The 142,930-nt window shown below is 40.6% G+C and overlaps 8 protein-coding genes and 1 long non-coding RNA gene across 15 annotated transcripts; 2 read left to right on the forward strand and 7 right to left on the reverse strand.

Annotated features, from left to right (window-relative positions):
* Window positions 1–33,605: 33,605 nt before the first annotated feature.
* LOC142377058 (uncharacterized) lies at window positions 33,606–35,611 on the reverse strand. The gene is made up of 3 exons (XR_012769488.1): window positions 35,528–35,611; window positions 34,970–35,016; window positions 33,606–34,300 (listed from the first exon to the last, which is right to left on the reverse strand). It is a non-coding gene; the product is annotated as an uncharacterized LOC142377058 (long non-coding RNA).
* On the forward strand, window positions 35,005–42,760 carry npepl1 (aminopeptidase like 1). The gene is made up of 12 exons (XM_075460784.1): window positions 35,005–35,238; window positions 36,382–36,567; window positions 36,761–36,931; window positions 37,053–37,142; window positions 37,389–37,470; window positions 38,089–38,231; window positions 39,425–39,502; window positions 39,594–39,694; window positions 39,853–39,976; window positions 40,084–40,260; window positions 40,539–40,649; window positions 41,869–42,760. The coding sequence occupies exons 1-12, from the start codon at window positions 35,089–35,091 to the stop codon at window positions 42,025–42,027; spliced, it is 1,572 nt and encodes a 523-aa protein (XP_075316899.1). The 5' UTR covers window positions 35,005–35,088; the 3' UTR covers window positions 42,028–42,760.
* Window positions 42,761–43,876: 1,116 nt separating this feature from the next.
* On the forward strand, window positions 43,877–48,638 carry ctsz (cathepsin Z). The gene is made up of 6 exons (XM_075460786.1): window positions 43,877–44,151; window positions 45,340–45,503; window positions 45,690–45,869; window positions 45,951–46,101; window positions 47,099–47,261; window positions 47,988–48,638. Exons 1-6 carry the CDS (start codon window positions 44,024–44,026, stop codon window positions 48,111–48,113), a joined length of 912 nt encoding a protein of 303 aa, XP_075316901.1. The 5' UTR covers window positions 43,877–44,023; the 3' UTR covers window positions 48,114–48,638.
* A 58-nt stretch (window positions 48,639–48,696) lies between these two features.
* On the reverse strand, window positions 48,697–54,681 carry nelfcd (negative elongation factor complex member C/D). Its single transcript, XM_075460783.1, has 15 exons — window positions 54,467–54,681; window positions 53,566–53,678; window positions 53,116–53,225; window positions 52,886–52,995; window positions 52,696–52,803; window positions 52,250–52,402; window positions 51,704–51,834; window positions 51,226–51,391; window positions 50,999–51,133; window positions 50,655–50,794; window positions 50,075–50,189; window positions 49,888–49,983; window positions 49,657–49,797; window positions 49,185–49,314; window positions 48,697–49,002 (listed from the first exon to the last, which is right to left on the reverse strand). The coding sequence occupies exons 1-15, from the start codon at window positions 54,521–54,523 to the stop codon at window positions 48,968–48,970; spliced, it is 1,740 nt and encodes a 579-aa protein (XP_075316898.1). The 5' UTR covers window positions 54,524–54,681; the 3' UTR covers window positions 48,697–48,967.
* A 573-nt stretch (window positions 54,682–55,254) lies between these two features.
* Window positions 55,255–71,061, reverse strand: kdm5ba (lysine demethylase 5Ba). 3 transcript variants are annotated; one of them, XM_075460788.1, is made up of 27 exons: window positions 70,741–71,061; window positions 67,311–67,388; window positions 66,829–66,951; window positions 66,523–66,693; window positions 65,767–65,892; window positions 65,100–65,193; window positions 64,913–65,019; window positions 64,650–64,808; window positions 64,340–64,459; window positions 63,545–63,703; window positions 62,472–62,653; window positions 62,064–62,226; window positions 61,808–61,927; window positions 61,404–61,598; window positions 60,939–61,120; window positions 60,642–60,766; window positions 60,357–60,507; window positions 59,970–60,090; window positions 59,398–59,753; window positions 58,647–58,785; window positions 58,390–58,569; window positions 58,140–58,298; window positions 57,342–57,761; window positions 57,166–57,256; window positions 56,903–57,078; window positions 56,477–56,740; window positions 55,255–56,382 (listed from the first exon to the last, which is right to left on the reverse strand). In XM_075460788.1, exons 1-27 carry the CDS (start codon window positions 70,891–70,893, stop codon window positions 56,245–56,247), a joined length of 4,452 nt encoding a protein of 1,483 aa, XP_075316903.1. In that variant the 5' UTR covers window positions 70,894–71,061; the 3' UTR covers window positions 55,255–56,244. The 3 variants fall into 3 exon arrangements, with proteins under 3 accessions (XP_075316903.1, XP_075316904.1, XP_075316902.1); XM_075460789.1 differs by having other exon boundaries at window positions 64,922–65,019; window positions 65,767–65,895; XM_075460787.1 differs by having other exon boundaries at window positions 65,767–65,895.
* A 3,389-nt stretch (window positions 71,062–74,450) lies between these two features.
* On the reverse strand, window positions 74,451–76,904 carry rabif (RAB interacting factor). Of its 2 annotated transcripts, XM_075462084.1 has the most exons (3): window positions 76,810–76,904; window positions 76,182–76,333; window positions 74,451–74,929 (listed from the first exon to the last, which is right to left on the reverse strand). In XM_075462084.1, the coding sequence occupies exons 2-3, from the start codon at window positions 76,323–76,325 to the stop codon at window positions 74,681–74,683; spliced, it is 393 nt and encodes a 130-aa protein (XP_075318199.1). In that variant the 5' UTR covers window positions 76,326–76,333; window positions 76,810–76,904; the 3' UTR covers window positions 74,451–74,680. The 2 variants fall into 2 exon arrangements, with proteins under 2 accessions (XP_075318199.1, XP_075318200.1); XM_075462085.1 differs by lacking the exon at window positions 76,810–76,904 and having other exon boundaries at window positions 76,182–76,553.
* Window positions 76,905–77,629: 725 nt separating this feature from the next.
* On the reverse strand, window positions 77,630–84,066 carry adipor1a (adiponectin receptor 1a). Of its 2 annotated transcripts, none has more exons than XM_075460790.1 (8): window positions 83,987–84,066; window positions 82,786–82,999; window positions 82,577–82,690; window positions 81,051–81,222; window positions 80,739–80,925; window positions 80,213–80,400; window positions 79,900–80,093; window positions 77,630–79,574 (listed from the first exon to the last, which is right to left on the reverse strand). In XM_075460790.1, exons 2-8 carry the CDS (start codon window positions 82,930–82,932, stop codon window positions 79,446–79,448), a joined length of 1,131 nt encoding a protein of 376 aa, XP_075316905.1. In that variant the 5' UTR covers window positions 82,933–82,999; window positions 83,987–84,066; the 3' UTR covers window positions 77,630–79,445. The 2 variants fall into 2 exon arrangements, with proteins under 2 accessions (XP_075316905.1, XP_075316906.1); XM_075460791.1 differs by having other exon boundaries at window positions 82,786–83,025.
* A 949-nt stretch (window positions 84,067–85,015) lies between these two features.
* inavab (innate immunity activator b) lies at window positions 85,016–107,782 on the reverse strand. 3 transcript variants are annotated; one of them, XM_075460793.1, is made up of 10 exons: window positions 107,554–107,782; window positions 98,767–98,885; window positions 91,959–92,092; window positions 90,026–90,148; window positions 89,682–89,913; window positions 89,487–89,540; window positions 88,921–89,227; window positions 87,946–88,101; window positions 87,060–87,762; window positions 85,016–86,555 (listed from the first exon to the last, which is right to left on the reverse strand). In XM_075460793.1, the coding sequence occupies exons 2-10, from the start codon at window positions 98,819–98,821 to the stop codon at window positions 86,463–86,465; spliced, it is 1,857 nt and encodes a 618-aa protein (XP_075316908.1). In that variant the 5' UTR covers window positions 98,822–98,885; window positions 107,554–107,782; the 3' UTR covers window positions 85,016–86,462. The 3 variants fall into 3 exon arrangements, with proteins under 3 accessions (XP_075316908.1, XP_075316909.1, XP_075316907.1); XM_075460794.1 differs by lacking the exon at window positions 107,554–107,782 and adding an exon at window positions 100,662–100,801 and having other exon boundaries at window positions 87,946–88,098; XM_075460792.1 differs by lacking the exon at window positions 107,554–107,782 and adding an exon at window positions 100,662–100,801.
* Window positions 107,783–116,711: 8,929 nt separating this feature from the next.
* On the reverse strand, window positions 116,712–118,881 carry gpr25 (G protein-coupled receptor 25). The gene is made up of 2 exons (XM_075462086.1): window positions 117,652–118,881; window positions 116,712–117,554 (listed from the first exon to the last, which is right to left on the reverse strand). Exon 1 carries the CDS (start codon window positions 118,788–118,790, stop codon window positions 117,687–117,689), a length of 1,104 nt encoding a protein of 367 aa, XP_075318201.1. The 5' UTR covers window positions 118,791–118,881; the 3' UTR covers window positions 116,712–117,554; window positions 117,652–117,686.
* Between the last annotated feature and the right edge of the window lie 24,049 nt (window positions 118,882–142,930).

Consider the following 142,930-nt stretch of genomic DNA (forward strand, 5'->3'; position numbering starts at 1 on the left):
GAAAGTGCAGTGCATCAGGTATGACTAAAGGAAGAGACAAAAGTAAAACCCAGCTTAAACACTGTTCGTTCTGTTTTTGAACTCTTCCTACATGTAGTTGCAGGTTATCACCGGTAGGGGTCAATGAAGATTACAGGTGACTTCTACGGCCTCTGTAAACGCACCTCGAAGCAGGACCGCAGGTGGCTCGAGGTGCAGCAGCAGACGTTCAAACGAAGTTGGTAACTAAAACTTTGCTGTACAGTGAATGTAGAGTGTGTAATGGCAGAAGATTCTGATGGTTATGTGAGGGATCTCAAAGAATGGATCCACTGACTTTGGATAAAGATGACGATGAGATGTTATGGGAAGAAGTTCGGAATAAACAGGCAAGACAGAGATCAGACTCCAGCAGTAGCATGGAGTCGATAGACACTGTTAAACGGAATAGGGTTGAAGAAAGCAGAAAGAAGAGTAGCGCAAATAAACAAATAAGTGAAACATTTAAAGCTGTAGTAGTGTTTGATCAGTGTGGAGGTCCAGATTTACATCCAATTCATATAACAAAAGCAATTGAGAAAGAGATAGGAACAATTAATCATGCTAGATTCCTGGGTAATGGCAGATTGCTTATATTTGCAGCATCTGAAGAGCAGCGGAAAAAAATATTAAGCAAAGAAAAGTTAAATGGTATCAAGATTACAACCCATATACCAGGTACAACATCAAAATCAAGAGGGGTGATTTCAGGAATACCGATATCTGTTTCTATTGATGAAATTAAAAAGAGTCTAAAAGGAGATGAGATTATGGGTGCAAAACGGTTGACTAAAGGAAAAGAAAGTTGAGAGCTTGTTGATACTACTTTACTTTAAGATGGAAATGCCTTCTAAAGTTCAAATGGGATATATGAGTTATCAAGTGAGAGAATACATACCACCCCCATTAAGATGCTTTAAATGCCAAAGATTTGGGCATGTGGCGGCACAATGCAGAGGCAAGACTAGATGTGCTAAATGTGGAGGGGAGCAGGACTATGGTAAATGGGGGGAAATAGCTGAATTAAAATGCTGTAATTGTGGAGGAAAGCATAGTGCAGCATATGGGGGCTGGGAAAAGCAAAAAGAGGCGAGAGAAGCTCAGAAATATAAAGTTACACACCAAATGTCATATGCAGAAGCACTTAAAAAAGTGAACAATGACAGAGCCAGTCAAAGGTCTGACCTTCCAATAGAAAAAAACAGAAATAGGGTTGATGCTAAAATTCCAGACAGAAGGATGAATGACAGAGGTCATGACCATGAAAGAATACAGCAAGCATTGCCATCTCAGAAGTTAATGAATATAAGGGAAAAACATCAGAAGATACAATGCTGGTAAACAATTTTGAATTTTAGCCGAATGAATAAATAGGCAGCAGGTCTGTGGGCTGCCTGTGGCAGTAGCACGACGATGACGTCAGTAACACCCACTTTACGACAAAAAAATCAAAATTACAGTAACCCGGATTTTTTTAAGTAAGCGACGTACCTCCACGTTATCAGTGATAGTGTACAGTAATTAATAAATTATAAACAGCATAGTTTGTACCTGTATAAGCTTGCCCATAGGAAACCGTTTCATGGCCGAATATCTCAAGAGAGCAGCCAGACGCCTCGCGAATATCTTCGGAACAGCTCCAAATGTTCAACAACAAGCAGGGGTGAGTAGAACATCATGTTATAATGTGAAATCAAGGGCCCAATGTCAAAAAACCGGTCTTATCCTTTAAGTTTTCAAATCTGACTGTGCAGAAATGAGTTTCATTCTGAATATGCTTCAATAATTTTGTTCTATCATTTTGTTTTAATCATTAAAAAGAATGTATTTAAAAAAAATAACCAAGTAATGACTGAGTTTACGGGGTGCACTTGAATGCACTATAAATCCGCTCACACGCTTTACCGTACGACGCGATGTAAACGGGCACTCGATTTTCAAAGTGTAGCTAGCGCGACCGTGCCTCTCCGAAGCGCAGATGGCGTGACCGCAGTAAGTTTCACATCTTTCTGACACTTTGAAGAAATTCCAGACAGGAGAGGTCATGTTGTGGAGATGCACTGTAGAGGTTTTGCCTGTTCGGTTCTGTACACACGTCACGTACCACATTAGAAAGTGGTCGCTAGTAATTTACGTCAAAAAATGAAAATAAAAAACTAGTAATTTACGTCACGTGATCGTTTTTTTGATCGGCATATTTTTCCGATCGCCGATCAGGCTATTTTTGGGCATTATCGGCCGATCGATCAGAGTGTTATGGGGTGCGCTAGGTCATTTCCTGAACACACCCCTGTGTTCAGGCCACTCCCTTCCCCTGATTAGGCTGAGGGCATTTAAAGCACCTGTGGCCTCCTGACTTTCTTTGTCTGCCTCTTTCTCCTCTGGCTGTTGCTGCTCTTGGTTTCCTCTCCCTTTTGGCCTAGTCTTACTGTCTGCATCTAGGTAGGAAGAAAGATATATATGAACTGTGTGTTACAAGAAAGTGGTACTATTTTGAATTTTCCTTTTCTTTATAGTTGGAAGCACACCTTGCAGTGGCTTAGCCTGTGCACCTTTTTATCTAGGTTGTCGGCTGCTGTTTTGGCTGGGTTTTAGCTTGCTTTTAAGATTCTTTCGGACCAACTGGTGTTTTTAATTGTTTAATATTGTGTTTTTCTCTTCTTTTAGTGGCATTAGTCGGCTTTAGCGGAGGCTAGGCACGGTAGTGTGGTTCCCCTTCACAAGTTTGTAGTGTTAAAGTTCACTGGGACACAGTTTGCAGTGCTGCACCATTTTGCTATGATTGCTGAGAGCACGCGTGGTGAGTAAGTTGTTGCACTCCTGGAACACACCCTTTGGTAGGCTGCCTCCCTATAGCTGGCTTCTGTTCACCCCTTTTGTTAATTTCAGCATAAGTGTTTTTCTTTTTTAAAGAATAAATTTTAGTGTTTGTAATAGATATTTGTTAATAAATGTTACATTTTCATAAGTTGAGTTATTTTGTGCCATTAATTCCTTTTCTTTTCAGATCTTCATTTAGTAATTATTTTGATTGAAATTAATAAACATCTTATTTTGGAACCACGTCTCTGTCCTGTATATTTGGGTACTAAACTTGTGTTGTCCGCTTGTTGTAAGAGATTTCCTGGGGTGAAATCCCCCAGGTGGCGTTGTCCTTCACCTCCCCTCGCCACAAGAGCATATAGAAATGAAACATCATGTATAGACTTAACTTTAGTGGATAAGAAAATAGCTAATAGATGTGAATGGGACGTGGACCATAATACAAGTATTGGTAGTGATCACTTTCCTATTTTATGCAAGATAGAAACAAATGTATATGTACAATGAGACTTGAGAAATCACAAATGGTGCTTTCAGAAAGCTGACTGGGATAAATATATGGAATGTTGCAATGAAGAGATAAATGACTCATGCTCAAATTTGGACGAGACAATAGATAAAATGAATGAATCCTTAGGCAACATGATTTTAAGTGTAGCAAGTCAAAATATACCAATCAGTAAAAGCCAAAACAAGAGAAGAAATGTACCATGGTGGAATGAAAGATGCGGTAACAGACAGAAATAAAGCATTTAAGAAACTGCGTAAAACTTTAACTATGGATAATCTAGTAGATTATCAAAGGAAAAGGGCTATAACAAGGAAGGTAATTAAAGAAACCAAGAAAGAAGCTTGGAGACAATTTTGCTCAACGATTGGAAGAGAAACAACTTTGGACAGGATGTGGATGATGGTGAAGAAAATGACAGGTAAATATAAACCAGCTCAAATTCCAGTGTTAATTGATGGAGGAAATAAAGCTATATCGAATGCGGGTAAAGCAAATATGTTGGGTGAAAAGTTTGCTGAAAATCATAAAGGAAATCACCTAGATGAAAGGTTCAAAAAGAGGAAATTTTGAAGGAAAATGGAAATATTTTAAGTGCCAAACAAGAGTCAAATACTATACTCGATGCAGAATTTACTATGTCAGAGCTTAAAATGGCCCTAAATACTACTGCATACTCATCACCAGGACCTGACAATTTATGCTATGCTATGTTTAGGAAGCTACCTGATGGATTATTGGTTAAGATTTTAGAGCTATTCAATAATGTATGGAAAAAGGGAAAATTACCAAAGATATGGAAAATGGCAAATATTCTTCCTTTCTCTAATCCAGGAGAAGATCCAAGCAATCCAAGGAATTACAGGCCTATAGCGTCAACGTCACATTTAGGAAAATTAATGGAGAAATTAATTGTGGCAAGATTAAATTATTTCTTCCCCAAGAAATGTTTTCTTAAAGATTATCAAACCGGATTCAGAAAGGGTAAATCTACGACAGATGCTATGGTGAAGTTGTGTAATGAAGTGGAGAAATACTGATGATGAAGGAGATAATGGTGGCAGTGTTTTTGGATATAGAAAAGACATATGATGCTTTGTGGAGGGAAGGGCTACTGATTAAATTGGATAGAATGGGGATTAGGGGGAAAATGTATAATTTCATACTGGACTTTCTTTCACAACGTACTTTCAGAGTTAGAGTGGGCTCAGAACAATCTAAAGAATTTACAGTAGAGAGTGGAATCCCTCAAGGAAGTGTTATCAGTCCCATTTAATTTAATTTAATGATTAACGACATATTTATTAAATTAGGAAAAGGAAGTGAAGGACTATTATATGCAGATGATGCAGTAATCAAATCAAAATCAAATCAAATTTATTTGAATAGCACATTTCATGTACAAACAGTTCAAAGTGCTTTACATAAAATAAAAGCATTGCAGCAGGGAGTGCAAGAAGCATTAAAAATACATAAAATAATATAAAGAGAAACAAATAAAATCATTTAAATGAATTTAAAATCAGGCAACAGTCTAGATAAGTTAAAAGATATTTCATGCATAGACACATGAGAAAAGAAATGTTTTTAACCTGGATTTAAAAATGTCTAAATTTGGTGAAAGTTTAATCTCCACTGGCAGTTTGTTCCACTTGTTCGCAGCATAACAGCTAAATGCTGCTTCTCCATGTTTAGTCTGGACTCTGGACTGGACCAGCTGACCTGAGTCCTTGGATCTAAGAGCTCTGCTGGGTTTATATTCTCTGAACATATCACAGATGTATTTTGGGCCTAAACCCTTCTGGGATTTGTAAACCATCAGCAGGCTTTTAAAATCTATTCTGTGACTGACTGGAAGCCAGAGTAAAGATTTTAAAACTGGTGTGATGTGTTCAGATCTCTTAGTCCGGGTTAAAACTCTAGCAGCAGCGTTCTGGATGAGCTGCAGATGTTTAATGCTCTTTTTGGGAAGTCCAGTTAAAAGAGCATTACAGTAATCGAGTCTACTGGAGATGAATGCATGGATGAGTTTCTCCTGGTCTTTTTGGGAGAGGAAACCTTTAATTCTGTTGATGTTTCTGAGGTGGTAAAAAGCTGCCTTGGTGACAGCTTTGATGTGGCTGCTGAAAGTCAGATCTGAGTCTATCAACACTCCGAGGTTACGAACTTGGTCAGTGATTGTAAGGTCCCGAGTCTCAAGATATGTACCAACGCTGACCCTCTTCTCTTTGCTACCAAACAGAATGATCTCAGTTTTGTCTTCATTTAATTGTAGAAAATTCTCTCTCATCCAGGTGTTTACTTCCTCCAGACACTGACACAGTATGTCTGCTGGGCTGCAGTCGTCCGGTGACAGAGACACATAAAGTTGTGTATCGTCGGCATAACTGTGATAATTGATGTTAAAATTCTGCAATATCTGACCCAAAGGGAGCATATACAAGTTAAACAGAAGAGGTCCAAGAATTGACCCCTGGGGGACTCCACAAGTCATGGCCACTCGCTCAGATTCATAGCTGCCAATAGTAACAAAATAACTCCGGCCTTCTAAGTAGGACCTGAACCAGTTAAGGACCGCTCCAGAAAGTCCAACCCAGTTTTCCAGCCTGTGCAACAGGATTCTATGATCTACAGTATCAAACGCAGCGCTGAGGTCCAACAGAACCAGGACTGAAACATTACCCGAATCAGTATTCAACCTAATGTCGTTTAACACTTTGACCAGAGCTGTTTCAGTGCTGTGATGACGTCTGAAGCCTGATTGAAACTTATCAAGACTTCCACTTTCATTCAGAAAGTCGTTGAGCTGGTTAAATACAACTTTCTCAATGTTCTTGGATATAAAAGAGAGATTAGAGACAGGTCTGTAGTTGTTCATATGGAAAAGAGGCAGAAATTTCCCATATATAATAACAATCATGCAAAAGAAAATCCAAATTTTGGAAAAATGGGGAGTTGATTGGGGATTTAAATTTTCTACTGAAAAAACAAATGTTATGTATTTTACAAGAAAGAAAATTACTGAAAACTACCAGATATTTATGTATAATCAAGCTCTGAAAAGAGTCATGGAATTTAAATATCTAGGAGTATGGATGGATGAAAAACTTACATGGAAAGATCATGTGCATCACATGGAAACTAAATGTAAAAGAGTCTTGAATTTGATGAGAATTATTACTGGACATAACTGGGGTGCAGATAAGCAGTCTTTAATTAATATTTATATAGCATTAATAAGGTTGATCATACATTATGGGAGTATAGTGTATAGCACAGCATACAAATCTAATTGAGCAAAGTTGGACAGAATTCAGTTTAGAACTCTAAGAATGGCCAAAGGTGCTATTAAAACGACTCCAACAAGTGCTATTCTGGTAGAGGTGGTGGAAGCCCCACTTGAATTAAGATATATTAAGCTGGCTTCAACATACAGGGTGCGATTGATGGGAAATAGTAATAACCCAGCAGCATCAGTACTAAATGATTGTTGGGAATATCAAACTAAGGCTAAAGGGTTTGGATGGAACATAAACAAAGTAGCAGAGCAATATGACATCAAAGATTTAAAATTTAGTCCTACAATAGTTCTGAGTGAGGTCCCTCCCTGGATGCTACCAGTTCCAGATGTTGATACAGAAATACTGAAAGAAAAAAGGAAATACCCTGATGATCAGAGTTTTGCATGGTTTAGTGAAAGATATTTATCCTCTTCATTTTATGGTTTTGATGGATCAAAAGATCAAAATGGCTATTATTGAGCTTTTATTTTGAAGGATCGCTAAATCTCCGGCTACTTCCTGGCGTTTTCGGTCCTCCTGTAATAGAGATGGGATTTATGGCTCTTTTGGGGGATCCGGCTCTTTATGGCTCGTTCCTTTCAAAGAGCCGTTCAAAAAACTGGCTCGTTTGGCTCTTTTTTTTTTTTTTTTTTAAGTATTTTAGGCTTATAATCAATTTCCGCCATGTCCGCTCGTACCCATGGTTACTCCAAAGATTTTCTTAGTCCTATTTGACCGTCTCTGGTTACTCCACAAACGCAAAGTCCTGCACACATTTGGGAAGGGAATGCGGCAGAAATCATACATAATTGTGACGAAAATTTGACTATCAATCAATTTGATCTTGCTATTAAAAAAATGGTTCCGATCGATCACCAGGGATGGATGGAATAACAACAAACTTATATAAACACTTTTGGGAATGTAGTGGCCATTTGTCCATAAAAACAAATTAAACTTAAAGCAAACAAAATCAAAAGACCACTGATGCACCATGGGGATGTGGTTTAACGCAGGCAAAAGAAGATGAATGTCCAAAAATGAATTCTTGCGTTTTTCTGATGATTTATTTCCAAAACAATAAAACAAACAAAAGAACAAAGAAAACCTACTGCTCTCTCCCTTTCCCTGGTAAAAACCATTGGCCCACCCCAGTGCATCCTGGTACTCCAGGTGCCTACCTACATAAATAGACTCAGGTGCACTGTGTGACCCAATTAACAAAATATTCAAAACAAAGAATATTAGCAAGAAAAATCTAATCTAAATAAAGCACTGAAATAAATCAAATAAAGTTACTCATAATTAGCCAATTAATTTTACAACTAGAACCAAAAAACTAAAACTAACTCTACAAATAGCTCCTACAGGGAAGATATCAAATTCGTACTGTCTCAAGCTTTAGTTGAATGCATTAATCAAAAAGAGCTCATGGAAACGATGAAACAAGCTGTAATAAAATTGATTCCAAAATCTGGGAAAGATTAAAAAAAATTTACACAATACAAAAGTCTTGGCTACAAGATTAAAAACAGGTATCTCTAAAATAATTAGCCCAACACAATCAGGATTTCTCAAAGGAAGGTCGATCCATAATAATATCCGTCTGGTTCTGGATCTTATTGATTACAATCATCTAATTAAGGATGATGGTTTTATGCTGTTCCTGGACTTCCGCAAAGCATTTGACTCAATTGAACATGCTTTCATTATTAACACACTTAAACATTTTGGGTTTGGTAATGTATTCCTTGATATGATTGCAACGTTACACACAGATATTAACAGTTGTGTTTCTCTCTCAGAAGGTACATGTTCCAGATTCAGGGTAGAAAGAGGCATCAGGCAGGGTTGCAGCATTTCACGTCTTTTGGTCATTATAGCCACTGAACTGCTAGCTATTACTGTTTTAAATTCAAACATTGAAGGTTTAGACATAAACAACCACAAATTGATTATAAGTCAGCTTGCTGATGAGACAACAATCTTTCTAAGAAATAAGGATCAAATTCCATTAGCCTTAGAAACAATAAAGTTTTTTTCTCAGGCCTCAGGTTTGCACCTGAACCTGGACAAATGTGAACTTGAGTATCCACAACTGTTCTGATATGCCTGTCAAAAATGTGACCAGATATCTAGGGATTTGGATAACTAAATGTGAAGAAGTTAGTGAAAAAAAGAATATGCAAAATACTATTGACAAGTACAAAAAAACTTTAAATAATTGGTTACAAAGAGACTTAACGCTATTCGGTAGAACCATGTTAACCAAGGTTGAATCCTTATCCAGATTAATTTATCCAGCATACTGCCTAGCTATCCCACCTAGAATTATAAAAGAAATCAATAGAATAAACTTTAATTTCATATGGAAGAATTAGCATTACTACATTAAAAACAGAGATTTGATAAAGGATTATGAGGATGGTGGTTTAAAAGCAATTGATTTTGAAATTATGAATGGAATATTGAAGATTAAATGGATACTCGCTGATGAATTTTCTGATCCACATATAAATACCAAGCAATTTGAACATGAGTAAGACATTTTTACTAATGTGGACATTGTAAACAGAAAGAATACACATATCCACAATGTTCCTCAACTTAGTTTAGACTTTTTAAAATAAGTTAACAACATAACCTGCCTTTCTCTGCCTCTTACTGGCAACTAATATTTAGCCTGATTAAATTAATTGGTTAGGTTGAGTCACTCATTTCAGACTGATCTTTACTCCCTGGTGTCTAGAAGCATAATATATATGTGACTGTAAATACTACAGGTCCATTTTTGGGTTCTCTTATGTATTACTGTTTCTAACACAGGGGGATTATCCTTTGTTACGCTGCTTTAAAAAAAATTGGGATAGAAGTGCAGTAGCCAAGAGTGTGACTTCATTACAGAAAATCTAACTTTTCTAGCTGAAATAATGGTGGTTAAAGAGATAATTGAGTTTTATGTCCTCAATGCCATGATTTCAAATTAAAGTGGCATTTACTGACGTTGCAAACCACCAGAGCATAAACTAACTGGATTCTTGTATTTAACCGAGATGAACAAATAATCAGATATGAATGTATCACCAGAGAGATTTACTTCAGTTTTAACAGAAATCATAATGTACAAAATGTGTCATTGTAATATTTTTGAAGTATGTCTATTCTAATGTTGTTCATTAGCAAATCTGAAGTACAGTACTTTCCATTTGAACTAACATTTATATATGTTTACCCAATACTTTCAAATTGTAATGAAAAGTTTATTGATTTCTGTTAAAATGACTTATTTGATGAGATCTAAACTGGCAGCAAAAGATGTGCACTGTATTTTGGCTGGCACTGTATATTCCTGTGCATCCTATTGATAATACGCCATTAATTAGAACATTTTTAATCCATGACTTTTACTCAGAATTATTTTTACATTGTGTTATTTATATTTTCTTTTTTTGATGAATAAATCTTAATATTTCTTCCACCTCTGGTTAGTGTGACAGTACTAAAGTATGAAAGCCATATTTGTTTGGGGATTTGAAGCACATCTTGAACCATTCATATGGACTTTTAATCTGGAATGTTCCATCATTCTTTTTGACTCTGAAGTTGAACAGGCTCTGTGATGTATGGTTCTATTTCAACATTCCGCTTCTACTGTGCATTGAATTTGACACGGTTGTTGAACTTTGGTCATTTCACATTGTGAAGAGCTCAAATAAGCCACATTTTATTGCTCCAGCAAACAAAGTCGCTTACTGCTAAACTCAGTGATTCTCCGATATTCTCACAGTAAACAAAGACTAAAGAGGTAAGTTTGAATTTATCATACAGCTGACCTTAAAATCTGTTTTAGACAGCAGCTTTTGTTCCGATCTAGCCTCAGATACTCTTAGAAAGTGTAGCTCTTTACCATATGATTTGATTATTTTTGGTTATTAGTTCACCTTATATAGGTGTTGGGGTTGAAGGCTGAAGGCGGGATCGCAAATGTGCAGTTCTGTGTAACTTTGAGTACTTTAAAATGGAAGTTATAACCACAGATCAGCTTGTGTGGATATGTGAATTTTTTAATCTCTTTGTTAACTCCCGGATGCGCTTCAGTTTTTAGTTTTTATAGGAAGGCAACAACAAAACCTGCCTTTCTCTGCCTCTGACTGACACGTTGTAGTTACCACCATTAGATGGGCTGGTGAGGTTGAGGCCCTAACTTCATACTGATCTTTGGGACTTTGGAAATACCAATGCATTTTTCAATGATCCTATGTGTAACTGTTTCTAACACGGGGCGATTATCCTTTGTAAACTTAAAATCTGTTTACAATAGCAGCTTTCGTTTTGATCTGTCCTTAGATGCGCTTCGAAATTGTTGCACTTTTTACACGATTTAATCATTTTTGATAATCTTGTCACCCTACATCATGTTAGATGGAGGCAAATTAACTATTTCTAAAGCTTGTCTGGGAGAATTTTTAGCTCCTTTGTATTGCTGGTGAATATGAGGTGAAATAATTAGATTTTCTTTGCTCTTAAGTGAATTTATATAGTTTTTGTGTGCATCAATTTAAAAAAAGTTAATCTATTTAAAGGAGAACTGCGGTATTTTCAACATTAAGCCTCTTTTATGAGTCGTCTTTGGAAGCTCGTTCATGCTCGAACTGTTTTCTTTTCGGTGGCGGAGTAATATCAACGAACATCCAGTCTTCAATAGAACTCAATGTCAAATAAAACACGACAGAAGCAACTTTTCACAACGAAATTTGATATGGATTACCAGTGCACACCAGTAACCACTCCGGTGAGTTGATGATTTTGAAAACGGACGTTTATGGTGCTTTTACGGACCTTTTAGGACATGCGCATGACCTGCCATTCTGAAGCAGGTTGAGATGAATCAAAATTAGGCAAATACCGGAGACAGCAGTAAAATTAAAAAAAGCGGTGAGGGGGGTTCTAAAACATTGCAGACGACTCATAAAAGAGGCTTAATGTTGAAAATACCGCAGTTCCCCTTTAAATTGAATACGTATTTAATTGTTCCTAGAAAGTCTTTTGCATTACAAATCACTTAATTGTAGACTTTAAAAAAAAAAACTTTTTAACAACATAGTTCCAAGACCTAGTGAGATAAATACATTATTATAAGGAAATAAAGATCAATTGTTTACATTTATGTTTTGTTACTGTCTTGATGATGGTGTTAATTTCTATCATTTTCATCTTCCATCCATCCATCCATTATCTATACCGCTGAATCCGTCGATCGGGTCGCGGGTGGGCTGGAGCCTATCCCAGCAGTCAATGGGCGAGAGGCGGGGTACACCCTGGACAGGCCGCCAGTCCATCGCAGTCATTTTCATCTTTCTGTTTCCAAAATATATGTCAGTTTTTCCGTGAAGACAATCGTCCCCCAGTCCCAAAAATTAACTTTTCAATGAACTTGCTGGTTAACCAAATATCTGGAAATTCTTGTTATACTTTAGCAGAGAAACTAGAGAGATATCTCACAGATTATAAGATCTTTTTACAATTCTTTGAAGAAATACAGCCCTCTTGATATACTATATAATATGTAACATATTCATGAAAAATGAAGAAGTGGAGTGTTTTCATACATTTCGTAATAAAGTGTCAAAGGTAACACTTTATTACAAAGGTTTTAATCATAAGCTCTCTCTGTCTCCCTCAATTCTCAGTCATGTCTCGTCAGAGTGGAAGGTTGCGTTCGAACGGGTATTACAATGACGATGAAGAATCTATGATTTCATACAAAGAAAACCTTTACAGGTAGGCTGAACAGTGTGTGTTCGTGCTTCATGCAGTACAAGTCGTGAGCAAAATCTTTGGCTGAGTATGTTTACAGAGTGCTGCTTCCAAGAAGCTGCAAGAAGGTGTATGAGTATCGAAGGTTAGATTTGTAAATCTTAATATTTTTTTATGTCTTTTAGAGTTTTTCGAAAGAGGAGAGGACGTCGCCGATCTGGTGCCAGCACCATTTCAAATGTTTCAACAGTTGTGTTTTATGAGCCAGACCCTTTACTAACCAACACACAGAAGACCCCAAAGAAATGTAAGAAATTCACCTAAAACTCACTGAATCCTCCCAGTGTGTCCAACAGGGTTTAACATCATTTCTCTTTTGATCAGTCTGGAAAAAGAATGGAACAATGCAAGTAGCAGCAGGCCTCCTCCTCGTCCTCCTGATTTGTTTTGGTAATTATTTAAGAATCACTTTGATTAGAGGAACTTTGACTCATTTCGATGAGGGATGGAGCCACGAGTTCTGTGAGGCTCATTTATGTATCCGTATCCTTATATTTATCTGTCTCTGTCTCCTCAGGAGGATTTTTCTACAAAGATATGAAACAGGATCAAGATCAAATGGTACAGTAAAACTGGCACAAAAACAGATGTTTTTTCCTCTCAGAGTGACAGCTCTTGTAACTAGTTTAAATCAGATTTTGACCTTCTCACTTCTAAACCCATCGCTTCCCATGTAAAGGAACAAGATATGACTGATATGAAGATGAAGATAAGAGAGCTGGAGGAAGAGCTGCTCCACCTAAAGATCAACTCTCCACACACCATGCCAAATTTTGCTTTGGAGTCACAGGGTAACTCATCCGCATTTTTTGTTGTCGGTGGTGATCTTTTTTGAAGATTTTCACTATAAGTTTTTCTGAATGTGTCTGATGTGTTTATTGCAGGGGCCACCATCCTGCACCACCTCTCCACAGAGACATACCCCACCAAAAGCCCACTACTGACACTGTTTGGCATGGTTTTTAGTTATCCCCCATCAACCCCCCGAAGTGTCATCCAAGAAAAACCTTTAAGTCCTGGTCAATGCTGGCCATTTGCTGGAAGCCAAGGACACATATTCATCTCCCTATCCCACCACACAACCATCACCCATGTGACACTGGGTCACATTTCAAAAAGACAACATCCCACTGGATTCCCTACCTCTGCTCCAAGAACATTTTCTGTTTATGTAAGTCACAAATTTGCTACAACTTCTATGGAGCTATTATTTTTCACTTCAAAACATACAGAAGACAAAAGAACAAGGTGTTGAATTTTCTGTTTCTGCCTGTCAGGGACTCAGATCAGCAGACGGTGAAGAAACTCATCTCGGAAGATTTGAGTACGATCCGGAGAAGGAGCCGCTGCAAACCTTTAAATTGACTGTGAGCATTCACCATCACACCCCTCACAAACATGCCCAAGCACGGTTAATTCTGTCCCTTACTCACGTATAGAAAGCTAAAAGTCACATCATTTGCTAGGTTCCTCTATGACCAAGCTTCACACACTCTGCAGCAGTTGCCTGAGGGAAGTATCCTTCTATGGGTTCAAAACAAGGATGAAAATATTAAATGTCATACCGTGGTCAAAATTAATCTAAATTCTTTAGCAAAGCCATTAAAGCCAGTTAGCTTCCAGTCAGCAAACATGATTTATTGAAGTGACAAACACTGACTGTGCTAAAGGGTCTTTACTTTTTTATTTATCTTTTATTTTATTTTACTTTTATTTTATCTTTTACTTATTTGATTCAGCAGGAGGGACACAGCTGTGATTGGCTGTTAGAGCAAAATTAGGCTGGATGACCAATCAAATACTGTTCGTGCCTGCTGTTGGACGTATTATTTTTTCTGCTGAGTGAACAGGATGCTTCTTTAAGAAACATCCTTTTTACCCACAACACTGTTTCAAATCTGCTAATTCTTGTTAATTATCATTGTATCACTGATCTGCCAACTAAAACCAACTTTTTTCTCTTTGTCTCCTCTTTGTCTCACATCAGGGCGAAACGAAAGACGTTTATAAATATGTGATGTTCAGGATCGAGAGGAATTGGGGTCATGAAGAATACACCTGTCTTTATAATCTTCAGGTCCATGGCAAGGGAAGTGATATGTACACACATCTAAATAGGACACCAACATAACACTCAAGGACACATTAATGGATCATAAATCACAACAAATACCAAATACAAATTCATAAAAACAACACAAAACAATCAGTATAAAACAGTATATAATAACAATGAATAATATAAAACAATCAAACTAAAAGTACAAAAAATAATCATAAATCACAACAAATACCAAATACAAATTCATAAAAACAATCAATATAAAACAATATATAATAACAATAAATAATATAAAACAATCAATATAAAAGTACAAAAAATAATCAGAAATCACAACAAATACCAAATACAATATTCATAAAAACAACACAAAACAATCAATATAAAACAATATATCATAACAATAAATAATATAAAACAATCAAAATAAAAGAACGAAAAATAATCATAAATCACAACAGACCCAAAAATACGTTTCATAAAAGTAAAAATAAAGACACAAAATAAAAACATAAGTCACAACAAAAGTAAAAAGATAAAACCAAAAATCAACCAAAGGAAATTCTCACATTTCACAACATTTAAACAAATCAGCACAAATGTTCACCAAGGCAACAAAAAAAGAAAACAAATGTCATTAAGGAAAAAAACTAAAAGATAACAAAACACATTTCAACAAGCCAAAAATATTTCACCGCAGCAAAATACATTTCAAACGTCACAAAAACATTTCACAAATCCTGTTTTAACAAACCAATGTATTACCTGTCCTGCTGTTTCTGTGTTTCTGTGTTTGTTTGTTTGTTTGTTTGTTTGTTTGTTTGTGTCTCTGTCCTCTCTCCTACCAACCGGTCGAGGCAGATGGCCGCCCTTCCTGAGTCTGGTTCTGCTGGAGGTTTCTTCCTGTTAAAAGGGAGTTTTTTCTCTCCACTGTCGCCTTGTGCATACTGTGGATGGGGGATTGAATCGAAGTAAAGATTCGATCTGATCCGTTGGTTTCCTTAGCTAATTAACTTTGTATCAATTGGCATTTTATAAATATTCAGCCTGATCTGGATTAGAATGTAACTGTATTTAATGCTTTTGTACTTTATCGTGTTTAATTTCTCTGTAAAGAACCATGTGATTACTTTTGAATTAAATTGTGCTATAAAAAATAAATTTCATGAATTGGATTTCATGACATGTTGTTGCAGCTTTTGTCTTTCGCACTTCATGGTCACCGTTTGTTTTGGAAAAATGTATCTACTCTAAAGTTAAATAACAACAATGGGGCTAAGAGAACATGGCCGCACTGTCAGAGAGCTACGATGAAATTACAGCTGAACTGCAAAAAGCACATAATAGACACAATAAAAAAAGAACATTCAAACATATACAAAGTGTTCAAATTGGGTTTTGGGACACTTTGTGCGGCCACAACAGCTCGAGTGTGTGTTGGTATAGATTCTGTGAGCCTGTGAAACATTAGTAGGAGCATAGAACAACACTCTATAAAACATATCGTCTCACTTGGCATTTCAGTGGTGGTGGCTGAGGGAGCTGCCTGACACTTTAATCCAACAACTCTCATTGGTGTTCAAATAGGGTGAAATCTGGTGACTGTGTTGGCCAGAGCATATGATTCCCATCATTTTTATACTCTTCAACCCGTTCAGTTACCCTGTGTGCCCGAAGGATCCCCTCATTGTGGGGGCTGAACCTTTGAGCTTCACCTGTAAATTGGTCTTAATATTTTCATTTAGAGAGCTAATGAGCCACTAAAAATCTCAGAAAGGATTTTGTTGCGACTCCCTGGGCTTCAGTCACAGTATAGTTTAAATTGTTCACAAGATGGCTGGTGTTTGACCTTGCAAGTTTTCACTGTGCTGGTTTCTGCCTCCTGCCACCGCTCCATATGCACAATTGTCCCACAGTGCGTGTCTCCATTTGCTCAAAAAACTTAATATTTAAAATCAGTGTTTTTCGAGATGTGATAAGCAATAAACCACATCAAGAGAGGTGGGTAAAGGAGACAGATGAGTAATGGGGCAGTGGAAAGCTGTTTACATATAACTATAATTAGTTTACATCAATAAATATAGTAATTTAGTTATGCACATACACACACACATACAGAAAGGCCCCAGCTGGGAATTGAACCAGGAACCCTGTTGCTGTGATTTTCGAATGTAGTCCTTTTTATTTCTTAACAGTCAATATTCATCACACATCAATAATAATGTAATCTTTTTTTTGTTGCATCCACCTGGAATATACAAATGAAAGATTTTTCTTTAAATTGCCCTGTTTGATGGACATGCCGGTGAAATATAATACGGGGGCATCCATTTGGGTTACGTAAACTAAGTAAGAAAGCAGAAACTGTTAAAGGAGTATCAACTGTAACAATAACAATAACAAAAATAATTTTATAAAGAGAGGGAATGGCTGAAAAGAAAATACCTCAATACAAGGTTGCAAAGGGGAGAAATGGACAAGGTTGATGTCATTTATTTAACTTCCTTTCAAAAGCTGGACTGATCAGAAGAATATGAAGACATGAATACATCCAGCAGATGGCAACCATGCAACTTCATGGACACCTGCGGCGTAAAATATCAACGAAGAAGAAAAGTTTCACTTCCGGTACATAGCTGTGACGTCTGTGTTTTGATCAAGGTTGAGTTACTGCATCACTAACATCTCTATGGCACCTCACAAATACCTTATCTGGAACAACAGAGATATTTTATGTAAAAACAGCTCACTCTTCCTTGAGACTTGGGTTCAAAATGGTGTCCTACTGGTGGCTCAGCTGGCTAATAAGGAAGGACGATTACTCAGTTATAATGAATTCTGCTCAATATATAATTTCCCAGTTAGTCTCCAGGAATTCTCCATGGTAGTTGATGCTATACCCTCGGGCACCTTAATGTTGTTGAAAAACACAAACTATACTCTGTCTATTCCACTCACTGTCCCTGATCCAGCCAAATCATTTGTGGGAAAAATCTATTTTTCACAGCAGAATGGGAAGAGCAATAAGAGAATATGCAGGTTGTTCCAAGAAATTATCGTTTCTCGTCCATTTATAACATTTTATTGGAGCCGTTATATTCCGAATATCCACTGGAAAACTCAGGGCTCTCAAGTCTCACGCAATGAGCGTGAGACTTGTTGCCGGGTGAGGTCTGAAATAGCTTTCAGCTGCAAGCACGCGTGCAGAAGTTGTAGACGAGCTGGAGGTGGAAGAGAACCGTCAGGATCATCAGCAGGTCATATCTTCATTTATTTGAATCTTTTATTAGTTACTATAGTTTTCCTACTCTTGGTAAAAGACCAATACCTGCCGATTAAAGTGTTCGTTGGAGTAGTCGGTCTAAATATTCAGCACACACCCTTTGACATGAGCAACTTAATGAAAAATGAAAAATATGTAGGAGTGTAATTAGGCTTCCATGGTAAATTTTTTTTCAAAGGTGACTGGTATGAACAGATTCCCAATAAGGCTATCTACAGTTGCCAAACTGGTATTCTGCCACACTGAAATGTTGATGCAGAGAGGGTTTTTTCCATGGTGGGGCTCAATAAAACCAAGACCAGGAACACTTTGTTTCTGAATGGAACTCTGTCATCCATCATGACTGTGAAAATGGCTGTGCTTTAAATGGGAGCCCCCAATATCAGTCATCTAGCATCAAGATCTGCCATAAACACTTACAACAAGACATACATTTATTTTTTTTTTTTTTGTTAAGACTTTGCATAGGCCTACCTAAAACAATTTCTTTTCAAATATAGCAGAATTTTGTGTAAAAGTGAAGATTTGTGATTTTGGTATAAATAAAACAATTTCTTTGTTCTTTAAGTAGCTTGTTTATGGCGATGGGATACTGTAAGGGACCCCCCCCCAAAAAAAAAAAAACCGAAAGAAACCCCCCGCGCACACGGTCCGGCCCCTGCCCAGCCCAAATCTCACTCCAAGGAAACGTGAAAACTTGAGAGCCCTGAAAACTGTTTGGATGATCCCCCTTAAATATTTAATTGTAAATAACGTGAAGGAGGTGTCATTTAAAATACTCCATAAAATTTACCCTGCTAAGCACTATATGGTAAAATTTTAAAGAGACATAAATACTGATTTCAGTTTCTGTGATGGCCTTCCAGAAACTGTGACGCATCTATTTTGGCTCTGCCCTTTCACACAAAGGTTTTGGATGGAGTTTTGCAGGTTTATTAATGACCATATTTTAAGGAATTTTTCCTTATGCTGGGAAAATGTTTTATTGTTTCTATAGATTCCCCTGAAAGGATGCTAAATGTTTTTTTTTTTATATAATAAACTTGCTTATTCTTTTTGCTAAATTTTATATTCATAAATGGAAATTTGCTAATAAAACGCCATGTTTTACCCATTTTATTAAAGATATAGAACTATATTTTAAATCAATAACAGACTCTACTAATGAAAAGGCTCTAAGGACAATTTCTATATGTACATCTTTGCATGTTTTCATCTAACAGCCCTGGTTGTTTGTTTGTTTGTTTACATAACTGTCATGTTATATTGTAAACTTAATTTGTTTGTTTGTTGTATACTTATATCTGTTTAAATAAAGTATTTAAGAAACAAACAAACAAACAAAAAAACATCTCTATGGCACACTACGGTCCACTCCAGGTCGAGAGAGCTTGAAACATCATGAATAAACGAAAGCACTGCCGTTGAAAAAACAGCTTAAAAACCCTTTGGTCCTGTATTATGTTTATCTCTGTTCTGTTGAACGCGGTAGCTGCTTCTCAGCTGTTACTTGGTGATTTTCTGATCATTGGAAGGACACTTACCATTACTGAATTTGAAAAGCTCAGATAACTGCGATCAGACCTATCGGTTACGAGTTTTACCTCCATGAGACCCCCGACGTGGAGCTTGAAAAGCTGATGGATGTCGTTGCATCTTACAACTTGGATGTTTCTTCACAACCATCTCTGAGACGCCCTCTAAACATTTCATCACGGCTCAGCTTGAGGGGACTCTGATCTCTTCAGGTGATACTTTGATGGCCTCAGCTTTGCTCTGCTCAGTTGTGGCTCAAATTTTTGCTTTGACTCTGTTCATGGTTCTCAAGTTTTGAATGCAGGCAAGAGTGAGATACTCTACAAGACTAATAACCTGAAAGACTTCATCGGGTTATACGCAGTGAGCGAGCCAGAGATGTTCTGTGGGGCCAAACTATAAAGTGCTTTATAGACTCTATGAGTAAGATGATTTAGAGGTGATTCTGTATTCAACAGGTTAACATCCTTTAACATCCTAAAGTGTTCCAGTGATCCAAACTGCTTGATATAAATGCATGAATCAGTCAATTTGAGATTAATATTTTCCAACTTTAAACAATTTTTTAAAGTGGTAGAAAGCATTTGGTAATGATGCTCATCAGAACTGAAATCAGTGTCCAAAATAATGCCAATAATGATATATGCTCACTGTGTTTTAGATACAGTTAAGACAGGTATGACAAGATTTAACATGATTCTTCATGATGTTACTAAGTGGGAGCATGTAAAGGTTAAAGAGAAGTGGACCAAGAACTGACCCTTGTGGAAGCGCCGCTTGAATTTTTCTTGATTAAAAAACCTCCGATTGAAACATGAAAAGTCGTATCTGTTAGATTCAATGCAAACCAGTTAAGAATAAATAACCCAACAAAAAGAGTTTGGAGCTGCATCTTAAAGATGCTATGCGCTTCACTGCTGTGGTTTGTGTTTTAAAGAAAAAAAAATTTCAATTCACATATTCTCTGTGCATTTTTTGTCTTGTCTCAACGACAGAGATATTTATTGTCTGTTAATGTGTTAATTTTTTTTTTTATTATTATTTTTTTGTGCTTTTAATGCCTTTATTATATAGGACAGTGTAGAGAGACAGGAAGCAGGGGGCAGAGCGAGGGGGAATAACATGCAGCAAAGGGCTGTCCGATGCGGGATTCAAACCGGAGCCAGCTGCAGCGAGGACTATAGTCTCTGTACATGGGGCGTCTGCTGTACCCACTCTGCCACAGACTGCCCCGTTAATGTGTTTGTAGCTCCACGAGTGATAGGCATGAGGCTAGATATTCTTGATCAAAATACTGGGCTTTATTGATGGTTCAACCCGTGAGAACTGCGTAAAAGAAAGAAAATAAAATGAACAAAAAATAATGCTGTATGCATGTCTCATACATCTTTCGTCATAACATAGCATAGATTAAGCTAAACACTTTACAGCTTGCTTGAATGACTTCAAAATGGCGCATGTAAACACAATCTTCATACAAATTACACCTTCATTGCAGATAAATATAAACAACAGCTAACCAACCTCATTGCTGCTTATCACAAAAGGTGCTAAATGTCTTTGGAATTTTCCATCTTTTCTTCTATCTTCTGTCTATGTCTGCTTCTTTATTCCATATTACAAAATTATAGGTTAAGAAATTAACCCCGGTTCTCTGAAACATGAGTGAGTTATCTCACTATGGGACCTGCCCCCTGCGCTTGTCCCCAGAAGCAATTTTCCACTATGCCAGTCCTGACTGGCAGAGAGATGTGACGCTCGCTCCTTGGAGGAGGGACTTCCTCCTCTTTATAAGACCGGGGCGTCACGTTGTCTATTCTTCCTCGCTCCAGGCAAGGAGGGTGATCTGGTGAGATACCTCACTCATGTTTCAGAGAACCGGGGTTAATTTCTTAACCTATAGTTCTCTTTCAACATTCGTTTCGGTATCTCACTATGGGATATAGAGACTCCCGTATTGCCAGACAAGCATACCTCAAGGACCAGTTATCAAAATAACCAGTCACATAGGTAGCCCTATATCTGTCGCAGAACCCACGCGCAGAACTGTGTGAGCCAACGTGGGTACCGTAACATCCAATCTGTAAAATCTGGACAAGGTGTGAGGCGTGGTCCAGCTAGCAGCTGCACATATCTCCCCAATAGAAATGCCTTGGAACAATGCCCATGCGTGCTCATCCCACGAGTGGAATGAGCATGCAGACAACAAAGCAAGGCTGCTCAGTTTCTCCATTGATAAAATAACTTCACAACTCTACAACATAAAAATTCACAAAAAAAACATGTAGAATATAGCATATACTTTGTTGTCTACAGTAGTAGATTAACCCTCATCTTACTTTGAAGCTCCCAGATCAAGGAAGTGACGTCGACGCAGCTTTAGCTGCAGAGAAGCTTTTAGGCTTGTGTTGATAATAATTAACTCCTGGACTATTTTCAAACTTCCAAATGCATCGTTTGGTGAGTACAGACCATATTTGTACTACTGTAGAAGTTTGGTGTCATGGCATGTGATTTTAGTGTGGTAATTTTGGAGATACGGACCAGGATCCATTAACCCTTGTACGAAGCTATTCGGAATAACTCAGTAACTCAGCTGATGTTCAGCCAATATCGAAAAAACTGCGGGTGGGCTACTTGGCTGGATATCACGGTTCAAATGACCCCAGGTTGAATCTACTCCGGAGTATCACTTTAAGAATAATGGTCATTTTCCTTCAGGACTTGTTTTTGACTCTATTTTTAAAAGTTACTATGTGTGCCAATGCCGAAGGAATTCGAACGAATTTCGGTGAGTAACTGCCTGGTCCTGCACAGTTGGTCTGACCAAGATAAAAATCATATCCCCGCGCACACCAATCGGAAATATCGTGCTTGTATTTTTCTTTCTCATTATTCAAACGTTTTACCAGAAAACTGGCCTGGGAATTTTGGCCATTGGAAATGTATTTAAAATTCATATATAATAGTAAAAAAATAACCCTATTTGGAGCCCTCATAACTTCATAATACGTCATACTTCATCATAGAGACATCATTCAAAGTTTAAACGGGTCAGGAAAAACTCAACTTTTACTGAATTAAAGCGTTTGTTGATATCTTTTATAGTTTTGACACAATGTCAGTTTAAGTTTTAGGAAAAGTCAGGATTTCTCTCAGTCTCTTGTTCTGGGATATACCACTCAGCTTTGAAAGCCTTGAGATTCATCCCAAAATAACTCAAACAAAGTTATCTCACGTGCACAATGTCAACTGCACCTAGACAAATGCTTCAAAATGGAGGTAGTTTTGTCTTCTTTCACCCAATGTCACCATCAGTGGTTAGTGGGTCTCATCTTTTTTTTCTCAAATCACCTCTGAGCGCAGAGATTTTATAAGGAGATGAGCCCAGGTTGCCTCATCTCCTTATAAAATCAATCATGTGAAAGCTGTTTTTAAAACTGCCATTAAAATAACGTACATAGGAGCAGCATAAAAGTTACACCAGTAGCTTCTGACTTCCCTCCTGGCGGGTTAGGAATCTTTCAGATATAATATGCAGTTTTCAAACAGCGATCGTTTGTTCGAGGCCACCCAGAGGAGGCGGGGTTTTGTAGCAGATTATCCAATAGCATTATCATAATGTCAAACGTATGATACAAATTTATCCTATCAGTGCTGGCAATTAGACTTTCAACAGGCGCCAAAATGAGCTGATTCAGGGTCAGTTTTACATTTCTAACTAACGCAGTATTGGTGTACTGGGGCTGTGAGAGCTGATTTCTGCTCAGCGGAGGTTTGGCCAATGGCCATGCACGCTGCATCTGCGTGCTGCTGCCGGTCTGGTGAACCAGGGGAACGGTTACAGAACAGCGTCACCTGCCGCTGGATAAAGACGGATCAAATCTGTCGAATGAGAGGTATGGTAATTTAATGTTTGGTGATGTCGTAGTTCCCTCTGAATGTGCAGGAACATTTTATGTAGCACAAAGTAGCAGCTATAAGCTAAAAGACGAACTACACTGCACTAGCCAGCTTAGCAGTCCTGCCCTGGTCCCAATTTCTAATTTGGCGCTTTTTTTGGGGGGGGGGGGGGGGGGGGGGGTTAACTAGTTCTATAGCTTGTCTGTGAGAATTTTTAGCTCCTTTGTATTGCTGGTGAATATGAGGTGAAATAATTAGATTTTCTTTGCTCTTAAGTGAATTTAAATAGTTTTTTTGAGCATCAATTAAAAATAAGCTAATCTATTTAAATACGTGTTTATTGAATACGTATTTAATATTTTAATTGTTCTTTTACATTACAAATCACTTAAAGGCAGGGTAGGGGATCTTTGTCTGGAACTTTTTTTTACATATTGCTTGAAATACTCTTCACACCCCCATTGCAACCAATTAATTAAAAGTTTTGACACAAATATGAAAAGTTTTATTGGCCTCTAGAACGTACAATCTAGGAAAAACAGTATCCAATCATACTGAACGGACCGTTAACGATGATTGGATACTGATGCCGTCTATCAAACTGCAATCTGCTCCTCCCTCCCCCTCCTTCCCCCTGTGCTCTTATCCTGCTCCGTGAACGAATTATGTGTCCAGAAGCTTGGCAGAAAGCTAAACTAGAGCCAGCTTGGCTAGCACCTAGCATTATTAAACGTATTTGTTAGCATAAACTAAATACGGCAACGATGATGCTTGCTGTCAGAACAGCGCTCGTGCACCTTCGTGCTCGTGCGCGTTCATGTACTCTAGAGGCGTGCCTTCGGGGGGAAAGTGAAGAAAAGGGTTGGGACTTTTTACCTGTGTATTTTCAAAGTGCAGCTTCGCTGGACTCAAAATCCAGGATCTCCTACCCTACCTTTAATTGTAGACTTTTTTTTTTTACTTTTTAGCAACATGGTTCCAAGACTTAGCTAGATAAATACATTTAAAAGAAAATAAAGATCAACTGTTTACATTTATACTTTGGTACTGTCTTGATGATGGTGTTAATTTCTATCATTTTCATCTTTCTGTTTCCAAAATAGGTTTTTCCGTGAAGACAATCGTCCCCCAGTCCCATAAATTAACTTTTCAATGAACTTGCTGGTTAACCAAATATCTGGAAATTCTTGTTATACTTTAGCAGAGAAACTAGAGAGATATCTCACAGATTATAAGATCTTTTTACAATTCTTTGAAGAAATACAGCCCTCTTGATATACTATATAATATGTAACATATTCATCAAAAATGAAGAAGTGGAGTGTTTTCATACATTTCGTAATAAAGTGTCAAGGTAACACTTTATTACAAAGGTTTTAATCACAAGCTCTCTCTGTCTCCCTCAATTCTCAGTCATGTCTCGTCAAAGTGGACAATATCATTAGCAAAGCCATTAAAGCCAGTTAGCTTCCAGTCAGCAAACATGATTCACTGAAGTGACAAACACTGACTGTGCTAAAGGGTTTCTACTTCCAACTCCAACAAACTTTTTTTCTCTTTGTCTCCTCTTTGTCTCACATCAGGGCGAAACGAAAGACGTTTATAAATATGTGAAGTTGAGGATTGAGAGAAATTGGGGCCATCAAGAATATACCTGTCTTATAAAATAATTTTCAGGTCCATGGGAAAGCAAGTGATGAGGACCCACATGTAAATATGACACCAACATAACACTCAGTGCAGACATAACATTAAACGTCTCTCGTTAAGTCGTGAGCAAAATCTTTGGCTGAGTATGTTTACAGAGTGCTGCTTCCAAGAAGCTGCAAGAAGGTGTATGAGTATCGAAGGTTAGATTTTGTTCCATATAAATCTTAACATTTTATATGACTTTTAGAGTTTTTCGAAAGAGGAGAAGACGTCGCCAATCTGGTGCCAGCACCACTTCAAATATTTCTACATTTACGTTTTATGAACCTACCAACACAAAAAAGACCCCAAAGAAATGTAAGAAATTCACCTAAAACTCACTGAATCCTCCCAGTCTGTCCAACAGGGTTTAACATCATTTCTCTTTTGTGCAGTGTGGAAAAAGTTTACAGAGAAAGTAGCAGCAGGCCTCCTCATCGTCATGCTGATTTGTTTTAGTAATTATTTAAGAATCACTTTCAATACAGGATCTTTGACTCATTTTGATGAGGGGTGGAGCCACGAGTTCTGTGAGGCTCATTTATGTATCCGTATCCTTATATTTATCTGTCTCTGTCTCCTCAGGAGGATTTTTCTACAAAGATATGAAACAGGATCAAGATCAAATGGTACAGTAAAACTGGCACAAAAACAGATGTTTTTTCCTCTCAGATTGACAGCTCTTGTAACTAGTTTAAATCACATTTTGACCTTCTCACTTCTAAACCCATCGCTTCCCATGTAAAGGAACAAGATGTGACTGATATGAAGATGAAGATAAGAGAGCTGGAGGAAGAGCTGCTCCACCTAAAGATCAACTCTCCACACACCATGCCAAATTTTGCTTTGGAGTCACAGGGTAACTCATCCGCATTTTTTGTTGTCGGTGGTGATCTTTTTTGAAGATTTTCACTATAAGTTTTTCTGAATGTGTCTGATGTGTTTATTGCAGGGGCCACCATCCTGCACCACCTCTCCACATATTCATCTCCCTATCTCACCACACAACCATCGCCCATGTGATTTCACATTTCAAAAAGGCGACATCCCACTGGATTCCCTACATCTGCTCCAAGAACATTTTCTGTTTATGTAAGTCACAAATTTGCTACGACTTCTTTGGAGCTATTATTTTTCACTTCAAAACATGCAGCAGACAAAAGAACAAGGTGTTGAATTTTCTGTTTCTGCCTGTCAGGGACTCAGAACAGCAGACGGTGAAGAAACTCATCTCTGAAGATTTGAGTACGATCCGGAGAAGGAGCCGCTGCAAACCTTTAAATTGCCTGTGAGCATTCACCATCACACCCCTCACAAACATGCCCAAGCACGGTTAATTCTGTCCCTTACTCACGTATAGAAAGCTAAAAGTCACATCATTTGCTCGGTTCCTCTATGACCAAGCTTCACAGACTCTGCAGCAGGTGCCTGAGGGAAGTATCCTTCTATGGGTTCAAAACAAGGATGAAAATATTAAATGTCATACCGTGGTCAAAATTAATCTAAATTCTTTAGCAAAGCCATTAAAGCCAGTTAGCTTCCAGTCAGCAAACATGATTTATTGAAGTGACAAACACTGACTGTGCTAAAGGGTCTTTACTTTTTTATTTATCTTTTATTTTATTTTACTTTTATTTTATCTTTTACTTATTTGATTCAGCAGGAGGGACACAGCTGTGATTGGCTGGTAGAGCAAAATTAGGCTGGATGACCAATCAAATACTGGTCATGCCTGCTGGTGGACGTATTATTATTTCTGCTGAGTGAAAAGGATGCTTCTTTAAGAAACATCCTTTTTACCCACAACACTGTTTCAAATCTGCTAATTCTTGTTAATTAACTCCGCCAAGGAGGGTTATGTGATCGCCCGAGTTTGTCTGTTGCTTTGTCTGGATGTCTGGATGTTGGTTTGTCTGTTCGCTGCAATCTTGCGACCTGCCACAAGGTGGCGGGGCTTGGTTGTTTCGTTGTCGTTGATGGAGGGGTTGGAGGTAGGGTAGGGGGTGCGCAGGGGGAAAGCTTTCACACTGAAAAATTAAGGTACCATTGTGTACCTAAGTCGGTACAAATGCTTGTCGCACCGGCAGTACCATATTGAAGAACAATTCTGTACCTTCCTATGCAAATACATTTTTGTACCCCATTCATTTGTACCCTTTAAGGCAGGGGTCTTCAACGTTTTTCAGGCCAGGGACCCCCAAACTGATGGAGAGTTGGAGCAGGGACCCCCCTACTATTTATATGGCATACAATTGTGTTTCATATTTAATGGGGCCTAGTGCCGTGTATAAACATAGCTACTCTGTTATTGCACATTCAATATTAGGCTATTCAAATAATACACAGGTTAATATATTCATTTTTTTATTTTAAACATGTGCAAGGTACACGGTGGCCGTGCCACTGCCATTTATAAACAAACATCTTGCATACAACACTGAGCTATTCAAATAATCCACAGATTTTAACTTTAAACATGCATGTAGATGGGACAATGAATCCTCAAACCATCTGTGGATGGCACACGTTTGCACACAATTTGTGAGAAAAAACTGTTTAAAATTTTTTTTTTTTTTTTTTTTTTTTTAAATCGTCTAATCAACCAAAGATTTCGCGACCCCCCTGCAGTACCTCCACGGACCCCCTGTTGAAGACCTCTGCTTTAAGGTACATTTGTGTACCCATTGTGACAGTAATGTACCTTAAACCACCATAACCATGCGGTACCCTCAAGAGGTACTTTTCTGTCCTTTTAAGCTCAGAAGTGTACTTAAGTGGTACAAATGAATAGGGTACAAAAATGTACTTATTAATTTTTCTGTGGTAATATTGCTGAAATAAATGCACAAGTCAACAGGTATACAATCTTCAGTGTAATTTATTAAACCAAGTATTTAATGGCAACACATAGACGATCGTCAATAAAATACACATCCAGGGGATGGAAATCTAGCTCATCTCCTGGGCTCAACAATGTCCAGTCATGCTCCAGTTTTACTGTGTATGCATGAACATGGCTGTCAAATGACAGAGGACGCAAAATTTTCCCACATAAAACCCAACATGTATCTACATTAAGAATGTATTTCAACTTAAAAAACAGAGGGATTTCCTCAGCATGGACATGGCCAACAACAAAAACATCTTCAACATCATATTTCACAAATATAAATAAATATTGATGTTTACTTTCGTCCTCCCACTGTCCAAAAAAATCATGCATGTTAGGTTGATTGGCATCTCTAAATTGTCCTTAGGAGTGAGTGTGAGCATGCATGGTTGTTTGTCTCGTATGTCTCTATGTGGCCCTGCGATGGACTGGCGGCCTGTCCAGGGTGTACCCCGCCTCTCGCCCATTGACTGCTGGGATAGGCTCCAGCCCACCCGCGACCCGATCGACGGATTCAGCGGTATAGATAATGGATGGATGGATGGATGTTTACTTTCGTAACGCATTCACCATAGGTGTCGCAGGGGTCCATACATCAACATTAATCGGGGATAATGTATCAAGTAATGACACTTAGGGGTCAAGACATTCCCAAATACATTTGTCATCTCTGTCAGTAGTTATTCAATTAGTAGTTTAAGGTATGCCAGGTTCTCTTTCCGGATATGAGGTGCTAGAATAATCTCCACAACTTCTCTAGTGAGCAAATAGGCATTCCAATATGCAGCGCCAGGTGGGACTCACTGTGCCATCAAACAAGGCAAAATCCTAAAGAGACACAGCTTTTGGCTTGCAGACCCAAATATGCTTTTCTTCAAACAATTTTCAGTCAATGGCACAGGTCTGTTTGCACGATCATTTTTACCTAAGCTCAGACATCTTAGTTCATCATTGAGTTCTGGAACAGTTATGTGTTTTTGTTTCTTGGCTTCACATATAACCAATTTTGTAATCAGAGGTAACACCCCCTCTAATACGTCGTGCATGACATCCGGAGGGAAGCATTTGGTGACATCAAAGTAATCCAACTGGTTTAGTGGACACCTGGCCCTTACACCATATAAAGCGACCCTCTCACGTTCATCACAACCACTTGACAGATGGTATGCATGGCCCTCTGGGGTTCTTGTAACAAAATCTTCTTCACAAAAGTGTTTTTTTGCGTCTGAATAAATTGCCATGCAAAACCGACACATTCTCCCGGAACTGAACGACATAGAAAATCCCCCTATCATATGTGCGGACAGCTTGTCACAAGAAATAGTGGCAAGGGCTGCCTTGATATTCTGTTGCATGCCATCAACAGTTACTGTGAACCCAAGTGCAAGACTCCTGAGGTCATCTATGATAGGCTTCAGAATTTCATCTAGTCCACATTCTTTCAAATGGATATAACGGACCATCAACGCTAAATGAATATGGTTCAGTTTTGATCTGTATTTGTCACCAATGTTTCCTACAGTGTAATAGAATGCACAGAGCTTGTATTTAGTTCTTTTTGCACCCAGAGGGTTCACTATCTGGAATTCATCTTCATATAAATGAAGGCGTAATGCCTGTGGATTTTCTGTGCTGCTTGTAGTATTCCCCATCTGTAAAATCACACAAAACCTCATCATCACTAGACTTTGTACTGTTTGTAAGTATTTGATCCCAAACATCTTCCAAAGAACAGTATTTTTTGAGTACCTGAGTAATTGGCACATAGGAAAAATGACCAATTTTGTCCCCTGAGCCATTTCGAAGTGTATAGGTGACTGGTTCAATTAAATCCATTTTAGACTTGCAGTGCTTTTGCATCATAAATGGAGACCTAATTACTTCACAGGCTTTGTCAACTATGTCTGTAGAGGACATGACTTGTCTCAGTTCGTCACATTTAGCAACATTAAACCCGCTCTGTTCAAGGTGATATGAAATAAATGCATCATAGTTCTCTTTGAAAAAACAAAGCAAAAACTGCACATCATCAACAATATCTTGTTGCACTGAAATGGCAAGTCTATTTTGTTCTCTACATTTCAAAGCAAAACTAAATAAGTTGTCTTTTAGACCTGTTAGTAGTTGGTCCATAGAAGGTGGCACTTGTTCAGTTGATTCTGGAATAAGGTCTCCTTCAATCTGTTCTGTATTGTCATTGTCATTGTCATTGTCATTGTCGTCTGTCCTGCGGAAAAGGCTGTCTGTGTGTTTCCTGTAAACATGCCGCCTGAAGGAATGGTACTTAGAAAAAGATGATTGGCAGTTTTTCAGTCCACATGTGATGTTGAAATTCGGTTCATGGGCATGTACCAGTCCAATATGCTTCATCAATTTTGTAAGTGTAAACGTTCTGCGCAAACACTTTGTGCATTGATGCTGTGGTGGCGGCATTTTGTTCAGTAAAGAAGGTTAATGATACGGGTCACAGGTGTTGACAGCTTCTCTCCATTCAGTAGTATTTTGGCTAGACATCTTTGGACGAAAGTCATGGTGTTTTTCAGGTTGGCAGGATATTCCATGTTGAAAACAAAATACATACTGAACGCTGCGATGAATGCCTCTTCAACCCCAACCAGGGAACACACCCGAAGCCCGTCAACCACAACGACACTGTCAGCCTTCCCGGCAATCGCAGCTGTCCAGTCCTGTGCCTTCACTCCAATAGTTGGGTAAGGGGTGTTTGGCTCACCCTACAGGACAGATTGTAAATGAAAAATGGTGCGATTAAATCAAGTGCAATTCATACAATTAAACCAAACCCAACTAAAATCATTTGACAAATATATTGACAAATATCCAGCTCGTGTTACCGGTCCCAGAATAATCAGGTTCTCCACCTTCTCCTTAAATAGTGTTGGCAGGAGGATAATCCCAGCTCTGGTGTCAATGGCTGGGGGGGGGGGGAAACAAAAATACATTAACAACTAAGATTTACACTTCAACACATTAGTTTGGACAATCATGGAGGGCATCAAACCTGCATGAACACATATACAGGGTTCCCACACCTTTTTCATGAACAAATTTTCAGCTTCCTTGGTGGAGGTCTGCACTCTCTGAGTGCATTTCTAGTTATCATTGTATCACTGATCTGCCAACTCCAACAAACTTTTTTTCTCTTTGTCTCCTCTTTGTCTCACATCAGGGCGAAACGAAAGACGTATATAAATACGTGAAGTTGAGGATTGAGAGGAATTGGGGCCATCAAGAATATACCTGTCTTTATCATTTTCAGGTCCATGGGAAAGCAAGTGATCAGAACTCACATCTAAATATGACACCAACATAACACTCAGTGCAGATATAACATTAAAGGACACATTGATGGAAAAAGAAAATATTAAAAAAAGTTCAAAAACAAACAAAATGAAAACAAATTATGATCCAAAACAGACACCAAAATATATTTCATAAAAGCAGAAAAAAGACATGAATCACAACAGATCCCAAATTACAAAATATATTAGTGGAGTGTTTTCATACATTTCATAATAAAGTGTCAAAGGTAACACTTTATTACAAAGGTTTTAATCATAAGCTCTCTGTCTCCCTCAATTCTCAGTCATGTCTCGTCAGAGTGGAAGGTTGCGTTCGAACGGGTATTACAATGACGATGAAGAATCTATGATTTCATACAAGGAAAACCCTTACAGGTAGGCTGAAGAGTGTGTGTTCGTGCTTCATGCAGTACAAGTCGTGAGCAAAATCTTTGGCTGAGTATGTTTACAGAAGCTGCAAGAAGGTGTATGAGTATCGAAGGTTAGATTTGTAAATCTTAATATTTTTTTATGTCTTTTAGAGTTTTTCGAAAGAGGAGAGGACGTCGCCGATCTGGTGCCAGCACCACTTCAAATATTTCTACATTTACGTTTTATGAACCTACCAACACAAAAAAGACCCCAAAGAAATGTAAGAAATTCACCTAAAACTCACTGAATCCTCCCAGTGTGTCCAACAGGGTTTAACATCATTTCTCTTTTGTTCAGTCTGGAAAAAGAATGGAACAATGCAAGTAGCAGCAGGCCTCCTCCTCGTCCTCCTGATTTGTTTTGGTAATTATTTAAGAATCACTTTCATTAGAGGAACTTTGACTCATTTTGATGAGGGATGGAGCCACGAGTTCTGTGAGGCTCATTTATGTATCCGTATCCCTTATATTTATCTGTCTCTGTCTCCTCAGGAGGATTTTTGAAGATCAATTCTCTCAATATCCCCCCATCAACCCCCCGAAGTGTCATCCAAGGGAAACCTCTGAGTCCTGGTCAATGCTGGAAGCCAAGGACACATTCATCTCCCTGTCTCTGAAGAAATTTCTTCGGGGGATTGATGGGGGATACGTAAAAACGATGCCAGACACACATATATATATATGCATTGAGTGTTATACTTATAAGTATAACACTCAATGCAGATAGAATTTTAAGGGAAAAGAAAAAAAAAGTGATTAATGTTCTTAATTAATTAATGAAGTTATTGTTTTTCCATGATAAATCAGGTTCTTGTTATTCGTGTTGTTTTTTTTTAAATCAGGTTTTTTTTCTGGAATTCTGGCCTTTTGTTACAGTTTTTTCAATAAATCACGTTTTCTCTGCATCTGCATTCGGGTCGTCTCTCCTCACCTTCACTCATGACACAGATGATGAAGCCATTAAAGTTTTTAAATTTTCTGTTGATAAAACAAAAGCAATCCTATTTTCAGGAAAAAGAAGAATTACTGAAGTGGGACTAACATTACATAAGAGAGTGAAGCAATTTAAGTTTTGGGGAATATGGTTTGATTAAAAAAATTGAATTGGGATGTACAAATTCAGAGCAGACAGGTGAGCTTTGATATCCCTTTACACAGGTTTGATGTGATCTACAGTTGATTATGGTTGTTTGGTGTGTGGATCGGCTGCTTACACAGTTCTCAAAGATCTGGATAACATTCAGTATCTGGCTCCACGATCGATCACAGGTGCAGTCAAAATTACCCCAATTGCAGCATTACAAATTGAGGTGGGAGAAATGCCAATGGAAATGAGAAGAATTCTGCTTCGATTAAATTATTAGGTTAATTTACAAGGACACAGCCAAGATCATTCCACGCAAGCTACATTACAACCATGTTGGGAAGTGGAGATCAGGGAAAATAAGACGAGTGGATGGACAGTTTTACAAAGTGCATCCAAACTACAGCTCATTCAAGCATCAGTCCAACAGTGCTGTTGTCAGCAATACCACCCTGGGTCCTTCCCAATGCATCGGTAGGTTTCACTTTATTGGACAGGGAGAGCAAGCATTAGAGCTTTAGCTGGGATTCAGGTCTGGTTCAAGCTTACATTGACAGTTTCTACAGTTACATCAAACAGATGCAGCCAAGAATTCATCAGGTAGTGCAGGAGTAGCAGTCATTGTTCGTGAAGTCAGAGTTCAAATAGGTAAAGAATGAATGGTGGTTTATCAGTTTACACAGCAGAAATGACTGTTATTAGTGGATTGAGGATATAAGACCATTACAGTCTGTTGTCTGTTCTGATTCCATGTCGTCATTGACCAGCAAACAGTACAGTCATTCAGATAGTAAACCAGATGTTTTAATAGATATTCAAAAAGCATTACGCAGAATTCAAATGATGGGATTTACTGTGATTTTTCTATGGGTACAAGCTCATTCTTAAGGCAATGAAAGGAATCTTCAGAGCAAAACAACCTTTATTTAACAGCGACTTGTAGTGAAACAGAAGTACAAAGTATTAACAGTGGAATGAAGGAAAGATGGCAAAAGCAATGTGAAGAAGAGAGAAAAGGATGACAGCTTTATAGAATTCAAAGGAAAGGGAGAAGTGAGGAAAACTGGAAGAAACAGAGGATATGGACACTCAGACAGGGTCACACTGGTCTTAATAGTCCTCTACATAATGGTTAAAATGTTGTTGTTTTTTTTTCTTATATGATTTATGGGGTGACTGGGTCTGTGTCCTGCTGTCCTCTGGCCTGCTTGTGCTGTTCCTGATGGCGTTGCTTCTCCCCGCTGCTCGCGGCCTCACCCACCTGTGGGCACGTCTTGACTCCCGGGGCGCTTGCCCAGGGGCACTGGGGCGTGTGCTGGCCCACTGCGGTTGGCTGTCTGGGGCGCCTGGCCCTCTCGGGTGTTGGGCGGGGCCCCTGCCGGGGGGTTTGGTGGCGCTCGGGCTCGCGGGGACCGGTTCCGGCACACGGCCCATGTCTGGGTGGCGGGGGCCTGGCGGGGCTGGTAGGCTTCCGCCTCTAGTCACCAGGGGTCCTCTGCCCTATGCTTGTGGGGGCTCTGTCCGGGGGCTTCCTCTTCGTCTTCTGGGGGGATGCGTGGTTGTCCCTATGGTGGGCTTCCCGGGTTCTGTGCTCCTTGGGGGCTGCTGGTGGCCTGGGTCTGGGGGCCCTCTCGGCATGCTTCTGATTGCTGGGGGCGGGGTTGTGGCCCTATTCACTGATATTTAAGCATGGTTATTATGTGGGACCCTCTATGTGTATTGCTGGTTCATGCACACACACATTCATTAGCCCAGTAGTAGGCTGTAACCCCTACTCCCCACCTCCAGTGGACCGGTCCTCCTCCTCTTCAGAGAGCTCAGAGGAGGAGGACACAGAGGGAGCAGAGGAGGTGGTGGAGGGGGAGGCCGGCCTGCAGCAGGAGGGGAGCTTTAATTTAATAAAGCTTCCCTTGGCATAGCAAATGTGTTTGGCATGAACGGTATTCAGATTATAATTCTGCTGCCATAATGCTGGACAGGACAAGGGGTTAAAAAAATTAAAAAATAATGGTTAAACATGACTCAAGTAAATGTGAATTTTGTAATCAAGAAGATACAACAGAACATGTTACGGTTAAGTGTCACAAATATGAGACAGAAAAGATAAAGATGATTAAAAGACTAAGGGAAATAAATTGTTGCTTTTAAAACCAAAAGTTTATACATCAAACATTAAAGGAAGTGCAGTGCATCAGGTATGACTAATTAAAGGAAGAGACAAAAATAAAACTCAGCTTAAACACTGTCCGTTCTGTTTTTGAACTCTTCCTACGTGTAGTTGCAGGATATCACCGGTAGGGGTCAATGAAGATTACAGGTGACTTCTACGGCCTCTGTAAACGCACCTCGAAGCAGCCATTTTGTCCTCTTCCGGCTGCCGTCCCGGTCCGAGCTGCACCAATGAAAGACAGCAATCAGTCCACAGAAACTTCACCAGACTGCTGTCTTTCTACAAGTCACAAAAATGGCGAACGTTGTGCTGGAGTTCAAGGCGTCCGCCGGTGACTCGGAGCCTCAGAGCCGCCCGGTTCTGATTATCGGTCACCAGAGCAACCTGCAGCAAGTCAGCTGGAGCCGAATTAAAGGAAAACTTCAGCCGGTCATTAGCAAAGAGGTGAACTCTCAAACGATAAGGATAGCTATGTGACAGCTAATCGGAGTGCCACGCTCACCAGATAGCGCAAGCTAACACAGTGAGGTGGTTTACAGAGTTACTTAACACGGGTAACAGAATTATCTGATGTTAACTGTGTCCAAAGAGTGGAACCTTTACGATATGTGTCGAAGTTAGCCGAACAGCTAAATGAGGTTCGAGTTCCTGTTCACGGTTTGTGAATGTTATCTGTCAATGAAAGACATTGTAGGAGAGATAGATAATACACTGTTGTTAACTGCTAAAATACCTGTTAAATACGCTTCATCAACAAAAGTCAGCGGTAGTTGATTTAATAAGGAAGAGTTGCTGCACTGTTGAGGTTAAAGTCCCGTATTTCCATTTCCTGGCTCTGGGGAAGTTTTAATTTCACTCGATCAAAGGGTGATTATGTGGCCACCAGAGAGCAACGAAGTGTTAAGCTGATGTAGCGTGTTCAGGTTATTTCTGATGAGTGATCACACACTCTGCTGTTAACACGACTGTTTAAAAAAAAAAGAAAAAAAAAAAAAGGATGATTTGATATGCTGCAATTTAAATTGTGTCATGAAGAAAGGAAAAACCAGGAATGACTTAAATAGTTTTATTCGGAAATATTAATCTCTATGTACTTCTTACACTGAAAAAAATATTTTGAATGTGAATCATTACTTCATTGTTCTCCAAAGGGACCGAAGAGGTGATTTATGGTGATTAATCTGCATCTTTAAGATAAAAATGAGAACTCATGGTGGGAGATATTTGGTCTTACTTGTACCCTCTTGGATATGACTGGGCTTTGTCTTCTGTAATGTTAGTTAGGCGTCAGTTTTATTTGCTGACAGTGATGACCCAACATGGCTGTTACTGTACCGCTTGCGGTGCCCTAATTATTCACCAGGAGTAAGAGCTCTTTGTTCTGTTTAAGTAAGGAAATGTGACGCTGTGTGGAAAACTAGTTGAAACGCCAAATGTTCGTTCCTGATCATCTGTAGTCAGTCTGGTCTGTATAGAATGAACGATATTAAGTGGCATCTTTTAGCTTCTTTATCAGAAGGAAAACGAACCGTGTAAAGCTTCTCTACAGAGAACCAGAAGAGTCAGTTTTGTCTCATGTCTTTTCAGATCTGGCAGGCAGCTCTCGGCGCTTTGAACCCAAACCCCACGGACAATTGCCCGCTGTACCTCAACCTTGCTGCGGTGGCTGCCCTTCCCCCGCGGGTCAGCAGGCACAACAGCCCATCTTCTGCCCACTTTGTGTCCCGTCTGGTTCGTTCCTGCCTACCTGGGGGGAGCAACCGCTGCATTGTGGTCAGTATCAGTATTTTTTTTTTGGTCCCACCTCCTTTGGGGAGGGTCAGGGAGCACTTTTAGCTACAGAACAGATAATCTCTTACCGTGTTTCACGCTGGGAATCCTTTTGCACTGAAATCAGGGTCATCCATTTATAAGACAACTTGTGTTGTCAGGTGACTAACGCATAGCTGTTTCCTCTCCACTCCAGATGGTGTGTGAGCGTTCAGAGGTGTTTGCCTCCTCCTGTGCCATCGCCAGGGCCTTCCCCATCTTCTCTCGCCGCTCCTCGTCCTCACGCAGGACAGAAAAGAAGCACGTGACGGTGGAGTTTGTGATCATTGGGAACGACAGCAACCCCCTGGATGCTGCAGAACTGGAGGTAAAGCGTTGTTAAATTTTGCCGTTTAGTTTTCCTTTTTTTGCTAAGACTCAGCACAGATGGACATGTTTTAACAGCGCGTGCCCACTGCTGTCCGCCTGAACCCTTTCCTCATGTTTAGTGCCTCTCCAACGCTGCCGATGGCGTACGGCTGGCAGCGCGCATTGTGGACACACCATGCAATGAGATGAACACAGACCATTTCCTGGATGTGAGTGAAACGATTTATTTTCAGGACATTTTGATGACTCTACTACAAGAACAGACCATGTAATGCCCAACCACGTCACGTCCCTTGCATCATAACTTTCCTGATATTTAGCTGTGTGTTAAAATGTGTCAAACTACATGATAGTTTGGTTATGTCGGAGGAGGTCAACATAAAGTGCTCTCGTACTGACAAGTTTTGTGATTATTTACGGTAGCCTCCGTTTACAAGCTTCTATTTCTTATTCAGGAAATAAAGGCTGTCGGAGCTGAGCTTGGAATCACTCCAGTCATCATTCGTGGGGAGGAACTGAAACACAAAGGCTTTGGAGGTACGGCGTCTGCAGATCGGTTTATTTCTGAAATTATCAGCATTTCTGTGGTTCCGTCAATTTCTGTGGTCTGAATTGCAAAGTGAGTAAAAGACGACCTGGTTTCCAAAATGCCATTTCCTTGGTATTTTAACGGAAGCAGCTATTTTATTTCCATCTTCGGTATATTAGAAATGGCAAAAAGCAAATTGGCCAGATGCAAAAGCATGGCTGCTGTTTGGTAACACTCATCTTATAAACAGTTTTTGTAACAAGCTACAGGTCATCTAGATATCATAGCTATAAGATGAATGAATCCTTTTGCACGCACCGCTCGTTTGAGAATGATCCAGATTTGCAAAGATGTTTAAGGTCACCACAAGACCTTTAGCTTCTATCTCTGGGAGTAGTCCATTGCAAATTTGGAGGCATGTTTTGAATCATTGTCTGGTAGTAGAGGCCGTCCTCCTTCTGTCTTCAGCTATTTTACAGACAAAGTGACTTTAGATACCAGAATGTGTTACTTTTATCCTTTTTTTTTTTTTTTAATCATAAATCTGATGCCGGAGAACCAACACTGCCGATCAGTCATTGGTTGTTACAGTTGTTTGTTTGTTGCCTCTCACTCCACCCTTTCAGGTATTTATGGAGTTGGAAAGGCAGCAGAGCATCCTCCCGCATTAGCAGTGTTGAGCCACACGCCCGATGGGGCGACTCAAACCATTGCATGGGTGGGCAAGGGCATTGTGTATGACACTGGTGGACTCAGCATCAAAGGAAAGGTACGTCCCAGTCTCCCGTGGAGAAGAAGCTAAAACTGTTAAAAAAGCAGCATTCCGTCTAAACATCTTCCATTTTACACCCGCTGCATCGCAACATGCGGGGGGGGGGGGGTCTTTTCACTCTTCTGCAGCCTTGGTAATCCTAAAGCCAGTAGACCTGTTAGATTACACTTTAAGCCTATTTGTTTGCCAATCTGTTCACATATGGTTGCTGTTGCTTGTACCTGTGTTACTGAACGACCTCAGTGTAGACGCAGACTACTAAGCTGTTTTCACACACACTAAATGTTCAGAGATGTTCCTGAGCATGTGGCATCTGAGAACCCACATGTCTGCAGCATATTCTCTGGACTTTTCGTGGAGATTTTGCCACCCTGCTGCTACTGAGCGAGTTGAGATCCGTTTGCTGCTGTCCAATAGCTCCTCGCTACTGTGTGTACGCTCTGATGCGCCTAAGTGCTGATTTAAAAAAAAAACAAAAAAAACACAGCACTTGGCAAAGAGCCTCACAGCAGTTTTCCCAGTGAGCTTTCAGCATCACATTTGGCCTCCTTAGTGCTCTATAGCCATTCCCCAGAAGCCCCTCCCTCACATCTCCAACTGAGAGAGCCTCTCCCGCTGCGGTGTGCTCATGTGAACAGCAACTGCAACAACAACCAGACCAAACTCTTTGCACTTCCTCTTGAGCATCCCAAGCATTCATGTGTAAAAGGAGCTCTAGAGCTACATCAGAGATGCTGCCAACCCACCTAACCTAGATGCAACATATTCATGGCTCTTCCTTTCACATCTGTACTGTTGGGTGGTCGGTGGCGTAGTGGGTTTAGCAGCCGCCCCATGTACAGAGGCTACAGTCCTCGCTGCAGCTGGCCCCTGTTCGAGTCCCGCATCGGACGGCCCCTTGCTGCATGTCATTCCCCCTCTCTCTGCCCCTGCTTCCTGTCTCTCTTGAACTGTCCTGTCCATTAAAGGCATAAAAGCCCAAATAAATATTTGATCTTCTGTTCTTGATTTACTTTTTTTTATGTTACATCAATTATTATCAAACATTAGGGCAAAGTGAATATTTAGGGAAACATAAGCAGTCAAATTCAAGTTTTCCTAAGATTTTTCATGTTTAGTCACGATTATAAACAGATATAAACAGTAAATGTAGGATTCCTCTTCTAAATACTATGTTTTGCTCGCGTTAGACCACTATGCCTGGGATGAAGAGAGACTGTGGTGGAGCTGCTGCCATTCTGGGAGCGTTCAAGGCCACCATTAAACAGGTGAGAGGACCATTTAAATGATCCCATATTAGCTGTTCCTCAGCTTCTCAGAGGGTTTTTGTAAGCAGTCTCTCTCCTCTCTTTGCTTCAGGGCTTTAAGGATAACCTCCACGCAGTGTTTTGTCTCGCGGAGAATTCAGTCGGACCCACAGCCACACGACCTGATGATATCCACACACTCTATTCTGGAAAGTGAGACTCTTTGAAATCATTTTGTATCGTTATTGGTATCAACTTGCTTCTTTTGAACTGTGCCGTCACAGTGTGAGAGCGCTCAGGCAGCGTCTGATATCATTTAACAAAACCAGGGAAGGGGAATCCTGTATAAAAAGTGTGCTTTCGTTCTTAAGGACGGTGGAAATCAACAACACCGATGCAGAGGGCAGGCTGGTGCTAGCGGATGGAGTGGTGTACGCCTGCAAAGACCTGTCGGCTGACATTATCCTGGATATGGCCACACTGACGGGGGCACAGGTGGGTGCTGTGAGAACAAGCACAGCGAGTATACGAGTCGGCACATACAGACTCTTTACAGCAGGCTGTGTCTGAATCTACCCTTTATTTTTTTTTCTGTTATTCAGGGAATCTCCACAGGGAAGTACCACGCCGCTGTGATGACCAATAGCGAGCAGTGGGAGATTGCGTGTGTGCGCGCAGGCCGCAGCAGCGGCGATCTCGCCCACCCTCTGGTTTACTGCCCCGAGATGCACTTCAGCGAGTTCAGCTCCGCTATGGCTGACATGAAGAACTCTGTGGCTGTAAGTGACAAACTTCAGATTCTTCAAAACGAGACGCGACACGAACACATGGAAATCTGACTCTTTGGAGAGATTGAATAGAACAGATGACACGGATCACCGTGTCTGCGCCTCCTTCAGATGTGTCAGTGACGGCTTGTTGCCAGAGGCAGTGTATTCATAACTGAATGCAACGGCTCAAAGCCTTTTCTTTTTTGAGAGCTTGCAGAAATTGAGTGCCTTTAATGTTTCCCATCTGGATGTTGAACTATACCTTTTTTTTTCTTGTATTCTGACAGGACCGGGAGAACGCCCAGAGCTCCTGCGCTGGCCTCTTTATTGGTTCCCACTTGGGCTTTGATTGGCCTGGTGTGTGGGTCCATGTGGACATTGCTTCTCCAGTTCATGTGGTAAGTGCTTAAGGCTTTGCTTTGTTAAACAAATAAAAATGAGTAAATCGGCACAAATTGTTGCCATGAGCCAGTTAACTTGTTGAAGCCACATCTTAATGCAGCTGCTTCCTTACACGTCCACTTCAGACTTTAAAAGTTGTGTGTGTGCTTGTGATTTTAATCTTTTATGTATCTTCTGTCTTTTTTGTAAATGTTGCGTGACATACTGTGATGGAAAAACTTGAAGACGGGCCCTTTTTAAAAAAATAAATAAATATTTAATTTCAGAGCTGCAGATTTGTCTGCTGGGATTTCCGTTCTGCGGAAAGTCGCAGAGTCGGCGGTTAAAGGCCTCAGTGTGCTTCTCCGTCGCTATCCGTCTCCGTAGTCACGGAGAGGCTCTCCGTCCTTTCGAAGTTCTCCGTCGGGCTGTCGGATACGCAAGACAATTCACCTCCCGATCAGTAGGCGTCGCTACGTTTAACGACCCAATCTCACGACGTCTATCGTGAAAGTCGTTGATTGATTGTTTAACTTCCGGCTCCGTTCCGCTCCTCACAGTGAACGATGGCGAGCGAGAGAGAAAGACTGTTGTTGGAGTTGGAGCTTGTTGATTTTGAAATGCAAATAATTCTGACCAAATGTTGACACAGTAAACTCTTTCAAAAATGGCGATGTTGTTGATCTGAGAGGAAGGCGCTAAACCGGAAAAGTGATTCTGGAAATGAGGTTGTTAGCCGACCAATCACAACCCTTGCGGTCTCCGTCGCCTCGACGGACAGATGGGAATGTTGGCCGACGCACGCAAGCGACAGAGAGCGTCTCCGGGAGGGTCTCCGTTGACGGAGAGGGCTCCGTAGGTGACCATAAATCAGCCTTAAAGCCGACCCTGTTTCTGTAGAAACACTCGTGGTGAAATTCAGCAATATTTTTTAACGTCAGAGCAGCTGACTACACATATTATTGTGTAATCTCTAACTCTACTGGAGGTGGTTTCCTGAAGCTCTGTGCTGGTCCTGTGATTCGGCTCGTAAAGAATAGAGCTCGTAAAGAATAGAGCTCGTAATCGCTGTAACTGTCTGACGCTACTCATTTAGCACCGTGATGGTGTCTCAGAAATGGATTCATTCTTGTAGTGTTTATTGGTCTTAAACCAAAGGTTTTAGTCACATAAACTCTGCCTGGAAACGTTCATTGCAGGTTAACTTGTTCTTAATAAAATCTTTCATCCCCGCAGGGGGAGCGGGCCACGGGATTTGGCGTTGCTCTGCTCATGGCTCTGTTTGGTCAGGCATCGGACGACTCCATGCTGAACCAAGTGTCTCCTCTGGGCGCACCCACCAACAAGTCTGAGGACCAGATGGAGCGTGACTGCAAAAGACGAAGACTGGTGTAGAGCACGCGGCTGTTCGCATCTCGACCGCACCGCTGCCACCGTGCATCCTAATTGTTGAAGCTCGTCCGTTTAGTTAAAACATTTCAATTGGCTGTGCTCGACTCAAAGTTGACTCCAGTGAGTATAACAGATGATCGGCGAAGCAGATGTGGTTTGAATGACTGCGATGACACACGGGCCCTCACTTGTCCTCATTAAGGGTAATCCTAACATTAAAAGATAAGCAGGTGGTTTATCTTTACAGCGCATTCATTCAGGGTCTCAGTTGTGAGTTTCTTTATTTTGCAATTCCATTTTTAGCAGACTTTCCATTTTATTACAATTTAAGGTGTAACCACATACCTCCCACACTTTGCTTTTAAATATCCACCTCATCTGCAGGATGTTTGTTGTAAGTTGATACTTTATGCAAATCAAGGATTACGCCATACTTGTAGATGGTACATGTCTTAGCCATTGTGAAAAGTGACGAGTTAAGACCTGTAATAAGAGACTTGTTGTTGGTAACCACTGCACTTTGTACTCACCCTGTTTGTCATAGTGGGACTCAGCGATCTCGCTGCACTTTTTTAACAGTCTCAGAAAAATGACCTGCTCTGTCAGAGTAAAACACACATGCGAGATGTCAACTGTAAGTCGAGTGTCTGTCAGATTTCTGCACAAACGCTGTTTTTTTTTTTTTCCACACCTGTGACAATCACGTTGTTCATTAATAAAGACGGTGCCACCTGTCCTCTGTGTGTATGAGCCTTCAAACTGCCGAACTCCCAGCTCAGAGGTAACAGAATAACTAATAAATGGACTGTGCTTTTTCTTGTTTTTTCTTTTTTAAGGGCAGATTCAAGATGAAGAATTAACTTGCATCCTCAGCACTTCACAGACGACCTTTATAACCCAGACGCTCACATGATGGCACCACAAATGAATGTTGGCTCGAACCAACATCCACATGAAACATGCACATTTTTATTTTTTTTTTGTCATCATTGAAAGGTGACATCCGACCATTTTTCAGCTCTATCATAAACTGGTACTGAACTCTGATCTTTATAAATCTTAGCTCTTTGTGTGTCTTTTAGAGGATTGTCAGATTATTCTGAGAACTGTGCACTTCTGCTCTACTTGCAGATGCAAACAGTTTCTGTACAGATTTAGATTTGTCGCACACTTCCTGTCCAAAAAGACCACAATTCTCTCGGTCAGATGATCTCAAAGTAAACGGTTTCAGGGCGCTCTACTCCAAAACACAAGCTGCACGACAAAAGAATCCTCTTAAACGATCTGTGAAGGACGTGAAGTGATCTGAAAAGCTGCCTGTAGATATAATGATATTAAGCAATGTGAAACCAGCAGACAGTATGTACACAGCAGTAAAATGAATAATCCAAAGACTGCTGTAAATGTGAAACATTGATAATGGGCACTTTTCTGCAGTACTGGACTATTTCTCTACTCGTGTCATCACCACTTTTTTATGTGTCTGTCATTACGAAATGTCTGCAGACTGACCTACAGATATATTCAGTGTCACAGTGATAGTGACTCAGTTAATCGACTTTGGTGGTCAAACTGTAGCGTTCCCCACAAGGCAGCAAAAAGATAATGTGTCTAATGTTTTATATGATGTATAATGTTTGTAGTTTCGGACACCAGCTACATTAGTAGGTTTTGATTATGCCATCGCCTTTTGTTTTTTTTTTTAGGTAAACTTATATTAACTTTTGCTCCCATTTTAAAACATATCCCCTCCTACATGCTCATCAATATATATCCCTCATTTTTCTTTTAGTCATTGTTTTTTGTGTGTGTGTCTCGTGACTTCCAGGTAAAACACGTGGTCGGCTACATAATTCTCGGTCATGTGACTCCGGCGCCGGGGGTTGTTTAATGCCGACTTTACCCACAGACATATCGGTGTACAGGCTGTTCGGCTGCACAAATCACTGCTGAAGCTCTCCTCTCCTCTCTGCTCCTCTCCTTTCTTCTCTCAGCAGAGATGGCTCGGGCAGCCGCGGTGCTTGTTCTGGTTTCGGTCGTGTTGTCCGGTGTGTCGGCTGGAGTGTTTTTCAACGGCAAGCAGCCGTGTTACGTCCGCACACCGAGGAGAGGCGACTTCGGTCTGAGGTGAGTTGGACAAATGTGTCCGCTGCTCTCCAATAAAGTACAGTTAAGATTTAGAAAGAAGTGTAACTTGGCTGCTTAAAGCGGTTTATGTATTTATTTGATTTATGTATTCTCCCTAACTGGCTTGCGAGCTAACGTTAGCCGTTAGCTCAGCCTGTCACATGAGGGCTGAGACTGTCAACAAGACGAGATTTATTTATTTATTTATTTTTTAAATACATTTTTAATAATTAGTTGCACGCTACAAATAAGCAAATATTTATACACAGAATACATTTGATGTTCTAAGAAACATCAAAGCTCCGTTTTTGTAATTGATTGAGTGTTGAGGTTTTGGTTTAATTTTCTTCTGTTTTTGCGCCCAGTTAAGTGAAAAAAAAAAATCCAGTAAATGTGTCGATAACCGTAAATAAGGAAGAAGAAAAAAGCAAAGAAAATCCCCGTCATCAAAGAATCAGAAAATCACGAGGTTTGGTGAATCATAAATCGAGGAAGTTACTTGACATTTACCCGAGGCTGAGCTATCAAACTGGACTGACCTGATTGAAATAAAGATAAAAGTTTGGAGCGGAGACTTTAGGCAAAGTGTTGACTCTGACATATTACAAGAAGTCTAAGAAACAAAAGTGATGGTTGTTTGACTGTGAAGTTGGACTATTTTGTACCATTAACGCTTGTTTGGTTGGGATCCCTCAGAATCAAGAGAGAGAAAAACAGGGAAAATGGTCGCAGCCGTGTAATGTTGCCGCTGATATAAAACTTCAAATTGCTTCAACAGTTTATCGTTTGCTGTCATTTCACACATGCACTAAGACAGGTATCTTCATGAAGATAATATTGGCTCAGTGGCTTTATCAGATCTCTGTGAGTGAGTCATATTGACACAGGACACTATCTCGGTGCTCTTTGTTGTGTTTTGTTTGCACACCCGAACTGTTTTTGCATCTGGATTGGAATAGTGCTGAAGAAAAACTGTGAAAGAGGGCAGTGTATAAAAAATAACAAAAAAAAAACGACCCTAACAGTTTTATTAATACTCTTAGAATCTGCTTTAAGCTCATGTGAACAACCTGCTCACAGTCAGTGAAGGGAAATGTGGGCCTGTGGTTTTATGGTTGTTAAAAATGAAAGCAAAGAAAGAAAAGGAAAAAAAACAAACCAAAGCGCTAAATGTCTCTCTTCTTGCAGGACCACGCCTCGACCTCACGAGTATTTAAACATTTCTGATCTGCCCAAGGCATGGGATTGGAGGAACATCAATGGCACCAACTACGTCAGCACGACGCGCAACCAGCACATCCCCCAGTACTGCGGCTCCTGCTGGGCGCACGGCAGCACCAGCGCCATGGCAGGTATGACTCCGCGTACTTCTGGGTTTCAGGACTTCAAAACATGCTTAATCATTGTGGTTCAGTAGCGGTGCGCATCACAAGGTCGTCGCAGGTCTTTTTAGCCACACATTTTTTGCACAGGTAAGATGAAGGGCTTTTTGTTTTCTGCCTTGCTTTAACGCTTTCTTTTCTCCTTTTGCCCCTCAGATCGCATCAACATTAAGCGGAAAGGAGCGTGGCCTTCTGCCTATCTCTCTGTCCAGCACGTGATCGACTGCGGGGACGCCGGCTCCTGCCACGGAGGGGATCACACCGGCGTCTGGGAGTATGCCAGCAAACACGGCATCCCAGATGAGACCTGCAATAACTATCAGGCTAAAGACCAGAGTAAGTGTCCCACGGCGCACAGAGTAATTGTTACAAGTATGTAAACGGCCGAGTCTGAGCAGTGCATGTGTCTCCCTGAAGAGTGCAAGCCCTTCAACGAATGTGGCACCTGCACCACTTTCGGAGTGTGCAACATCGTCAAGAACTACACTCTGTGGAAGGTGGGAGATTACGGAGCCGTCAGCGGGAGAGAGAAGATGATGGCAGAGCTTTATGCCGGAGGACCCATCAGGTTTGCAACAGCTTGTTCTTCTCGTTTCAACTGGGAGACTTAAGTTGTAATCGTGTAGCAGACTTTTAGCGCACCTAATCTGCTTAAAGCCGCAAGCAGACTTGCTGTGCACGCACAGGGTAAAAGGTTTGACATTTTCTTTTTGAAAATTGAAAGCGTTGTCAGAGCTCACGCCATGAAGACGATTCACTTTAAGATCTTTACATTAAGATGACACAAAGGCTTTAATTCAGCATCCTTTAGATGCCTGTATGTTTGCTTTGGAGCGAGCTTTGACCTGAGCCGATGGGGCAGGTTGTACTCGCTGCTAACTGATCATCACTAAACAGTTTCACCAGTGTCTGATCTGTAAGAACTGTGCCAGAGGCTCGTGTAAATGAGCTCACACACATGCCTCTTAGATCAGAACGGTGGGTGTTGAGCGTTGCTCGTGTTTGCATGAGGACGTGACCCCATTTAGCCATGAAAACGCACTTTCGTTCGTGTCACTCGTGTCATTGATGAGCAGTGTTTACGTTGCAGGTTTTCATTTTAGGATGTTTTTAAAACTGGGCCGAGAAAATCCTGCTCAACGTGAGAACTGAAAGCAGTGTCGGAGGGACATTACTCACTTACTTGCTCTGTAGGCGCAAAGGTTTAAACATATTTGATTTAACTCTGCAAGTGAATAAGTAAAGAAAGGAATGAAAAGAATTCAGCTTTCAGACTGATGTAGATGGGTTTTTGGTCTTTAAGGTATCACCACCTAACGTTTCCAAACAATAAAATCTCCTTTCCTCTTTTCCTCTCCACGTTAGGGTCTGAACCTGAAACACTTTCCTCTGTCCTTTAACGCACACTGTTTTCTGTTGGACTGATGTTGACTTCATTGCTGTGGAATATTATTATCTTAACACTGAAAAGAGGAAGTTGGCTGATTTCAGTGACTGACTCGCCATTAACCAGAAAGAGGAAGTCACCTGTGTTTTATTTTTTTTTTTCTTCTTCTGTACTTTAGCTGTGGGATCATGGCCACAGACAAGCTGGATGCGTACACCGGGGGTCTCTACTCTGAGTACCAGGAGGAAGCGTACATCAACCACATTGTGTCAGTGGCAGGGTGGGGTGTAGAGGACGGTGTTGAATACTGGATTGTGCGCAACTCCTGGGGAGAGCCATGGGTGAGTCCTCATCAGGCAAAAAAAAAAAAAGAGGATTTCTCTCTGAAAGAAATGCCCACTAATAAGTTTTTTTCTGTTTCAACTGTAAAGAAATTTGATTACAGCACATTCAAACGTAAATAATCTCAAGTATTTTCCCGTCATGTTAAATAATCATCGGTAAGTTTGCTGGAAAACCCATTAAAAATATGTGATTTGACTAGATTTTGCTGGCAGTGGCAGCTTCCCGTTACTTGAGTGAAAGTTCGCTGAATACCAAAACAATGCTCAGAAAGACTTTTTAAACCCTAAGATCAGAGTATAAAAGCAAAAAGCACAGACAGAAATCAGTGCGAAACGGTGGCGTCTTTCATGAAGTGACCTGTGCCCACATCTAGAGGGCGCCTCAGGTACTAACTGGGTCATTTCATGCCTCTGTTCTGTCGACCGATGGTTAGTTTGTAACTATCACCGGTAACTACCCAAACTGACTCTTAGAGAAGTTGTATTTGTCAGTTTATTAACCGTCTCATCCTTTTTAATCTGCAGACGGTTTTCTAGACATTGTTTTCATTATTTCCTTCCAGTGAGCGTTGACGTCTTCAAATACTTTTTGTTTGTTTAACCAATAGTTGGTAAGTATTAAAGTCTTAAGTGTTTAGTCCCCTTTGCTACTTGTGTCAGACATTTGAGAGGCTGGACTGAAAGGTTTGAATAGTTGCTCATCGATTCGCTGCTTCTCCTCAGGGTGAGAAGGGCTGGCTGAGGATCGTGACCAGCGCCTACAAGGGAGGAAGCGGCAGCCAGTACAACCTGGCGTTGGAGGAGGACTGTATGTACGGAGACCCAATTGTACCTAAAGCTTACCTTTAGATCAGCTTACTGTCAGATTGCTGCTGTTATCTGATGTCTTCTTATAAGAGGGCGGAGGGAAGATTTTTTTTTTTTTTTTTTTTTTTTTTTATAATCCAATGTTGAAAAGGGATTCATTTCAGGTTGTTTTTTTTTAAGAGATGTACTTTTTAAAAGTCAATGCCATGGTCTTTCAGCTGGATGTCAAAGCTGCTTCCTTCGAACAGGGAGGTCCACAGGCTGTTTAACAATCTGTTGGGAACGCTTTTATCAGTACGAGTCAGGAAGACTAATTCAATGAAGACAAGTTTTCATTTCTAACCTGTAAATGAAACTCTCGGCCAAAGCACGCTGACTGTTTTCAGATTGTGGGGTGAGCTACTGCTGATGTTGCACTACACAGATCAGCTTTTTACGTGCCTTATATGCACTCGATGTCAAACCAAATGTAATTTGCCTTTTTTTTTTTTTCTTTTCCATGCCGAACAATCTGTACCACAAAGATTTGCTTCTTAAAAAGTTTGCCAATAAACACCTTAAATGTGACGCTTCAAACAACATTTGTTCTCGAGTTTTAATGTCTGACTGATGCATACACGAGACGGTGAATTTCAGTCTTTTATTATTTTAAAATGACACGAGATGAAATAGAAGATCAAATATACACAATGGGGAATAAAAAAAGAAAAACAAACTTTTAGCTGCATCTTCAGAGGCCTCTCAAGCAACCAGTTTCTCATTAACGTGCTCCAGCTGTGGGGCCGTTGCCTTTCAGTTATTTCAACAAAAAGTCCGTCTCGAGCAGAGTCTCTTATCACCGGGATCACAGATCCTCGGTCTCCTTTGGGTCTTCCATTTTCAGTGTTATTTCCATGTCAGTTAATCATGATGAAGTTCGACTTGCAATGAGCTGAAACACAATCGGCAACATGTTAGTGCTTCACAAAGATCAGTGGAAAATGTTTAAACTTGACCAAAAGTGCACTGATTTTCAAATGTAAAGAGCACTTCCTGTTTCTGTGGGCGACAAATCTTTAATACTCTCCGTGGACTTTATTCAGACTCGCACACCTGTACAGGTACTTCACTTACCGATGAACTCTGCAACCGGGTCATGTTCGCCCTCAGTGCGGATCGTCCCTGCAATGCTGTCGTTCTCCAGGATGGGCAAAAAGAGCTGAACAAAGTCTGAAGTGTAGGGAGGCGCGATCACATCCAGCACCTTAAAGGGAAGCATTTCATGCCGGGTCAGACCACGACCACAAGTTATTGTCTTCTAAAGTTTAAAGGCACAGAAAGCAGGATATATATAGATATAGATATATAAAAACACTCATACTCACTTTTAATACTCACTGAGCAACATTATCACTCGTTTGCCCAGTCATGTTTCCACTTCCAATTGTATTTCTTTTTTTTTTGTCTCTACCGACACTTTAAGTAAACACAAACGCTCCTGGATTCATATCATATCAATAACTCTAAAGTGTACATGTAAACCCAGAGAGAACTTCACTTCCCGTACTTCCTGTCACGACTACTCGAAGCCAAAAGCAGCTCTTACCTCAGTGACAAAATATCTAATGAGGGAGATATCTGTGTTGAGTTTCTCCAGACATTTGCGAATGTAGCCGACGACAGGCAGGACGTAGCCACGACTCAGCAGATGAACCATTCGGTCCAGCAGAGTCTTCTTTAACTCCAACTAGAGTTGAAACGAAAGCAACATGCCCTTATCTGAGAGACTTCAGCTGGGAAGTGAAACGTGAGTATGGCGGTTTTCACAGGCACCCACCTGCTCCATGACGTCCAGCTGAGAGTGCTCCGTCTCAAAGAGCTTGATGAGCAGCTGGAGGACCTGCGGGTGCAGCAGCTGGTGGCACGTACAGATCTGTGAGGAGGAGAGCTTCATGTTTAAAGTTCACTGCGCTCTTCGCGACTTGAACGAAAACCCAGCTTTGGGTCTGATAATAATGCCGTACCTCATCCAGTAAAGCTAAATGGACTGGAGTGTGGTCAGTCTGGAGCTGGAAGTAACGCGGCTCTGACACTGTCCAGTCCACCCACTTCAAAACTCCCATGGCTACGACTGGAAACCTAAACACACGGCGACAGCATCCGCAGACTCAGAGCAGTCAGGAGGTCTTTGTATCAAGCTTTAATACTCGTCCCCTAAGTTGCTCCTTTCTACCACAAACTGCCATCAATTAGTCTGCTGAACATTTTTTGATTAACTGATCAATAAAATAGATCTTTCCATAACAACTCGCTGCAAGTAGACAGATCCGATGACTCTTAAAAGTCTATTCCAATTACATTACATTTAACAGGTTTTATTCTGGGGCTTTTTACTGTATTTGCTTCTGACTTGTACGAGCTACTTACTTAAAAAAAACCCAGATGTAAGAAAAAAAAAAATCACACACAATTTAATGTGTTGACATTTTGCATCTTTTTCACGAGGCAACAATCTAAAACCCTAAGTTTTTTAGTTTAATAATCACAGGGCTCTAAGGAACCCAACAAACATGCACATTTTGGAGACCTTGGTCGTCCTCTCACCTGATGCATTGGTACAAAGTGCCAAGTTCAGCCACCAGCTCTGTGGCTCCTTTGTTCTCATTGCAGCAGAGGTTGTGAACAGTCTCTATGGCCTTGGACGTTGACTTCAGCTCATCTTTATTGATGTTTACTCGCTTGTTCTTGGATTGAATGAAAATGAGGTATAACATGTTGGGGAGGAATTTTGGAAGTCGCAGTTGAGAAGGAAAAAAAAAAAAGAGGACACGAGAAAACAATTAAGCAAATAAATGTCATACATGTACACAGGACGGCTGCCGGCTACTCAGCTGCCAGCCAACTTCATTCAAACAACACTAACAATCACAGTGTTTACAGATTTCAACCTTTTTCCATGTCTCGACAACACTGGCAGCGTAGGCCAAGATGTGGATGTATTTGTGTTTATGGTCCTGGTTGATTTTTGATCCAGGCTTGAAAAGCGACTGCATGAACAGGTCTAGAAAGGCAGGAACTCTGATCTGAAGGCACGAAACACGATTATTTCAGTTAATGACACCTCAGCAAAAAAACGCAGTGGACATAAACTGAATGAGAGAAGCACAGTCCTCACCAGCTCCACGGGAGGAGGGTCCATGCTGCTGAACATCTTGAACAAAACCGTGATATCGGCAGGATTCAGGGCTCCTTTGGACAACATGGCGCCCAGCGCCTGGCAGGCTCGAGGGTAGGCTGCTGCTGTACCGAGCGCGAGGGTTATCTGACTGGCGTCGTGACCTCTGAGATATAAACAATGCCGATAAAGTTAATACTGACATTTTTTATTTATTTATCTAAACACAAACAAAACCCAGCCAAATAAACCTTACATCCTCCATTATGTGCATTTGCTTTATTCTTATTTGTTTTTACACAAGTTTGAGGATATTCCTGGTTTTCCAGCCTGAGATCACTCGTTTAACTCAACTGAATTGTTGCCCTGTACAGTTACAGTTACACTGACTTCTTTGGCTCTATCCTAAAAGAAGAAAAAAAAAAACGTAACCGTGTAAACCTTAAAAGACTGTCGCTGAATTACGAGATGATGTTACCTCTCGTGCGCAGACTTTTGCACCTCCTGGCTGATCCTGCGAACAGCCGAACCGCCCTGCTCCTCCTGAGCGAGGATGGACATCATCGCCTGGGCAAAGAGGTACGTGTGCTCTCCGTGACACACCATTTTCTGCAGGAGAGAAGAAGGAACAACTCAGCAAAGATCAGAACTTTGAGAATGAGCGTTTTCCAGAGTTTCAAAATACTTTCCAAAAAAAGCAGAGAAATTCAATTGTCTGTAATCAATATGGTAATCAAAATTGTTGACGAGTTTCTGGATAAAAATGAATGAATGAATGAATGAATGAACAAACAAAGAGCTTTCTTTTACAAACTCTACAGCCAAAGCTAATACTTTGTCAGTGTGTGACGGAGCAGAGCAGTGGAGAGCCAGCAGAAATGCAGCTGTCAACACCAAACGTCTTTAACCATCTGGTCGGTATATCTTTGGCCACCGTGTCAAAGATACTTGCAGCTGCTAATGTTTCACCTGCACGTCATGGCAAAACAAGACGGGGAAATCTGCACACACAGCAAACTCTCACCGCAAATTCTGGCAAGTTCTTCTCCAGGTTTTCTTCTCCTCCGTCCAGCAACGTGGCCAAAGAGGTCCTCAACACCCGGGAGAAAACCTCCAGCTGCTGACACGCTGTCGACACGCTCGTGATCTCTCCTTGGTAACCGGCGTCAGAAATAAGCTAATACACACACGAGAAAAATCACAAAACTGAAAAGAGGCGTCTGCAGTTTGACTAAATCAATCTGCTGAAGTTATAAACAGTTTTTGATTTCTCAAAAAGTGAAATAAAATGAAAATAAACATCAGAGGAGGTTTTACAGTTATATGGGTAGTTGATAAGTCTCCCGATATAATTTACTTGACACAAGTATGCATTGTTCTTATCCATTTTAGGAAAAACAAAAATAGAAACTAAACAAACGCTCCAGTATGTGCTTCACTTCTGGGCCACACGCTGCACTGTGACGATACCTTTACAGTGAAGTTGAGCATCAGGCAGTCGGGATGAGCCTCCGCCAGTTTATAGAACAGATCCCTCCACGTTGTGTGCGCTATCATTTGCTCGAGCCAAGCAGGAGTCTAGAAGACAGAGCAGGCTCAATTAATTTTGCTTCTCGTAAGAGCTTCACCTGCTTAAAATGTGGTCGCTCAGATATCTGACCTCTCCCTCTACAGTGAAGATGGAATCTGCTTTCTGGGGGTCAAAGTGCTTTATCAGGAGACTCTTGAGGTGATTTTCTACTCGCTCTTGGACCTGAGCAGGTTCTACACCTGCAGCCGAAACAACATTAATAATACGCATATTAATGACAGACCATCAATAAGAACACACACTTCAGGCTGGATAAGAAAAGAAACAAAACAAACATTACAGAATGAACAGTCTGTTACCCATCTGGATGAGCCACTCAGCCAGCAGATTAACTGTCTGAGCCACAGCAGAGTAGTTTTCAGAGAGGAGCTGGATCACATGTTCTGGAGAGCCACCTGCTTGGAAATACCTGCAAAAAGGCTTCTTCAGTTTGGATGCAAAATGGACCGCTACAGGAAATCTTTCCTGCCCACAGCCATCAGCATCTATAATAACTCCTTGATTTAATTGAGTTACATCAACATTTAATTTCCCTCTGGGATAAATAAAGTATTTTTGAATTTTGAATTGAACAACAACGTGGCTCTTACTCTTTATGATTTAAAACACTGTTGTTTTTTGCAGTTTGATGATGCAAATCATCTGACTTTAACTTGTTTGTATCAAGAAATCTTTTGCATGTTAACAAGTTGGATGGATTGTGTGATTACAGACTCAAGCATCTGTCATATTTGGAGCGAGAAGCTTACATTTTGAGGGTGTTGAATATTGCAGGCTCCATGATGTAATCCCTGCTGGAGAATTTCTTCAGACAATCCTCCTGGATTTTCCCGTCGTCTTCTCCTTCGCCATAACCATCCTCCTGAAAAACACATTGACACTGATGGTCTGACCTGGCAATTGAGACCCACTATTCCCACGACTTTCCTGGGGGACTCATGAGCACCTAAACACAAATGTGATGAAACCTCATCCAATTTTAAAGCCAGTAAAATGATGATAGCTCTGTTCTTAAGGTCAAAAACAATGTGGACATTTAGAGCAGGCTCACACTCACACACCACTATAATATCTAAACATTATTAAGTCATGTTTTTTTGACAGACACTAAAGTCTGTGACCATATGGAGCTGCATTCGAGCTAACAACTATAACAATACAGGTTTGAGCGAATATTTTGACGACAGGAACACTAAATGAAAACCCTGCATGATTTGGATCACATAGTCAGAGTCTGATAGGTCAGAGATTGATGTTACATTGGTGTATGTTAGTGCTCCGGGATTTAAGCTATAATGGCAAACTACTGTGCAGTAAATCAGTGTGCATTCATAGTGTGGTTTTAAGTGTCATCGACCCAGAATGAAATAATTGGCTTTGTTTTAACGTCAAAGTTTATGACTATTTTGCTAAGTTTATGTAGCACAAAATTAAAAATAATAACGTAGCCCAATTTTACTTAAATCACACACAGAAGTTACATGTTCATTGGTACAACACAACGGGTAAATTAGCAGGTAATGTCCATCTGCTGTGCAGTTAGTTAGCCTGTAGCTGGCTAACCGAGCAAGTCAATACTTCCACAAGCTAATGCTAAGCCAATGCTGCCCTGCTAACGGCCAGAGCTGCTAAACAGCAACAAGTTCTCACCATGTTACCCTCCGTGCCTTCCCAGTCTCCTGCGCCGCTGTAATATTCCTCGTCCATTATGACGGGAATAAAGGTGACACCACAACTGAGCAGCTGTAAGTTTTATATAGTGCCGAAACTTGTTTTACCCCTGCAGATGCAGTTCGGACCAAGATGTATGAAGGCTAGCCTGTTTAGCTAACAAGCTAACAACAACAGGACAGGAGGAAAATGGCGTATTGACCACGCCCCCGACATCAGAGATTTACTATGTGTCCCCGGGTACAGACTGTCAGGCGGAGGTCAGGATTCATTTTATTAAATTAATTGGCTTATCCTTTTGAAATATCTCAACATTAAGGTAACTTCTTCTCTTGTGGCTACAGCTAAGAAAAAAAAAAAAAATATCGTTCTGGTTAAAAATTGAAACCGTCCTAAAATGAAGATAACATTTAAAAGCAGAAGGTGGTGGCTGTCCACGATGTGAGAAAGCTGCCATTTCTCAGTATTTGCATACAGACTTCACTGAGACCTCGGCTACTGTAAATGTGCATAAAAATAAGTATGTTAAATGGCTAAACTTCCTCAGAGTAACTTTCTCATATACTATTCTTAACAAACATTATGATCAGTGTATGTGATAGAGGCCTTTGATTACTCAGAAGTTACACTGTGTTCCTGTTCCACACATTGTTCAGGGAGTGATCTTTTTTTGGTTGATCACGCTGGAAAAAATATAAATAATTTAGCTTACAGCAAACTACAACTAAATCGTTCACGCTCTGAAAAGATTAAAAAGAGTCCAGATATATGGGAACAAACATTTTATTTTATAATGCAAACTGCAACATATGAATTATATTATTTATCCAAAGGAGCAAGAAAAAGGTCATATACCCGTGGCAAATAAATCACACAGTCTGGTTTAATCTACGTCCAACACAATATTTTCAACCTCAACCATAAAGGGAAAGTCCACCCAAAAACAAAACGTACATTCCTTTGATGTCGGACAGTTCATTCTCACTCTGTGGACATAATCGAGTCTCATCCACTGCCGGGAACAAGGGATCCAGGACTTCCTCTGCAGACAGCGCCAAATGGAAACCTGACTTTGTATCAAAGCCGGCAAACTGTTAAGGAATATGGGCAAAAGTATCAGGTGCAAACTTTTGCACGATTTGGATTATCGATCCATCTTTTTTTGTTTGTTTTGAAGTGCACACATATGTTGACTGAACTGTAATATAGGATTCATAAAGTGAATTCTTCAGGGTTTTTGCTTCAGGAAGGCATCTTATCAAAGTTTTTCTACACACAAATATAGCTTCAGGTGAAAACTGAACACGACTTAATCTGTTCAGCTATTGCTCAGATAAATAATATTTACTCTACAAGAAAAAGGTAAGTTTCACATTGTTCAGATGCATGTCAAAGAAAGTACAGTCCTGAAATGTCAAACTGACATTTTTTGGTTGAAAAATCCCTGCGCTGGTTTAACGTTTAGTTTTTTTTTTTGTTTTTTTTTTCTGCTTCTAAAACCACATCTGCATAAAGTCTTGGAAAGTTTCAGAAAGGATTAGTTGATTAGCTGGAAAACCAGCCGAGTGACAAAAACAGTGATAGAAGTCTTTAGTAACTCCGGGGGGGGGGGGAGAAGGAAAATAGCACCATGTTCACTGAGGGCAAGCCAGAGGGTGAAGGAGAGACGCCACAGGAAACACAGAGTTCAGGTGTGCGCTGAAGTCCTGTGGCTTGCAAAAAAATAAAAAGACTGCTTCAACATCACTTTTTGGTCTTCATTCTCCTCTGTCATAGTCTGGCTGTGTGCAGCTTATGCAAATATAGTCCTCCTTCTCTGCTCGCTCAGCAGACAGTCCCACACACACCTGGTGGAACCACTGATTACAGCTGCCGTCACACTGGACCCAGTTCACCTGAAATGACAGATGAGAATACAATGTACCGTTAATAGGAGCACGGGTCAGTTAAAAAGCAGGTCGGGGCGATGTAAACGCTGACCAACTGTACCTCGTCGCCCTCTGGTTCTCTGCACCAAGGCGCAGCACACAGCGAGTAGTCCTCCTCTGAATCCGACGGACCCGGGTCAGATATTGTGTGTGTGGGGGAACATGTCCTCTTCGATTCTTCGCTCCTTTCTCTGCTTTTCTTGGGCTTCTTCTTGCGGGACTTCTTGGCCTTCTCGCTGTGCTGAGAGTCTGAGCTTTCCTTGCGCCGCTTGGTTCGTTTGCTCTGGCTGCTCAGCGCCTCCTTTTTCAGACTCGACGCGGCGTTCTACAGAAAATTTTAAGATTTGAAAATTGCTTTTAAGATCTACCTCAATTATGACATTTTGATTTAGTCTTTTATTTCAGCAACTTTCATTACGCGCCTACATGTAAAATACTTTCTGAAGTCATACATGAAGTTAAAGAAATGGACTGTATTGGTCCACACCTTGTGGTGGGGACTCCCACTCGGAGACTCTTCTGCGTCGTTCCCACAGGGAGAGCTGTGTGAAGGCAGGGGGACCAGTTTGTACAACAGGTATCTGTACAGCTGCTCGGTCTCAGGCAGAGTGACCTGCAGCAGGAATCCCTCCACCATTAGTTCCTCCAGCTCGGGACCGAGGCCTGTTGCAAATGTTACAAGCGTCGGGGAGTCAGAGAGTTCAGAGGTCAACTGAAAAAAGGAGACTACAAAGAGTTTCCAAAACTGACCTTGGACTGGAACGGACTGATGCTTGGTATGAAAAGATGATCCATTTATTTCCTGAGTCGGACATGAAGACGTTCTGGACCCAACTCTCCCCTGAAGCGTCAAAATGAAATGCATCATTAACCGAGTATACATTCAGATCATAAGAGGTATTCGGAGACACAAACTTTCCACTTACCATCGCCGACACCCTCTCCAGCACTCCCTCTGCGCAGGCCTGCTGGACTCTGTGCTGCCATCGCACCGTCCTCTCAATGAGGAAGCGCAGGGCGTCTCCTTCTGGCAGGCGAACCCGAATCCTCTGCAGCGAGGCCAACAAGGGCAGAACCTTGTCCAGAGGAGGTTTCCTCGTCCGCTGGCAAAACGGGCAAAGCCAGGCTTGGCCGTACTCGAGGTCTTCAGCCGCGGAGACGCAGCCGCAGTGGAAAAGGTCTCGACAGAGCTCGCACTGCACCATGACACCTGAAGGGGCCTTTTGGCAAACACAAACGCTAAGTGCACAACAGTTTTCAGCAGGCAGAAACTTGGACTCATTCGAAGCTCTCAGAGCCAACAAGATCTCCAACTCCCTCTGTCGGACCTCAGCAAGAGTGGCCATCTGCGAGAAGAGAAAATCAAAGGCTATAGATCATAAACCTGACACCACATCTCATTTACAACTTTACATGTACACCAATCAAAATAACATAGGCGATTTATTCTTTAACACTAAACCATTTCCTTCTCACAAAACAAAAACCAAACATCATCCAACCACCTCAGTTCAAACTCTAGCCCATATGTTGAGTTTTAGAGTCTTTGAGCGAGCATCAAAACAAACAGACCTTTCAGTCATCTTAGAGCTTCCAAAGCAAGGTTTGTTTTTCTAAATTAAGAATAATAACTTTTTCTCAGGTAAAAGTTCAACCAGTGATTCTCCCGCCTGCCTTTGGTGTAATAAAAAGGGGGAAATAAACCGTGATGCAGGTACACTCACAGCAGAGGCAGAGTCCCTGCTTTCAGACAGAGCTTTCTCCACGTCACACAAAGACTCCAGTTTTGTTGAAGATTTTTTATTGACTTGTGGAGCTTCCTTCATTTTCTTAGATCTTGACTTTTGATGCCCAAAGCCAACATCACATCTTGGGCAGAGGACCTGAAAACCAGATGACAAAACAACGTCGAATATTTAGAGCCACACTTAGAACGACGGCTGAAAACTGATCACACTCGGTTTCTCAATTCACCTCAAGAAGAGAGAAGGGGGAATTTTTCAGTAGGAATGTTTTTGCAGCGCTCTCCTTCCAGCTCTGAACGTCACCGACGAGGGCCTCGAGTCGGCTCAGCGGGTCGAGCCTCACTGGGATGCCCTCTGCTCTGAGAACCAGCTCAGAGAGGCTGTCCAGCACAGGAATACGTCCCCCCAGCTGCAAACCAGCAAAGCCTTTAGTTTCAGCTTAAACTCGAGTGTCTGCACAAGTCAAAAGGTGAGGGCATATTTTACCTGGAGGGTTTCGGCTTCATGAAGCCATTTCTTGGCCTTGCTGACAACATCCTTCAGCTGCAGACAGTTGGGCAGATAAGCGGGGATGTTTTCCACTTCTTGTAGAGCAGCATCCAGTGTATCTATGCTGTGATATGGCCTGTGGAGACAGATTATATGCAACTACTGTAAGCACGAGACTTTCCAAAAGTTGTCCACCATAGGGAAAATATTGCATTTCAGCGAGATTTATACAAAGAAAAACAGAAAGCCTTCTCATTTGCAGTGTCTGTGCACTCATTAATGGGTTAAGCGCAGTGCCAACACCGTGATCCTCTTTATCCACCATGATCCTGCTCTGCAGACTTGGCACATTTCACTTTATACCCTCTGAGGTTTGAGCTCCCATTTTCACACTACACAACATGTGACTGTGAATTATTTGCAATGACAGAGTTGATAAATGGGACCACCTTGGGATCATCTTTAGGTCGCCTCAGCATCAAATTTGTTAACTCTGGGTCTTTTTTCCTCTGCACCTGAAGTGATCGTTATCAATTCAATTCAATTCATTTTATCCATCTGGATGTCGTAGATTTGGTTTTTCGCTGATAAATTAATATCTTAAGAACTTTGAGAATTGAGCTAAAAACAAAATACGACAAACAATTTGAAGATTAAATAAAATTTAAAAAACAAACAAACAAAAAAACTGATATGCGCATCATACTTTCATTCATTCCCATCAAACCTATAGAAAATGACTCGTCACCTGGACTCCAATAGGCTGAGCACCTTCTCCTCCCACTGCTCTGACACAGTCAGCAGCTCCTGCAGACGGGCCATAGCTTTCTCCACGGAGCTGTGGGGAGCCAGGCCCACACCCTGGTCGATCAGCCTCCTCATGGTGTCGAGACAGAGGCAGTCTGGCCTGCTGCTGGCTTGCTGCACGGCCTCCAGCCATCGAGCCTGTTCCAGTCTCTCCCTCAGCAGAGGCAGCTGGGGCAGGTCCACGTCCAGGCCCAAACTCACATCCAGCAGGTCCTGAAGCTCCTGCGGGCTGGGCGACTCGTCAGAGAGGAGACGCTCACTGCGCTGCTGGAAGTCGTCCACCCGGGTCAGAAGGTCCTGGAGGTCATGAAATGCATTGTGTAACTTCACATAAAATGAAAGGCTACTTATGTAATGTTGCGTGACCCAAGATATACTTTTATATTAGACTGACGATGAGGACACAAAAGTGTTTGAGGATGAAGAGGAAAAAAATATATACAATCTTAATACCGCTCATCAAATCATTCATGATCAATAAAGTAATAAATAAATAAATACATAAATGCTTACCTTCAGTAAAGGAGCCTGTCGAATGTTACATGGCAGGTTGTCCAGCTGTTGGACAAAGGACCTCAGCTCCTCAACAGTCAACTCGTTCTGGTTTTGAGACTTTCCTCCTCCAGAACGATACCTGAAACACAGATTTAAACGGTCAACGGTTTGGAAAATAAAACTAAAGACTGCCGATAATATACTGTACTACAAAAAAATATCTCTATACAGTGGAATAAAGAATAATTGACATGGACTCACTGAAAAGCTTGAGAATAATGATCACATTTTTTATGTCGTAACATAATACTATCAAACACATTCAACACAGCAAATCTTTACGGATGAGGTTTGATTACGATTAACAGCGATACAGAAGAATCCACAATCTTTTCATTTTAGCACCTCGTCTGCCTCTTCCCATTGAGAAGCTGCTGAGCCATCACGGCAACTTTATCAGCCTCTGAGGTGATGGTACGCAGCTGATCCAGAAGGCTGGTTTTAGGGAACTCCTTCGTCTCTGCTTGTTCCACCAGGCTGTGAAGCTCTTCCAAACCTGACCAGAAAAAAAAACAAACAAACAAAAAAAAAAAAAAAACGCGTTCACTTTAAGATGATGTTTAAATAGAACCCTAAATGAAGGGGAAGTAAAGCTTATTAAAAGACTGTGCTGAATAGGTATCTTCACACCTCTTTTCTTGGTTCCTTTGTTCTCCACGATGTCCTGAACACTACAAACCCAGTCTTTATACGACTCAGCACGCAGTTTTACTGATGCCAGCACGGGGTACAGCTCATCCAGGGAAAACTTAAAACTGAGAAGAAAATCAAGGCAGTGAATACCGATGGGGACTTTGTCAAAGTAATCTCCTCTTCCTCACACCAGTTCAAGTGCACATTTGCTTAAATCATATTACTTAAAAGCACGTGTTTATTCAACATTGCACAGACTAGTAAGTTAAGTAGTTGGGATTACTGAGGACTCACTGGAGTGTGAGGTTACTACGAGGACAGGAGCAGAGGTCCTGGGCGTGGTACAAACAAGCCATCTTGTTGGGACTGCAGACACAGGTGATGCCAGACAGGTAGCAGGTGGTCCGACACTTGAAGCACTGCCGCTCCTCATCTGGGAGCACCTCGTAATCAACTTGTCGAGACTGCACCACACCCTGGAGACACGGATTCAGTCATTAGAGCCACAGAGGAGACGGGAGAGCCAAATGTGGCATCTGTGCAGACCGTAAAAAGTCTGCAAATCTAAATCTTCTATGATGATGATGATTACGTTTTAAACAGGTTTTCTCGACCAAAGATGGAATTAAACATCAAGGATATGCCAATGTTTCCACAGAAGACATGTTAACTTAACTTTGCAACAACTACACCCCAGGAGCCTCATCATTATGCTGAAGTAAAAATAAATTAAAAAGAAAAACACTGAGAGCTGCTCACCATTCTGTTGATCTTTTCTCGCAACGCTCTCTCCTCTTTGAGCATGGAGGCCATGTCCTCCTGCACTGCTGAAGCCAGGTCGACATCCATGGAGTCTGTCTTCAGGGCCATGTTGCAAACCATCTCGTCATGAGAGAAGACACAGTATCTGCTCAGTTGGCGATAGTGGTCCACACAGTTACGGCCAATGGGCATCTGCCAGAAAACACGATGAAGGTGAGTTTAAGTGCAAAAGGTGAACAGAGAACACCGACGTAGCAGATTTAAATCTGTCATCCTTCTCAGTACTGCTCATTCATTTTAAACTCGACGTGAAACACATTTCTGAGTTTCTCCTAAATATTTTTGAGCAGAACAACGCAGGTACAAACATGACCTGGTATTGTTTAACAACATTCACTCACCCAGTCCATGGTGCAGAAGTTAACCGCTTCAGCAAAGTTGAAACCCTGGTTGAATCCACTGTGGTAAGCTCTGGGGAAAGTGATGACAAACTCCCCCGCACACTGGTTGGTGCGATATATCTGGATTTAGTAAGAAAGAAAGAAAGAAAGAAAGAAAGATTACAAGCAGTTCCTGTTCATTTAAAGATCATCAAAATCCAGCTTCGTTTCCTTCTTAATTTGCGCAGGATTACAGAGTCAACAGTGAGCAGGTTACCGGAACGCCGCTGTTCATTAGCGTGTTGGGATTCATGATGGTGACCAGCTGGTGAAGGAGGTCTGGCTGGGACTCAAACAGCTCCGGGGCCAATTTCTTCATGACCGACTCCAGGTGCTCTGCGGCATAACCAGGGGCCCCGTACCACGTCTTCGGCTCACCCCTGTGACACATGTGAGCAAACATTTTAGCAGAGTGGGAGACAATGATTAAAAAACATTTCGAATTGTATTTCAGAGGATGGAAAACATGACACTTTTTTAATGAATTCTTTTATAACAATGATAGGAGAGACCTGCGCACAACGTCTCTAAAACAGCAAAATTGTGACAAAAACAAACAAAAACCTCCATATTAAAAAATAAAATCACCATTACTGACAAAGAAAGTTTCCAAAAAGCACTCTACCAGTGAAGATAGTTTATGGAGTAGCTCCAGTGGTCCTCAATATGCCAGCAGAAAGAGGAGAAGCACATCCCCACATAAAGCCAGGGAACCTTCATCCCACAGATGTCGGCTGTAATGTGAGTCAGCACCGAGGCATCAAGGACCGGCATGTTGTTCAAGTTCCAGCCGCTGCTCAGGTAATGCTGCAGGTCAGAGACAGGTGTCAACGGGGAGCCCAACGTAGAACCAGTTCTCTCTGTTTAGGCCACCGAAGCTTTGGCCAGAGCAACCGACCACGAATGTCAGGACAAGACGGGTTATCGAGTCCAGGCTACGCACACTGAAATGTCGTGACCGCCATGTTTCATTCAAAAGAGTAAAATAAAACAACTTAGCTGCAAAGTAGCTGCCAAGCAGCTGTGGCGGAACACGAGCTCCGTGTTCCTCCCGCTGTTTAAATCTTTTATATTGCCTGTCACGACCGTGAGCAGCGCCTAATGCGGCATTCACAATAACATTGTGTAAATCCTGGTGGGTAGCGTGTTAATAAATACCCGTCAGTGTTTAGAAACACCTGTTGCCGTCGCAGAGAACGTTTCATAAACCCCAACTGTTGCTTAAAACATTATGTATTCACTAAAATGATGATATTAAAACACCATTTGCTGGGAAAACAAAGCAAACTCTGTAATCCGTTATCATTTCTTGTTATGAACCGTCTCCCTGCACAGTGCTCTTCTACAGAAACTCAGAATACACGAGAGGGACGGTCAAACATGCGTCAGATGAGGTGTTTGAAGGGACTTCACGAGGCGGCTCTCTGGCTGTGGGAAACCAAACTAGTTAGAACGGACTTAGATCCGGATCTAGCAAGTACCCTGCAGCAGCACTGGCTCTGCTCATGGAGCTGACACGGTGTGAACGAAGTAAGCAGAATTACATACACTGTTGCCACTGAATATAACCACTTACATAGATAATTTACCTCAAGTTTATTTTATTGTGAGTGATTCCAAAAGGGCCAAAACCAATTTTTTTTTTTTTTGCCAGTAGAAAAGTAGGACACGCCTCCCTCCATGACGGAAACACTGTACCTCATCCCCAGGAGAGACTTCAAAATGACCGTTCTTCACAGGGAAACCACTCCCAAACTCCTTTGAGGCGATGTCTGCTCCATACTCCACAGTGACGTCGTCCTCGATGGTGCTGACAAGACGCCAGAACTCCTTCTCAACCAGTTCAGTAGGAACCATCTAAAAAAAACAAAAAAAAAACAAAAGGCATTAAACTCAAATCAAGAACCTGAACTTACTGTATATAAACACAGATGCTCGTCTACCATGACTGGTGCAGAGAATTGTCCCGAAAAGATGTTTGAACAAAACACACACGTCAGCTGGACAAAGTTCTCAAAGCTTTAGCACGTGAGGAGCACTTTTCCCCTCCAAACATCTTCCCATCTCTTGCAAGTATATCTGTGTAGGTTAGTGTAATGAGTTTGTGTAAAAGGTAATAACTGATAACATACAGAGGACTCCCTCTTCATAAAGTTAATAACACAGAATCGAGGACTGATGAGAAAGGAAAAATAAATGTGACGGGCTATTTCTGCATCTTGATAGCGTAATCCAAGCAGTGCACACATCACTTACAACTTTTATTTTTGTGGTGCAAGTCTGACCGATGTCAAGTTTGGAGTCCCAGTTCAAACAATGACAGCTTAGGGGAAAACCCCTTTTTAAAATCAACATCTGGTATGAAATTGCAAGAGATGTCCAAGCTAAATTACAAGGGAATGTGTGACAGAAAAAGAGTGGAGAGCCTGCAGTTTTTGAACAAGTCAAATCGAGTCCTTCAGCAGCTGTCAGGACCCGGACCTTCTCACTCACATGAACTGGCATGTTGAAATAATCAGACTTGAAGGAGTCGGCCATGTCTCCAAAAGCTTGAAGGGTGTAGCTCCTGCCTGCTTGTTCAAAGCCAAACGCAACGGCAGGTTTGCCACATTCCTGTAAAACAAACAAACAAAAAAAAAAAAAACACAAAACAGAACAAAGGATGATCACCACCATTAAGATGTTACATTGTTTGTGTCAGATGAGAAGGGGGGGGGGGGGGGCGCGGGGGGGCAGAGCCGTACTCCAGTTCCCAATTATGAGCAGACTTCAGCCCCCTGAGGGTGGAGGTGCAGCCGCTCACCTGAGCCAGGCACTTGGGGCATCTCCAGTCGCCTTTGGGAACGTCGTGGAGCGGCGGGATCAGACAGAAGATGTGGTAGCTGTCGTCACAACCGTCGCACAGCAGCAGGCGCTCCTCTGCACTTCCGCTGCCACAGACCAGGCACATGTACGTGTCCACCTGAGATAACAGTTGGAGCTCGTCATTCAAAGCAGTGCACACAGAAAACAATACTTTATTCATAGTGATCCGTTATTTTCATAAACAAAAATAAAACCATTTACTTTATTCACCGAAGGTTTGTTTATTTCATTCAATACGGTTTCTTCATATTCTTTTGGATCCATGTGATCAACGGGCTCCTTTTTCACCTCAAAGACCGCCATTCGCACTGAAAGACGAGGATGAACATTCAAAGGAGGCTTAAGGAGGGCCCAGTAACATTGCTTTTATTCTTTTTTTTTGTCTTACCAGGTTCTGGTTTAGGAACATATGTCCCCATTCTTCTCCTCAGATTGGGACGATTCTCGCAAATTTCTCCAGGTTCAATTTTGAAGCAGCCTCTCTGCAGATTTAGTGAAAGTCAGAGAGAGAGAGAGACGGATGGAAACGGAGCGAGTTGTACACTCAGTAATGAATGAGATATCAGGGATAGAACAAAAAGGAATGGAAGATACTCTTTAAATACTAGTGTCGGTTGAATTTTCCTGCTGCTTCTGCGTAATCAAATTTTTTTTTTTTTATTAATTTCTATCCAGCAGAGGTGCTTTTATATGTAATTCTTCTTGACATTTCATATAATGTTGTGACTTTTTCAGTTCCCTTTAGCTGCCATTTTGATTATGAAATCGTTCCATCCTTGAATAGATTTGCCCCACTACGAAGCTTCATTAAAGTCACTTTGACAGCAGAGCCCAAAGCGGTTTGGAACCACAAAGTCGATGAATTAATGGAACTCTGCTCACAATCTCGAGTGACAATCACAGACTTCTTACAAGTCCGAGTGAGTCATTAGAAGCCCAACAAGTTAATCAAATTTTGAGAATTTATGCATGCGAATGGTGGCCCAACCTTTACCAACTCTACACGTCTGACGTCGACTCGCAGTACGCGGTCAGAACAAAGAGCGAAGACTCACCTCAGATCTCATTCGTTTAGCGCGACGAGCGACGGTGCAGGTCTCCTGTGGCTGCACAGATTGGCGCTGTGGCAGATCATGAGGGGTGTACTCCTTGTCTTTAGTGTCATTGGTCAGGGTGGCCTTCTGCTGAACAAACAGGGAAGTGTTATGAGACGGATGCTCAAACCAAAGTGGAATAAAGAGCCTCTGGATGTTTTGGTGTTCATAAACGCTTTCAAAAATAGAAAAGAAAAATGTATATTAAAAAAAAAAAAAAAAAAAAAAACCTTATAAAAATAAATAAATGGAGATTTCGAATTTCAGTAAATTTAGAGCGGCCACGTTTGGCTTCAGGGATTATAAAAAGTAGTTCAGTTTAAAGCGACACATTCTTCTCTAAAGTCGTCTGCCGTATGAAAGGCCTCAAACAAGAGAGGAAACACTGTTGCATTGAGAAAATGTTGCTGAACGGCTATCCTGTTTGTACCAATGATGCGGCTGCTGCGGCACAAACAGCTCAAATTAAACCAACTTTGATCACTACAGGCATAGCTCTCCTCTTTATGTTTGCTCCACATCGATTATTAACACCAAATCAAAACTAATTCCAAAGATTTCCTTCCAACAATGATGATTTTAGTTTGCTTTTACTTGATCAGGAAATTCAAGTTGAAATGGGCATTGATGAGCGGTTCAATACTCTTCCGCTGAGCTATCAAGACCGACAACTGCTGCTCTGCTGCTGTGAAAAGAAAACTGCGGATGGGAACGTACGGGCAGGTTGGCTCCAGTCTGGAAAAGGTTATACGGGTAGAGGATCCGCTCATAGTGGGCCCGCAGATGAGAGCCAATGGCCTTCCCAGGAGCAAAGCCCATCTTGACCGATATCTTAGTCCAGCGCCTTTCTCTGCATACCGCGTCAAAGCCTCCCTCTTCATTCACCAACTTGAAGAACAAGAAATGTTTATACTCAGTACGGAAGAAGGTGCATTTGTCCTGCATCGGTAGCGTTTATGTTTTCAGATGTGAATACAATAATAGCATACTGTATTATCAACGACTGCCCCGAACTTTGCAAACCTTGTTCAGTTGGTATAGATCCAGAATCTTTCTTTCTACGTGAGGGATTTTCAGAGTGCATCCTTGGAGCTCCCAGAATTTTGCGATTCGATCCAGGAAGTTGAGTTTAACTCTGGTCTGAGCCTGGAAACCAAACAAAGATTAGTTACCGTAATGTGTTACACATCCTCCAATGTGACCAGAATCACCAGATAAAGACCGTTGAGAAGAAACGTATTTATATCGTCAACTTGGGTTGTTTTCAAGTGTGAAAGTTACAGTTTCTCTTGGAGTGTAGATGCTCTAATCATTCTGCTCTGCCCATTTATCAGATGTTCAGAAACTGTAAACAGTTTGAATTAAAAAAAAAAAAAAAAAAAAAAAAAGGGGAAATGTGCTCATAATCAGGGCAGCAGTAATGTATACAGAAGACTAGCGGAATATGAATTTCCACTGAAATACCACACCGACTGGAATTGAACTGATATAAGAAACTACTATACCTCCAACTCATTAAGCCTTTGTATACGTGGGGTGAATTTCAGTCTGTCCACATCACAGGCAAAAGGTGGCTGCCAATCCTGAGAGAAATAAAAACAAGTTATGAAAAATGACACCAAGTTTGAAGCTGAAGCTTCTGAAAACAAAAGTTCAGGAGACTGCGACAGGCTACGATACACACATGCTCTGAACTGGTGTTACGCTGAATCTGACTGTCAACAAAGACCCGTGAAGGGAATCAAACAACAGTCAGTCAACATGTCCGTACTTCCAGAGGTTACAGAGAATTCTATAACTGTGTTGCACGACTGACCAAATCAGATGTGCTCATTGCCATTTAAAAGACTGACAGGTCTGATCTTAATGCACCCGAACGCTGTTTTACAACAAAGCAAGTCATACGAAAACCGTGACAAAGTCTACAGGAATCATCTCGATAATTTCGGTTTCGCAGAATCGGGTGGGATAAAGAGAAAAAACAAGTCTGATTAAAAAAAAAATTTTTTTTTTTTAAAAAGTGCTTTTCACAGTATCACAGAGTTATAATAATGCTGAATAGTGTTATGTCGCGATTACGTAGTTTCTTTAATGGCTACGGAGCCGTTGAAAAAAATAATTAATCAAACACCATAAAGAGTTGAAAAGACCAGAGTGATCTCTAAAGATTATCTTTGAGTTTCAGGTTTCACAGTAAAGCAGAAAGAATAATAACTAACAATAAACTGCAGAGTAGAGGCGCTACTTTACGTGGCGAATATGGAGAACATGTAGACCGTAAGTTTACTGTGGAAACTGGGAGCTTTTACCCACAGGTGCTCACACAGATTATTTCACCTACTCAATGTTGAGTCAAGGGAAAATGTCAGAATATTGTGAAATCTGTTCATTAAACGTACTCGTCCTCCACAGTCTCACACTTAAGTGTTTGTTTACATCAATTATAAAACCCTGATTTATTGATTAATCCTTACGGGATGGGTTACATTGTCAGGACAAAACCTGACAGCATTAATGAACACCAGCCTAGATGAGCTGAACTGGAAGAATTTTTAATTTTTGTTAAGTTGTAGAAAGTAGACAAACTTATCAGACGTAGATCTCAACAATGAGACAGCTTCAATTTAGCTTTAAAAGGATTTTAGTTAGGAGTCGTAACACTGTAACACAGACGTGTTATATTAACTTTCAGAATACAGCGTGTCGATTGATAATGCGATCTGATTTAACAGGGCCTCAAAGTTACCCCACAGCCCTGGATCCGAAGAAGCCCATTTAAAAGCAGTCCGATTTTTAATATACACTTTTTTAAAGTTATCCAAGCGCAATAAAATGTTATATTCACGTCCACAGGGCCCAGACAAAACCACCCACTGCCCCCCTCCTCCTCGACTTAGGAGGTAAAATACTGGTCACATCAACTTATCACCAGAGATTGGATTAGGCCGACAAATGCAGGAGCACAAAGGGAGAACAATCACATGGAAACGCATGAAAAGCATCGGGCTTGCTTGACCGCCCTCCAAGCACGTCTGACACCGCCACCAGTTAGGAATATATGTGCAATTTTGCTCTCCACGTGACCACTTACACCGCCGGAAACGCCAACCACACAGAAATCTCTGATCAAAAACAGGTTGTGGTGCAGTGTTTATTTCCGTTTGAAAAATGTCTTTTTGAAGCGAGGAACAGATCTGCAAACACAGGATCCTGTGTGGAAATGGTGTGCGCCTCATCTCTCACTCAAACATGCAGAATAAATGTAAAGAATTAACATGTTGAAAAAAATTTAAATGAACAAAGTGCTCAAAATCATTTCAGACTGGCTCACTCTGCTGGGCCCACACTGCAACCTGGAGCTAAATCTAGGTCTGACTCAAAAATAAAAGCCCAGGTGTGTCATGCAAGGCAAAATAAAGGGGTTTAAACCTGATAAAGAGACATTTACATACACAAGCAAAGGCTTTGTGAACAGGACATGCCTTGACAGAGACACACGCACCAGTTAAAAACGAGACAAAGATTAGCAGATGACTTGACCAATGTTTTATATCACTATTCCATTCCCGGAAGAGCAGCCCGTCAGCAGGCCAGTCTTTGCTCAAACACCCCCCCTCCCCACTCCTGTCTTTTGTTTACATGATCCGTGCTTTTTCAGCCACTGGACCAGCAAATACAAAAAGCAGCCACCCCACTCGCCGGTTTTTGATAACAATTCAGTCCCTTGTACCCCTGCCCACCGGGAAAGTGGGCTTTCTTTTTTTTTTTTTTTACTGCTTCCTAAGTTCTGCCACAGACGAGTGCCACGTTATCTGAATGCATACAGGTCACAAAACCCACTTCCACCCGGGACCACAATGACAAAGGGGATACCTGCCAGAAAACACATCCGTCATGAGAAGATCATTCAATTCAGTGGACTCTGTCCTTTTATCTAATTTAAGTTAATGCGTGGACACACCCTTGAATAAGGGCCGCCACACATCTCAAAAATAGGGTCAGTGTGAGATTAATTTGTGTTCTGCATTAGGAACATTTCCTTTCTACGTTGAGATTTAATGTGTGTGTGTGTGTGTGTGTGTGTGTTCTGGCAGTGGGATGGGTGGATTGTGGCAGACAAATACAAAACAAAGCACCACAAAAGAAATAATCTTTTTTTTTTTTAATAAAAAAAAAATATATATATAAAAAAAAATCTGTCCGAGAGTTACTTTTATAACTATATAAGGTTATTCTGCGCTTGGTTGAAATGATAAAGCTACCAATAATCGCAGTTGGAGTGAACTCGTGATAAAGCCAGGATACAAAGAGAGAAGCAGTGTCCATTAAGCGCCTGTTTGAAGGACCCATTTCTCCATAAACAGTTGGTCACCGAGCACGTACGTTAGCCAGCGCTGGGTGTCAGGCCACCGACAGGCCCGCTTAACTCTGCCTAAATCCGTCAAATCCTGCTCAGAAAGTTGCGCTTTACGTCTAAACTGCCTTCGTGGACGTGGTAGTCAAATAAGAAGTTCAAATTTTGGTGAGCCATTTCCTTGCGTCTGACTCCAGGAAGCACTTCATTCAGCTCCAACGTAAACAATTTACATTGGATTTGCGTACAGGCAAAGTTTAACGTTTGAATCTTTTTTTTTTTTTTTTTTTTTTTTAATGCCCTCTTTCTGCGGACTATAACAATGAAAATGTGTCCGAGTGATTTTAAGAGTTTTAATTTCGACCAAGACACGGGTTTCCTCTTGAATGGCACGTCGGTTACAGCTGAAAACAGTCCACACTCCAGCTCAAAGCAGGCTCACTATTCTACCCGGAGCCGCAATCCGCCATGTTGAAACCTGTCTAAAAACACAACTTTGCCTGCTAAATCCTCCGCAACAGACGAGGCTAACACGCCGTGCAAACACCTCGAAGAATCGCCTAAAATCAAGAGATGCTCACCGGCGGTGGTCGGATCTTGCAGATGCCAGTTTTCTCTGCAATCGGTCGTATTTTGTTGATGTACGCAAAAGGGTTGGCAAATTCCTCCCAGCTGGGCTCAAAAACAGGGCACTCCGGGGGAGGAATGAACTCATTCAGCTGTGGTTGAGTCATCGTTTCATCTTAGTCAAGACTCCAGCTGAAAAATATCCAAAAAGGCTTCCTCACGCCAAATATACTTGCTATGAATTTCAGTCTTTCAGTTCATGTCCACTCCACTCATTCAACTCAAAGACGAATTATCTAGTTGGAGACGAGCTGGTGACAGTCAGAGACTGTGCACGTCCGCTTCAAGAAGTAGACCCGCAGGGCCTTCTGGCCAAGTCTATAAAAAAACAAACACACGAGCAATTGTTTTATCCGCAGCTCTAATATTTTTGGCAATTTGCTTAAACTAAACTATCTCACCTTAAATAGAGAGTGTATTTCAACCAGGAAAAAGTTAAAAGACTGAGTAACGGCTTTAGTGCCTACTTCTATTTAGCCTACTTCAGAATCGTTAAGAAAAGAAGTAGTTTGGTCACGCGTTTAACACAATGAGAACACGTAATACGGGGTTTGTTATAGCTTATTTGTTCCGTAATCTTGTCTTAAACGAGTTCCTCCTTCGTGATTACGTTTGATTGTGTTCACTTTTTGGCACGACGGTGCACCGACCTCTATCGGTGTACAAATGAAAGAATGAGTTGAGCTGACTGGTCCTTTAACCGCCCGGCTGCACCGAATGAATAGAGCTATCAGACGGTACACTGTGTCTTCTATTCGAACACACCCACCAGATCATTGCGCGCTGGCCGGCACTTTGTTTTTAAATGGTCTAGAGGAGCTCGTTGATTGGTAGAGAGTCGTCATCTGTTGAGAGATCAACTGTTTATGTTTTTATAACAAACATTTGTTCTCTGTAACTCCGAGAAATGCATATGAATACAATACAACTCATTCCACATCTGACTCGCGCTGATTTCTGTCCGTGTACAAAGTTTTCTTAATCATTCTGTACATGATATCACAGATTACTTGCATTACATTAGAGTGTGTTAATCATCATCTGGTGTAGGTTATTACTGAGCAACAGTAAGAGTAACACAGTGACAGAACGAACTATACAGGTCAAATATTACTACTAAACAGGCGATCTCTCCTTTTGAAAGCCACAACTTTACATTTTGATGGCAGAGCAGATTGCAATGCAAACCGGGGGACTGAGGCTTTATGGCTACATGTGCTGTATATAAAAGTACATCGTTTTTGACCATAATCATGAATTTCACTTGTTCAGCTGTGCTGCTAAAAATAGAGACAACCACTGCCCGTGTTTCACAGTGCAGACGTGACTGATTTGAATGTCCCTGTTCTCTGTTTCGTTTGAACTTCCTGATAGAGGATTTCAGACAGTAAACTGTACATAGCAGGTGTCTCTAGCTTTTAGATGAAAAATTAATTGTACGTGTCTAAATGGGCCAGGCTCACTCACAAAAAAAGCATGCTCTTAAAACCATTTTTTATTTTTTTTTGTCCCGTCGTCCTCGGTGTGTCGTATTCTGGATCGAGTACATTTTTGTTCCTGTTTTAACAATCTGCATCTCACTGTACACAGACTTTCTGTAGCTGTAATATGGGTCCATTTGTGTACCTATGATTAAAAACAAGACAATTTTGACCTGATTGTGAAAATATTGCACATTTGTACAGCTGCCTTCAGTCCACATATATTCCCCTATACCTTTCCTGTGGTATTCTGAACACAGCTCGCCTCTTACCCATACATAATCGATTTTTCTCAGAAACTAACACACACATATATTCAAAAGTAACCCTAAACAGGGCCGCCGCTACATGGTGTATTCAACTGGTTACCACCATTGCACCTCAAAGTTTGTAAGGTTAACCTTTCTGGGTGTGTAACAGTACACCACAGCATAAGAAAAGTTGGCTGCCAAGTCTGTTAGAAAGTGCAATTTAGCGACACCTGGTGGTGTAGTGCAGCACTGCATCTGAAACAGTCCATGAAGACGTTCTTGGTTTGAAGGGTGAGGAATCTTTGACACAATTTAATCACATTTCAATAAAAAAAACAAAAAAAACCTGTAAAGCTAAAGTTTTATTGCTGATTTTGTGTGAAGTTAAATAAAAACTATAAAGTAAAGAACGGGTTAAAGGGTTTCAATAATTTCACCCGTTCTTTGGTTGATTGCTGTCATCTTTGTAATAAACATCCAAATTCGTTACTATCGCTCTCTGCTCCCCGTAATGAGAGGTTAACCATTTAATATTTGAACTTATTGGGCACAATTTGATGAATACAGCAAACACCATCTCAAATTCAGCCATGTGTACCTGGGATCATTTAACAACACCCCAAGAACTAATCCCTGCATTCAAACTAATTTCCCTGTTCAATTGACCATCTTTGTTGTCAAAACAATGGTACACTACATATATCATTCATATGAGTTGCACTTACCACATTTGGTATTCAGAGTTTTTAGGTTCCATCTTAAAGTGATACTCCGGAGTAGATTCAACCTGGGGTCATTTGAACCGTGATATCCAGCCAAGTAGCCCACCCGCAGTTTTTTCGATATTGGCTGAATAGCAGCTGAGTTACAGAGTTATTCCGAATAGCTTCGTACAAGGTTTAATGGATCCTGGTCCGTATCTCCAAATGACCACACTAAAATTACATGCCATGACACCAAACTTTTACAGTAGTACAAATATGGTCTGTACTCACAAAGCGATGTATTTGGAAGTTTGAAAATAGTCCAGGAGTTTATTATTATCAACACAAGCCTGATAGCTTCTCTGCTGCTAAAGCTGCGTCGACGTCACTTCAGAGAGCTGGGAGCTTCAAAGTAAGATGAAGGTTGATCTACTACTGTAGACAACAAAGCAAGGCTGCTCAATTTCTCCATTGATAAAATAATTTCACAACTCTACAACATAAAAAATTCATAAAAAAACATGTAGAATATAGCATATACTTTGTTGTCTACAGTAGTAGATCAACCCTCATCTTACTTTGAAGCTCCCAGCTCCCTGAAGTGACGTCGACGCAGCTTTAGCTGCAGAGAAGCTATCAGGCTTGTGTTGATAATAATAAACTCCTGGACTATTTTCAAACTTCCAAATGCATCGCTTTGTGAGTACAGACCATATTTGTACTACTGTAGAAGTTTGGTGTCATGGCATGTGATTTTAGTGTGGTAATTTTGGAGATACGGACCAGGATCCATTAACCCTTGTACGAAGCTATTCGGGATAACTCTGTAACTCAGCTGATGTTCAGCCAATATCGAAAAAACTGCGGGTGGGCTACTTGGCTGGATATCACGGTTCAAATGACCCCAGGTTGAATCTACTCCGGAGTATCACTTTAAACAGCCCGATAATAGAAAAGGTTCGGTAAACCATTTTGGCATCTTCAAATGAGTTTGAACTTCCTGTGTCCGTTACGGCTGTCAATCGACCAAGATAAAGGTGTTTACTTCCTGCGTCAGAATCTGTTTAAACAGAATCTAATACCCCAGACGAAAAGCCTCCAAATGAAATATTTAGCATCTTTAGCTTCATCACCTAACTGTGCGCAGTGACACCTTTGTCGGATTTGCTCTGAATTTTAAGGCATTAAAAGCAATAAAATGAAGGTAATTAAATCATCTTATCCAGGAGAGTTTCCAAAAACTGTTTTTATTAGAAGAGGATGATCATACTATTGTTAGTGTGATAAGTGAGTACAATCACGTCATTACAAAAAAATTCACGTTACAGTATCTGTAAGTGTACGTGCGGTGAGTTAAGTCGGGGCCAACTTTGAGTGTAAATCCATAAAATGATGCATAGCCTGCAAATCCCATTTCTTCTCTCTAAAAGTCAGTTTGGGCTCAAATACCCATCAATATCATGCATGATTCACTCTTTCCAAAGCAATGTAGAAACTTTTCTTGTCATCCAAACAGTGCCAGCCAATGGGCCCAATCTCACAATCGGCACAGATGAGATACTTGATTCTCCCCACGTCCTTTGTAAAGCCCACGTTCTCAAAATCGTACATGTCCCCAACTAACCAATGAGCAGTCAGAGTGTCGCCGTCCACAGAGCCCTCTGAGGTGCTGAGGCCGCTCTTTTTCCTCATGGACGGCAGAAACAGCTGGTGAAAGAAAAACCAGGTGGAGACCACGTAAAGACGTTTGTAAGGAGAGAACACAACATTAATTTACAGTAGGAGATTTGGACTTGGTTTGTATTCTTGTACATCCAACCACATCACTCTGGTCCCCAGACATCTGCTGCTTACCCGATACGTTATAAAACACTTTGTAAGATCCTACTCCTGCTTTACAAAGCTTTTACCCCACAAATCACTAAACCTCCAACACTGTGGTCATCTAAAAGTAGCCTTAACTCTAAAAAGAGTTTCAGCCATGCACCACTTTAAAGTAAATCACTGAGGTCTTTGTGATGTTTTTATCTATACGCATGCACCGTAAGTTGGATCTACACATAGCTGGTTGCCGACACAATTGTAGTTAATCTCATTACTTACCAAAGCGCCTTCGACCTAAAATTATTTGGATATCCGCTCTACATGCAAACCAGCTCTCAGCTTTTATTTGAGGTGGTTCACAAACAAATTAAGAGTAAGAGTTTGGGACCAAAATGTCCAATTCATGACGTATTTTGCTCAGAACATCATAACATTCACATCTGCTTAAGAATCCTGCAAAATATGTGTGAAATTTGTGTGTGTAAGAATATGCGTGGTTTTGTGACCATTTGCCTGTTTATTTTATATTCTGTTCAATGTTTTTGTAATTCATCTCTTGTTCTTTCATCTTGATGGGACAGATAAGAGGCCTATTTTTTTCTCACAATATGTCTTTATCTTGACTATGTTTCCGTTGAATTAACACAAGTAACCCCAGTGTGAGAGGCCATACATTAGAGGGTCAATTTAATTTGTTCCTGACTGCTGAGTCTTTACAGACTGCCATTACTATTGCTGCTTTGGATGTTTTTTGATTCATTATGGCCACTGGAGATGTCAGTTTCTTTTTTAATTATCAAAGCATCCATGCATCCCTCGATCCATCCATCCATTCATCCATCTGTCCGTCTGTCTTTTAATTCAGCCAAATCAATTTAGTGGATAAAAGAGCAATGATTTTTTGCTCTACAACTAGAGCAGAGGTATACCTGTATATGCTTGAGAAGTAAACATTAATAAAGAAAACCTTCCCCAGATTGTTATATTTGTACAGTACTTGGGTGACTGTAGCTGCACTGCACCTCCTTTATCTTTTATCCAGGAAAGCATCCTGGACTCCTTCCATATTAAAATGTGATTCCCTAAACACCAGCTGTTTTGCTTCTGCGGCCTTTTACTTCTGAATACAACATACCTCCTTCTCTTCAAACGTAGCCATCCCTGGGCACAGCACCTTGGACCCGCAGCGTTGACACAAGACAGACTTGCTATTCTTGCCGTCCACGGACAGCAGCTCGGATCGGTCGGTGCCCTCTTTGGACTCTTGATCGTTGTCCATCTCGAGCCCTGCCAAACAGCAAGCTTACTGTAATGTACACGCACACAGAGGCACGAGAGAATAGCTATTTGATCGGGTAAACCCGACTGATCCTGGAGACAATGCTTAACTCTGACCACTCACTGGCTTCAAATAAATTGAAGCGCAATTTTAAGGAAAACAAAGGTTTGGCTCACACATTGTTACTGGACCGGAACTAAAAGCCATTAGGGTTTTTGTAGTGCGGAAGTGCGTGAGAATTGAACTCGTTCACTTCTCTTTTTCATCGAAACACACACGTATCGTGTCAACGACTTAACCACAACATCGCTTCTTTTAGCCAAAAGGATTAAAGTAATCAAATGATTTAAATAGATGAGACCAAATGTAGTCAGGAAGCGGCGCCTCTTGTATTTACGCCAAAATCTATGACAGCTCCGATTTCAACCGACTGCTCAAATATATAATACTTTAACATGTTTGGTTGAAGCCATATAAGACGTACCGGAATGCTGAAGAACCAAAAACACCGGGTTAGACAACAGAAACGAGTTAGCTAGCTAAGATTGGCATGCTAGCTAGTCCTGAAGTGTACCAGCAAGTAAATAATTTCGAGTCCAAACAAGCAATGGAAGAAACGTTCCCTGTCATTAAAAAAGGCTCAAATAATTTATTTTCATCTAAAGATGACTGTAATAACGGAATCTAAGCAAGGCTGAATTTTGGATGGCGAATTAATTGCTACAATTACCCTACTCTGTTGGGTGGTCAGAGTAGATAAAACTGGGTTAAGCGCTGGTGGCACATGCGTAGTATAATACCATTCTAATGCTACATGAAAACATTGCAGGTGAAAATCTACATAAATACAAAAGAAAGTGTTCTCTAAAATGCCACTTTTCCAATGTATTATAGAGTAACTTAAAGTATTTAATTAAAAAAAACATGAATAATATCAACAAAGTGTCTATACTAAACAGAGAAAACTGAAAATTGCTCTGGCTTTGTGTGTGATCTTAAGATGAAAGACGTTGGAAAAGCTGCATAAAACTCCCCAAATCTTAAAAAAAAAGAATAGATGAGACAATTAAATGCTTTTACCTAGAGTCTAACATCTTTCAAACAGAAAATTGTCAGGATTTGTTCAAGGAGACATGTTATTCTCATACTGTACAGCTTCATCTGGAACATTACATAAAATTCCCAGTCAGTCTGCATCCTCAGCTTCTTCTTTCTCTTGCGTTTTCCAGGCAAAAATTCCTTTCTGATAACTTACTAAGAAGGAAATGTTAATGTTGTCGTCTAAAGAAAAAGTGGACACCGCATTTGTACATGTGGAAAAAAATTTATTACAATAATTTTCCGAGTTTACAATTAATAAATATTTAGGTTTACATTTCAGGGAAATGTCTGATTTATCACTTTCTACACAGGACATCACACAAAGTCAAGAACACACATCGTTTTAGTCTTTGTAATAAAGCTTGAATAAGTTCATCTAGAAAAAGGAGTCTTAAACAGCAGTTCATACATCTATCAATGGAATAGTAACTTTAATAATGATTTGATTGTATACTTACACTGCGTGTATGGCAAGGAAAACAAGAAAAGTCAATATCAGGAAAACGTTGATGCTTCCTCAGCTATTAAGATAGGCCATTTTATTTAAAAAAATTTCCATTGGCCTAAGGCACAGGAATACTAAAAGTTTATACCAATAATACAGAACACATTTTAAACCTCATTTGGTGATTTAAAGTTTCAAATCTAATTGTAAAAGCCAATGCGCATTTCAGATTTGCACCTCTCGTTGCATCTGAAATCAAACACAAAAGAAGTCTCCCGCTGACAAAAACAACCACAATTTTACTGATCCAAATCTTTATATTGTGCTCCGCCCAGGAACCGTTACTCTACAAATTGATCAGAGATGTGTTGTCCAATCGATGAATGTGGCGCAAAGTCTTGATCTGAACTAAGTGGATGCTTATTTTCCCGCAGCAGCTACAAGATTTTACAGCCGTTCTGTGCCATTAAGCACTTCAAAGGTAATCAGGTTGGGATATTTGTCATTACAATGTAAAACAATCATTTTTCTTCTTATTATTATTTTTTTTTTAAATGTTTTTTTTTTGTCTTCTTGGTTTTTATAAAACTCAAAGGAATATCTAAACTCCATCAAATTGCGATAAGCTTTGACCCTTGTGTTATTCAGCAACGTTGGATGTTTTTTTTTTTTTTTTTTTTAAACAGCTTCGGTGCACGTCAACTTTACTTCTCGTGCCGCCGTTGGGACTTTTTTTTTTTCCATCTGTAGTCTCTGGATTGATGTTGCAGCATCACAACAAAACGGTGTTAGATTGGGTCATGAATGGGATTTCAGAGTACAGTTTATGGTTTATTGCTGTGTGGGCAAATGTGGGTCTGAGGAAGGTCCTCAGTGGTTTTAAAGGACAGATGAAACAATCGATGTCACTAAAGTTTTAAAAAAAGAAAAGAAAAACAACCCACACACAGAAGGAGACACCCATACACACTACATGTGTATATGTTCATTAACTTTTATAAACACGTTTGTACTCTTAAGCATCTAAATTGTTGACTGCTCTGCACCAAACTCCTGTTGGACACTGCATTCTTCCTCTAACCTGCATGCGAGGGGAATTTACAAGTTGTGCCTTCTGCTATAGCACAAATAATATTTCTCTCCGAACCCTTTGTGTAACTGTAACAGACAATGAAGACGTTGGGGTACTAGTGAGCTCATAAGAATAGACTTATCGGTTTCGTGGACACGTGATTTTGGTTAAAATCCCCATTTTTTTTTTTCTTAAATCTCAGCTAAGAGTCCTAACTCGAATATTCGACAGTTATCATAGTGATAAGTAGTGCCCGTTCCCTTCATAGCACGTTGGCTAGTTAATGCTACTTTACCGGAGCAAAGAAAACAAACACACAAAAAAAAAAAAATACACAGAAGGCAAAGCAGAAAGACCATAAAACCCAAACAAGAAGTAAGCAAATCAGAAGAACAAAAGGAGCAAAAAGTGACTATACTGAATTCCAGCAGCAATTTTTGTGTTGAGTGCTTGTGTGTGTGTTTGTGGAGCTGTAAAGAAAAGTAAGTCACAGTCGGGTGTATCAGAGCAGAGTATCATCTGTGCATCCTCCCTCGAGGCCGTAACGGAACTCCTGCAGGTTGGAAACCCCGTAGAAATGGATGAACGCTGCCGCCACCACCAGAACATGGAAAATCTGATGGGAATGGAACTGCGGAAAGGAGGAGACGTTGAGCGCGTTAGAAAACGGTGCTAATCATCTGCTTGTGGCTGATCGGAGTAAGAAAAATAAATTGCGAGAGCAGCAGCGGCTCCCCCGGTGTCTGCAGCACGCACCAGGAGAACTGCTCCAACAGATTCGACATCCTGCTTATTTCTGATCAGAAGTTTCTGATAAAAAAAACAATCATGTTGACGAATGAAGTTTGGCCTTAAAAGAGTTCAGCTATCTTTATAAATAAAACTGTAATCTGTGTCAGTGTAAGCACATTCCAAACACTACTCAACAGCCGAGTTACGACACGTTCGGTACTGACCCAGATGTCACACTTTCCAGGGAAATAGCGTTCAGGGATCCTGGCTGCGTACAGACCGGCACCAGTGATATACATGGCGCCCATCAGATAGAACCAACCCATCTGTCCGACTGTGGTGGCCTTAACGAAGCCCTCCTCGATGGTGAAATGCATTGTGGGGACAATGCCACTTAGTCCAAGACCCATGAACACACCTGAGAGACAGAAAACAATGACAGATTCGTGATAAGCACCAAAGTTACAACCCAAAGCAAACAACTCTGTGAGATTACGGTCTAAACGGCTAATTCCAAAAAGTGCACACGATCTCCACCTGCTCTTGTGGGTCTGTGACGAGGTGTGGAGAATCGGTCCCACTGGGCAACTATGATGGCAGCAATGCCGAGAACACAAACGATGGTGAGGTAGATAAGTCGAGGCTGAGGGGAACAATAGAACGAGTAGTACAGCCAGGGCACGAAGGAACCCATGATTAGGAGGGCGATGCCCGAGTAGTCAAGCCTGCGGAGACAAAGCGACACAGTGACAACACGGCAGAAACTCTTCACACCTTCCTGAATACATGTTAAAAAAAAAAGAATAAAAAACCCACACCAAGTCAAAAACTTCTCTCATGTTCACAGGAACAATGGACTGTTTTGCCCTGAATTTCGATTGTTGTTTATCCTTCATCAATTGCACTACAATCTATGTGGACAACTGGATCTGCATGACCAGTATGAAGCCATTAATAATGGCTGCTATCAAAGATAACACAAAGTAAACCCCCCCCCCCACACACACACCTGAGAAACGAGCATAAGAAAAATGCAGAGGACAAACGAGACATCCAGCCTTACTTGGAGAATGTCCGTGATACTTTTTCCGAGTGGCAGTAGACGGTATGAAAAAGCCAGGAGAAGCTGAGGCAGAGCACAGCTCCCAGGAAGAACATCCCAAACACAACTTTCTCTTGCAGCGGTGCCATGAAATACATGTTGGGGCGCAGCATGGTTAAAGTACCCAGACAAATGAATAAGATCAACCCTGAGGAAGACAGACGGGCTTAACGTTTTAGGCGAACCATCAAATATCTCAAATAGGAAAAAAAACAAAACAATCAGGTTTCAAATGTGTTTGAATGTCAACATGTAAAGGATTTTAATGCTCACCTAACAGATGAGTCCAGATGTTTCCAGTCTCAGTGTGAATTCTGAAGATGCTGCCGAAACAGGCCCTGAAGGAGGGCATAGGAGGTCGATGTCCATGCAGGAGGTAATCATTGTCCTTCAGCCAGTCTGGCAGGACGTGAAAGGGAATGACTCTCCAGCGCCCCTCCCAGACCTGAAAAACAAGAACACGGTAACTTAAACACACGCAGAGCGAATTCAACAGCCACTCTGTAGACTGACTGAAAGCCTTTGAAGAGTGAATGCTGTCATGAATAAAAACATACAGAAAAATGTAGAAATCAAAACGAGATTCAATTGAAAAGGTTTAAATATTGTCTAATAATGCGGAAAAGGAAAAAACGTGACAGGACAGATTAAACCTGGATCTGCTAATCTGTATCAGTTATACACCTATGAGTGGGTCAGCGTTTCATCTGTAGTTTCATCTCATTTAAAACTACAATATTCATGCCGTTTGACACAAATGGGGCGGACAAACTGATGTGTCCTTTGTTTCTTTTGAACCATCACAGACGGAACTAGGTGAGACTAACCAACATTTACCGGCAACACTGGTTTTTCTTGAACGGAGGCGAGCGGAATTTTTTTTTACGCAGCTAAAAAGAATTCAGTTAAAAATCCTCCCGCAACAGAAAGTTGCATCGATTTACATGAACGCCAAGCAGCGGCTGACTGGTGGTCAGCCATAAGAGATGCGAAGACCAGGCTGCTGACTCATGCGCTGCCCTGATCACATGAACATGGGATCATCTACTGGTTCTCAAAATGGGGTCAGGCCACCCTGAGGGGCCATAGAACTACTACTGGAGTTGCGGGAGGGGGAGGGAGGTGGGGTGAGTGGGGGAGAGACGGCGAATAGAGCGGACTGTGAAAAGTGGAGCAAGGTTAAATTATACAGGGAGAACTAACAAGAGGTTACTGATGCTTTATTTAAAGTAAAATTACTACTAGTATCCTTCCTCACTACATACATATATAAATAGAAATAATATATCCATCCATTTTCTATATCCGCTTAATCCAACTCAGGGTCGGGGGGAGGGGAGGCTGAAGCCTATCCCAGCTGTCATTGGGCGAGAGGCGGGGTACCACCTGGACCGGTCGCCAGTCCATCACAGGGCCACACAGAGACAACCGAGACACACAACCATCCATGTTTACACTCACTCCTAGGGACAATTTAGAATTACCAATTAACCTAACGTGCACGTTTCGATCAGCCATGACATCATGACCACCTCCCTAACATAAAGTGTGCTCTCCTCATCCAGATTGGGAACCTTTACAAGTAGATATTAGGCTTTTGAGAGATGTTATGTTATTGATATTCCAATTTAAAAGTTGATATGAATATGCTGGTAAATATCAACCTTTATATTTCTTATTAAAGATTTGCTCACTTTCAGTGTCGACACACATGAGCAAAAGCTCTGTAAACTATGCCTCTGCAGTGACATTTCTTCCAGCTCTCTACAAGCTCTGTTTATTCCACTAAAACGCCTTACCTTGTGTACAAACTCCTCCATTTTCTCCATGGCGTGGTGAGCCTGAAGAGGCAAGGTCAGGACCTCCCCGACCTCATCATCATCCTCTTCCTCATCAGCAAGCATCGCGGCTCCCTTCGAAGAGATCACACAAAACCACCGTTACTGAGACTCAGAGTTACCGAAGGTGCTACGACTTCCCTCTGTGGGGGTCTGAGAAACGGTCCTACCTCTGGATGGATGCCTTTGGATCCCGCCTGGCGTCCCCCTCCCTCCTCCAGCAGCGGCCCAAGCTCCATCAGCTCAACATCTGGGACATGGCAGTCCTCAGAGATCCGGCAGTCTGCATCACTGGCAGACCCGTTTCGGCCTGACATAGGGAGACTGCCTGATGATCCACTCAGTCTCTGTATTCTGCTTCAGATGGTACACGGCAATTTCCTCCTGAGGAGTCAGAACCAGCCAACCAACTGTAAACAAACTTACTTCAATGTAGAAAAGTATAGAGCTGGGCCAACCAATCAAAGAAATAAATGCAACTGTGATGAACAGCTGCGGGCTGATAATGTCACCAATAACTCTGGATCTGAGAGAGGATCAAGGTTGAAGTCATTTTGGAAAAAAAATAAATAAAAAAATCGAGTCAATTTTTCCTCTCACTTTCTCCTTTATGTGGCCCAAAATGCCTCCCAGTTAGATAGAAACGACCGACCATACTTATCTCACAAAAACACTGTGACTAGATTGTAACACAAGGTAACAACTGCTAACATTATTTTGTCAAATCTGAGCGTCAAAGGTTGAACTCTCACATTAGCTTTGCCTGTGTGAAAATGAACTTGGGTGCTGTGGGTACATCAGGTATGCGTGATATACTCAACGACATATCGAGGGGGATATAAGACGGCGGGGTTATTGGAAATAAATACAGCCGGACCCTGCTCCCGATTAAAATCACGAGATTGACCTCTGGTGAAGAGCTGAGGCTGAACAAACGTGAAAAAAAAACCCCGTGTATCCGAGTTGGTGTTTGGCAAAGGCTGCCGGGCGGATGTGGAACAACGTTAGCTCCGCGTCAGACGGAACATGAAGTACAAAATGTAAACAACCGCAAGATTCACACAGCTTCACCTAAATCCGTCAAAAACTGCGAACTCTGTTACACTTCACGGCAACTGTTGAGTTAAAATTTAACGCGCACGGATGAGGTTAGCAGGTCCTCCGGTGTCGGGTAGCCCGTATATCGGGTTGCTAGCGTTACCTGTTAGCTAACGCTGCGCTGCAGCTCAACAGCCGACCAGCTTTTTTTTGTCATTAACTTGCTGTTAGCAACACAAACGTCTCCACGACGTCACCAGCCTACGACGTTAGCAAGTCACACAACCGAACAGCCATCTCCGGAGAAAACTTAATAAAATGCACGAAAGTTACCTGACGACAAAGACTCCAGACCGGGAAGGTGAATTATTTATCGAAATGCGAAACCCAGTTATTCCCCGGAAGTAGAGTCTCTTCCGCAAAACCGGATCAGTGGATTTTGATGGAGAATAAAAGCATTCCTCCATGTCTCCAAAAAAAAACCCAAAATGCCCCACGCCAGTTAATGTCTTAACATTTAGATGGCATGTTTAAAAAAAAAAATCTGAATTACTGTTTTATTTTAATGTATATCTGAATCGTATGTGAAAATTGTAGCTTCTAGATCTATGATGACTTCTTGGACCTTTTTGTGGAGCTCTTTGGACATGAATGCTGCCTGGCTTGTTACCTCTTTTATTTTCTGTCAGTGTTCTTAGTGCACAATCCATATTTAAGGTCAAACACCGAAGAAAAAGGATGCGTGATCAGCATAAAAAAAAATAAAATGTTCCAAGGAGGCCTCATTACACACAGCCTGTCATAACAGCAGGAGTGATCTTACAATCGTGCGATTTTCAGGGAACACCGACAATGAATTAGATGAATGAAAGAAACATCTATCTTTTCTAAGTAAGATACAGAAGGTTTTTGAGGGATTTGAGTGCTGGCAAAGGGACATTTTCATCTTATCAGAAATGTATTTCAAGCGAACCTCAGGAGTCCTGACATTTGTATGGCTCTTTAAAGTAGCAGCTTATTTTTCTCATAACCATTAACTCTTAAGAAAAGCCATCCTCAAGACTATTATAACAAGACTCTCTTCACACATAAAAAGTATCAAGTAATAAAAACACGCCTCTGTGTTGTACATACTTCCAAGGCACGGTGGAAATAAAAGCACCACAACTGTGCATACACAGCCACATTTTCATTGTTTAGCACGTCACATCGTAGAGAAAGTGGGCATAACACCAATCAAAGAAATCCCATCATTTACACCCGTGTTTTTCTTACTCTGACATATCAATATGTGCTCATTAAAAAAGAAAAAAGGCCTGAACAAACACGGGAATAAAAGCACGTAAATGAAACTCAACAATATACAAACAACACCATTTATTTACTTCCACAGGGAAAATATGTTCACAGGTTTTCATAAACAGCAAGGTAAACCATCAGGTCACCGCTAAAGTGGATAAATAGAAAAAGACAGTATAAAAATAAGAGGGACAAAGGCAACATGATTGCGGTCTAGCTTTGGTTACATGCAACTAGACTGGGTTTGATCTGTAAAGTCTGGTCCAGGGCTGATTCGATTTCAAGTCTGACTTTCCATCTGTCCAACGGCGTAAAATCACAATAAATTAACATATAAATGAGAGACCAGTCCGTGTATAGCTGGAGTTGAAATTGTAGCATTTAAATCTCCTTTTCAAACTATCTACAGCTGAATATTTGCTGGATTAAGAGGTGAGCATCTGCTTCTCAAACAAATATTACAGCTTCTGTCAGATTTAAACTGTTACTGACACATGCACCAACACACATGCGTAAAAAAAAAAAATCCTCAAAGCTGAAGATTTACATTTCAATTGGACGTCCTAGTAGCTGCCAGACATCTTAATTTTAGTTAAGAATTTGGTTAGTACTGTGTTTCAACCAGCTGAATAAAATGATTAGTAGATAAAGTTAACTGGCACAGAAAACAGTCACTTTTGCCTCTAAAAGTAAACGATACAGAGGTCAAAGTCAGGATATAGAATATAAGCCACTTTAGTTCATCAACATGGTGACATAAAGTTCATCTTTAATGTTATACAGAGGTCTAATTTCCTTCCAACAGCTCGTTGAAAAGTCTTTTTTTTATTTTTTATTTTCAGCTACAGATGAGTTAGGAAATTCATTTGTGATCAACATCGACAACTTTACACGTGAAACTGATCTTCGAAACAGTGACGGATCACGCGGCCGTGTGCAGGAGCTCCTGACATCTCCCTGCAGCCAGTTACCATTTTGGTTGGAATTGCTCCACTTGCGAAAAACACTCCCGTAATTCACGATCACATAGTTGAGCTGACACAATTTATAGCGTCAGACTCACTGTGGCACGCGGTTGGTATTCATCCTCTCCCACTTTTTATGTTTCACAAGCGTTTCGTTTGACGCTCCAATCTGGAATTGTTCGAACACGCCAACGTCGCGTGGTTAAAAACAGCAGATACGCCTTGGAGCTGCTCTCCAGGTCGATACAACTGCAGAGTAGTCAACTCTGTCAAGGATGTTTACGACTTTGTGGTAACCTGGGGGTTGTGGTTTTTCGTTTCACACCTTTGCATTATATAGTGAGGTGCCCCAGATTTTTTCAAACCTTGTTTTGCTCAGATGAAGCCAGACAGGTAAACAGGGTGATGAAAAGAACTTTTAACCACAGGAAAATCAGCTCTTTATGGGCATACACGATAACTTTTTTGACCCCTTCACTTTCGTTTAACGGGAAAACCGTAGTCTCCGAGTTGAGTGTTCACTCTGGCGTCCAAGTGTCTTCTCTTCACACTTGGCTCATAAAGTGAGAGCCATCGTCCACTATCCAGCACTCAGCAGCGTCATCAGCCGCTCTTTGGACGGGTCCTCTTTGGACGACCTAAAAGTTAGCAAAGGATTATTAAACAGCAACCCTGAAAAATACGATTGGCTATATAATAACTGATTAGGCAATTTACAAAAGGGCCGGTTGTTTAGTGCAAGACCTAAACTAGTCAATGAAGAAGCTTTTTTCTTTAGTCGTCAACCCACCAAAAATAAACAAAAAAGGTCTGCTTCCATTTGAAATATAAGAGATGAGGGAAAGTGTTCAAATCGAAAACAAACTGAATTAGGAAACACGGGTAGGCACTATGTGAACAGTTCTGGCAGATTCCAAAAGCAAACTTTATCATTTCAATGTAATTAACACAATGTAAATAAACGTGTGGTCTTTATCATATGAACGTTTGCCTATTTCTCAGTATTTTTAATGATAGTAAAGATTGAACTCGATTATTTTCTCTCTGTCAGGCTACAAAATCTCATAAATGCAACATAAGCCTCAGTGACACATCCAGACATCTGCCGTGAAAAAGGCACGAAGTTAGCTTTGAGTGCTTACTTGTTTGTGATACTTCTGATTCTGATAGGCCGCAGACTCCCGAGCTGGCATGCTTTTCACTCGGACCGCTCCCTGTCTGTCCAGAGAATGAGACCTGGGTGCTTTGAGTTGACTGCGACGATGCCATGACTTCAGATGCTCATTCACCACCTGTCGTGGCAGACCGCTGGAGCAGAAGTGTGGATGGTCCAACTGTGCCGGGGGCACGTGTCTGATATCAGGAGGCATAGGTCTGTGTGCCCGTTGCTGGGTTACGGGAGTGTCTCTATACCAATATTCATATCTATTGGGGGTGCAAGGAGCTTGCTGTGGGAAATGTCGGCGTGCAATGTCCATGTCAGGTGGGTAGATCATTTCTTCATTATAATAGGATCTCTGCATAACGGGGCTCGGCATGTACCTGGGATTAAGGTAAAAGCTAGCGGATTGTAAGGCTTGAGGTCCATAGCTGCCAACTGGGCTAGAGACTGGGAATGCAGACTGATACTGTTTGGGCAAGTCAGAGGGCAACTCCTGACACGGGGAGCTACCGTAAGAAGAGAATGAATTTTCAGAGTTGCTATCCTCAGAGCTAACATGGTTCCCACAGTTTAGCGCAGGGGAAGAGCTCTCTGGTAACATTATTCCATATTCTGTCAGTCGCCTCCTCGGGCCTCTGGTACGGCCGCGTTCCTTATGGAAGGAAGATTCGGGATTGGACAACCTGTGGAAACCACAAGAATCAAATAAAGCAAATCAACCAACAAATATGCGTTACTCAGAAATGGCACAAGTTTAAAATATGTCCACGTATATATATATATATCTTAAATATGGACACGAATAACGCAGAAAAGTATATTATAACACTTTTATAGCCCTGCTGATGCATGTGAGGTGTGGCTACCTGAGGGAGAGCTGACGGTGCACACGCATCTCTGGTGTGGATGGAGTACTGTTGGACTGGGTGCGGCTCAGCTTCAGATGAGAGAGCTGCTGTGGCAGTGACGACTGTAACAAGCAAGCCTCCAACGGTGGCAACATCTCCGATTTGGCTGGACTGCTGAACACACACAGAAAAAAAGTTTTTCCCAACATTTGAAAAGGGTTGAAGGTTGAAGGGTTTTTCAATTATACATCTACATTTAAAGGAGATTTAAAAGAGAGATTTCTTCACCATAGCAAACATCACATGACTTTATATTTGACTAAGAAATATTGATCTTATTGGCTCGGACACGCTGTGGCTGACATCATCAATTACTTTTGGAAACGTGTAGAACAACTAAAAGGAATACACACTGTCACAGAATGGATATTTTAGAGTTGGGAGCCTACTGTAGACAACAGTCTGAAGAATACCCCAGCGTCACCGTATGTTTGTAAATGACAAAGATTTCAAGATTTGTGTTGGCTCGATCCAACAAATGTTGTAGCACCACTGTAGAAGCAGGTGGCAGTGTTGCACAACACTGAACATCACTGGCTTCTACGGAGCAGAGTGATTCAGAGCAGTGCTACAAGTGGTGACAAGGTTAGATTTGGAAATTTGTCTCACATGATTGATTTCTGTGTTGTTCAAATAAATCAGTCTTTTCCTACAGTGTCATCCTAGCAACTACATATACAGACGTTCACCCCCAGCGAACTGTAAATTAACACTGCATCGCGGACAGTTCTGCAAGCTGCTTTGTGGAATGTTATTTGCATCCTTCCGAAGAAGCATGAAAATACTGAAGGGTCGAGGCAGGGATGGGTTATTTCCATCTTTCATAAGAATCCAAACAGCACCGCTCACTTAAACTCACAAACCAAAGTTTGTGTTTCCGATACTATAAACTTGTAGAACAGGACCGAAGTCATGATGGAGGATCTTATTTACCTCATCTTGCTGGAGGAGCGGGACTTTTTGCTCTTCTGGTAAGGCTGGTCAAGACTAGACTCTGTCCACGGGGAGTGCTCGATGGGAGGAGGGTCACACAGAGGGCTTTGTTTTAAACTAAAGCTAGAGTCAAGGCTGGGACAGGGAGATTGACAAAGGTTCAAGAGGGGGGACTGTGGAGCTACAGGGCGAGGCATGTGGGAGCCATCTACAGAGGAATGTGTGGACACGGGGGGAGGCTTGGGAGGATCTGTCTTCACTGAATATGGGAGTCCTGAAGATGGCTGTGAGGACTGGCTTGTGACTTCTAGAAAAAAGAAAGAAAGAAATTATGTCATGCATGGTAGAGTGTCAGTGTTGATTCACATTCATCTTCACCACTGAGTACATTTTACAGAGCAGCTTCAATGAAGAGAAACCATGAGAGCTTTGCTACTCCAAGTCAATGCTCCCAAGGGTCTGTTCACAGGTTCATGTTTTATTGTTACTTGGTCGTGTTGCAAGAGCTATTAAAAAAAAACAAACAGCGTTTCAACTTGAACAAATTGGGACGAGTTAGGTCGTACCCTCATCTTGCACAACAGAATCAGATAAAGAGCTGTCATCAGATGTACCGAGATCTGAAAACAAACACAAAAAGGACACGCGTATTAATCTGTGAACTCTCAATTGATAAGTTTTGATTAATCTATGAAATATCTTGATTTATGTAGGGGTTTTGATAACCAACTGTCCTTTCGTGCCTTGCTTAGTAGTCTCACCTTGTTGTGTAATATTAAAAGCAGGGAGTGGTGATGATCGGCCATGCTCCAGTCTCAACTGAAAGGTCATTTCTTGTAGGTGCTTGAGTTTCTTCTCCTCTCTTTTGCGCTGCTGTAACCGGCTCTTCTTAACGGCCTTGCTCAGGTGATCCTCTTCGCAGAGCTTGCGAGCAGCTTCATAAATCTTCATCTGCAGCGCTAATTCAGCATCCACTAAACTCAGTTCAGAGTCCTGTAAAGATTGCAGCAGAGTGACATTGTGTTAACAATGTGTGTCTTTTGGGTTTATGCAACATACATAAAACAGGACATTATTCCACCGTGTGGTCTCCAAATGCCTGTACCTCTAATCCTCGAGGGATGTTTTGCTCGTCTAATTTAAATGCAGCTCCAATACGTCTGCGAATCTGCGGAGGCTTCTCTCCTGGCAGTAAAGGATAATCTTCTGACAGCCGACCCGTCAGCTCCTAAACAACAAGGAAATAATCAAATCCAACAGTCCACCCAGCCACATTTGAACATGACAAAGTTGATTCTTTCTGAGGGCCGGTTAGAAGCTTGGTTAAATAGTGAATCAAAACAAAGACTTACTTTAAACAACAGCTGATATATTTCTCTTTGGTTTCTATGATCCCCATGGCAGTTACGAAAAAATGTACAAGTATCTTATTCTGATCTCCTTACATGTTCAGACATAGTAGTTTGGAAAACTGGTTGCACAATTCTGCGTTATATTTTCTTTCATAACACATTCTTTTGATTTCACTTTCTCACACAGAACTTATCTGAAGGAAAATCGTGACCGTGACAATTCACGGTTGCTAATTTCAACTCTACGTGACGCAGAGCCAGCCACCTTTACACAAACACACAAATGTGAAGTGGGACCAAAAGGCTCATTTATGCTTTTGTCACCGACAGGAGGGAGAGGTATCATGACTCCCATTAGTTCATCTTAGCATGTCCCAACAAGAGTGCCAAGCCCAGTGTCAACAGGGAAGAATGAGCAGTGCTGGGATTTCACCCTGGAGCAACACGCCTAAATCAGAGTGTGTCCAGTTTCGATATAACTGTATGTGGCAATTTTTAGCCTTTACTGGAAAGAGGCAGATGAAACAGAAAATAAAAGGGATGCTAAGTGACAAAAGTCACGTATTAAGCATTCAAACTCAGGCTGAAACTACTTAATTTGACTGAAGCACCAGATCGTCACCTAACAAGCTATAACATATTGAAAAAAAAATCAAATTGCATCCACAGCGCATGGTCTAATTTCTCAAATCAAAGTATCCGACAGGAGAGAGATGGCGAAGGCCAGGTGAACAGATTTGAACGTCCTTGGTTTTCTGTCAGTGGAATAAGCGTTGTTTGTTCCAATAGTTTCTCACTCAGCACGTATAAATGTTTCTCTTTCACGTCACTTGAGCTGTTTTTACACAAAAAAAACTGGGATTTTCAGAAGAATGTGCAGACAATTTGATCCAAAATGCTCTGGGTAGTCTGGTTAGAAAGTAGAGGATGCAAAAAATGAGTAGGTGTACAAGTAGGAGGGTGTGATTCGCCTTCATTGGTGTCTTGTGTACAAGTACAGAGGCAGAAATTGGAGTTGATTTGCTGCAGCACTAATGAATGAATGTGCAGACATGTGTCCAAGGGCCAGCCAGCACAGCAGAAAACACCGCTCTTTACCAACCATGTTGTTGTCACTCAGGCCAAATTAGTCAACGTCGGCTTTCTGTGTGTAAGCACGCACTGATGGAGAGCTGCCTCTTTCTGTTCTGTATGAACTAGCAAAGAGGAAAAGCGGCGTCCTCACAAAGACGTTGTTTTTGGCATCAATAAGGTACGGCCACTGTGTGAAAATGGCTATTGTCTAAAGAGCTGGGTTAGAAATCACTGACAGAAGTCTGGAATGATGTTACATTTGCATTTTTCTGGAACATCTTTGGAAAATTTCAGGACTTCAATGCATGTGTGAAAAGGGCTTTTATCAATATGAAGTCGAATGCGTCATCAAAAGTCTTTATGAAACCGCCCTACCAACTTAATCCTCTCTAGGTAGGTGCTGAATCATGACCAACATGGTGAGTGTACAGTACATCAGCCTGCTTAATTACACACTGTTATCTTTAGCTTTACTTTGTCTGGGACAGCCAAAAGCTTTACTGAACTTACCAGAACTCAGATTGTCCTAATCGTGTGGCTTAGTTGTTCTGTGACATGCTTTCAATGTGATTTTACCTGGTTTTTACCTGCTCATCTATTATCAATACTTACAGCTTCGCGGATGCAGAGCTTCTTCAGCTCCAGTAAGCAGATCTCCAGCTTGTCTTGGAGTGCCTGGTGTTTAAGCTTCATGGCTCTCGTGTGTGTGGTCACATCCTTTGTATGCGTGGTCGGGCTGTCAGAGCCTGTGTCATGCAACAAGTAAGAGATAACTTGACTCATTTGAGACTTGACGTCTGAATCATGACAATCATATTGCTCTTCATGCAGTAGTCAAATCAAATGATTCAATCCAAAAGCAAAGACAAAATCAAAAGGAAAAAAGACCAATGAAAACAGTTGAGAGTTTGGTTCATTTTGATATCAATTAACTTATCGTTTTATTTTGGTAAGCTGATAAACCGCACAGTGCTGAAGAGTTTCATCCGATATAAAACAGAAGCCAACGACAATTCCCGTGTTTGGGAAGGAGATGTGGTTCGTTTTTTGTTCACTTTGGCTACATTTACACTGCAACTCTTCATGCCCAGATCTGATTTTTTGCCTAAATCCGATTTTTTTTAACGTGTGGTTACACGTACCTTAATAATGTGACTCATATCTGATTCACGCGATTACACTTGCCTATCACCTGAAACATTGCGCATGCCTACTTAAAGGCAGGGTAGGGGATCTTTTTCTGGAACATTTTTTTACATATTGCTTGAAATACTCTTCACACCCCCATTGCAACCAATTAATTAAAAGTTTTGACACAAATATGAAAAGTTTTAGTGGCCTCTAGAACAGGGGTCTTCAACGTTTTTCAGGCCAGGGACCCCCAAACTGATGGAGAGTTGGAGCAGGGACCCCCCCTATTATTAATATGGCATACAATTGTGTTTTATATTTAACGGGGCCTAGTGCCGTTTATAAATATAGCTACTCTGTTATTGTACATTCAATACTAAGCTATTCAAATAATACACAGGTTAATATATTCATGTTTTTATTTTAAACATGTGCAAGGCACAGGGTTGCCGTGCCACTGCCATTTATAAACAAACATCTTGCATACAACACTGAGCTATTCAAATAATCTACAGATTTTAACTTTAAACATGCATGTAGATGGGACAATGAATCCTCAAAGCATCTGTGGATGGCACACGTTTGCACACAATTTGTGAGAAAAAACTGTTTGAAAAAAAATATATATATATATATTTTTTTTAAATGTTAAAAATCGTCTAATCAACCAAAGATTTCGCGACCCCCCTGCAGTACCTCCGCGGACCCCCTGGGGGTCGCGGACCCCCTGTTGAAGACCTCTGCTCTAGAACGTACAATCTAGGAAAAACAGTATCCAATCATTGTGAACGGACCGTTCACAATGATTGGATTCTGATGCCGTCTATCAAACTGCAATCTGCTCCTCCTTCCCCCTCCTTCCCCCTCCTTCCCCCTGTGCGCGTACCCTGCTCCGTGAACGTCCAGAAGCTTGGCAGGAAGCTAAACTAGAGCCAGCTTGGCTAGCACCTAGCATTATTAAACGTATAGTTAGCATAAACTAAATACTAAATACGGCAACGATCGATGTTTGCTGTCAGAACAGCGCTCGTGCACCTTCGTGCTCGTGCGCGTTCATGTACTCTAGAGGCGTGGCTTCGGGGGGAAAGTGAAGAAAAGGGTTGGGACTTTTTACCTGTGTATTTTCAAAATGCAGCTTCGCTGGACTCAAAATCCAGGATCTCCTACCCTACCTTTAAGTGTTTACCAAACTCTGCTGCTGAGGCAAATGGACGACGTTGACATAGGTGTGATGCTAGTGTTGCGGTACATGAGAAGTTCGCCCAACATTGGCAGGATTTTAAGGCACAGAAGGAGGAAAAGGGCCATTATTGCATCCTGTGCACACGCTGCAATTATTGCCTCCTCAGCTGTTCAGAGGAGTGTCTGGGTGCGAGACCGATCCCAGGACTGCTGGGAGAATGTTGTGGCGGGCTTTGATGATGAGCAGTGGGTCAGCAATTTTAGAATGAGCCGACAAACTTTTGATATGCTGTGCGAGTGTTTGTCCCCATTCTTCTCCTACCAAGACACCACATTTCGTCGGGCGATTCCACTGAAAATGCGTGTCGGTGTCGCTCTTTGGTGGCTCGCAACAGGTGCAGGCTATCGCACATTGGCTCACCTATTTGGCATTAGCAACGCATCAGTGTGCCTGATTGTAAACAACTTCTGCCAAGTCGTGCGAGGCGAGCTGTGGCATCGATACAGCTTCCACGAGCTGATGAGCTACAGACAGTGGCGATTCTAGAGTCTGTGGGGGCCCCAAGCAAAAAAATCCTAGGGGGCCCTACCGACCAGTGTTCGTCACCAAAACATCTGACACCAACGAAAAGTGTATGAAATAAAACCTCTTTTTATTCCAAACATGTTCCAAACATGAGAAACATTGTTATTTTTAAAATATACATGTAAAGAATAAATAAATAACTAAAAAAGACTACGTTGTCTACGTTGGCACTTGATATTCGCCTGTTGCTATTTATCTACCGGGTGTAGCTGGCCATCCAATAATAATTGTGTTCATTTAAAGATTCTTTGTGACAAGTAAAGCTGTTCATGATATCGATTTCATAAGTATGGTTTTTATTTTCCACTAGCCTTGAATTTCCGGCAAACGTTGCCAACAATCGCAAACACTCTGAGGGGCCAGTTCTCCGCGAACATAACCTACAGTGGAACTCTATGTGAGTTTGACAAAGTCAACAATGCAATTATGGAATTATAGAATGGCATGTTAACTAGACAACCTTTGACTAAATCATTTAAATTTAACTGTTCAAAGAAAACATGTTCACCACGAACGTTCGCCACTGTTTGAGACAGTTTATAAAGTAACTAGAAAATTTCTGATTGAATGCACCCAGGGTATCTGCACATTTTTTAATCAACAAATTTAATGACTTAAGACCTTTTTAAGACCTCTAAGAATAAAAATTAAGACCATTACCACGGCAAAAATATATATTAAAACTACACTCTAGGCTGTTCGGTGTTGAAAAAAAGTCCAGTGTGAAATGTGTGCTTCAGTGTGTGAACATGATCGCATAAGATTCGAACGCACAAGGGAACACCACACACTACAGGACAATCATGCCCAATTGTCTCTGCGAAGGAGCGTGTTTTCGCTGCCATTTGTCTGTCTGTTTGTCTGAGACTCTGAGCAAAATAAATCCATAATTGAACCTAATTTTCGAGTTATGTCTACTGTGCTTTTACAACTAGCAAAACGATTTTACTACTCAAGTTAACTTAAACCAGAACTTTGGACAACTCACGTGAAGCACAGACTATGGACAGTGACTTTGCATTGCATAAACCACACAACAAAATTTAATTTCCTTCGGGATTAATAAAGTATCTCCAATCTAAATAAAAAACGAGCACAGACCGCTCATACAGTCAATGGCACGTACCCATAGAAAAAATACACACTCACCCACACGTCACACAACCTGACTATCAACTGCTAACAACCATGATCAGTAACCTACACAAACCCGGGCACAGAATGGCTCGGCGGCCAGCAATCGGATAAACCAACGAAGTGAATCAATCCTGTGAAAGAATGAAAACAAGTGAATGAAACCTGCACTCACCCATTATGAAGTTAACTCTGCCAGCCCCATAATCTTGCTCCTGCTCAGCTAACACCTTGACGTCGGGTATGGTTGGTAACGTTACTGCGTTTAGCATTAGCAATTAGGCTGCTAGGCTTGCTAAATCGGTAAGCATTAGGCTACTGAAGAAAGCTAGTCTTTTTAGCTACGTTATATTATCATCTTTCTTCTCGGCTATAAGTTAACCTTTGTTGAGGAAAGGGAACGCCCCTGCGTGTAGTTGGTGAACGCAGCCAGATGACCTGAGTCAGGTTACTAACCTGACGCGCTAGCTGTCAAATCACCGGAAGTTTTCACCGGAAGTACTGGCGCACACACAAAAGTTTGAACGTCTCTCCAGACATATCTTTCTTTCATTCCGCCCAGATGAAATTTAATGCCACTCTTCGAAAATCGGCGAAATTTAAGACATTTTAAGACCTTAAAAAACGTATTTTTTATTTAAGACTTTTTAATACTTTTTAAGGATCCGCGGAGACCTTGGCACCTCAGCTCTCGGGGGCCCCCTAGTGGCTCGGGGCTCCAAGCAGTTGCCTGCCTTGCCTGTTGACAAGCTGCGCCTCTGGCTACAGACCGTCCTCCGAGGTTTCAATGTGTAAGAATATCCGATCTGCCTGTTTACACGGCGGTCGCATTGTCACATATCCGATTCGTATCTGATAAATTTCCACATATGAAGGAGGCCTGTATCCGATCTCAAAATATCAGAATGCATGCGTCCTTGTCCTATTTACATGGTCAAAAACATATCCGATTTGTGTCACATGAGAGCAAAAAAAAATCGAAATTGGGTAACATTTAACTGACAGTGTAAATGTAGCCTTTGTGTCACAGAAGCACCGTTTCCACACATTTTTGGTGTAGTTGAACTGTGTTGCAATGCAGTGACAGCTCGGTTTGTGCACTGCATATTTGTGCACGCTCCCTACATACAAAAATCTGAAGACAAATCAATCATGTTTGAGAAAAAGAAAAAAGGTATGTTCACTCTGGTTCCAGTAAAATGAATCTGAAAATCCAAGTACTTCATGCTGGTGATGATAGTTCAAATAAATAATTTTATTTCTTTTTATGATAATTCTGTTTACATTCAATCACAATCTCTGTTTTCTGTTGTCTTTTAAGTAATCTGTCCTAATGACATCATAACAAAACACGTAACGTTGCATTATCCACTGCAGCAAACGGTTTCATCAACTATTGTGACAAAAAATTAAACCGAAGAATGGTCCTTTTGTACAGTATCAGCATCATTGTTTTCACTGCCGACACTGAAACTGCTAAATCAGTCTCAGGATCTTTGTAACTATAAACAATGTGAGTATTCGACTGGTGCTGTCTGTAGCCTTGGTGACTGATGACATTAAGATTAGTCTCAGGAATGTGGGAGTGGCTACAGGCAAAATGCATTGAGCAGCACATACCTTAAGAGATTAATGAAAGAATCCCTGCAGGTACTGACAAACATCTGAGGTGCAACCGGAAAAGAAGTGTGACAGCACTACAATAGGCCACAGAGTTCCTCTTTTTTTCAGTCACAATCCCCCAATTCTCTGTCGACTGACACTTTTTCATTGTATAGGGCGGACACCACGTGGCTCAATTAAGGCGCGAGGAATGTCAGAAAAGCCATCACTAATCAGTAATACTGCACTAAGCGCAGAAGAACAAGATGGTAATAGTTTATGGTTAATCTGGTGTTGTTAACATATGGGACAAAACATCTTGCATATGGTCGACTATTTCAAATGTGTTCAAACTACTGCGGTACCTTTAAGTACTCAACAGTCAAAGTCCAGAAAATACCCAGCTTAATACTATCAGGACAAGGAAAAACAAGAAATGGCAACTTTCAGCGTGAGGCTGCAGACTTTTAAGATTGTTTTAGTTCAAACATACAAATAAAAAAAAAGAAATTAATTGGTTACCACTATGGAAAATTCTGAATAATGGCTCAGTCATTTTAATTATTCTAATATTTTTGCCTAATCAAAGTTATAAAACACAATTTTACACATCAAACTGCTGAAAGGTGTGCTACTGCAAATGTAAATGAAGCCTTTTCCTTGACAGAGAGGTGAATTTGGACATGAACTAAGGAAGTCACAATGAAACAAATCTATGATTATGTGAATTTACAGATAAATGCAATCAGACCCTCACACCCACTCGTCTCTGCTAAAGGCTCCAGGCTATATTAGCTGCTGCTAACACCAATATACCAAAATCTCTGACCAAAGAGTCTGGTACAGTACAGCTGGTGTAAACAAACAAACAAATAAATAAACATTTCTGGCACCTATGCACTGATTTGATCATAGGACTAAGTGTAATGCTGAATCAGTGAAGTGTTCTTGATCTGGTTCATGTGCGTCATATCCTTCCTGCTGTACAGGACACACCAAGTAATCTGGTGCTTAGTTACAGTTGATCCCATCCACTTGTTGTCCCTGTTCTGTTGTTTTTCCACAAAACAACTTGTTTTTTTTCTCCGCAAAGTACAGCGTTTGCACTTGATTTTAACTGCATGGAATTAGCAATACAAACTGAGCCATTGTGCTGTGTGCTGGTGTGGAGAGATGACTTAAGAGAGCTGAAGAGCTCTGCTGTCAGGAAAATGATAGCATTGTAACACAGTTCTGGTTCGACAAACAGATAAAAGCTCTATTATGTGATACAAAAGGAGCCAATAAGACAGTATTTTGGTTGGCTACTCTAAGGCTGCGGCTACACGAAAACGTTTTTCACTGTAAACGATACTTTTTCTTATCGTTTCGCTGTCGCGGCCACACGGAGCCGGCGTTCCCACTACCCCAAAACGATAGTTTTTGAGAACGGGTTCCAGAGTGGGAAAGTTTGAAAACGGCCTCGTTTCGTTTCCATTGTTACAGCTAAAACGTTTTTGCGTCAGTCACACGTTGACGCTGTGAGCCAATTTTAACACTTCTCTATTGTCTCACAGCGTGGCGTGACACAGTGGCGTGTGTACTGCATCGTTTCATCGTTTTCATCCGTTTTCGTCTGGACAGCAGCGCGTTTCCGTGTGGTCGCAAGAATTTTCGTACCCGTTTTCAAAAAAAACCTCGTTTCGTTTTCGTGTAGCCGTAGCCTAAGAGTTGACATACTGTTTTTACAAGGGTGGGCAGGACAAGCAAATGAGCTCTGAATAATACAAAAAAAAAGGACTTTACCTGAATGAAGAATGATGCCACTGTCGGTGTCGCTGATCTCGCCAGTGACCTCCATGCCAGCAGATTGACTTCCTGATGGTGTTTGTTCTTCAGTGGACGCAAATAAACAACATCATGACCTGTAAAATATCATTTAACATTTAGGAAACACCAAATTTTTGGCTCGATTTTCAAGAAGAAATAGACAATATGATGAGACAGGATTACTTTTGGTGGAATAAGACATTTAAACGAGAATTGTGCAGTTTGTTTGCAAAGTTTTGTGGATAACGTAACGCCCCAAATAGAATATAAGGCCAAGAAAAGGAACAACGAATTTCCTGAGATTTTAATGGGTGCATGTTTTTCAAACATTGCTGGGATTTCATTAAGGTAGTTTTGTTGGCAGAGCTTTAAAACCAGAATGAATTCCAACCATAATCCAGCTGGGTGGGAAAATTAAAAATCTACCTGAAAGTAAAACACAAAAAGAAGCCAGAAGACACAAAGTTTCAAAGACATACAATAGAAAACATATCTAAAGACATAATTTAACATGCGCTTTCCTCAACAGTCTTGCGACCAGTTGCTTCAGTGACTCAGGTGTGACATCACAGACAGGTGTAGTCATTGTCTCAAACAGCGTGAGTACACATACGTGTTGCTGCACCTCGGGTGTTTCCTGTGACTGTTAAGTCTCTTATGTCATGATGACCATTAACTCATTACTTGGGATGTATGTGATACATCCAGCTGGTATCTAATAAAAAATTGGCTCGTTGGTTTGATTATTAACTCGGTAAATGCTTTGGTGACTGATTGCATTCCAGCACACCGGGGAACACAAAGCTACCTTGCAGTCACCGCTTGGAGGAACAACTTTAAGAGGTGAAACAATGTGCTGCTCCACTGTTGACCCGGGCACAGTGTGACACTAAAGAGCATACAGATAATAACAAAATGTATCTCTTCATCGTCCCAAACATGACATGAAAATGACACAAAATTCCAATGACTGTGACAAGGATCTTCACAGCATCAAACCACAGATAAGGAGCTGCCTTGTTTGCAGAAATGAGGCGAAAATGCTCATGTACAGCACACTGTGACAAGATCGTTCATCGAGATCATTGACATTTTAGCCTAAGAAAGTTAAGAGATGCCTGTAACCACAAGCTGTGTGGTTACAGGATTCTTTTAAATTTCTTTTTAGAAAATTGTCAGAATTTTGCTTTAAAATCCCCGGCACATGTTCCCGGAGTCAAAGGCGAGGTCCTCAGTGAGGTTATATTATGGGACATGAAATGTGCCTTCAAAGATATTTTACCAACAAGGAATCAACACAAAGCAGCAAACACATTACGCTGAAAGGCCGAATTGACCTCTTCTATTGAAATTACTTAATCTAATAGTTTAGATTTCTAAGCTCAAAGTCATATCGATCAACTGACCGACCACTACGATTTCTCTCCCCTTTCTTTTTAAGTCTGCAAAATCTGATCATATTTCTTGCCGCATGATGTCTTTTAAGGATCCCTCTCTCCAGTTCAGCGTGTGATAAAACACTGAATGTCACCTCTCATCTCATAAATAGTGTTGTGTTTTATGGGAGCAGTTTGATGCACAGCGTGCTCAGCATCTTGACATTTAAAAGGTAACGCTTTACACTTGTTACAGTCAAACGTATTGACAGACACGGTTTTATCTCTTTGGGACACATCCTTTTTGTGTTATATCTTACGAAATGTTCTTTTTTTTTTTTTCTAAAACAGAATATGCGGCAATACAGGCAGGAAAACGGATAAAATCAAAAGAGACATTTTCAAAAGGTAAAAGAAAAATTCCAGATCGTCTACAATAATCCGACAATAATAATAATAATAATAATAATAACAATATTCAAAATGTGTACTTACTTTATAGAAAATCTAAGAAGCAAGACGGGCCGAATATCCAGCAGGTGAAATCTTTTCACCAAACTCCCGACTTGAATGGAAGTGCAAAAAAATGTGAGCTGAGTGGAGTGTTGGGCAGGAACGAGAGACTCGCCCACTGAGAAAAGGCTGCCTGCTGAAGAGGAGTGGCTGCGTACACAGAGGGCTGAGCGCTTTACACGGTGTCATATAACTCAGCTCTCCTGAGTTTGAAACTGTGTCAACAACAATGACCAAAGCACCGCTGCTGCGAAATTACACCTCACTTTACCTTATCTGTCTACTAATCCACGGGCTGTGGCAACTTGACTGAAACGTACCGAATATCAGAGACGCTGTCGCTCTAAAAAAAAACAAACAAGCAAAATGTAACTATACATATAGGAAAATCTATGCAAAATGGTTTTGGTGCCGTGTCATACAAGGTGCTTTTTCTGCTTTCCTTGACATTGTATAATATCTAAATAGAGAATGTAATTGTAAACCATCTTTTTGAACAAAATAAGTGATACGAGGACATCACATTCCTCTATGAACCCCTGTCATGGCCATTTGACCAAGTTCTAACATGTTATAGAGCAAAATATTTCATTTTTAAAACATGTTCTCTGATTCAAAGTTGCAGCTTTAATCGATTTATCCTGATTTGACTAACCAAATCATTCGCAAGTCAACAAGTCTTGTTCACTGTTTAACTTGAGGGAAGGTTTGCTAAGTTCTCTGACTTTTAAGCATAAATCAGTGACGCCAAACATAAAGCTTTCAACACTGATTGTAAATGATTCTATGACTATCGGCTCGTTTTGGACTACTGGTTTCACACAATGACCAACAGTTAACTGCTTTGAGACGGAGCTCATATATCTAAATGAATGCATGTTTACCGCCATCTTGTGGTTGTTCAACAGGAGATAAAAATGAATGACCAGTTGTGAACTTTGATTTCCACATAACCCAAGAAATGTTTCCATTTGTCAACCGACTGACAGAACGAGAGCACAGAGGTTGCTTTGCCGTCCATTATTTCTGCTCCCCACCATAAACGGGAGCGCAGCATATGGAAGGGGGACAGTCCACATGATTTAAAGAGACCCTTAGCACCTGCTCTGTAACAGCACGGCTCACATTCATTCTGAATCTCAGCATTCATTTTGGCTTTCCAGGAATGTCAGTATTCACACACTTGGAAAAAGGTCCAGCAATTCCCAGACACTCAAGGATCGGATCTCAAATTACATGGCACCGAGGAAGCCGCAGCTAGAGTGACAGAAGCTGTAAAAGTTTTGCTTCGGTGACGCCTGCATTTAGACTTCACGGTGTGTGAGCACAACTTGGACACATTTCACAGATGCCAACCACGAAGACCAGGGGTTCTCAGGCTTTTTCTGGTATGCCAACCCTTCAGAGGCCAAAAGAAGTTCACGCCCATGCAACAACTTTTATCCATCATTACTAATGATGTGGGAGGAATCTAATAAAAGGCTTGAGTTTTAGAACAACAAAGATAACATCTTGTTTATTCAAGCTCTTGTTTGTTTTACCAACTTAAATCAAACGGATTCAATTAAAGGTTAATTCAACATTTTTCCTCTTCCATCCACGCCCGGAGACTCTATGCCCCCACCCGCCGACCAATGACACCGGTGCTTTCCTGATGTAAAATGTTTAGGGCTGGGCGAGTTAACTATCGCGTTAACGCATTTATTATTTAACACGACAATTTTTTTATCGCGCATTACCGCAGGTTTTATTATTTATTTTATTATTGTAAAAGTCTGTTGCTTACAGGCTTTTATTTTGTAAAAGTCTGTTGCTGTCTGCTGCAGAACCGGAAAAGAAAGTAATCGGCGGATCCACCAAACATGGAGAAGGGTACGGAACTTTTACTCGGCCATTTTCATTTTAAAGTTCTTCCAGACGGCGGAGTCGACAGAACCAAAGTCATCTGTAAACACAGCCAAGTTGAATTGTCTTCTCACCGTAGTAGTTCCAGTCTAAAATATCACTTAAAGGCAAAACACACAATTGATACCAGCAAGTCATTCAAGGAAACAGACAGTGGAGCGAGGCTTCCACATAAAAACTACATTAAAAGTGCTGATGTTAAAAGTGTGTTTGCACAACAAATGTTATGGCACTTTCATTCATATGGCAGCACATGTCAAATTAAACTAAATGCTAAAAGCTATACACTACTTTTGAATTCATTTTTGGATTTTGCATACAAATGCGATTAATCGCGATTAAATCAGGGAAATCATGTGATTAATTAGATTACAAGTTTTAATCGTTGCCCAGCCCTAAAAATATTACATATACAAATACAAATATCATTTTGGGTACATTTCACGTCTTTGTCTAGAAATACAAAATTACAAGGCGCAAGCAGAGATACCAATTCTGTTTTAATGAGTCGAGAGTTTATGTCACTTAGTACTTAGTTAAGCGAAACAGATGTGACTCAGAAGTGGCCTTCCATAAAGTAACTACTTTTAGAGATGTAGCTCGTTGTGTTGCTGAACTGCGCTGCGTACAACTCACAGGCATTTCTAATACTTTGTTCACAGCATTGACTTCAAAGGGGAGGGGCTCAAGAGGAGTTTAAATACCACCACGAATGTAGAATCTACTGCTGTGTGACTTTTTATCATCGCAGTCTTCTGGCTGGACTGAAACCTTTAGGCAGGACTAAGAAAAGCTTTCTTTTTTTCTACGAGGGTGATACAATAAAAGAACTGAAGCGGCAGGGCGTTATGTAAACACTCCGCATGCCAAGCACTCTGATATCCTAAAATCAGATGTAAGGGAAGTGCTGTCACGCAAATGAACAATAACTTCTTCTGGTCATGGGAAACTACAGTTCAGATGTTTTACAAGCACTAATTCAACAGTGAGCGAGCGCTGTGCAATAAGACATGTTCGGACACATTTTGAAATCAACATAGAAACACAGTTATAACGTGACAAATGAGCGCCAGAATGACGTGCGTTTTCTCAAATAGTGCAAATACGACAACTGGCAAGTCCATCATGTCCATCATATCCCGCTGTGCAACACAGATATCCCTAAAACGGGGGTGGCAGCCAGTTGGTGGATGTCATGGGTAGTTTATATAAACCAGAAGTGCCCGAGAGACAGAGAGCTGCTTTGTGTAGGCAACACAGCAGCTGGCAAAGCAAATTCTTAAAATATTCTCGAGCCCTTTTATAGGTGCATGACTAGACTTCTGCAGCCGGTGTAGAGCCATCAGCTGACAAGGGGATCACACATTTACCATCAATATTTCACAACTCACTCACTCACTCCACCGGATGTTGAAGGTCTTGGCTATGACGAGGCTTAAATCAAGGGGCCGGCAATTAAAAGTGACACGAAGTCAAACTATGACACAAATGCTAAAGTTTTAAAAGGCACAAACAGACCAAACAAATTCCTGGAGCTGCTCACACCTCTCTGCCTGCAGGGGTTAAGATGCACTGATCAAGATGCATAAACATGCTACACCTATGGGTGCACAGGTGGGCAGACGGTGTGTGCAACTGAGTTAGGCAAATCCATACTGTGACTAAGCATTTGACTGTGGCTGAGAGTAGGTGAACAATTCCTCTACGTTTTACAGAAACTTAGGTAGATTTAAAATAGAAGAACTCTCTGTCTGATAGCACAAAACTCCTTTCATATAACCTGAACACTATATAAACATGGAAATACCCACAATGACATCATCCATTGGTTTGTGGATAACTGTTTTGCATTTTGGCCTTTGCCCTCTTTATTTTTTCACCGGACTTAACAAGTGAGTGGTAAACTTGGTAGACTGGCACTGGACACCAATACAAGAGCCTCCATCAGGGCCACATAGACTAGGATTCATATCGCCGAAGTTTCAGAGTAAATTCCGTTGCACGGTATCGGTCTAGGTATTTATCAATAGTAATTAGATAATAATAATAAAAATAGTGTCATTATAACACCACTTGGTCGCTGAATCTGCCTATTGTTAACCAGAATACTTCCCTTTGCCTCTCTCCAGCTCTCTGCGGTCACATAGTGTTTTTAACACAACTGAATTCCCAATAAAGCTTCTGCTCTTCTGTTCCTGTCATCAGGCAACATAATGGGTCTGAAAATAGTGAGCGAAATGTGGTCCATCGAGACACGTCAACGAGCAATCACTGATATAATGACACCTGGCGTTGTATGACGCAGACACCGATTGTGTCTTGATTTGGACCGGCTTCACATTTAAAATGATCGCTTAGTGTGTTCGTTTGTTGACGGGAGGAGGTCACAGCTGTGCAGGCAGCTGAATGTGGCAGACAGTGGTTTTAGACTCATGCTTGAGGTGCTGTTGTGGCAACTTTTTCAGTGTAAATCAGCTCTGCTTTGCAAAAGAAAAAAAAAAACCTAGATTTGGCTGTTTGCACGTTTAAAAATAAAGTCTCATTTAGCCCTCACTGGCTCAGCTTTTCAACAAATTACGGCTCTTAATGCTGCTGTTAGAGACAGGACTGTTATTGTGTCAGCATGTTATTCAAAAACCATACGGATGTACAGAGCTACTCAGCCTCCGCTTGTGCGCGTGAAAATACAATATAAACTGTCTTGTGCCATTTCATATCTTGTTTGTGAAAAATATTTCAGATAGAGAATGAGTTGAGCCATGTTGGGGATCCCACTCCTGCACTGAGGCTGTCTTTTGCATACTAATCATAACAATTGTGTTATGAATGCAATGTCGCACTAACCTCTAACATCACATCTCAGTCCACCTCTATCTTAGATTAATATAGCGCCTGATTAAACCCAGGGCCTATGAAATACACAAGATACAACTGAGTGTTTCTGGAGGTTTAGAATTGATTTAGTATCATACAGTAAACGGGTCAAAAGGGGGTAATGCTGCAGGGGACTAGATTTCAGCACATCATGTTAATTAGCAGATTTAACACCAAGCCTATACAAAACTGTTTGTGAACCCAAGGATTAGGAACTGTATAACTCTTGCAAAGTAGCCCACATCCACACGGTCAACAAAAAGGTTGTTCACCAGATGCATGAATGTGAGCGAAAGTACAATAGTGCGTCCGGGTCAGTAATCCAGTCCCGTGTATTGATGTAAGTTGTTTTGTTGACACAGGTAACAACTCAATTCAATTCAGTTTATTTATACAGCGCCAAATCACAACAAATGTCATCTCAAGGCACTTCAATGATACAGTCCAATCAAAGCCAATTAAAATCCAATTCATTGTTATCATAATCCAATAAAATCCAATTAATTGAATTCAAGATTATTCCAATACAGGAGCCAATTCAAAAAACAATTTCGTTTAACAACGTTCCCCCTAAACATATCCTCCTTTATCGTTTAATGGAACCATAATTCACATCAAATTTGCGTCCCTCTGTATTTCAGGGGAAAAAAAAGTAGTGACCGAGTCCATAAGCTCAACAATGTTTTGTCTTTTAACAAAAACAAAGAGAAATTCCACTCAACTGGACAACAATTAGTCCGACTACACGGATACGATGTGGGCTGGAGGCCCTTCGGCTTTGGCTTCACTCTTCGGTCCCACTGGTAAGTCAATCTATTATTCAGTATAGTTCAACATAAAAGCTTATTTGATTGTAATGTCTCCACTAGAGTTATGTGGGTTTGAACTGGGCTGCTAAGATTGACTGTTTAATGACTGCCCCACCAGCAGGTCAGCAAAGTTGCAGGGGTTAAGCTGCTCGCCCTCAGGGCAATGCTCAGGAATGTAGACTGTGGAGATATTTCAATCCACATATATCTGCTACTACTACTACTGCTACTACTACTACTACTACTGAGACTGCAGCACCAACAAAACCTTTACACACATACTGACAACAGACTTACTTAGAATTACTAGAATCACATTTCCAGTGTATTTAATTTTCTTCTGTTGATTAAAAAAAAAATTACTATCATCATATGGTGTACATTTGCATATCTGTGGTTTAATATCAGAAATAAACTGACGGAGAATCTCACTTACATTAGTTAACCTTCTTGCCCTTTTGTTGGCCCACAGCACCTCTCAACTTGTGCCCCACACGTTCACTTGGGAATGGTTTAAAGTTTAAATTAGAAGCATTTGTTCAACCAAAAACCCTGTTTTCAAACCTTTATGGGTTCTAGTAACTGGTTATAATAGTAGTTGGACAGCATTATGCAATTCAATGTGCCAGCCTGAGAGGTCTGCCTGAAAGTGCCGCTTTCTTTCTGATCAAAGGGGGATGTTACAGGTCCATAACTTCTCTGTCTGATTTCTTTGCATAGTTTATGGTGCAACTTTAAACTTCCCTTCTACTTTACAAACAACTGGCAGATCCGACAAAACACACCAAGAACTGTCCTTGAAACTCACGACAGACAGAAACACACTCAGGGCAACATTCAGAGAAAGTTAGGATAACATACTGCTCTATATTACAGTGGTTTGCCTCTGTGTTATCACTAACTGTTATCTGTGTTATCACTACTATGTCTTTCGATGATACCTGTCGACTACAGGTACACCTGTAATGCAGACATAAAGAATAAGGAATATGAGCTCTGGTGTCTATTGACCGGCTTGAGAGCATACTCAGCAAATAAAATATGGTATTTGAGAACCATGAAGACACGTTCTCCCCGCTCAGTCAGCTGCAAACAGCTGCTGGGCCTCAGCTTTGAAGAGTTTCCCAAAGTTTGGAGACTCACTTTAGAGGATTCCCCCAAACCTTTAAAGCTCCACTTGTAGTTACTTCTATCCACGGGAAGCTCAGCAGCAATAAGCAAACGACGTGTGCCCAAGGTAAATAAAACAAATGGAAATATATAATGCCACTATTTTTTGCACTTACCCCAGGAGCTAGTTAGCTTGCTAGCATCGTGCCTCCGCTACATCCAGACAGTCTGCGCTCCGCGGGCATCCTCCTGGGATTCAGCTGGAAGTTTATCTCTGCTTTATGTTAACAAAGCAGCGGAAGAGAGAACAGTGGAGATCCGGTAAAATGTGAATAAACTAAAACTCAAATATTAAACTAAAAACTATACCACCCAAACGCAGGAGACGCTGGATAAGTAAAACTTCGGGAGTAAAATGAAGCAATGCTGCGCTGCCTTCACGTGAAGTCGGAAATTAGACCGGTACTGTAAGTGTTTACCTTGGTAACTGCGTTTCTATGGGTAACTGCGTTTCTTACTCATATATAAATCAAGTGAATTGATCCAGATTGAGAATGAGTTTTATACAACGCATTCATACAAATTGATCAAAGTATTGTTTTCTCGACCTACAATAATTAATGCTGGTCCATTATCCAGTCTCCTCCTTTGCTGTAGGGAATCTGTCCATGTGTCACAGTCACAGTGAAAGGAAACTCTTTCATGGGACACTTAATGCTCTATTGCTTTGCGAAACTTGAGATGATGCATGGTATCCGTAGAAGTTACGAGCTGAAATCGGGCTTGTGAACGCCACATATATCTTTTTGTGTGTGTGGGTGGTTTACGGGCAGCGAAGATTTTCACTATATGACGCATTTATATGGTCTTAATAAATCACCTCTCACCGTGACCATCCCCTGGGCTGAGTAGTAATGCTTCTTAAAGCAGGCAAACATTATTACTACACCCTCACACCCAGCAGAGGCCAGCAGAGCATTAAAAAAGACCAGAGGTAGGCAACTGGTTTTCTTTTGAAGAGGGGCATGTTGACTTAATTAAGAGACTAAATTAATCAAAACATTTATGGGAATTAAAACAGGGGCACAGTATGCCACCTGCTTCTATCATAGCCTTAGAGATCACCTCCTCTGATGGTGATAGAGCTCTCTTTTTAATCATAAATGTTACCCACAGCGCTCTACAAATCAAGGACAAACATCACCTTTTGCACTCTGTATCTCAAATCCTGGAACATTTTTTTTCATGATATGTGCCAATATAACCATATTGATATTATATATCATATTTATACAATATTCTAATCTTTTTCACATTCTAGTCACATATCCATAGTATATTATTTGTCCCATTCTGTGTTTTTATTTTTAATTTTTATTCTACCTCAGTTTTTATTGTATTGTATTCAAATATACCGGACTGCTATGACGACCTAATTTACCTATCTATCTATCTATCTATCTATCTATCTATCTATCTATCTATCTATCTATCTATCTATCTATCTATCTATCTATCTATCTATCTATCTATCTATCTAAAGATACTGTCAGAGAAATAAAACTGAAAAAGATAAGTTTCAGAATAAGTTGAATTAAAACATGCAATATTGATAAAACCCAAAACGTTAAAATATGCTTAAAACAAATGAGCAAGATAAAACACAATAAAACAACTACCAACTCGGTTCCAAAAGACAAATATATACGTATAAATCACATGAAACATTTAAAGACAGTCTGACAGGATTGACAGATGATTCCCACCAGCTAAAGACCCAACTGGGTCTGGTCCAAAATCACTGACAGTGGTGATATGTCCTATCGTCGGAGTGTTGTTTTCTGTAGCAATGTACGTCATAAGGCATTTTGATGCCTCTGTTACTTATTTTAGTGTGCTTGTAACTAAAAAGTCCTGTTAGCAAGGTTAGCATCTGCACTATCTTGGCTGAGTTCACCAGACATTTTGTTCACCAGTAAAGGAAGAGAAGGCTGGCAGGAGATAGCGGTGCACAATCTCACATAGCAAGCCAAAAACCCAGCCCCTCCCGTCCACACATAAACCCTACAGGCAGAGTCAGTGAAAATCTTAACCCCATAGGGGTTTTCCAAAATGTCTGGTTTGAGTGCCTGATACTGGGTTTTTATGGTGACAATATGTGTAAACCTATAAAAAGTTCTGCAGGTATCAAAATAACCGTGTTTGTGCATACAAGGCCTGAGGTCTCCCTTTTTAGCCGTTTTACTCAAGAGTGACACGATTTTTGTTAACCTGATCAAAAGCTGTGGTTACTTGTTGTTTCTGTGATAAATTGTGAAGATATGCATGTTTGTGATCAGTTCAACAAACATTTTTTTCATGCCGCCCCATGTGGGCTGACTTTTCCAGTTATCGAACCCACCTCCACTCACTTAATAGCTCAGCACTCTTTTACAAGTTGGTGACAGCAAAAGCACATTACCCAGTATCTTCTCTCACTGCCTTTATCGGTTACTTTTTTCTCGGTTCTTCATTACAGTTACCATTTGTAAAACTGAACCCCTCTGATTTTTTGTTTAAATTCTGTCATTGACACAAACGTGTCCTCTTTGCACTATTGAGCAGCGTTCTTTAAGTTATAATAAAGTGTGACTGAAGCGGCTCCATTATCATGTTCTGTTTGTCAATTAAGCATTTTTATCCCATTTTTAGTTTAGGTGTTATTTTAGAAACACATAGTTATAAAGTGAAAATTTAAAACAAAATCCCTGCAGTAAGTTGACTGGGCATTTTTTGGGGGTCCTTGGCAACTTGGGGCCCAAGACAAATTGTCAACCTTCAAACTGGGTGCTGATTCCAAAGGAGAGAAACCTGGAAACTAAACGCTCTGCCTCCCGTTCACACCGACTTGAGCTCTTGAAGAGTAATATAATGTCTTTGTATGTAAAAAGAAGGATTTTAAAGGGAGCTCATGTAGAGAGGCTAATACAGGAGAAATGAGATATCTCTAATCAGTATCAGTCAGTACTCTGGCACCAACACTTTGGATCAACGGAAAGATTTCCAGTGAATTAAGCTATTGGTCATCCAGTTAAAAAGGACATTACAGTGGTCTAGCCTGGATGTGATTTTTCAGCATCAATTTGTAAAGGGAAGCTCCTGATTTTAGCAATATTCAGCAGATGAAAGAAAGCCAGACTTGTCTAATATGTGAATTAAAGGACAAATCCTGGTCAAAATAACTCCAAGGTTCCTCAGGTTTGCACTGGAAGCCAAGGTAATACCATCCAGAGTAATTACATGTTTGGTTGAATAATGTCTTAGTTTGGCCAGAATTCAAATTACTGTCTTTTAGACAAGCCTTTTACTTAAGTCCTTCATGTACGAATAGAGCAGTGTGTCATCAGTTTAACAATGAAAATATATGTCATACTTTTAAGTTTATTTGCCCAGAGAAAGCAAATATAAAGAGAGCAATATAGGTCCAAATTCACATTCCCAGGGAACACCATAAGTAGCACATATATGTATGGAGGACTCATCATGTACATAAACAAACTGGAATCAATCGGATGAATATAACCTAGACCAGTCCAAAGTATATTCAAGCCTTCGCAGTAAGATGTTGCGATCGATGGTGTAAAAAGCAGCAACGAGATCGAACAGAACCCAGACATAGACAAGACCTTTACCTGAGGCAACAAGGAAATAATTGGTAACTTTAAGTAAAGCAGTTTCAGTACTATGGTGGACTCTAAATCCAAACAGAAGACTATTATTCTGTAAATGGGCAGTTAGTTCATTTATTTTTTGTTAAAATTGAATTACAGCTAAATGAAAGGCCTGTGGTACAGCACATTGTGACAAAATTGATCAGTTAAGTACAAAAGTCATAATAAAACGTGACAGAACAGGCTTAGATAGTCGTGGTGAGATGTGGTCCACCTGACTTGTAGATTATTTAGACTTGCCACTTATTGACTTTAACTCTGGAAGGTCAATCAGAGATAAGCAGTGTAAATTTGAGTCTAAACTGTGACTGTCTATCGGCTGTTTTTGGTCTTCAGGCCTTTTTTTGCCCATGTCTAACATAGACATTATATTTTGTAAACTGTCACCATAAATCCCCTTTTTGGACATACTGTTCATGTGTCAATAGTGTGGTTTGTCAACATCTGTAAACTCTTTAAGGAGTAAATGAAATTCAAGAATTAACAAAGATAATGAATAAATACCTACTCAGAGTATACAGTGGTTTGTCAGCACCTCCTCTTATAATGTGGTTGATAACGTCTTTCATATGTTAAACTACTTCCTATTAAATTCTACAGGCACAATCTAAGAACATCTGTGAACATACACTGGAAGAAAATTAGTCTTCGTCAACATCCAAATGAGTAAGTTAACATCGATTAAATCACAATTCTACGTACAAAATGTTTTTTTTTTATTTAACAGGGGATCTCGAATAACAAAGTCTGTTTTTTATTCTTTTCTTGATCAATGAACACTTCTTGTTTCTTGGGTTCAGCAACATTGACATAATCATCCTCATCTTTCATTGTTTTATTCAATGTTTTTAATTTTTGTTTGTTGCGAACCAATCTGTGCCCATGGTTCCCTCAGTCAAAAGCACGAGTCTTACAGACAAAAAAGGTTTTCCATTGGTGTCTAAATAGTTACGAGAAATGAAAGTGTTGTTCCATTCTACTCAAGATGAAAAATAATACATCAGACCTGCCAGACATGCAGGCTTGCTCATAGGACATTCAGAAATGACTTTTCTAAGATGAAAGTGTACAGATCGAGTGTTGCTTCTGCAGTGTGGGCATGATCTCAGTGGGAATGACAGGATGTTTTTGGTTTAATCATGAAAAATCTACTTAAAATAAAAGGCAGCTTTCTATGGGGCTATGACAAATGAAACAACACAAATTATTTTACAATATTATATAATATATATAATATATTTTACAATACACTTACCCGTAAGTGTAAGTAATATCTTTTTGTTTGTATGTTTTTGTAATATTGATATGCTTATATCAATAAGCTTTATATGTTGTTCTTACTTGACACCACCTTAAATGAAGAAACAGTTACATAATATAAACAAAAAAAAGTTAAAACACTGCAGAGGTGTGTACTGCACTGTGTATCACAGTGTGCACAGCGTGCCACGAAATATCACATCTGTGGCAGAAAAGGAGTCTATTTACAGAAGATACATAATCCCACGTTGGCAAGAAAAGAAAAGTTTCAATATACAGTTCATGGGCAACAATGTCCCCATGCCCAGTTGATACTCATGTCAGTATTTCTATAGAACAATAATGTACTTGCCATCCTAGAAATGTGTTATTCTACACAGTGACTTAAGTGTGGTAAAAGCAAGAGCAAGTTCACGTATCAATGAGCTTGACTGAATTTGTGAGTTCACAGTTCATTTTTAGAGAAGTTCATGACCACAGAGAACTGCAATAAAGCTGTGAGAACCTTACAAGTTGGTAGTCTCATCATTAACATGCACAGAAACTGGCTGCTACAGCGTCAGAAAAGTTTCACAAGACTTGGGTGCCAAGGTCTGACCTTTCACTTTGTGTGTGTCAACCCAGTCAAAATGACAGACCAGTCATGCACTCACACAGGGGTTTCATTCTGAAAGACCACATTTTGTCACTCGAGTCTTTCATGATCAAAGTAGAACGCCCACTGTTTCTTAAATAAGAATGGAAATGCAACTGAACAAAATATGATAAGTTGGAGATTTTGATTATGTTCACTGAAATCTGGAAGTTGAGGGTAATGCAGAAGATACGCATCATGTGCTTTTGTGTGTTTCGTATCGATAAAGATCTGTACCAACAAATGGATCAGAATACAGCTGTCAGGCTGCTGACGAACACACCATGAAGCTCCCATATAACACCCGTCTGGATGTCTTAACAGAGGCTCCCCATCGGGTTCAGAATCAATTTTAAAATCCTTGCTCAGAGTTTTCATGATGAAGCTCCTATTTATTTGTTAGACTTAATGAAGTCCTAAAACAGCAGTAGGACTCAGAGGTCCTCTGGGCTGTGGGTTGTCCCTCGATCTCGGCTCAGAACATAATGAAACTCTGCTTTTGAAATTCTTGCCCCTAAACGTTGGGGCTCTCTAGCATTGTACTTAAGGTAAGCACCTTAAGAGCAGTTTGTTTGAACTGGCTTTTGCTTAACTGTGTCTCATTTATCTTCTTGTCTAATTGGCTCTTATTTCTGTGGTCTTATTTTAGGTTTATTGCTATTTAGTGTTTTTGTTCTTGAAAAGTCCAAGGCAAATTCATTTTACCTACCTACCAGTCATGGGAAAAGCAAAGTTATTGAATTAGTAACATTGAGTAACACCTTCTCTCAACTTGCTATAACACACCAGCTCAACCTTTTGAGGTTGAATTTCTGAGGTTGTTACATATCTGGACATAATAGAAATGACCTAAGCCAAAATGGATGGAGCAGCTACGTACTGTACCTCCAACTATGGGTTTCTGTGTGATGTGAGCTCAAGACCAACATACGTTTGGTCAAAAACTTGACAACCCTTTACTGAGACACTTTGTAATCGTCTTTAAAAATATATATATATTGTTTGTTTAAGATTAGAATACTAATAAGTACTTGGGCTCAAAACTCTACTCATCCATGCAGTTGCCCTCTGACCACTGGAGGTCACATATTCTTTAAACTGTGTTATTGGCTGCATCTGCCTGCATGGACAGACCACACTAGCACGTTTGGGGAAGGAAGAGAATCTAGTTTAGTCATCTTGCAGAGCATCACTTTTGTAGGAAATCAAACAGCATATCAGCTCAAACACCTCTTACAAACATTTTGATGAGGGTGGAGGGTGATGATTTCAGCTTCTTTTGCTGCCACAGAATCTGGGAACCTTGTAGTCAGTGATCAAACACAAAGTCTTATGAATTCAAAAGTATTCTAGAATCAAATGTAGGGCCTGTAAGCCAACATTGTACAGAAGAGTGGGTCAAAATTCCTCCACAGTGATGTGAGAGACTGATAAGCATCATTCAGATGATTTTTCTATATGTTCTGATATGGGCAGCTGGGATAGGCTCCAGAGCCCCTGCAACCCTAAAATGAATTTAGCTGGTATTGAAAATGGATGGATGTTCTGATATGAAAAACCTTGGAGTTGAAAGAGAGTGTACTTTCTCTCTCACATGACTGTATCCAACAAAGTCATGCTAAATCGATACATTGCAAAATGCTCACAGTGAAAATGCAAAGAAGAATGATCATGTACTTTCAGTTCCTTTATTTGGAGCTGCATGTGTAAACAGCTGTCAGTGATAAAACAGGTCCAACTCTGACTGTTTGATTTAAAGTGGCTCGAAACATTTGCCTTTACCTTTACCATTACAATCAGATCAGCATTGGAGGAAAATGATTGCCAGGACCTCCTGAGAAACACTTCTTAAAGCAGAAAGCATCATAGAAAAGGCCATAAAAAAACTCAATTGAATCAGTTTGCATTTCTATAAATGCATTCTATTTCTGTAAAAAACATCTTGCTTACCGAGTGTTCTGTGTTCAGTGTGTTAAACCTCAGAGCAGCAGTAACAGGCACTTCTTCTGCCACCTGTGCCTGTGGTAATGTGAAGGTGGTCAACAGATGTTGCATGAAGAACGGAAACCTTCGGGGTCAATTGTGCACGCATAAAAAGCATACTTGTGTCACAAACAAGTAAATAAACAATTTGATTCCTTTGAACCGTATTATACCAGAGCTTAGACAGAGCCGCTGTAATTATTTGCCCTGAAGATGAATGTTTGTCATCTGAAATGCTGATTTTACTTACAGGTGTGAAATAACTAGTGTATCACTGGAGGGTTGTGCCTTTTTATGAGCTGTAAATCACTGAAAAATAAGCACCATGTGTAAGGTCTGACAGCTTGTCTGTCTAAATGATTCTGATTGATGGTTTGCCTCTTTAGCTGGAGGGTTGCTCTGCAGAAAACATATGCCTGCAAGTGCAAAAACAAATACTTACACACACACACACACACACACACACACACACACACGCACGCACACACATAAAAGCAAAGCCAAAAAAACAACATGTTTCACATCAGTGACAGAACAATAAAGTAAAATCAGAATCAGAATCAGCTTTATTTTGCCAAGTACGTAGACACATACAAGGAATTAAGGAATTAACAGGACAATGTAAGGGTTGGATCTCAAACACAGCAGGTCAGAATGTCCCTGAGTGGGTTGTGAAAAAAAGTCATTGTATAATTGGGAGACAGAAGTTCCTAACCCGCTGCACCAACAGCCTGGGATCAAACCTGGTGTTCTCAGGTTTGAAACCGTCTGATTCATAACGTGCCTACAACTAAAAGACAAGTGGGCACACGTGAACATTTGAACTTTCAAGTAACAAACTTCCCCGTCATGATCATACGAATACCGCTGAATTCTGAGAAACGCATTTTAACAGTGAGGGATACCTTATATGCAGGCTGCACTTCATACATTCATGCAGCAAATAAAGAGACATCATAGCTGACAGATGTCTCGCTAAGATAGGTCGCTTGTGGCCTTGAAGCTTCAGTTGATTTATCTTTTTTTTCTTCCGATAATGTAATTGTTACGTGATCTGATAACCAGTGAGCCACTTTTCATGGTCACAACCAGTGTCATGAGAATTACATGAGAATTTCTGTCCTCACTCTTAAAAGAAAGAAAGAAAAAAAGAAAGAAAAAAAAACCTTGCTTCCTGTTACAGTTGTCTACATTGGTTTACTTGAAGGTGCCAAGTTAGAGTCTTTGTTTTATGTTTTCACCTTCGGTGTGTGTTTGTTTTTAATTGCAAAACATTATGAACTCATAAATGACCCCATGTTTAATGCTTAGAATGGTGTTCTACACCTTCACGGTGTATACATGTACATACATCTGTGTGATGCCAAGACAGCAATCAGAATCAGTCAAACCGTGCACAAAGTCCACTGGGTGAAACTGTTACAGTTAGACTTAAAAGACTACATAAAACCATGGGGGGAGATCAAGTATTGAGAAGCTCATAAGACAAACACCGCCACTGTGTTTTTCATTTGATAAAAGAAATGCGATATATTGCCTTCACGAAAACAGTACGTGTTCTAGTTGTGTGCAACTGAACATATTTCAGGCTACTCTACAAAAGTCAGCGGACTTGTTTTTCTTAAAATTGCTTAAATTATAATTTTTTCATAAAAAATAATTTTTTTAATTAAAAAAATAAATTAAGCCAGAACAACAGAACTTTTTATGATTTTTATGTTATCATAATTTACAGTATTGTGGGGAATCGGTCTGTTTTGTGATTTTATTGAATTTCAGTTACAATCTGGGATTTTAATATTTTTTTCAGGACATTCATATATAATTATTACTACATATCTCTGCTGCTCTGACTGATAGCGGACATTTTGTCTGGATTTTTTTAGTCATGCACTTTTTATAGATTACTAAACTGCATGAAAGTTAGTTTTGGTGCAAATTCTTTGTAATATTGCAGAATAGTTTCTTGGTTTCTGCATTATAATTATAAAAGAGATGGTTTTAGTTTTTGCACTGTGGTATAATCTCATGTTGTAAATCATTTACCTAAAAGTAGCCATTAAATAACTTTATGAAATGATCTTATAGTCGATGTTGTGCCTCAGAATATTATAATTTTATAACACAATTAAATCACGATGATAAGATCTGTCATGTTTGATTTAAAAACGTCCTTAATTAGTATTTTTAGTGCCATCCCAGTTGTAATATTTCATTACCACTTTCAGAAAGTTCAGATTTCATGGATTTACTAACAAAACAACAAGACGGTATTTTGAGATTGTTTTAGATACACACAAATGATGTTTGATTGCTTTTATTTTTAAAATACAAATTCATTCAGACATTTTGTACATTTGAACTAATACAATATTTGTTCACAGAATTAATGCTAAATAGAAAAAAAAACAACAACACATTCGCTCACATTCTGCTCTAATCTACATTGTTCAGTATAAGCAGCAGAAACATGTCTGACATTTTAGGAAATTTGCAAAATTACACGCAGCATTTTACAAGCTGAATATACAAAACCAGCCTCTCATATATCTTCTCCGGAGACGTATCTGGTGTCTCTTTGTGAACATGCCTTGAGGGAAATAAGCACAAATCTGTCATTAAAAAAAAGAGCACAACAAGCTGTCACATCGCTCTTAGGAAGACTGTAAAAAAAATGACTTTACTACCTTAAGAGTTATGGATAATAATCTGTCCTCTCCTCCTACTGGAACGTCTGAAGCTGAGTTCGCCCACCACTTGTTGCAAAACTGTCTGTGGTGCCAGCGTTGGTGAACGAAGCTGAGGAGTTGAAGCTCTGCAGCTGTTTTGACTTTCCAAAGCAACCGTGGCACAGATTCTCAGCCCGTCGTCTGAAGTGATGGTCCAGGAAAAAGTAGATGGCTGGATTCACGCAGCTGTTGAGGAAGGCCAGGCAGCACGAGATGAGGAGCCCGTTAACTTGCCAAAACTGGGTGTCACGACTGATATTGGCTTCGGAGAGATGCGAGATTATTGAAATGGATTTGAAGATGTTGAAAGGGAGCCAGGACACCACAAATACCACTATGATGCAGAGGACCATTTTCAGAGAGTGTCTGCGACGGGCTTCTGCTCGAGGATTTCCAGCAGCAACGCAGTGCTTGTTGAGGTGCATGATGATGGTGCCATAGCAGAGCACAATGATTAGCACTGGAAAGACAAAGGTCAGAAACACCATGACCAGTTTCATGACAAGAAAAAAGGCTGAGGTGTTATCCTCTGCACAGAACCCGTTTTCCTCCACTTTTCGGTAAATCAGAGACGGGATTCCAAGCACCAGGGAGATTATCCAGAGTGCAATACAAGTGATACGGATGCAGTGACTCCTCCTGAGGTACCTTGAATCCATCATTTTCACTATGGCCAGGTAGCGATCAATGCTCATGCAGGTGAGAAAGAAGATGTTGGAAAAGCGGTTCACAGAAATAATGTAGCTGCTCAGCTTGCACAGTAAATCACTCGCTGCTCCAAAGTTCCAGATGTTGTCCTGGCTGGCAGAGATGGCCCAAAGCGGCAGCGTGAGGACGAAGATAAGGTCGGCCAGGGCCAGGTTGACAACAAAGGTGTCCACCAGACGACCACCTTTCTTTCCTTTGCTCAGCACCACTGAGATGACAAAGAGGTTGCCCCAAAATCCTGTGAAAAATATAAGATAATACATCAGGGGTAGGAAGATGTGGGCGCCACGAAAGCACATGTTGGAACAACCCTGAGCAATACTTGCAATATCAGTGCTGTTTTCACTGTCATAGTAGTAAAAATATTCAGCAGTAGTTTGCTCTGCCATTCTGAGAGATCACAGAAAAGCTCTGCAACGCAGCTGCTGTAAGGTGGCAATGTAGTCAGTCTAACCATGTCTACATACTGCCACTCGATATTACAAGTGTAAACCACAGAGAGAAAAAAAAAGAGATCCTATTTCAGCTCTCTTCCTCTGGCCCCTCAGAACTGTCTTCCTTTGTTTGACTAAGATGACTTCCCCTTATAGCTTTTTCTCAGGCAACTACACATTCATTGATTTGAAAAATAAACATCACAAAGTGACCCTTGATGGACATCTTTATTGGTCCAGCAGACAAAGAATAATGTTCACTCAGATGTACCACGATCATTGTCATTATAAACATTCTCAGTCTGTATTTCTTCTCGTGGTCTGATCCAGAAAGTATTTTCTGGTTTTATTGTGTATTGCAAGTATAAGACCAGCAGGGGGCAGGTAAGATTTATTTGTTTTTTACATGTAATGACCTTCTGCCTAAAATCAGCCTGATGCCGTTTTTGAGCAAACGTCAGCTATGTTGTTGTTGTTGTTCTTTTTCAAAAGACAGCTTCCTTATTTAGGTGAAAAACTTATTCTATTTATAACCTGCATAGACATGTTTATGGATGAGGAAATTCAGTTTGGTGTTTTAAAGTCAGTTCACAATCCATTGATTGATCTATTAGTATTTTATTTTAAGTCTGTCTATCAACTCTGTGTTGTACAGACTCTACTTTGAGCTTTTACTTTGGCTGTTGAATTTGATTCCTACTCTTCTCATCTGCGTTGCCCTGCCAGGTCACAGTGTAGCTACTTTGTTTTTTTTCTGCATCTTTCACTTGCAGTTGTTCAGTAAGCACTTTGGGATGTAAATGCTGTTCGTGTCTTTTATTTGGCACTTCAGCCTTTTTCAGCTTGAGAACTCTTGTTTACAAGTATGTTTTAGAGTTTAAAGTTTGCGGTCATCAGCTCTGTTGTGTACAGGCGGCCGTGGCTCAGTGGTTAGAGTCGGTCGTCCAATAACCGGAAGTTTGGCAGGTTCCCACTCTCGCCACTCAAAAAAAAGATTGGTGGAACTAACAGGGGTTGTCAGTCCACCTCCTTGTCATGGCTGAGGTGCCCTTGAGCAAGGCACTGTACACCCATGCTCCCCGGGCGCTGTGAATGGCTGCCCACTGCTCCAGGTTGGTATCTGTCTCTGAGTGTGTGACCCTGTGCATGTGTGTGTCAACAGGTGCCAACCTGGATGGGTTAAAAGTGGAGGACAAATTTCGTGTGTTTGCATGACCAATAAATCGGATCTTAATCTTACAGAAAGGACATTTGTCATGATCATTTTTCCAGTGTGATTCGGCATCATTTCAGGCCTGCTGCTCATTCTGAAATGTCCTGCTTTTTGTGGCAACTCACTGCCAGGAAGCTGAAACCTCTGAAGAATAGAGAAAATACTCATAAACCAGACAGATGCTGTCGCGTTATCATCCTGTCAGATGCGGCAGCAAATTATGTTAATCAGTAAAAGCCAAAAACATCTCAGTCAAAAGCTGCACGGGAGGCAGTGTTGTATTAGTGTTTCCTCACATTCTGCTCTCAGATTCTGTGCTGGTGCAATGAATTATTATAAATATGACTGAGCAGACAAGGCTGCGGTAACTAAATCCAATGATTCAGAATGAAACTATGATAACAGCAACCTCTTCAACGCCGGGCAGACCTCAGGAGAGAAGAACTGCACGGTTCAGCTCATTGCTATTGTATTATTATTATTATATTATGTATTTTTAATGCTTCTTACACTCCCTGCTGCAATGCTTTTATTTTATGCAAAGCACTTTGAACTGTTTGTACATGAAATGTGCTATATAAATAAATTTGATTTGATTTGATTTGATTTATTGTGCTGCGGTCAGGAAAAGTGAAGTTGGAGGATGGACTACATCTTACAAAAGAACACCTCATTGTTCATGAGCAAGTTTCAGTTAAAAAAAAAAAACACCGCGAACGAATGACCTCCCTATGGGAGCCTGGCTCCGCTTTTTAGCATTGTGCGTTATTCAAACACTCCTGTACTTTGTAGTCTCTAGGTGATGTGTGGATATACTTATCACAGCAGAAAATCCTGTCAGTGTTCATTGTTCGGTTTGACGTTGTTCACCCTCATGCTCAGCTGTACCTTTCTTCCTGGAAAAAAAGTTCTTAATTATTTCTGCTGCATTCTTGCTGCTCTGTCAGTGGAACGCCACATTCCTCTCCTCGAATAAGTGCTGTCTCACTCCAATTGAGCCGTGTAAATGTGAGAGCCAGTGAATGGAGCAGCCTCAATAGGAGAAAATAAACAATTGCATTGGTCCATGGGTGCAGTGGGGGAGAGCAGATGAGAGGAAGGGAAAAAGGCCTCCCCAACGTGCTAAGATTCCCATGGATACTTAGTCTTTTTTCTGTTTAAAGGAGAGTCTTGTAAAGCACATCGACAGTTCCTAAGATGATTTCTCTTTAAGCTGTTTTTATTTGAGAATAGAAAGGATGTTATGCGCCAGAACATTAGATGTAAGGGTTCATACCACAAGAACAAACGCGTATAATTTCCTCCCCACTCGTCGAGGGCAAAGTTTAAGAAAAGGGGGTCATTATGTGGGTGTGAAAGGATGTAGTTTTAACAGTTTAGCAGAATCAAAAGTCCCTCTTACACAAAGGGCTGCACAGCCTCTGTCCTCCATTATGTGTCATGTTAAGTGGTTAAAGGCTTTTAACGATCCCCCTTTGTCCAAAATACTTTACAGTTATAAAACACAGAGAAACTCTCATGCTCCGCGGATGATTCTGCTTCATTTACACAATTTTCATTTACAATCTTGAGGCAATAAATTCATTTTAAAACAATGACGGTCATACCACATGATAGGAAACGTACAAGATGTAGAGAGAATTTAAGAGGGATGATATATTAGTCATTAGTATATGAAAACAAAAACAACAAGGGTAAAACATATGATTCCTGTCTGCTTTGACAATTTGTAATAGCTGCCATGAAACTCCCAGGTGTTTGACCCTCATTTGTCATCATTAGGCGAGTGCATGACCCACAGCAGCCACTACAAGAGGTATGAGTTGGAAAACGGTATATTTCAGACCTGAACAGAACTCTGGTTGTTAGTTTGACTTTCAAAATGACATCCAGGTGTTACCTCATACTCTGAAAGATAGGCCATTACTGAGGGGTGCTTAACACGGAGAGCCTGTCAAGTGGTTGCTAAGATGTTTGCCATGGTTGCTAAGGTTTCACCAGGTGGTTAGGGAGGCTGCGTTCACTCACTCATTCATTCATCACTTCCTACATAATGGGCACTCAGCAGTTTAGTCAACAGCGAGAAGTAAATTGAGATTTTGGTCTCATCATCATTTTCGTGATCAGTGACAGCTGTACGGTTGCACAACAGCGATTCTCATATCTTAAGATACTACTCCAATCACTGCGTTTTGGTGGGTTAAGGTGGGTGCTGTAAAATCACAGGGAAAAAACAGCAGTGAAAACTGTAGGGTTCGATTTCTGAAATTCAGCTTTCAGGTCTTACACAAATGTTCTTTGTTCGAGTAGGAGAGCAATCAGCCAAAAGTCACCTGATTTTGTTTCATTTACAGAGTTACAGATTCAGTGGCCATGGAGGACAAGTTTGTGACCTTTTGATTTACAAATTCAGTTAAAAAACGTGCCTGCTTTTTAACTGTGGAACGTGCAGGAGAGAGCACATTAAAGTATCTGGGTTTGCGCAGACAAAGCCCAGATCATACTGCTAAAGAGTTAAATTTGTAACATGAGTGGTTAGTTTATTGAATCCGATTTTCACTACGTCAGTGTGACTGCTTTACGGGATGGGTTGCAGGACTTGCATGATTTCTTTTTTCACATTAGTTATTCTCACATTTAATATAAAGTCATATCATTTGTAACCTCCCAACATTTTACCCTGCTCCTCTGCGGCTTTTACAAAGCAAGCATCGGCACCTTGGACGGACGTTTCTCAGACTCTCATAAGGTACTTTTGCAGCAGGATATTACACTGGGGAAAAAAAAAAAAAGAAATCTTTGTGCAAAAACTGCTGCTCTTGTGAAGATTACATCCTTTATGTAGACCATATCATAGTCTATGAGTTTTTATCAAGTTTTTGTTTCTGTGTCAGGCCTTGTTAAGTTCTGTTTTGTTTGATGATAGTCTGTCATTTTCTGCGCCCCCTGATTCTCTTAGACAATTACCAAACTTGTCCTTTGTTTGCCACTTGCTCTCTCCGTATGAATACTTTCAGGTTTTCTTTATTCAATGCCAGATCTGTTCTTTTTATTTGATTCTTTTTGCCGCTACATAGTTTCTGTTATGCATCGGGTTTAGTTTTCTTGGATTTCTTACAATGGCAATGTCTTTGTTTAATTTAGAACATGACGGTACTATACCAAGATGATAATTCATAGAGGTGTAAAAGAGATGGAAAATTAGGATGCTGTCACATACAGTGCAGTTTGTCATCTGATTTTTTTAAGTCACTGAATTTTTAAACATTGTATCGTGTAATTCAAGCCATTTTCTAAAATCTCAAGGCTCATGAATACCAAAACTGAAACTTTATTTTTTAACTGAAAGAGAATCTTATGTGATCATACTTGACTTAATGCAAACTGAAAGCTTTTAGTCAAAACAATTCTCCACCAAGTGCAGCTTATCTTTCCATCTCAGAGCCTTCACCAAACAAACAGCTAAACCACTAAGAGAGGAATCATGTTTCCTGAGCTGCGAAAGAGCTTAATCTGCAACTTTAGCAGAAGTCTGTCAGACCCTTCCTTTACATCAGCTTATCATTGGCACATTGTTATGGAAATAATCTGATTTGATTGACAGTTTTGCAGACAAAGAGCATGTACTGTTGCATTATTTCAAAATGTGCCTCACAGATCTGGTGTGAAATGGATAATTAAAAACATGTTTAAAATATACAAGTTCAAATGTAGTTTTACATGGAAACATGGTTAAATTGCCTGAAAATGACAAAAGAAGAGTTTAGTGCTGTTTAATGATTTTCTTAATGACATTTCTATTATGTTCCGAATCTCCCTGAAACCAAAAATGCTTCCAACGCATGCCAAATATTGCATCAGAGTTTATTGTGTAACAACTTTTAGCTGTGTAATGAAAGCAAGCATGACTTCATTATTACGTCACTGTAATCCCTTAAACCTGGACATAAGTGAGATGCAACAGACCCTTGCTTTATTGCTATTGGTGCTGGATTGTAACATCTCGCAGTTTTATTAACACTTTACATTAACCCATTAACGCCTATTGTCGCATATATTATGCTACAAACCGTTTGACTCAATCAACCAGCTGAGATAGCATCTTTATTCCCCCAATGCCGGTTAGTCCATATTCACTACTGACTTAGGAACCTTTATGTAAATAAATATGTAAAAAAAAATGGGTCAATAAAAAAACATTGTTTTTTCACTGTTATATTACTGTGTTGTTGTTATCTTATTATTGACCATTATGCCTGGTGTTGCAAATAAGCAACATACCAAATTGACTCCAAATTGACCAGGATGCCTGTTGTCGCAAATTTGCAAGTGAAATTAATAATCTCAGCATTATTTACCATCTACTTAAAGGCTAAAACACACACAAAACATTTTTTTTATATACAGCTATATAAATTCAGGCGTTAAGGGGTTAATTCCAGTTTATGACCCATTCATAATGTCTGGGGTTCACTGACTTACTGTGTATTCCATTGTTAATATTGCTGCATTTTTTATTGATCCTGGTGCAGCTTCTCATGTTAAAAAATTTTAGATTAAAGCCCTGCCATAAAGGTGGACAATGACTGTTATGACTGCTTGGAAATTGTTGATAGTTTAAGTAATAGATAGTGACAGTTTACCATCCTCGTTGTGGCTGATAATGATGTTGAGATTATGGACATTTGTAGCAGCTCATGATGAGACCAGTTGGCTGACTGGTGTACTTGTCTTACTGGACAGCTTTTGTCACCCGGGGGAAAGTTTTTGGACCAGATGGTCGCTTCAGTGGGCCGAGATAAGTGTCAGCTAACAGTAAATGATCTTCACAGGAGGGGGCCAACATGCAGTGGCTTGTCCTTGTAAGATGAAGAACGTGGTTGTACCAAACTGTAACAAAGGACGTGACCATTTCTTTGATAACTGACCCACAGAGCAGCGCAGGATTGGCTGTTGACATTGATCCTTCGTATCCGACTCGCAGAAGAGCATCTGCTGCTGAGTCGTGTTGATTAGGTGGGAGATGATCTGGTCCCATGGTGATCCCAGGAAGATGAAAGCCTCAGCTGTGTCCACAATGATGGAGCAGATCTCCAGGGGAGGAAGAGCAGGCAGGTTTCTTCTGAAGTGAATCTAAATCTCATGACTTCAGTGTGCTCTCTTTTTACCAGAGCCTTGATTGTGATGATAAGCATGACTGGAATGCTCTCCTCAAAGTGGGAAGATAATGCTCCTCACCATGTACAACATAAGGAGGCACTCGTTTTGTTTTTTTTTGCCTCAGTGGAGCAGACCATGTAGATTTCATTCTCAGTTTTGTTATTAGCTGTGAGGACCTGTTCGCATTGGGAGTGTTTTGGGTCAGCAGGTCAAAGGACAGGCTCACCAACACCTGGGGGACACAGAGTTCAATCACTCAGAGAGCCATTAAGAAGCAGAAGGCTGGACCCCAACCAAAGACAGGCAGGGCTTTCTGTCTGTAATGGGAAGTGATCAGTGAGAACATGCATTTGCATGTAAGGTGTCTGGAGGTATGACTGTGTGCAAATGCAGGCTTTTAGGGGAGCAGAGGGCGGGCACATGCACAGCATGTTGATTTTGTAGAAGAATTGTTTTTCTGAAGTGAAAGAAAAAAGGCGGATTCAGAGGTGGGGTTGATGAATGTGTTGATGGTGGCATTTTGATAGGGGTAATTTTGTCCTGACAGGGCCCAGGCTCTCTCATGAATCAAAATGTGTCAGTCAGGCGCTGGAGATGGAGGGTCGCTTATTGTGGCTCTGACACCCGTGTGAGGGGCTGAGGCTGCTGGGGGTCAAGTGTGACACCTCATTAGGGCGATGTTGATTTAGTGTGGCCACAGCGCAACAGACCTCCTCCCATGGGGTATGGAGAGGCGTTTGAGTGAGAGGGTGGGGAGCCCCCAGCACTGGATGGAGAATGAGGGGCTACTGCTCTTCATCTGCAAGGCTGTCATCTGACAGCTTGCAAATCACGCACCTTCATCTGAACACACCCCCTTTTTTAGCTGGCACCCTGTCCTTCATTTTTTCAAACATGCATTTCTTAAATCACAAAAGAGCCACGTGTATTTTTTTTTAGGTACATAAAAACGTCTTTGTAGGAGATTGTGTTTTCTTTTAGGGCTGGGGCTCTGGTTTGGTCAGTCCCCCCCTCCCCACCCAACCTCTCACCCCCTGTGACCCCACCAGCCCTGACAGAATAATTCGGACCTTTCACCTTTGATCTTTTGATTTAAAATTGTTTTCCATAATGTCAAGATTATTTCTGACAAGGTGCAGTTGTGCTCTCAGCTCAAGTGCAAACGGTTATTTGATCATTTAGGAAATGAGAGTTCTCTGGTTTAAAATCACAGTCTCATGCCTTAAACATGCCTGTGCATTATTCTGAATCTGAATTAACTTCTTTCAAGTTCCCAGTAAAAATCCCCAGTTAGATTGATAATTGCAAAATTACTTTTAACTGTTTCAACTACAGACAGTAGTTTAAGTGCTGTTTCACTAAAAGGCATCTTGTTCATAATATATTTTCTCAACCTGCACTCTCTAAAGCTAATGGTAGTTGTTACAAGGCGATTATTACCAAATACAGCTCTGTGATATGGTTTTATAAAGTATTTCTCTGTAGAATGTTCTCTAAAAAGTTTTCAGAAGAACTGAAATATCTTTAGGCTTGAATTTTAGGTTTCTGTAACAACTGTGACTAAACTGAAAGATGCAGAGCTAAGTCTTTTTGCAAATTCTGGATCTGAACGAGACTGGTTTTTAGATGGTTCAGAAGGTGGCATCAAGTTGCATATTCAACCCACACACATTTGCAGAAGTGTTTATTTATCCTGGTTTAAATAATCTGTTTGCATTGTTAAAGGGGAACTCCGGTATTTTCAACATTAAGCCTCTTTTCTGAGTCGTCTGCAATGTTTTAGAACCCCCCTCACCGCTTTTTTGATGTTTACTGCTGTCTCCGGTATTTGCCTAATTTTGATTCTTCTCAACCTGCTTCAGAACGGCAAGTCATGTGCATGTCCTAAAAGGTCCGTAAAAGCACCATAAACGTCCGTTTTCAAAATCATCAACTCACCGGAGTGGTTACTGGTGTGCACTGGTAATCCATATCAAATTTCGTTGCGAAAAGTTGCTTCTGTCGTGTTTTATTTGGCAGCTCGTTCATGCTCGCACTATTTTCTTTGCGGTGGCGGAGTAATATAAACGAACATCCAGTACAAAATGTCAAATAAAACACGACAGAAGCAACTTTTCGCAACGAAATTTGATATGGATTACCGGTGCACACCAGTAACCACTCCGGTGAGTTGATGATTTTGAAAACGGACGTTTATGGTGCTTTTACGGACCTTTTTGGACATGCACATGACTTGCCGTTCTGAAGCAGGTTGAGAGAAATCAAAATTAGGCAAACACCGGAGACAGCAGTAAACATCAAAAAAGCGGTGAGGGGGGTTCTAAAACATTGCAGACGACTCAGAAAAGAGGCTTAATGTTGAAAATACCGCAGTTCCCCTTTAAGTTCTGCTTGTTTTGATACTTTGAAAAATTAGGGCTAAATTTATGACATTGTTTAGTTTACAGGTTACTAATTGGGACATAACTGCCATCTGGCTGTTTTACAATCAAGAAGAAAAAACATTTTCAACCTACAGCAGCAAGGGCAGAGTGACGGTAAGGGTTAGGGTTGAAACAAAGTAGAAAGCTGATGACAAATCTTAACATGGACGTTTAGTTGTACTGCCCCCTTCTGGTTATTCTGTAGTACTGTATTTAAAATTGTACATCTGCATATACTAAAAACATTACTCTCTGCTAATGAATGGAGCTGGTTTTGAAGAAGAGTGTGATTTCAGATTAATTCTAATCACATGATGCATATAGTTTGGCCGCATTATAACTGAGCTTCTCCCTCCTTCCTATGCGGGCTTATCATTGAAGCTTGACTGAGCCACTTGTGTATCTGCATTTTCATCTCAGTTTTGATTACAGCACACAGCCACATGCTGCTGGACTGTCAGCGCATCTCAATGGCAGAGAATTCATTGAGAAAATGAACATCTGTCTTAATGTCTCCAACTGCTTAAATTAGATTACACATGGCTCAGAGGCATCAACCAAATGTCGTAGCTTGTCACTGTGCAGTTCCCTCTTATTCTGTGCCACACAAAAGGCATTAAGTAACCGTTTATTTGCATTTACTCATCATGCATAGCTAAATCTAAAATGATGGAAAGCGCTGGGCTGAATTAAACTATCACAGATGCATGAATAATGAATGGATTCTAATTTACTGCTCATTTATCATTCAGTAAGTAAAGATAATTCAGTTTTTTTTCTTTATATCTTGGGTTGTGTTATTTACATGCAGAATTACGGTTTTAGAAAAAAAGGTATTCAAATGTAAAAGATTCTTGTCAATAAACCTGACCTTTTCCCCTTCCTGAGTTTGTGCACACACTCACACACACGCACTTACACACATTCATACAAATGTGTAGAGAGCCATCTGTCTTCTCTGATGCTGCAGATCTGGGAAAACAATGAAGCCTCGGTGCTGATTTCACAGATTTGCTTCTAAATGTTTCACACTGCCTCTACAGATATGTGCGACTCTTTTCACCTCGTTTGTGTGATGATTAAAATTTCATAAGATGAAGAAAATTATATTTGTCACCCACTTACTGATAAACCCCTTCATGCCAAGAATGAATGATTTATGAATGCTGGTATAGCTGATGTCACAGTCCACTTTTGTTGCCTTTTGAGATTTTACTCATTAGTCTGAATAATAACTGTCACTAATTCAAGCTGTTCTCGAATGGCTTTTTGAATAGAAAGAGAGGGAGAGGGTGCGAGCGAGAGAGAGGCAGCAATAGAGAGGAGAGAGGCCTGAGAGATTAACTCCAGTGAGCTCACTCTGAGAGGCCCAGGAACGGCTGAATATTGTTCTAGTGGTTGGGGAGATGGGGTGGTGGGGAGTTGGTGGGGTGTAGGGAAGAAAAAAAAAAAATCCCTATGCAACCAGAGAAATGAACTTGATGATCTCAAGGGGGCGGGGGGAGGATCACCATTCCTTGCTCCTGACAATCAAAATTAGATTGGCCAGCACTGTGTCAACACTCGCCTCAGTTAAGGCATGACAGGAGAAGGAGGGTGGACAACCCCCCGTGGGTGCTTGAGAGTTTGCCATGTGAACTATGGAGACCCCACAGTGCCTTTCACTGACTGCTCAAGCCCCTCAAATGCACATCCCCTTTTTATTGGCCAGCACTGTAACCGATGGCATCTCATCTCTGAGTTCTATATTTTGGCTGCTCATCGTTGCAGTTTTTTTCAGATTCTATCATTATTCTGATATCTACAGCAGTGGGAGCGTTGCAAGACTTACAAACAGAGGAAAAGCACACCATCTCTATAATTTCATCCTGTCCTTTCCGGTCTTTCATTTGTTTTACTCATCCTCATTTCATCTTCAAGATGTATGTGTGAACCATCTGGTGTTATCCGACTTTTCATACAACACATTTCAGTAACATTTCTGTTCTGACAGTGCCTAATTGGGTCAAATATAAAAAGCTATAGCCTTTAAGCCTTTATTGGATGCAGCAAAACTGTGAGACAGCACTGATAAGCACTTTATATTAGACTTTGAAAGCATTAATAGTTCATTCCTAAAAGTGTGCAGAATAAAAAGACATCCATACTTTGGGAGATCAGAGACAGTTTTATCCAGGGTTGTGTTTTTGAATGTTTGATCAGTGACCTGGATTACTTCAGTGTATCCAGCGTTACCACATTAGAGAGGGAGTGCAGCTGTGTCCTCATATAACCTTCCTGTTTTTATTCCATCATCCCCCAAAATTTGATCTGAAACATCTGACGAGAGCAACAAACAACTTTGTCACTGTTTCTCCTTGTAGAAGCAAAGAATCCTCGTGTTTTGGTTTGATCTGCTTTGTGGAAATTTCTTTTGTTTGTTTGTTTTTCCCAACAGGATTAAATAATAGTGCTACAGAATATTCCTTTATCTCCATCTGAGAGCCATTGTTGTGTCACAGATTGAGGATTTGTTCCAAAAAATGAGGCAGATTTAGGATTATTACCAGGGACTCCAGGGCAGTCAACAGTGTGGGACAAAAGGTTTTGTTTTTCACTCTCGGGGTGATTCCTGCCGTTGCCAAAAGAGAGATGTCCGACTGATTTTCAAGTAATCGCACACTGCTGTGAGGAGCATTCAAAATAAGTGGATGGAATGTGCAGATTGTTGAGAGGAGAAGCTGATGTTTTAATGTTTTCAGTTATCATTGGGATACATGAAATCCTGTCTGAGATTTCACACTCCTGCATGAGAGATTTTCTATCTATCTATCTATCTATCTATCTATCTATCTATCTATCTATCTATCTATCTATCTATCTATCTATCTATCTATCTATCTATCTATCTATCTATCTATCTCATCATGATAATATCTATTTCACCATAATTCCTCTGCCATGTTTGATGGAATGAAATATTCAGTTTTGATGTGATGAAGCTTACAGAAGAACAAAAACTTTATTTGTTTTCCCCCCAAAACACATTGTTTTAACTTATTGTCTTTGTGGAAATGCTCATTTGTAACGTATTATTTGTTTTTTGTTATTTTCAAATCAATCTAAGACAGATCAACAACTAAAAATCACTATATTCTAAAACAAACTTCTTTACCCAGCATTTACAAACGCTATTTTGTATATTTGAGTAGACTGTGGTTAAAGGTGTTGCAGTAGTGACAATGAAAAGCCCACAGTGTACCGAGGATTATCAAACACCAAGCTGATGCTCAGACTTGACTATAATTTAGACCTTTGTTCCTTCCTAGTTGGGCCTCATAGTTAGAAAGGAAATCCCTCAGGGTAGGGGTGGTTATCTTGTGAGCAGGTATACTCTCAGGTCTGTGGGACAGTACAGAAACATGCCCCAGCAAGGCTGCAACTCATGCCATCTATAGCGGAGCCAGCAATTGTCAGCTCTGAAGCAGATGGTGTGCTGAGACCACAAAAGAGTGACAGCTGTCATTCAGGAGAGAGGACACTGAACCTCTGCAGTGAATTGGGATTTAATGACTGCAAGTTGCACAGAGAAAAATGCAAATGTATACAAATGTTCGGTTCACATTTGAGACATACTCTTTTTATAAATCTTATAAATCTTTCTTAAGAGGAGAGACTAAATATATTTTGTATACCAAGTTATTTTGTCTGCTAAAAACTAGTAAGCAAATTGCTGAAATAGTATACACAATTACACCTGTTATATGTTATAACTTTGATAAATATACTGTATCATTATGATTGACAGTATTCTTGGTCTTAAAGATGCCACTGATACAGTATGAAAGTATTGATTTTACAACAATATTTTAAGACGTGATTCCCCGCATCGAGATGGGAAGATGACGAGTCGGTTTATCAAAAACATTCAAATATAGGAGAAGTCCATGATATTAGTTCAATGTGAAGTCTGTTTCAGAGCTTTAGCTGCAGCAAAAACAGCTTTATGTGTACTGAAAAAAGACAAATGCAACAAACTTTGAAACAGTTTGTTTCAAATGTATGCTTCACCGCAGAAATGATGATCTAATCATTTCAAAGTGCATTTCTCATTGTTAGTTTATTTCATTGTCATGTAAGCTTCTTTAGTCTCATAAGACTGTTTTATCTTTCCTGCACAGTTTCCCCACTCTAAACAGTCACCGAGCCAGACAAAAAGGTGTTACTGATGACTGTGTCCAGCAATTTAAGCTATTGGGTGCTGCCCCCAATTCACCTTCTTTCTAAACTTTATGGCTATAATTGCCATAAAGCTCCTGCTCAATCCTCCCAGCCCCCATCAGCCTTTCTTGAGTGCTTTGTAAGATGTTCAATATTCCCATTGTACTGTACTTTCTTTTTTTCCCCACAAGTACCTCCATGGATAGTTCATTCACTGAAGCCGGGTCAGAGTTCATCATGTTAGTGGTCTCGAGGCTGTGGGCGAAGCATTCAGCCTCTACCACTTCATGTCCAGCTTGTACAACTGCTCCCTGTGTGCCAAAACAATGAAAAAAACATCCATCAATGTCCTCCCTTGTCTATGTTGGGCAGGTATGACTGATGACGTGTATGGCCCATTGATGCACTTCAGGGGCAGAGGACTGCGTGAATGTTTGTTTATGTCGAGTGGAAATTTGTCAAAAGGTTTATGTCATTGCTGGCATCAGGCTCCTTAAGCTTTTACTGGGTGGTCTTTGTCTGTTTGCATGCGTAAAGAGCTTCGTTCTCACTCTCATTTGTCCCCTATTGATTCTCTAAATTAGGTTGATGAGAGGCCCTCCTATCAGGTGGCATATTAATTGGGTCAGGCAGGATCTTATATGAAATCCAAATAATGGCAAGCCGAACCCCAACACTAAACCTTTGTCCTCCGAACGCTCCTTTTCACCAATTAGCCTCACAGTGATTCTGTTTCCTGCCACCTCTGCTGCCTGTTACTGTTTTCCAAGAAGTAGGATGCCATCAATGGCTTATGTAAGTATGTATGTGAGTGTGCTTTTCAAGATCACAAAGTTTATAAATAGAATCAATCAAAATATTCACCAATTCCACAATTTTATTGGACAACATAACAAAGAAATAACAAAAACTTTCCAAATCTTCCTCTTTGAAATATGCATAACAGCCATAAATAAAAGCACTAGTGTTGCAAGAAATATTAAACAGGACAATGCTTTATAAAGGGTTCTGTTTTATTTATCATTGCACTTGAAATATTCGTCAGAAACCACATGGTAAGTATCTTCTCATGCTAACTTAATAGAAAATTAGATCAATTAGTTCAGATGACAAAATACCATTTCAAAAAAAAAAAAAAAAAAAAATTCAGTGATTCTTACATTTAGTTTGAACTTTATTTTCATTGCAAACAGTTTGGACCCCAAAACAGTTCATGTTTTGACTTAATGACCTCATTTAATTTCTTAATATAGAATACATCTGTTCCTGCATTTCAGGCCTGCAACATCTTTCAGAAGAAGTTTAGACAGTGACAATTTCAAATAGTAGATGTAAACATGATTATAATTATTTGGTAAAAAAAGGAGAATATATGAAAGGTTGAGTGTTAGAAGAGCAAAGATGGGCAGAAGATGTTCGAGCTGTCAAAAGCTGTAATAATAATGGAAAATTTGGTGTAGACTCTTACATTTCTATTTCTACAGAACAAAATCAATTAAGTTATTCCAGGAATCTAAAGGACTATCAGTGTGAATAGGCAAGGGTTGAAGGCTAACGTTGAACTGATATGTACACATGGACAAGGGATTATTCTGACAGACACTACAACACAGAAATGTCACTTGAAACTTTGTTTCCTTTGTTTAGAGGAAGGGTTAACTTCTTTGGGCTCTGAGGCAAATGGGATGGACCGTCACACAGAGGAAATGTGCTTTTTGGTCAGACGAATCAGTATTCCAGAACTTTTTTAAGAAGAAAGAAGCGGTATGTGCTCCCGACCAAAGACCAACAGGATCATCCAGGCTTTCATCGGCAACAAGTCCTAAACCAAACTCTGTGATGTACGGGGTTGTATTTGTAGCCCTTGGAAAAGATACTTTACACTTCTGTGATGGCAACATTGATGCTGATAAGTACATTGAGATTTTAGAGTAGAACACACTGCCCTCCACAGATGTCCATCACTTTTTCAACTTGACAGTGCAAAACCACATTCTGCACATATAACAAAAGCATGGCTGACAAAGAAGAGGGTACAGATACAGGACTGGCCTGTCTGTAGTCCAGACCTGTTCCAACAATGTCTACATACAATGGCACACTTTAGGATGTGTTTGCAGGAATAATGAGATAAAACTCTTTATCATTTATTTTTTAAATTTTAAGTGCAAGGACTGACCTTACAAAGTCATAGAATATGACATAGTCATTTTATCAATAATATGTTTATGTCTACATATCTACTAAAACAACATGTCTAACTGTTTTTGGTAACAATGGTTTTCACACCTTTAAAAAACAACAGCATTTGCACAGAAGAGAATGCTATCAAGCTAAGTTAACTTTAATTAAAAGAAATATGTATCCATACAGGAGTTTTGACACCAGAGACATCTAAAGGATGAAGGCACATGCAGAAGACTGACTGCAGCCGTATAACTATGGGTCTGCTCAGCATCAAGAAGACCAGAAAGACACATGGTTGGGAAAAATCTTATGCATCAGAGATTAATTAATTATACAACATAGTGTTGACAGAATCGTGACGTTTGAGAGGCTGCTGCCAATGGTGGTATGTGAACTGAATGCTTGCATGAAGGGAACCGGATCAACAAAAATTTCTTGTTATTCTGGCCTCTACATCCCATTTGTTTTATCACCTTCCTGTCAAAAGTGAGTGACATGCTCAATGCAGAGAATACTTCCATCTGTAAAGTAATTTGTTGGGGTTGCAAAAAATAAGGCAAGTTTATTTGTATAGCACAATTCAACAACAAGGTGATTCAAAGTGCTTTACAGATACATTAAAACAGTAGAAATAAAATGCAAGATTTAAATTTTAAACAAAAAAAGAAAGAAATAAGAACAATAATAAAATCAGTAGTTGAAATATGATTAAGTTTAGTTCTGTCAGAACCACTCTCGTCAAAACGAGATGAGAAACAGAGTTGAATTTCAGAAGCTTATTCTGAATGCATACAATTATGTTTGGCGGTATGGCTCTGTTCGGAGGAAGTTCCCGACTTTCCCATGAGCTCCATGGAAGCCAAGACAGGGAACAGCAGCATCCTCAGGTGGAGTGCCTTCCATTTGCTGTAAAGGCAACAAACCCCCTAGAACAGAGCAAGCAACAATGAACAACAGTATGACATTGTTTGGCAATGAGAAGTCGGTGGAGCAGGGGAGGTGGTGGGTGCAAGCAAAAAGCAAAAAAAAAAGCAGTGACAGCAACCAAGTTTAAATGAAGTGCCCCAAATGCCAGCATCCAATTGCGAGCAGCAGCTGATTACCCATTGAGCGCAGCTGGTTGTGGACAGCCTTAAGGGTTGGGTCCGGGTCAGCCAATAGGCAAAGGGCGCGTTGACTAACGTGGTCTGCCAGAACTAACGCAGTGCTACATTTTTTAAATAAGACTTTACATGAGCACTGCTCTGAATGCAGTTTTTCTTTTGAATATGTGTACTTAATTTCTAAAAATGGATTCAATCAAAATACATTTTTAAAAAGTATATACATATATATGTTAATACATTTATTTTCAGAGATCAGAAAAGGATAAGGTTGAGCAGGAATATTCGCAATCGAAAATAAATTAGTTTGTGGAGTTGTGAGATCCATTGGAGAACTGAGCTGCTAGAACGTTAGTGATGTTTCCTGATGATTGCTCATGTTTTTTTGGCAGACAAAAGTAAAGCTAGCTGTTTACTACTGGATTGTTAAACAGGACACAAAACAGAACCTGCTGGTGGGTTATTATTGATATTAAACAAATCACTGGTGTGATAGTTAGCGCTACTGTCTCACAGCAAGAATGTTCCTGGTTCAAATCCCATCTGGGGGCTTTCTGTGTGGAGTTTTCATGTTCTCTCTGTGCGTACATCTCTCCAGGTTCTCTGGCTTCCTTCCACCACCATGTATTATTATGATTATTATGATTCTGAATTGACCCTTGGAGTGATTGTAAGTGTGTTTGTCCCATTTGTCTCTGTGTAGCCCCGTAATGGACTGCTGACCTGTCTAAGGTACACTCCAACTCTTACCCAGTGGCAGCTGGCATAGGCTAGTATTGAAAATGGATAGATGGTTGAAAATCACAAATTACTAACTTTATGACAACTACAAACCATTAGAACATCCATACAGAACCATTCATCTATGTCATGCCAAGCAATGTGTTGGTGAAGAAATAGCATTTTTAGGAGTGCTGCCCAGAGTGGCTACTTCTGGATTTCTGTGCTTTTGTCTCATAAAGTACACTGTATTGTATGGAAACCTTTTTAGTGTATATTTCAACAAATTATTCATATTCTTTGTGAATGGCACAAATTGAGCTTTATGCTTGGTGTATGATATATAGAATTAGCTCACATTTGCAAAGAAATCATTGAGCTTATCATTACAGTTTCTCAGTCGCTTTGGTACAATTCTCAAATCATCCTCGCCATTTGCAAAACAGTACGCCATTTCTCAAAACTATTTGGACAAATAGCAAAACACCATGGATGACCTGCAAAAGCCACTCTTGCTCAAAATCCTTAGTTCATCTCTCAAAACTAAATATCTGTGTCAATGAACATGTCAGTGCCATCAGAATGTCAAGTCCTTGTGTACGGATAAGACAGTCAAATTGCTTAGTCATGTTGTCAATATAACAGTGTACTCTGGAGGGATGTTCTGATGTAAACTATGGCTAAGTTTTGACGACAATTATTGTAATTTACACCTTAGTGTATGTGTGAGATTGATTACAAGAGACAAGATTCACAATTACCCTTTTACTGTTTGTAATTTGTACAAAAAAGAAAAGACAGCACTGCATAGCACAAAGAAAAAGTAGAAATGTGAACCTACAATCTAGTAAGGGAAAACTGTACATACAGTGCTGTAGGAATTACAGTGCAGACAGTCCTCCTAGACCTGTTGACGTTCCTGTCTGTTGGGCCACATTCTCATCCACGTCACATTGAATATTATGTCTTGCGATGCAGCGTGGAAAGAATCTTCTTGAGTGTCTTATCCAGCCTCCAGGCATCTGCTGTGATGTCCTCACACGCTGCAGCCATGGCAGCCAGAAGGGTAATTTGTGTATGTGGCTGGCGATCATACACTTTCCAACGCCACGCAGAGAAAAACTCTTCAATGGGGTTAAGGAATGGGGAGTAGGGTGGGAGGAACTCCATCAGCATCCTATTGTGAGCTGCAAACCATTGCCTGACGATGTTTGAGCGATGGAAGCTGACATTGTCACAAATTACCACATGCTTTGGCAAGTCATCTCCAATCTGACCTCTCATGTTCAGGGATGAGATCCCTGTAAAGATCGTCTAAAAAGGTGACTAGACGCTCTGTGTTATATGGACCAATAAGGGGAATATGCGTTAGCACACCATTTTCTGAGATGGCAGCATCCATTGTTATGTTCCCGCCCCGTTGGCCTGGCACATCAACTGTTGCTCTGTGCCCGATGATATTTCGCCCACGCCTTCTGCGTTTTGTGAGGTTGAAGCCAGCCTCATCCATGTAGATGAAGCTGTGCGGTGGCTCGCTTGCTTCCAGTTCCATTATGCGCTATATCCAGAATACAAAAAATTAGTTTTATGAGCAGTGTTGCCATAGTTACTTTGAAACAGTAATCCGACTACTGACTACTGACTACTTCTTTAAAAAGTAACTTAGTTAAGTTACTGACTACTTGCTTTCAAAAGTAACTAAGTTAGATTACTTTTAGTTACTTTCAGCCGAGGCTGATCCCCCGCCTCTATAACATGAAAATGACTACCAGTTCTGCCAATACTCACTTTATTGACATGTATTTTAACCGGAACATCAAAAATGACACTGGCATTTGCAAACTTTTTCTTGAAATAGGCTTACATGTTTTTAAATAAAAAAAAATAAGACAGTCTTTCTTGACTTTACTTAAAATATAAAAAACCTCTTACGAAAAAAAGTAATACATAATACCTATATTGAACATCCCTTGAACCTCTAACATTAGAGCAGCAAGAAGTGGTTTTATGAAACAAAAACAGTATAAAAAAAAAATCAAAATACTCTTTTTTCACTTCATTTAACTGAAATACTTATTACAAATTAAATGCTTTTTTGACTTCATTAAATCTAACTTAAATACTTCTTATAAAAAATAAAGTAGCGTTTCTTGACTCAATTTAACATAAACACTTCTTTAAAAAAAACTAAATACATTAGACATTCTTGCATCTATCCATATGAATTACTGTAACACTTAAGTTATATTGAACATGTAGTTGTCCCGCATCAGAGCAGCAAGGAGTGGTTTTACAAAACATCAGTCATTCACTCGCAGCGATGCAGACAAACGGACGGTCATAACACGTAACCTGCTGATAATTATGGGCCCAAGCCAGTATGACAGTCAAGTTTTTGAACGAAAAATGTCACGTTTATCTTGCTGTATCTACTCGTTGACCAATAAAAGTTTAAACAAACCTGATTGATCGTCAGACCCGTCGCTTTGCAGAAATGTTTGTATGCTAGTCGCCTACAACTGCAGCTGTTACTGGATTACCCAAAGCTACAACTGACGAAGTATACATAGATAAACACCCGTACACTCATTCAGATATCGTAGAAGATGTAATACAGTACAAAGACGTTAACAAGTCATCTTTGAGTCATCAATTGCGACCAGGTAAGATAAACAGCTAGCTAGCCCTCTCCATAGCACTGCCTGAAACGTAGGCTATATGTTATAAAGTTAGCACGAATAGCTAAACCTATCAACTATCGTCTGTGACAGGCACTGATGAAAACTGTGGTTTAGATTGGTGTATTTATTTAAAATGATTAGGGAAAGTGAGTAAAATGTAACAAATGATATCGCTGGTGTTTAACATTTTAGTGGGACAGATCATGTAAAATAACGAGTGACTTCAGGCGAACCCCGCTCCCGTCGCGGACACTGATATAACTCATAAGAAAACAAAATTATCCCAAATTATTTCAATACAAATGTATGGTTGTAATAATCGTGAATATATGTTGACAAAAGTCAAATATATGTTCCCCTGAAATGCAGAAATAGTAACGCACGATGTTCTAGATAAGTAACTTCAATCTGACTACTAGTTTTGAAATAGTAGTTGCGTTAGACTACTCGTTACTGAAAAAAGTAGTCCGACTACAGTAACGCGTTACTAATTAACGCGTTACTGGCATCACTGTTTATGAGTTACATGCATTTTCATTTTGATAAGGTTACATCAAATGTATACAGCACATATTGCATCTTCTTTTCTACAGCCATAGCAAATGTGTAAAGGTCACACTTACTGTACTGTATATCACTATGCAATGTTGTACTGTTTACTGTGAAGTACGGCTATTGTATGCTCATACATGTTTTACCTGTACATAATGGTAGCGCAGCTCCTTCACTCTTTCAAAGGGAACAGTGTACAGCTGTTTCATATGCATTTGGTGTCTTTTCAGTACCCTGTTAATTGTTGAGATGCTGACTGTTTGGATGTTTGCAAAGATGTTGTTGTCCTCTATAATGGCACTCTGTATCTCCCTAAGTCTTATGGCATTGTTCTCTATAACCATGGTGCAAATGGCCTCCTCCTGTTCAGGTGTGAAAAGGGGCCCTCTGCCACCCCTGTGAAGTTGTCTTGCAGTCCTATGTGGAAACAATATAGCAATGCAAAACACAAAATTGAGTAAGATAAAATGTCACTGTATGAAGTATACTTACTTATATTGTAATGCGGAATACTGTTACATTGTATGAAGCATTACAGAACAGTGCCTATTGTTGGATTACATACCTGTTCTCGACGAAAAGTCTGAACGATTGAGGACACAGTTGTTCTGCCAACATTTGGCTGCCTCTGCCATTGTAAGCCCATGATTGAGAACATGGTCCACAAGGGTGGCTCTGATCTCATCTGGAACGCGCATATGTCCTCGGCCTCTTCTGCCTCTTCCTCTGTTCTGCCTTCCAACTCCTCCGCCACGCAACCTCACTCCTCTTCCTCTTCTCTGTGGCTGTTGGCCCCGTCTAATTCCTTCCATTGTCAGACATTGAAACATTGTGTTGTGCTCCAGCTATATATATATTTGTCAGTTGATTGGTCGTTAGAGAAAGTCAACATTCACCTTGGAGCAATTTACCAATTCAGGACAGATTTTGAACAAAAGTCTAATGGAAATGTATAGAAATATGCTTGACATATTATGACAACTTGTTCAACCATTTTGCATGTAAAGACCTATACGATGAACTAATGCCTTAATGTTGTGGGGGGTGAGACTATTCAACAGAGACCTGTACAATACATTTTGATCAACATGACAAAAGCAATTGATAATGTAGGAAACAGCAGAGAATTGTACATAATCATGTGCATGGATGGCAATTGGCATTGGCAACTTGCTGAAAGAAATGAGAAACTGCTTGTTTGATGTGCACAAGTGACACAATGATGTGACAATTGAACACGTATTTTTGAGAATTGCAACTCTGATCTGAGAATTGTCCAAAAGCGACTGAGAAAAACTGTAATGGATGTGAATTGTTTTCAGAGTTGTTATAATGAAATGTATCATAAATAATAATCAATCAATCAATCAATCAATCAATCAATCAATCAATCAATCAATCAATCAATCAATCAATCAATCAATCAATCAATCAATCAATCAATCAAAATAAACATCAAAACAGGTACATTTATGATCTATTTTTTATGCATTGTGAGCTATATAATCCCTCCAGTGAGTTCTGGGTCAGCCCTGGGGCCTCCTCCCAGACGTGCCCAAAAAACTTCCAAAAGGAAGCCCAGGAGGCACCCAGATGCCCGAACCACCTCAGCTGACTCCTTTTCCATATGGAGGAGCAGCATCTCCACTACAAGCTTTCTCTGGATGGTCAAGCTCCTCACTCTATATCTAAGGCGGAGCCGCGACTGCAATCTTTTGGTCACTACACAGATCTCGTGATCATAGGTGAAGGTTGGAACAAAGATGGACCAGTGAAAGCTTCACCTTCTGGCTCAGCTCCCTCTTCATCACAATGGCCCAGTGCAGTGCCCTTATTACTGCTGTCAAAGCCCCAATCCATTTGTCCATTTCTCACTCCAACCTACCATCACTCATGAACAAGATCCCCAGATGCTTAAACTGCCTGAGACAGGGACTCATCCCTGACCCGAAGGGAGCACTCCACCTCTCCAGTTGAGAACCATGGCCTCGGACTTGGAAGAGCTGACTTTCATCCTGGCCACTACACTCAGCTGCAAACCACTCTAGCTCTAGTGCGCACTGAAGGTCATGGATTGAAGAAACCAATAGAACCATATCATCTGCAAAAAGCAGAAATGCAACCGTGCGGTTCCAAAACCAGACACCCCCTTCTCATACATCTTCTCTATACATCTTGAAATCCTGTCCATGAAAATCTGAAAGAGGGTTGGTGGACAAGGAGCAGAACTGGTGGAGTCAAACATGAATTGTAAACAAGATTGACTTTGTGCCAAGAATGTAGACACAGCTCTTGGTTTGGTTATACAGGGATCAAATAACCCTGTATAAAAAGCGACTGCTCCACTGCTCTTCCTGAATCTGAGGTTCAATGATCGGTATGAGCTTCCTCTCCAACATCCTGGAGTAAAATTTCCCTGGAAGGCTGAATAGTGTGATCCCCCTGCAACTGGAACACAGTCTTCGGTCCACTTTTGAAAAAATGGGAACCACCACCCTGGTCTGCCACTCCACAGGCGTCCCAGACCTCTATGGGACATTGATGAGGTGTGTCAACTACGACAGCTCCACAATGTCCAGAGCTTTAAATATCTCGGGGGGGAATCTGGTCCATCCTCGCACTTTACCACTTTTTTTTAACTACCTCAGCCACCTCTGCCAAGGTGATGGATGAGTCTTCCCCCAAGTCTTGAGAGTCTGCCTCCTCAATGAAGAACATGCTGGCTGGATTGAGGGGATCCTCAAAGTGCTTCTTCCATAGCCCGACAATATCCTCAGTTCGGGTCAGCAATTCTCCAATTCTCCATCTCCGTCAAAATTCTCCAGAGGTGTGAGCTGAAGATCTCACAGACAGGTGTCTGTCTTCTCAAAACAATATGCGTTCAAAAGAGTAAAAGTAAAGTCAGACCTCACAATCGCTTGGCGCTTTTGCCGCGCCTGTTTCACGGTGTTTACTGCTCGGTCTGCACTTCGATCTGCACGGTCTACACAACACGCAGTGATACGAAGGGAGAGAAAATAGCGCCAAGCGATTGTGAGGTCTGACTTTTTCCTGGACCATGATTTTGTTATGCAAATGTATTACTCTTTTGAACACATATTGTTTTGAGAAGCAAAACGCTTTATTTTTGTGGCCCCAACTACTAGCCGGACTACCTTCGTCAACACCAAAACGAGGCCAGAACTCGGCTGACAGGACGCAGTAGGGGTAAGTCAATGTTCATAAACGATATTGCTAGTATGGGATGTCATACAGCTTCATGTCAAAAGTGGCGAACTATCCCTTTAAAGCACCTAACCAGGGAACCAGTATTTTTTTTTCTAAAAGCAACAGTCTTCTGTGAACTGTATATCACAGGGATATTTATTTAACTGAATTATTTTTTGAAGCGGGGTTGTGTGCATACTTATTAGTAGTTGGTATCTTACCTGCAGTAGACAGCAGTGTTGTACCAGTAGTGCGCCACCACCGTAGAAGCTTTCATTGAGTGATGGCTGTGCACTGTTGGCGTTACACTTGTAGTCCTAGGTTGAGAAAATATATCATTCCAAAGAAAACAACCATCTGATGCCAAAATGTGTAAAATCGACAATATAGCTTTAACTCCAACATTGATAAGGTTATAATTGATTGGTCTGGCGCAGATAATGGCATGTTCTCGACCTACCAAAGTCTTGTCTCGGTCTCAAGGCGCTATGGTCTTAGGGTAGATTTGGTCTTGGTTTAGGTGGTCAACACAACACTAGTCTTTTCACTAGGTTTTCTGATGTCTTCCCTCAGTGAAAAGGCATACATGTTAGGTTAAGTCATTATTCTAAATTGACGGTAGGAGAGAGTTTTTCTCTGTGTTAGTCGT

This window comes from Odontesthes bonariensis, chromosome 3 (assembly GCF_027942865.1).
Source record: "Odontesthes bonariensis isolate fOdoBon6 chromosome 3, fOdoBon6.hap1, whole genome shotgun sequence".
In the NCBI taxonomy this organism is placed as follows: domain Eukaryota; kingdom Metazoa; phylum Chordata; class Actinopteri; order Atheriniformes; family Atherinopsidae; genus Odontesthes; species Odontesthes bonariensis.

Bases quoted from the DNA above. Each gene is read 5' to 3' on its own strand.
- npepl1 (XM_075460784.1), top strand. From the start codon at position 35,089: ATGGCGAACGTTGTGCTGGAGTTCAAGGCGTCCGCCGGTGACTCGGAG. The intron at 37,471-38,088 runs GTACGGCGTCTG...CCACCCTTTCAG, and splicing joins GAAACACAAAGGCTTTGGAG to GTATTTATGGAGTTGGAAAG. The intron at 39,503-39,593 runs GTGAGAGGACCA...TCTTTGCTTCAG, and splicing joins TCAAGGCCACCATTAAACAG to GGCTTTAAGGATAACCTCCA.
- ctsz (XM_075460786.1), top strand. From the start codon at position 44,024: ATGGCTCGGGCAGCCGCGGTGCTTGTTCTGGTTTCGGTCGTGTTGTCC. The intron at 45,504-45,689 runs GTATGACTCCGC...TTTGCCCCTCAG, and splicing joins CAGCACCAGCGCCATGGCAG to ATCGCATCAACATTAAGCGG. The intron at 45,870-45,950 runs GTAAGTGTCCCA...GTCTCCCTGAAG, and splicing joins CTATCAGGCTAAAGACCAGA to AGTGCAAGCCCTTCAACGAA.
- nelfcd (XM_075460783.1), bottom strand. From the start codon at position 54,523: ATGGACGAGGAATATTACAGCGGCGCAGGAGACTGGGAAGGCACGGAG. The intron at 52,804-52,885 runs GTCAGATATCTG...TCTGTCTTCTAG, and splicing joins TCTTCACTGTAGAGGGAGAG to ACTCCTGCTTGGCTCGAGCA. The intron at 50,795-50,998 runs GTTGAAATCTGT...ATTCAATCCAAG, and splicing joins TTGTCGAGACATGGAAAAAG to AACAAGCGAGTAAACATCAA.
- kdm5ba (XM_075460787.1), bottom strand. From the start codon at position 70,893: ATGACTCAACCACAGCTGAATGAGTTCATTCCTCCCCCGGAGTGCCCT. The intron at 58,786-59,397 runs GTGACGAGTCAT...CTGTCTCCACAG, and splicing joins CTCAGCCTATTGGAGTCCAG to GCCATATCACAGCATAGATA. The intron at 57,257-57,341 runs GTAAGTGGAAAG...TTGACGCTTCAG, and splicing joins TGGAGAGGGTGTCGGCGATG to GGGAGAGTTGGGTCCAGAAC.
- rabif (XM_075462084.1), bottom strand. From the start codon at position 76,325: ATGGACAACGATCAAGAGTCCAAAGAGGGCACCGACCGATCCGAGCTG. The intron at 74,930-76,181 runs GTATGTTGTATT...TTCTTTCACCAG, and splicing joins CTACGTTTGAAGAGAAGGAG to CTGTTTCTGCCGTCCATGAG.
- adipor1a (XM_075460790.1), bottom strand. From the start codon at position 82,932: ATGTCAGGCCGAAACGGGTCTGCCAGTGATGCAGACTGCCGGATCTCT. The intron at 80,926-81,050 runs GTGAGCATTAAA...TGTCTTCCTCAG, and splicing joins CATCTGGACTCATCTGTTAG to GGTTGATCTTATTCATTTGT. The intron at 80,094-80,212 runs GTGGAGATCGTG...TCTGTCTCTCAG, and splicing joins TCACAGACCCACAAGAGCAG to GTGTGTTCATGGGTCTTGGA.
- inavab (XM_075460793.1), bottom strand. From the start codon at position 98,821: ATGGAGGTCACTGGCGAGATCAGCGACACCGACAGTGGCATCATTCTT. The intron at 92,093-98,766 runs GTAAAGTCCTTT...TGCATGACACAG, and splicing joins TGGCATCATTCTTCATTCAG to GCTCTGACAGCCCGACCACG. The intron at 89,228-89,486 runs GTACGACCTAAC...TCTTTTTTCTAG, and splicing joins TTCTGTTGTGCAAGATGAGG to AAGTCACAAGCCAGTCCTCA.
- gpr25 (XM_075462086.1), bottom strand. From the start codon at position 118,790: ATGGCAGAGCAAACTACTGCTGAATATTTTTACTACTATGACAGTGAA.